The 108,109-nt window shown below is 38.0% G+C and overlaps 1 protein-coding gene across 5 annotated transcripts; it reads right to left on the reverse strand.

Annotated features, from left to right (window-relative positions):
- Nucleotides 1–17,847: 17,847 nt before the first annotated feature.
- LOC106069387 (fibroblast growth factor 18-like) lies at nucleotides 17,848–78,819 on the reverse strand. Of its 5 annotated transcripts, none has more exons than XM_013229041.2 (6): nucleotides 78,564–78,819; nucleotides 67,539–68,125; nucleotides 36,623–36,677; nucleotides 29,305–29,473; nucleotides 26,254–26,363; nucleotides 17,848–24,399 (listed from the first exon to the last, which is right to left on the reverse strand). In XM_013229041.2, exons 2-6 carry the CDS (start codon nucleotides 67,577–67,579, stop codon nucleotides 24,202–24,204), a joined length of 573 nt encoding a protein of 190 aa, XP_013084495.1. In that variant the 5' UTR covers nucleotides 67,580–68,125; nucleotides 78,564–78,819; the 3' UTR covers nucleotides 17,848–24,201. The 5 variants fall into 5 exon arrangements, with proteins under 5 accessions (XP_013084495.1, XP_013084497.1, XP_055878892.1 ...); XM_013229043.2 differs by lacking the exon at nucleotides 78,564–78,819 and adding an exon at nucleotides 76,065–76,403; XM_056022917.1 differs by lacking the exon at nucleotides 78,564–78,819 and adding an exon at nucleotides 76,021–76,403.
- Nucleotides 78,820–108,109: the final 29,290 nt, after the last annotated feature.

The raw sequence follows: 108,109 nt of genomic DNA on the forward strand, positions 1-108,109 counted from the left end.
GTTAATCAGAGACTGTCTTTGGGATTTACTCAGTATCGTTAAAGTCTTACGCCATCTATAGCTACATATCATGCGAGCTCTTACCATAACATTTGGGGTTAAGAGTTAGGATTAGGCCCAGCACATGACTCTAAGGAAGCGTCTGTGTCAGTATTTTAAAAATAAATGATCTACACCCAACTTTTTATTTCCATCAGGGGCAAGTCATAATTGGTGACTCACCATCGATATAGGTACGAAGTTAAAAGAATTTCCTTTTGTGCTACAAAGCAAGAGCATTAGAATGTACTCTCCAAATAGAGTGAAACCACATTCTCTCCTTGTAACGTTTCGTGCATGTAAAATTGTGTTTGTGAAGTAGAATCCAGACATCGCCCTTTTACGCTCGGTAGACTTTGTGTCTTTCATTTAGACATTATTAGATTAAGACATCACACAGAAGGCTTAACGCTTCCAAGTCTCTCAATAAAATCACTGGCCGATTAAGGATGACGCAGCGGGGAAATACAGAAATCTAAAAGAGGAAAAGGTGGGGGGGGGGGCGGAACGCAGGAATGTTTTCCAGTACTACTGATTATAAAGTTGGATTCACGGGTCACGGGCGCAGACAAAGATATGTTTTTTTGAACTAAACAAATTCACTGACTTTATTTTTAAACAAAAAACGAGCTCTTGATTTTAAAAAAAAAGGTTTGGGGGGGAGGGGAGTAACAAGACGGTAGATGGGGGGGGGGGGGGAGAGAGGGGAGGGAGTGTTATGGATAGAAAAAACGCTTAGGCTCAATGAAAAAATAACGCAGAAAAAAAATTTACTTACAAAAAAAAATGAAAACATTGAATTAAGAATGAAGTGAGCTATCCAGTGAAGGAAGGAGGGGCAAAGTCAAGGTCACAGAGTTGCCTCATAGCATTACTCATACTGGCCTTAACTCTTTCTCTCCGTTACTATTTAACACGTTCTGAGGGAATCAACGTTGGCATCGTCAGTTAGGAGAGAAAGAGTTAATTTGTTTTCTTTACAACCCTAACCTTTAAAAACAAAAAAAATTGCCCTTCAAAATAGTCCTTGCATTTCATTCTTAACTGCTAAGCCGCTGTCATTTCATTGTCTTACAAAGATAAAGGCCAGAGGTGAAAAGTTAATTAGATTGAATTTATGGGATGGAGCTCAAGAACGGACACTCTAGATGTAATTGTTTTTCTTTTTGCTTTTTTTAAAAGGCCTAAACTAATATATTCCGGAAGTTCGGAGCAATGCGAAGAATTCCAACATGTCTGACAGGAGCAAATCACTCGTGACAAAATGTCCAGTATTTGCCCCTGTGGTTGAAGATGGTATATGTGAGGTACAATGAAGAGGGGGGGGGGGAGTTATACGGGGGAGAATATGGTTGACGTCGGGGAGGGGGGTGGTAAAGGGTGTCATTATGATTGACAATTCAAGTGTTGAATGTTTGAGATTTTTTTTTTCTTCTCTAAAGCAAAGTGGGACTGTGTTATCTGAACGGGTCGAAAGTACACAGACACACACACACACACAAAACGGCATACTTTTGGCTATACTGGGTTATCACTTTTGGATGTGGCTATGGGGTAGGGGGCGGGTCAATTGTACTTATGTACTACACCTTCATACACACACGGGCACAGTCGCCTTTTTTTTTCTTTTTAATTTTTTTTTGCGGCCTCCGAAAGGGGAAAAGCTGCTTTTGGTTTTGTGTTGCATGTCCGACTGCCCGTCCGTCCCGTTTTGATCGGAAAAAACTAGACAAAAATATGGAAAATCCGTATTTTAGATCGTGCAAAGTTCTGCTGCAACGGATACCTTTTTGTTTTTGTAAAGCGAACTGTTAAATTTTTAAACACTTTCAATTTGAAATAAATATCAAGACGTATTGACCAACCAATTGCATTGTAACTGGTGCACAAAAATTTGACCTGTAGCCAATGCAATTTAATTTTAAAAAATCGAAACGTTATCATCCCAGAAACTTAAAATCTGGTGAAAGAATTAATATATGCCAAAATGAACATCAAATTCATTGTTAAGCTCAAATATCACCGAATTAAAAGTTGCAATTAAAAGGAAAATGTAAACCTTACAATAGGAAATAGCGTCAATCAACTTTTTAAAAAGTGTAAAAATGACTAGATAAAATATATTTTACAAAAATAACTTTAACTCTTTCTCTCCGTAATTATTTTTCCACGTTTTGGAAGGAATTCTTCATTTTCCTAATTACTATTTCACTACCCTGTTATGATTGGGCGTCAATAGCTTTGTTGTTTGTTATCAGAAAATGTTGTGTTTGGTATAGAATTAAAGGGTTCAAAGTCTAGTTTAAAAAAGTAAACATTAATTTAATTTAATGAGGTAAAATCAACGATGATAGCGTCGATCAGGAGAGAAAGAGTTAATCTTATCCTATATAATACAGACGTTACTTCAAAAAAGAAGATGATTACGTCCTACGCGTCATGCATTTATTCATGCATATTAACCAGCAAACACAACTCAGCTCGAGTAGGGATTCGAACTCTAGCCCTCCTTAATGGGCAGCCAAGTGGATTTCATCACTCAGCCACACGTCCCACTATCTTTGAATTTCTAACTTAGCAAACATCTTGATTAATGCAGGCAGTTATTTCCCTTTAGTTGATCAGTGGAGCCGAGGAGGCTGAGTGGTAAAGCGCGTGGCTTCCAAACCGGAGGTCCTGGGTTCGAATCCTGGTGAAGACTGGGATTTTTCATTTCGAGAACCTTGGACGCCTCTAACTCCACCCCGATCTAATGGGTAGGTAGTTGGGGAAAAGTCGTTGGTCGTTGTGCTGGCCACTCACACCCTCGTTAACCGAAGGCCACAGATATAGATGACCTTAACATCATCTGCCGTATAGACCACAAGGCCTGAAAGGGGATCTTTACTGTTTTTTTAATTGATTAGTGTAGGGATTTATTCCACTTTAACCAGACGTTCCACTTCCCCTACCCCCAATCCCAACAGTAGGTCGTAACGAAAAGACGCAGCTTCCGTTGGGATAAACTTTTAAAAGTCCCAGTTCTGCCAGGTTATTTTTAGACAAGGAAAACGAGGAGGGGGAGTAATTTGTTTACATATTTAAGCTTTGGGCAGGCTCGGGAGTAGATTCATAGATAAACGTCCCCTACTGTGACCAGCGAGAGCAAGTACGCGACGATTGGCATCGGTGACGTCAGCGACGAGCAAAGTCTTTATTTTATGTGTGACGTCAAAAGCGCAAATTTCACTCCGTTAGCTAAATAGTCCAATTTTTTTTTTTTTATTCTTGTCTCAAAAACTGAAAGAAGACAACTCTGTGTGAGTTATCCCTCCTTGCTAGCGTAGGTTCCATAAAGTATGCGTGTGTGTGTGTGTGTGCGTGTGTGTGTCGGTGTGGTTCTGTGGTTAGTACTACAAAAGCGTAGGCTTGTAATTCATTAGGGAAAAAAAAAAAGTACAACGTTATGTAACATACGACATGAGCTTCATTAAATAGAGTCAGAGCCCCAACTCGGCTGTCTTGGGGGATCAAAGTTTGGCTAATTGTCGCGGGTGTACTTCATTTGAGCAGTGCGTACTTTCAATACCTCCATCTAGAAAGTTCTACATTCCAGTCTTACTTAAGAATGTTCATTGAAAACTTGACATTCTTGAATGTTCATTGATGACATGACACTGGTGGGAGAACATGACTGTTAATCACGTGAGGCCCGTGTACTTAGTCACGTGAGAACTCAATTATTTGTATCTACCATTTCCCACCATTTATTTATATATAATTAGCCGGATTTGTCACGCGGCCTGCGGGGCTTAGTTTGGATATTACTGATCTACTGGATTGAATTTAGACCTATGTCAAACTCGGAGAATGTTCCCTTCACATTTTTGAAATTTCGCCAAGAAAATAAAAAAGTAGAGTATAACATGGGTTTACCCGTTCAGACGACATATTCATATCCAATATGAATTTATGTGAAAAAGGGTTTACCCGATTTGTTAAAAAGTTTCGCTATTTAATAAAGATACAATTAGGAACTTTTTGTCTTATTTTAGGGCCCTCCGGTTGTGGGAGGGACATTAAACATATACTACGGTCTCCGCCATGAACAAAGGAACTTTTATGCCAAGTTTTATCAAGATTGGTAAAACGGTTTTGATTTTTATTTGGGACATACATACAAAGTTACTTATTTTTATATATTAGATGCTGGATCTATTGTTATCAATGGCAACGATTCTATTCATGCAGTGATGTTGCTGCACAGTGGGAACAAGTTGCCCCATTCCACGTGTAGGAGTAAGTCCCTATGTTGCTGCATGGTGGGAACAAGTTGCCCCATTCCACGTGTAGGAGTAGGCCTCTATGTTGCTGCACGGTGGGAACAAGTTGCCCCATTCCACGTGTAGGAGTAGGTCCCTATGTTGCTGCATGGTGGGAACAAGTTGCCCCATTCCACGTGTAGGAGTAGGCCTCTATGTTGCTGCACGGTGGGAACAGGTTGCCCCATTCTACGTGTAGGAGTAGGTCCCTATGTTGCTGCACGGTGGGAACAAGTTGCCCCATTCCACGTGTAGGAGTAGGTCCCTATGTTGCTGCATGGTGGGAACAAATTGCCCCATTCCACGTGTAGGAGTAGGTCCCTATGTTGCTGCATGGTGGGAACAGGTTGCCCCATTCAACGTGTAGGAGTAGGCCCCTATGTTGCTGCATGGTGGGAATAAGTTGCCCCATTACAGGTGTAGGAGTAAGTCCCTATGTTGCTGCATGGTGTGAACAGGTTGCCCCATTCCACTTGTAGGAATGGACCCCTACGTTGCGTCATAAAATCACAAATTAAAGCTCCAAAAACTACTACAATGAACATCACTTTTTATCATTTCACATAGGTAAGAAACCATAAGAGAGTTTCATGAATGAAGGCTTAGCGTATCCGTTCTACAAACTACATTAGGAATACAAAGTAATACATTTCCAAAATCATACTAAATTTTTTGTCTAATTTTTCGCATTTCTCCTTCGGCTGTAGCAAACGGTGTTTTTCATTTCCAAACGTTTTAGTTTAGATTCCATTGTATCGCCCCTCACATTTCTCTTTATCGCGTTCTCTTTTTTTTCTATATTAAACTGTTTTATTGCTGTTTTAAATTGTAAACGGAAAATTGGAAATAAAAAAGTAACCGAAAAAATAGTGTGTTTTTTTTTTAAAGTAATTCCTCCTTTATAAAGCTGATGGTAATCAACTAAATTGATGTGAGCGAAGTCTATTTGGCTAGGCTTTCTTTATACACGATGGTCACGAAACTGGCAAATTTATATTTTAAAAAATGCCATTGAAGAAAAAAAAAGAGGAATAAACTCCGTAATTATTTTCCATGTTCCGATGGAATAATTCATTTGGCTCATTTCTATTTCACTATCCTGTTATGATTAGGTACCAGGTGGCCGAGCCTCACTCGGTTAAATAATGTCTCATGGAACGATATATACCCAAAGTCATTTTTTGAATATTTTTGTAATTACGAAACTGAACGATAGGGTAAGGACTAACAATCTGAAGAGTTGCTTTTGTGTTCTGTTAGCTCTCAATGTAATGTACAAGGCGATTAAATAGAAAGTCTCTGAAGTCCTCCTTCAGCCTAGAAAAACCACAGCTCACGTCGTGTCGATTTACATTGCATCTTTTGTCTAAACTATTGGGCTATTATTGGCTTGGAAGAAAGTCTTTGCAGTGTAACTTCTCAAATGGTTATGTTCAGACATTTAATATTGCTATTTGTACGTTTATTATGGCTTTAGTACGAAACATCAAATGACGCTAAATCTCTAGGTTAAAAGAATTAAAAACATTGCGTTAGTTTTCTAATGAAGCGTTTCCGTGGGGCATCTCTGTTACGCCAACCACCTTTCAGCTGACTAAAAAAGATTGCCTTTGGCATATGTTCGTCCCCCATTCCGAAATTTTAAAGAAAATCGTTAGAGCCGTTTTCGAAATAAAACATATATTGCTCGCTTAAGATTATAGGATTTTAAATACATTTTTGTTTTGTTATCTGATATTTGGTATAGAATTTCAGGAGAATGCACGCCCGTTTGAGATAAAACAAATGGATGTTTGTAAAACCAAAATAAACGTTTATTTTGGATTATGGAATTTAAAAATGAAAAAATACCGACTGTGGACAAGTCTCTTTAAAACTAGATCTAAACTAGATTTGGGCAGTATTTTATGATCCAAATTGAACCAAAAGTATTTTTTATTACAGTTATTCACATTTTTACAAAAATAAATATATAACATTTATAGTCGCTGAATGAACTCTTTATGTTGTCTGTTGCATTTATGTGTATTTTTCTGTTGTGTTGTCTTTATATGAGAAACGAGTCCTTGTAATCACAACAAATTTCTAAGGATCAATAAAGCAGTCTTAGTCTTAGTCTTAGTCTTAAAACATCTAAATTAATTGTTTTGACGTCACTATCATTACGGTTCCATATGGAAAAATAGAGCCTTTTTTAGCGCTAAAATGAAAAAAAAAAAAAATTTCCGAAGGGAAACTATTCGACTTAATTCTAAGCAATTAAAAACATTTTGGAAGGAGAGAAAAAAAAAAAAAAAAAACTGACTTTTTAAGCATAGACGATGATATCGTCGATCAGGCTGTAAGAATGGGGTACAATCTAAATGGCAAGAGCTTAGAGCGGTTTGAACGATGAAACAGCCAAGCTTAAAGTCTTTCCTGGCTGATTGTACATGTAGAAAACATTTTTGTACGTTTTACTTTTAAAAAGATCCTTTTTAGCGAAGCCTGTAATAACAGGTAATATTAACATTTATTATTGTATATTATTATGAACAAAAATTCCTGGTCGCAACTGGTTTTGTGTAGTCATGTGAAACTGCGCTCATGCTTAATGTTTGAAATCGAAGTCACCGTCATTAATAAATAACATTCGAACGACAATGTACATATTTTTGAAAAAAAAAATTCATTCTATTTATTCTCAACTGCGTATTAGAGTAACTGCTTGATGGCATTGGGTGAATTAGAGATCAGGGTTTGTCATTCTTTATATGATTCGAAAGGTTGGAAGTTACTGGTCTCAATCACACCTAGGACTATTTCCTGTTTTGGAATATCTTGATTTATCACTATACACGTTTTAACTCCACTTTTAACGCCTGACTACTATATCTGCACCATGGGCGTATACCTGGACACTACACTTTTGAATATTTAATGTAACCCCCCCCCCTCCCTCCCCCCCCCCCATTTTTAAGCTTTCACATTTTTATTTTTTTTAGTTTTGTTGTATAATGTCAAAGTTATTGCCTCTGAACATTTTATATGTAGTTAAGTTACTGAACTAAAACTAAATCCAGAAAAACATTTTAAAAATAACAACTTTTTAAAGAGACAATATCTCTATTATACAACTTAAAATGTAACCAAATAAAATTTAAAAAAATTTATTCGAAAAAATGTTCAAACCAGGTATCTTTACGCCGTCAGCTACTTGAACCAAGGATGTGTTACCTATTCGGCTGGCAGGGTTTGTCAAAGAAACGAATTATTTATTGGTACCTTCATCACACGTAAGAACACTTTATATCTAGTTGGGATCTTAATCTAGTTGTATATCTAGATTCTAGACGCAACCTATATTAGATTTACGTAAATGTATTTTATATAAGGAAAGATTTAATATTCCAACTGTCAGATCCCACAACTACTGTAATAAACAACTCAGTTATCGGTACACTACTCTACAGTTAACTACGCCATGTTTTCTTTTTCTTTAAATTGAATAATTCCAGTGATAGGCCCTTTAACTCTTTCTCTCCTAACTGACGATACGAGCGTTGATTCCACTAGAATGTGGTAAATAATTACGGAGAAAAATTGTTAAATCTAGACTTGGAAGACAATGCACAAAATTGTCTTGAATATTAATGTGTTAAACTCTTGAATAGATAATTCTATATATTTATGGATAACTCCTTATATTCGGAAATTCCCGAACGCTAGAGTCTTTTTCAAGAACGCGACAGTCCTTTCAAAACCGATATCAGGTTTAAGTCTAGCTGTCAAGCCAAATTTACATTTATTTTTTTTTTTTATTTGAAACATTATAACGGTCAAACTAGAGTTTTCCCCGTGTGTAGTAATTCTTTTCTCAGCGATATAAATAAATAAATAAATATATATATATATATATATATATATCGGCCGTTATAATTTCTATGAAAATCGTTAAAGCCGTTTTTGAGATTATCGTGCATGCTGGTTCCATGCAGGTTCCTGGTTCCGTGAAGTTCTGACTTGAATAGAGATATTGTAACAAGTTTAGCTATAGACAAGTATAGGAAAAGAGCAAAAGAATATCGAGATACATTACCTACATCATCGGCCTGTTAGATCTGCAAGGGAGGCTCGGTGGATACCAGCTCCCGTTGCTTCAGCGTGGCGCCTTCGTGGAAACGTCAGCCCTGGGAAGCGGAAAGGCTAAGAGCGAGAGCTAACAAAGCCTCCAGTGGGCTACCATCGTTATGGTCTAGTGAGTGCACTTGCACGTGGTGGGGATGTGAGAAATGCTCACTGACCAGTCCGCATCCATTGCACCGTTCCCCAGCGGGATGGTGATGGCCCTCCCACGGAACGCAATGGTACATAATAGGAATATGGGCTGTCCCCTCTTGGGCTCGGCCTCCGGCCTCGCATGGGTCGGGGAAAAACCCATTGCGTTGGCTTAAGGTACCGTGATCCATGAACAAACGGATGTGATTTAATGATCATCCAGTTGATGGGGGCCTCCAGACAGGGGGTCGGTGAAGAGCCCATTCCTCATCTTGAACTTTTTTGGACATCTCGACGAGGAAGGGGGGGGGGGCTATACATGACTTTGGAAACGTCATGAAGCCTAATAAACATGATCTTCCGTTACATTGAGCTTTTAATGAAAACAAACAAAAAAAAAAGCTGACGTTTTCATTTTTGCAATCACGTAAAGTAAGGTATATATATATTTTTTAAATTTATTTCATTTTATTTGTTAAAAAATAACAAACTAACTAAGATTTCTTTAGCTTTTAATTAACAGGGATAACCTACATTTAATTAATAAAATAATCTCTTCTATATGTTACAAGATCAAATGACTATTTATTTTCAAAATATGTTTGTTCTGAAACATAAAAACAAAATATAAATTTATAATTAAAAAAAAAAAAAATTTAAAACACATTTTTTTGTTAAAAAAACAAACAGACCTGTAAATTAAATTCTTTTTTTTTTTTTTTTTTTTTTTTTTTTTTTTTTTTTTTTTAAAATTTCCAGACTTAGTTATCATTTCTATAATTTTTACTTCTAGTGAATGTATATATTAGGATTTTTTTTCTCAGTTAAACACCCACACGCAGACAAAAAAAAAAATAAAGCTTTTTGTTAACTAAACACATTATGAAATGCTATCGACTTCACCCACAGTTCAATCGATCAAAGCAATAGCTTCATATTGCGACATAGCATTTTTTGTTTTGTCCTCTCAGCTAAAATAATGTAAAGTTTGACGTCAAAAAATTCTCAGTTTTAGTTATTATTTTTATCAATTAAACTAAATATCTAAATATGTCAGTATTTCGGGAAAAGCAAATCCTGTTAGAAAAAAAAAAATCATAAGTATGTCAGTCTGCTGATAACTGGATCAGGTCGTTGGGATTGTCATCGTGGTCCGGGGGAGGACGGCTTTTTTTTTTTTTTACTTTGTCCTTGACATTGGCTGGAAAATTAGAACATTTTGAAGTCTACAGAATTATAGAAGTGCTTAGTAAAGCATTTGTCATGTTAATTTCCAGCATTACGTATCATTGAAAAATAAATAGATATGTAAAGATGTTTTGCTAACTTTAAAATATACATCTTTAGCGCTAGCCCAAGATTTGTGTTTTAGACATTTGGAGTTTATATTTGCAAACACTGCCAATACAAGAGTTTGTCGAAGCACCTAAAACATAATGTAGAAGTAAAAAACGGCGGGGGGGGGGGGCGCCAGTGATGTTTGAGTGCTAAAGCACATGTCCTCTGAACCTTGAGTTTCTGGGATTTTGAATTTCTGGATTTTTCGATCGCAATGTCTGAAGTGGTTTACTTTATTTTATTTTTTTTAAAGGTATAGAAATAGACTTCTTAAACTTATTGAATTTCATTCTAGGACCATATTAGCTCTGGTGTTAATTAGTGACTCTGTCCAATTTACACTTTCCTTCTATTTCTCTGCACATCTCCCAGAGTTACGGTTCTCCTTAAATATAGTAAGCAATCCTATTGCCAAGACTTGCTGCTAAGGAATTGTTGAATTTCTATGGAGAGACATCTTATCAGACTAAGTGTAGTTTAAAGATAATAGGGCTAGTGGTTATTAGCGTTTTAGTATTCAACACGTAAATGGCACGCTATTTTAAGATTACTAGATCAACAAACCCTTCATTTCTTGGTTTCTTGGTTATTTTGTTTCTTGGTTTCTTGGTTATTTCATTTCTTGGTTTCTTTGTCGCTACAAACACACACACTGTGCAATTCTGTGCTACATTCAAACGTGTTCTAAGCATGTCTATAGTTCGTCCGTCGTGATACGATGATGACCATTTGTAATCGTCCATGGGGCTGAGGGCTTAGCACTGCATTTTTGTGCTTTCTTATTTGCCTTGTGAGATCTATCCCGAAGCTATTCCAGCTGGAGCTTGTCAGGGTTGTCTTCATTTCTTCTCTGACGCTTTTTTTTTTCGGCCAAGGCGTTTTTCATATCCTCGGCGATTTTTGCGCCAGTTTTCACAGTCTACGTATTTGACGTAAGAGGAGAGAGAGAGAAAGAGAGAAAGAGAGAGAGAGAGAAAGAGAGAGAGAAAGTGAGAGAGAGAGAGTGAGAAAGAAAGAAAGAGAGAGAGAGAGAGAGAGAGAGAGAAAGAAAGAGAGAGAGAGAGATAGTGGGGATAGAGATTGGGGGGTTGGTATGAAATGACAGTCGAGAATTTGGTGGTGGAGGAGAAATGAAGAAAGGTTATCTACAGACTAGGTTGGAGGGAGGGGGTCTGAATCTACAAGTGTAAAAAAAAAAAAAAGATGTACATTTTAGTCATGATAGACGTAATCTACACACTTTGCAAAATGTGGCCTAATTTCTATGATTTAATATCTACGAGTCTACAAAGTCTTCAATGTCAGTGGCGTCTTCTTTGTCAACTTATGAAAAACAAAACAAAAAACAAAAAAATTTGCTAGGGGAGGGGGTCGTTGGGGCGGGGGGGGGGGGGGGTACTTGGTTCGGGTAAGCGTCAAGCAGTGTTTATATTTTAGGAATAGTTATCCATAGGTAGAATTTCTTTCTTCTAGATGTACTAAAGTTACGTCCCTTGCCACCTCACTTTGTATAGCATCAAATTTTCTCCCTTTGTCTTCTCCTAATTCTGTCAACGGGCGTACAACAGACAGTGTTCAAGTGACGATGAATCTACTGTATTTTTTTGTGTTCTCCGCTTGTAAGTTTGCAAACTTAAAGTGCCCTACATACACCAGGATTTAGTGGGGAAAGAAGCATTTCCCCCATCATATCATTTCGTCATGGGTGGGTGGGGAGGTTAACAGTACTTTATGTTGGTGTGTGTAGAACTCTTTCTCTCTCTTTCTCTGTCTCTCTCTCTTTCCATTTCCCCTTTCTCTCTCTTTCTCTGTCTCTCACTCTTTCCATTTCCCCTTTCTCTCTCTTTCTCCCTATCTCTCGTTCTCTATCTCTTTCTCTACTTTTTCCTTCTTTCTCTTTCCCTCTCCCTTTCTCTCTCATTCCCCCTATCTCTCGTTCTCTCTCTTTCTATATATGTCTTTATTTCTTTCTGTCCTATTCTTTCTCCCAAATGTCACTCAATACTATCAGTATTTTCCAACACTCCTAAGTAGTGACTTGGTTTCCAACACTCCTAAGTAGTAACTTGGTTTCCAACACTCCTAAGTAGTAACTTGGTTTCCAACACTCCTAAGTAGTTACTTGGTTTCCAACACTCCTAAGTAGTAACTTGGTTTCCAACACTCCTAAGTAGTTACTTGGTTTCCAACACTCCTAAGTAGTTACTTGGTTTCCAACACTCCTAAGTAGTTACTTGGTTTCCAACACTCCTAAGTAGTGACTTGGTTTCCAACACTCCTAAGTAGTTACTTGGTTTCCAACACTCCTAAGTAGTTACTTGGTTTCCAACACTCCTAAGTAGTGACGTGGTTTCCAACACTCCTAAGTAGTTACTTGGTTTCCAACACTCCTAATTAGTGACTTGGTTTCCAACACTCCTAAGTAGTAACTTGGTTTCCAACACTCCTAAGTAGTAACTTGGTTTCCAACACTTCTAAGTAGTTACTTGGTTTCCAACACTCCTAAGTAGTTACTTGGTTTCCAACACTCCTAAGTAGTGACTTGGTTTCCAACACTCCTAAGTATTAACTTGGTTTCCAAGACTCCTAAGTAGTTACTTGGTTTCCAACACTCCTAAGTAGTTACTTGGTTTCCAACACTCCTAAGTAGTGACTTGGTTTCCAACACTCCTAAGTAGTTACTTGGTTTCCAACACTCCTAAGTAGTGACTTGGTTTTTAACACTCCTAAGTAGTTACTTGGTTTCCAACACTCCTAAGTAGTGACTTGGTTTCCAACACTCCTAAGTATTCACTTGGTTTCCAACACTCCTAAGTAGTTACTTGGTTTCCAACACTCCTAAGTAGTTACTTGTTTTCCAACACTCCTAAGTAGTAACTTGGTTTCCAACACTCCTAAGTAGTTACTTGGTTTCCAACACTCCTAAGTAGTTACTTAGTCCTGTCTTTCTATTCTGGTTAAAAAACTCTACCTGAAAACCCCCACCCTCCCTTAATGTTTTTACCAATCTTAAACAAGAAAATAAAATTTAAAAAATAGTGAACATTATAAGGTTCATAAAAATGTTATTTCTAATTTAATATTTTATTCGTCAATAATTGGGTGAAAACGACAACTAGGGGAATACAGATGGAGGGGGGGGGGGGGCTAAGGACGGGGAGGAATGAGGGATTTCAAATATTTTTTTTTTTTAAAGGAAGAAAACAGCAAAAAACCAAAAACCTGATTTCCTGTGTTTAGACATGGAGAAGATTTTTTACCACCGTGTTGTGGAGGGAGGGGGGGCACCCCTCTCCTCTCGGTGGCGGCTATCTCCCCTTGTATCACAGGTCTGTCCGGGGTGGGAAAAGGAGAAGGGAGGGGGGGGACAAACAAAAGGAACTAGTAGGGCAACACCTCGGCTGGCTAGTTCCATTGCGCCAGTATCTATTCAAGACGCCTTACAGCCAGGGACGTATTGACATAGATTCACTAGCTGATAGACACTTTGGAAATTCTGATTTCAATCCCCCTCCAATCCCACCCCCTTTTTCTCTTTCCCTTTTTTCTTCTCTCCCCCCCCCCCCCCCAGTTTAAGTGCAGTTATTTCTCTCAACATATCGCAGACAAGCTTTCAGTCCAGGCTCTACTCTCTTCCTTTTGCGTTTGTTTCAAAACGTGTGCTCAAGTTTAGGACAGAAATAGTTTGTAGAATATCAATGGCAGACAATTTTTTAAAAGTGGTCGCACTAAAGAAAACATTCAGTAATACTTTTTCAAAGACAATAACTCTTTTCCACAACTTGTAGAGCGATTATTTTTCTCTTAATAAGTGATGAATGTTAGATTTTAAAAATAATTCTTTATCCGCCCCCCCCCCCCCACCCCCGAGAAAGAATCCTGGTATAGCGAATTTTTCATCTACTACACTTTATAATAATCCAATAATAGGCCTTGAGACGACGTGTAACAGTTTCCTGAAAATTAATTTATTCAACTCTTGAATCAAGACGTCTCTTTCAAAATATCTTCTCGTTCTCTAGCCAAATTTTTTTTTATTTGAAAAATTATAACGGTCAAACCAGAGTTTTCCCAGTGAGTCCAAAGAGCTAGTAATTCTTTTCCCAACGATATAGATCTACATCAACTGTCAAATTTCTTGGAAAATCGTCAGAGTACGTTGTTGGTTCTACGAAGATAAGAGTTGAAAAAAAAGGTGGCTGTAAAAATAATGTTTACATTAATATTCACTATCATTGTGATGAAATCGCTTAAGATTGCACGATATTTTCTTAAGTATAAGATTCAATTCCATTTGCATCTTTATTTGAGAACCACTTTGTAGATTATGACTAACAATTTTCCATAATAATAATATGCAGTACAGGAGTTTGACATAGAGTAGAATGGTGTGACTGGCTGAGCTAGTTTCAAGTAAGCTACCTATGACTACTCTAAGCTCTACTTATTTACATTCAGATGGAGGGAAGGAGGCTTTAAGACACCGAGGTCACGTGGGTCGGAGTCACGTGGTTCAGAGCTATAATCTTGAATACTTGAAATTGCTGGGAAGTGCATTAATTCTAGTCTAGTACGACGTGAACCAGGTTTGTCATACTTTCTTTCTTGTGTTATGACAACAAGTATACAGTATCAGAGGAAACGACTTAGTTCTCAAATCGCTTTATGGGAGATTCTCATACATAGCAAACTTTTTGGTGTATCCGGAATTTTTTTTAGCTGAATAATAAGTCTTGGTATTTTCAGAAGTTCTATCTGATGGTCCAATGTCCAAAGCTCTTTCTGATGATTCAATATCCAAAGTTCTATCTGATGGTCCAATGTCCAAAGCTCTTTCTGATGATTCAATATCCAAAGTTCTATCTGATGGTCCAATGTCCAAAGCTCTTTCTGATGATTCAATATCCAAAGTTCTATCTGATGGTCCAATGTCCAAAGCTCTTTCTGATGATTCAATATCCAAAGTTCTATCTGATGGTCCAATGTCCAAAGCTCTTTCTGATGATTCAATATCCAAAGTTCTATCTGATGGTCCAATGTCCAAAGCTCTTTCTGATGATTCAATATCCAAAGTTCTATCTGATGGTCCAATGTCCAAAGCTCTTTCTGATGATTCAATATCCAAAGTTCTATCTGATGGTCCAATGTCCAAAGTTCTATCTGATGGTCCAATGTACAAATTCTATCTGATGATTCAATGCCCAAAACTCTATCTGATGATCCAATGTCCAAAGTTCTATCTGATGGTCCAATGTTCAAAGTTATATCTGATGGTCCAGTGTCCAAAACTCTATCTTATGGTTCAATGTCCAAAGTTTCATCTGATCTTCCAATGTTCAAAGTTCTATCTGATGGTCCAATGTCCAAATTTCTATCTGATGATTCAATGCCCAAAACTCTATCTAATGGTTCAATGTCCAAAGTTCTATCTGATGGTCCAATGTTCAAAACTCTATCTTATGGTTCAATGTCCAAAGTTCTATCTGATGGTCCAATGTCCAAAGCTCTATCTGATGGTCCAATGTCCAAACTATGCTATTTTTTAGGTGAAAAAAGCAGAAATCTTATTTACGTCATCCTCATCTCATCTCTAGCTCTTGCTGGTGTATAAGCCAATACACAGATTCGTCCACGATTCTCGGTTTTAGGCAAGTCTCTCTAGCTGTCACCACCTCTGGCCTATCTTCTTGACATTTGCTTCCAAATACTGAGCGCCTAAAGGCAACACAGAAAACCTTATCCCAGATACCCCTTACCCCATTGGTTCACAAATGATACTGGACCATAGCGCTCTGAGCATGCTATTAACATGAAAATTGCCTTATATAAAAGCTATTCATACAAAAATAAATCTCGTTGCCATGTTATTCTCAGCCGTCTCCTCTTCCTCTTTACTTGGGTGTTCTAGCTGAGGCCTTGACTTGTGATCTTTGATCCAGGCTTGCGATGGGAAGGGAGCTGTTTATCCATCGTCAATGTCTCAGAAAGATATCTTCTTCAATGGTCTGCTTTACTTTTTGCCGCAGTTCATCATTAGCGATCTTGTCTGGTCAGTGGATCATAAGAATCTTCCTTTGGTAGATGTTGATGAATACCTGGATCTTTTTTTTCAAGGTGGGTGACGGTGGTTCTCAAGGTCTTTGCTCAGTAAAATAGTTTTGGCTTTACAATGGTGTTCAAGAATTAGATTTTGATGTTGGTGTCTAGTTGTTTAAATCCCTCGGTGTTCTTCAGCTGATAGATAATTATATCTAATACATTTAGTTACATTACTAATATTTACACACCATTGTTTTTTAAGATAAAAGTAATCTTTCGCGGTAGAAGATTATCACAGTCTCATTTCCTATGAATTCAGAGATGTCTGTAAACCATAGACATAAATAAATATAGACTGGCCGATTAAAGAGTTTTATGAAACGAAAATTTGAGACTTGCAATTTTGTGTACTTTATTATACAGCATTTATGAGCAGTATAAAAGTTAAGTACTCATATCTATTTCAGCCATAACCTATATAAGTATTACAATATTTTCACAAGTGTTTTTTTTTTTAAATCTCTAAGAATGAAGATCATGCAATTTTTCATAATTCGGAAATCCGACAACAATAGATGTACCTGTTTTCAAGTTACATGAAGTTACTTCCTTCGGCCAGTCTGTATATATTGATTTCTATGTCTGTAAAGTTTAATCTTCTCTTTTGAAAACCAGTTACTTTCAAGACATGTGTAAGTTGGGTCTAATGCAGTTATGCCTGCTTTACAGTACACATTGTAAATGTGATTCGATGTAAATAAGGAAGTGACAGCGAGTGTGACTGACAAAACGTTCTTTAGTCCATGTATCCCAATATTTCTAATCAACTCATAATTTCATGGAATTTGGAACCTTCTGGGTGTATGCAAAAAACTTGGAAACGAATCTCGAAAACGGCTGTAACGATTTTCCTAGAAATCGACAGTTGTTGTAAATTGTTGGGAAAAGAATGACTAGCTCGTTGGTCACACTGGGAAAAACTCTAATTTGATCGTTATAATTGTTCAAAACATAAAAAGAAATAAATTTAAATATGGCTAGAGAACAAGAAAATATATAACTTGAACAAATATATGTCTTCGGGTATTTCCGCCTGTAGGTATTATAGTCTTCAAGAGTTTCATAAATTAAGGTTTAAGGAACATCTGGTGCATCTTCTTGTACAACTTGGTCTAAAGACCTATTATTGGAATATGATAAAGTCTACTAGATCTATCTATACATTCCCTAAACCTGGATTCTTTCTCGGGGGTTGGGATCGGGGGTGGGGAGAGGTAATAAATGTTCCTTTTTTAAAAAATCTATTATTCATTAGTGATTAAGAGAAAAATAATCTCTCTTTAAGTTGTATAAAGGAAGTTTTGTCTTTTTTTTTTTAAAGTAATTTTTTGTTGTTTTTCTTTTTTTAAACATATTTTCTACATTTCCTTTATTCAACTCGTACCTTCGTGGAAAAACCTGGACAAATCTCGAAAACCAGATAATGCGGGCATTCCCGCATGAGTTTAATATATTAATTAATATATGTGTGTTTGTGTGTGTATGTGCGCCGCATTCCGAGTTGCAGAAAAAAGAATTCCCTACATTGACCTAATTATATCAAACTAACCAGAACTGAGTAATGAACCAATAAAGTAAAGTTTCCCTTTAAGACCTTGTGATCTATAGATGATGTAAATGTCCTCTGATTCTATGGCCTACGGTTGACGAGGGTGTCATGTGACCGCCTTTTCTTTTCCCCAACTCATGTAAGGTACCCATTAGAGCTGGGTGGGCTCCCGAAATCACAGCCCTCACCAGGATTCGAACCCAAGATCCCCTGGTTTAAAAGCCAAGCGCTTTACACAAAGGAATAAACCAAGAAACACAGGCGTTCTCTATAATACACAATTTATTTAATATGACCTAATTATTTCTGCTACAAAAACAAAATGCACAACAAGAAAGAGACACACACACACACACAATAATTATAAAGATCACACACTTCAACAAATAGTATATTTATAATATATTTATGTATATAATAAATTTCTAAAGAGTCAAATTGCAGCAGTAAACACTATACAATTTATTGACAGACAAACAACACAAATACAAAAAAAACAACAACCTCAAATACATAATTATGTACAATCTTACCATTCAGGGGACAAAGAAAGCAAGCAGAACATCAAGAACCACCCAACCCCCCTTTGACTTAACAATTAACAAGCACATCATCATCAGTGACGGATTTAACTTGCTGACCACTAGGTCTAATAAATGTGACAATACCTGCCACAATCTCTTTCTCCAGAGCCAGAGACGTCCCTGACTGTTGTTTTTAACTCTATTCCGTCAGTTCTGTTGTGTTGTACTAAACAAGGATTGGTTGAATCTATTCATGACTTAGTCTAAATGTTTTGCTACTGTAGCATTGATGTTTTTCATTCCCATGTCTTCATAAAAGATTTTTAAAAAGGCTTAAAAACAACTTTTGGTTATGTTCAGGTGTGTTGAAGTTGAACTCGGATTGTCTCTGGATAAGGATTATATGTACACAACTATCCTTCTTTGTTGGAATGAATGGTATTGTCGAAATGGAAAAGGGAAAGGGGGGGGGGGTATAATAAAATATTTTATGAAGCGAAAATTTATGAACAATTTTAAATGAATAAATCCTAACGTTTATGCATGCTTGAATTGTTCATTAGAATTATTTACTTATGTTGTTGTGAATGTCTTATGTAGAAGTTTTGATTGCAATTAGCCTTAAGAAGAATTTGTGTAAAAGTCATTAATACTACTTAAGGTGATAGTGTCTGGGTTTTTTTTACTTCCAAAAGTTTGATTCAGTTATCATAAATATTCTGCACTGTTGGTACGCCCCATTCCCTTCAAACTCCCTTCCTTCATCTTTCTCTCGGTCACTCTCTCTCTCTCTCTCTCTCAAGCACACACACACACACACAGGGGCAACCTTAGGGTGGAGTGGTGACCTCACGTCAGGAAACTGCCCTACTTGAGACACTAAAACTTTTTTTTTTTTAAATATAACTTGACATTACTCTGTAAATGATTAGCGCTGTATAAGACAGGACAGTGATCTGTGCCGACTTTGAAAGCATCAGAGTTTAAATGCCAGGAAAAGTTTTCAACACAGATAAGGAGATAATCGTACTTCAAGTCTCAATTGCCAACTCTGAGAAAATAACCCTGTAATAAATTACATTTCTTTGGTTTGAGAAAAAAAAAACGGGGGGGGGGGGACACGTGGGCCAACTGTGTGTATTATGTACACCAAACTTACAGATAGATATAAACAGTCTGTTACAAACATACGGGTCTATTGACACTGGAACACATGTCTCTTCAACACACCACACATGTAAGTGACACACTTCTTGAACACACTGCCAGTGTCCCTGAACTAGCGTACTAAAGAAGAAACACGGCAATGGGCGCTTTGAAACAGATCGATTTTTTTTTCAAGAGAAATTTGACGAAGAGGAGAAAAAACCCAAAACAACAACACAAGCACGTGAGACGTGGGTCTCGTGACTTCAACAGTCCGCCAACAAATGCTGAGACGACAAAACAGAAATTGTCTTCAACGGTGACATACAGGTTTAAGTGGCTTTCAAATCCCGGACTAGTCAATTTAAGAAAGATCTAGATCTAGCTGAACAACTAAATGTGCAGGAATTCGGAAGCTCAAAATTAGCTTATTACATAGCAACAGAACTAGCTAATAAATTCAGTTAATAATTGTTAATTTGCTTACAATTTAGCTCAGTATATATCTTTTAAATTCGAAATGAGAAATAGAGGATCCAGAATCAGGCAATCTAGGTTTATTAACTATTTCGAGAATAGATGGAAATTTTACATTTGTTAACCTTTGCTAAACATTTGGAAATATTTTATTTTGTTCATATCTAACTGGAAAGGAATCTCAATTTTCTCCATTTTTGTTTTAGAAGGAAATGTATCTCATTGGTAGTAAATCTTTGGCAAAATATTTTCAGCTGATGAAATTTGCAATGGCGTTAGGTATGCTGGATTTTTTTAAACATCTGTCACAAAACTGTATACAATACAATGGTAAGGTTCATAGAGGCTACACTTTGAGAACATCACAGTACACAATATACGGCTACTGCAAGCGACTCTACACTGACCAGGTAGTGGCACAGACTATTGACTACATCAACAGAGTTTATCTATATTTATAATGAATGGGGGGGGGGGAAGGCATTCCTTAACAAGATCGTACAGTCATATTTCTCCCTCATTGCTAAGATCACTGTGTCTTATGACAAGCCACGGATTTATGACAAACGATACCGCTTACCGGGTCTCCTTATACTGATAGGCCTAGAAGGAGACGAAACGGGGGGGGGGGGGGGATAAAATATGACCCGGGGGGACCTTACAGAACCAATGCTGTTACACATGTTGGAGCCCTGGGGGGGTGAGTGTGTGGGAGAGGGGGGGTTAAAGAGTCCCATTTTAGTAGTACCAAGGTGGAGCTGTTTACATATGTACGTTTGAAATGAGAAAACACTTAGCGGAACAGCTTGAAGTAAAGCCAACAAAATATAAATATATATGTATATATACAATAAGACCGAATACATCTTCATGAAAAGATAATACAATGATACAAGAATACGTACAAATGTCTGGTTTGAAACATTATTTATACAAAGCAACATTTTGGTAAATTGAAAAAAAAAATGCCATTTTAACAACGTTCGTCTTTTAGTTATTTACATCATATCTGTGTGTGTGTGTGTGTGTGTATGCGCTGCTATGTCCGTGAGTTAAATATATTATAATATATGTATAAGTATATAAATAGCTTTGTACATGTTTCATAACACTGTTTCTAAAAACCAAAACAAAAATATTTGACGAAAGATTAAATACTAAATACCAGACCATATACAGCATATGTACACTTCCATATACAGAGGTGTCAAAGACGTTTCTAGTATTTAGAAACATAAGTTCATAATCAACAACCAAATATTCTGTCAGAGTTTGTGTGGACTGTGAGAGGCAGGGTGGGGGGAGGAGTCGCCTTTAATGGCGTCAGGAGTCAAAGGTCAAACAATACAATAATATACAACAATAACAAAATGGTGAGTGTGATATGTAGCGATTAAAAACCAATCGATTAAAGTTAGAGCCTTTGTTTTTAATTTTAGGGTCAGCATAGCAGTATCTGGACAAAATTATTGTTCTTTTGCTATGGAAAGTTGGTATTTCTACAACATGTAAGGCCCGGATGTCACGTCCAGGTGCAATGTGCTGATTTGTAGCATCCTTAAGTTTTGCAACTTGTGTGTGAGTGTGACATTAAGTAGTTAATGGTGTCAATGTGATTGTGGTGCTCAAATTATAATGATGGACACTGGCCGAATGAATAGTGAATATCAATATTTATGATGATTCTCATGTTGTCTAATGTAAATGATAAAATATTGACTACAATGTCTAAGGCGTGCACTATTTACTAAAACTATAGACCCAAGTGAGAACTAAACAGAATGACATCACGGAGTTTTGGGAAGCAGGGATTCACATTTATATATATATATATATATATAGTGTAATGTACATTTATGGGTATGAAGAACGAGCGAGAATGAAGCTGGAAATGCTACATGGGAAATTAAAAAGATATGGCCATTGGTCAAGAATGCAATCAGATTCACGCAACTGAAGTAGGCTAAATGAAACCAACTGAAGTAGGCTAAATGAAAGCAGATTTTTTTTTTTTCTGAGTGGTCTGATGACGAAATAGTCTTTCATTTCAGACATAACTTTGAATTTAGAAAAAGTGGGGGAGGGATTTCATTTCAGATGGAGGGAAGGGGGGCTTTGTCGTAATCCTGGACACGTGTTGTGCTCCTGAAATCCCATAATCCTTTAGGATACACACAAACTTGTTTTCGCTGTCTGGAGAGGTTGTATTCCTTTTCTTTTCACAAAATGACAGACATGTAATTATTAGGCAGTCTTCTTGTTTATTTTTAACTTTAACTCTTTTTTTTTGTTCACTTTCAATATTTTGTAAACTCAAGTCGCATTCCTGCCTTTGTTCCTGACATAGCCAATTAGTTATTCCTGAATAATGAGCTTGTCAAAACCAAACAATACATGCAGTTGGATGCAGTATTGCTCAGCAGTATCTGTGAACATGTGCCCCCCACAAGCCCCTACAGATAGGACAGGTTGGTTGCTTTGAATGGAAAGAGAACAGGTCCAAACGTGGAAAACTATTCGGCCTCACTGAACATCTTTTGTTGCCAACTTTTCAATACGAAAGAGGAAGGAAGTAAAACAAAAAATACGGACACAAAAGGAACAGAATGCGAAAAGCACTGAGGCAGACACTTGAGACAATGATCGAAATCAGCATATAAGGCAGAACTAATAGTAATTATATATATATATATTAGAAACTCTACTACTATTTTTTGTAAAGCGTTACGTCTGAGACTAGATGTTTAAGAGTGGTCACCGCAGGTCAGCAGAGACACTGCCTGTAGAGTTACCGAAAGTCCGAATGTCCGACTTCAATACATAAAACAAACAAAACAAAAAAGCCACATCGAAACTTTCCAAAACTTTTTTTTTTCTATTTGAACCTTTCTGTGGCATCAGCACTGCTCTAGGAAGAGTTTGTGTGGACATTCAAATGCTATAGAATTGTCTTCTCTACAAATAGGACTTTTAGAAAGGCACATAGAGGGGGCGGGTAGAGCAGGATGATTTTAGTCTGAATGTGTCTAATAAATAGGCGTCGAAACGTAATGGGTTCAGCTTTGGGACTTGGTCACACATTGTATTTCAGGCGAGCCTTGAGCTGAAACTGAGTTACCTTTGTGTTCTGTACTATATATGTTTAAATATAGGTTATCATTCAAATGTTTCTTCCAATGGAACTACTGTCACGTGTCTAATACAAGAAGCAGGACAATAACAATAACAATTTACAATGTTTATGACCAATGATGTTGAATGTAATGTTATAAGATCGTATTTTCCAGGCTTGGTTACAAGCGACTTAAACAATGGGTCTGCATCCCCTGCCAAGCACAGGCTAAGGACTTTTCAGTACTTGTACTCTGACCAACCACGTGGCACAGGCCTGTGTCCAATAGAAGAGATTCCTCTTATCTTACACACAAGACAACATTGTAATCGTCTCTAACATATGTATTTATTATGACTATATTCTTTATCAGACATGTCCTCAGGTTCAAAATGTATATCTCTCTATTCTGCTACTCTTAAAGTGTCTTAATTTCTCCTCACGTAACTGTCCAACAGTTCGTTTTTCGTTCATATATAAGTACTCTTGGACCCATTTAGACATTTTGTTACAAATCACTCGTTATACATCATCAACCTCACATTACATACCATCACACACACATTACATACAATCACACACACACACCTTACTTACCATCAATCACACGTTACATACCATCAATCACGCATTACATATCATCATTAAAATATTACAGCTAATCTATGCACACGTTACCAATGCAAATGTTACATGTCTTCAGTGCACACGATACCAGTCAGTTCACTCACACCCATCTTTCAAGCGCACATAAATTAGCGACACCCTGGAACATTCGCTTTCTCTCTAGGTCATTGTTGTCAGAAACACTCTAAGCACAAGTAGAAACAAGAATACAAAATACGCGCGTCAAGAGCTACATTCTATAAACTGAATCTGTCGCAAATTTTCAACAACATTTCATGGACTGCACGACCATGTTGCTCTCCCCTTTAACTGAACTCTCCATTTGACCATCAAGAAAATACACATGTCTTGCTTTTTGCTTGTGTGTAAAGAAACTCCTGAAGTTATGGTAGCAATGTTCGTCCTTTGAAAAGACCGTTCTCAGTGGCTGTCCTGTCCAGTGACCTTTCTAGTGGCTTTCCTTATAATGTATCACAGAAGACCAATGTTGTCCTGAAGGACAATCTACAGCTTGACTAAAAACACTTATGTGCTTGGCCACACAGACATTAAGCGTCATGACAAAGTAGCGACCAGTGCTAGCGTCATAGCCTTGACAATACGAGTGTCGGAGGTAGATAGGAATGAATCCGCCATGTCAACAACAACACTGGCATAGTCTTCACTTATATATATATATAATGATAAAAGCACAAACAACGACACAGTTCAGCGCCCCAGGGGAGCATGCCGTCATGAGCACCGCGTGCACCGCACCTTCTTAAACATGTAACAGTTTTGTATTTTGGGTTTGAGGTGGAAAAGCCCTTTTAGCTTCCGCCCCTTTTTGTTGAAGCCCACCTTCCACCTGTCATTCACCGCTGAGACCAGTTCGATGTATCCGCCAGCGATGTCTTTTTCTTTGAATAAACACTGAATATGTTTACCCACCTGAAAGGTAAGAAACAGAAGGTAAAGTGAATCATGAACGAAATAAAATAAACATATATAGTGAACAAAAGATACAGTTGTACTTCAAACGGTAAGTTCGAATTTGAGATTGGACATTCTCGTGCTAAAGATTTTTCACGGTAAAATGTTCTAAGTTTATAAATTTGATTCTACGCTGCTAAAATCATAAAGTTATTATATGGTTTTAAAATGTACAGTTTATCAATTCTTACGTGTAATGTAACCCGGATACACTAAATGTTTGCTATTTATGGATTATCCTCCAAATTGTGAAAATCTCCAATATTAGAATTTTCAGTGGATTCAAATTGAATATTTAATTTCAATCTTATAAGATAAAATGCAACAAGTAGCTTATACTACAAGACTCAATGGATCTACTATTTTCGTTTAGAGAGAGTAAATTAATTCATTCACTTTGTGCAGTCACTATGGTAGCTACACTTTTTTGCTTGTTAGGAAATACAAAATAGCATTCTCCATTTAACACCAGCGTCAGAGCGTTAAGAGCGTGACATTCAAATAAGAGAAAAACAAATTGCATCTAAGTGAGAGAGTATATAGTTTACAATACCGGTAACAATAAACAATTAGTTCTGCCTTGATCTCATTGGATAAAAGGCCAATACTACAATCCCAGAAGGCCTCAATTACATGAACCTCTATTACGCACACTTAAAGGAATTAGGATGTACCGGAATTAGTAGCAAGATATCGTCAACGACAACGCGCCTACTTTTTATTTTTAAATATTCCCGCCATGAGCATTATTGACTTTATTTGTAAGGCCTAAAAACCTTTTTTTTTTATTTTACTTTTAATTTAATACTTAATAATCCAAATAAAGGAAAGTGCATAGATATTTTTTAAATTTAATTTTATTTTATTTTGGTACAACTTTTTTTGTAGACTGTAACCGAACTATACAGACTAGGCCTATATAGATTTTGTCTACATCAGAGGTTCCGCTTTAAAAACTGTTTCATTGTGTTTGGCGCCCCACTACCCAGAATGCACCACATCCCCAACCATTTCCTTGACAATGTGCTTACCCAGCGGACCGAGACCTGAGACCAGGTATTAATTGACTGTTTACTGAAGTCCCGTATGCTAGCAGAAGCGACACGCAGAGGTCAGCAGTGGTCATTTAACTTTTTTTAAAAAAAGGGTCTTTCTATTAACACTTGTCAATAGAACAACGCTTTCGACTGGACCCCGCATAGAGCGGAATTGCAGAGAGCCGGCTCTGTCCCGGCGTGGGTAGGTCTGTGCGTGTGTGTGTGTGCGCCCGAGGAAGGAGTGGGGTGAGCCACTAGGGAATACAGAATGATGACAGATGTACTTCTGTACAATCACTGTGAATACGTTGCTATGCTTTAACACAAAAATAAAACTAGTGTACAGGTCTATGTTGTTTGAGTTTATACAACATCTTTAGTCTGGGTTTTATTGTCTTGTACCACTACCAAGTCATAAAAGACTGTGTGTGCTAATTATATCTGATACTTTTTAGAAAATTTATTTTAAACAAAAAACTGGGTACCTTAAAATGAGGGAGAATAAGTTGTATCAAATAAAAGTCTGACCACTTCATTGTTCTACCTAACGTTCTGTTCGGTATTTAGAGTAACCCAAATGTAACTTGAATTTCAAGACGTAGTTATATAGAGACAAAATAGAGCAATAATTAAATACTATGAACAACCAGTTCTAAAGTAAACAGTCAAAAAGTTGTTTATTTAAAAGCAAACAAACACTCCAAACAGGAGGAAATTGACGGTCAAAAAGTTAGAAGAACTGGTCAGAAAAAAATGAACAACCATGGTTTCTTACCCTGTCGATCAGCTTTCCATTTTTACTAAAGCAAAGATATCTTTTAGTAGCATGGCCTTTTATTCTGACTAACCCGCCACCACTCGGGTCGGAATGAAACTCCAGTATTGCTGTGGACAGAAAGAATACATCATGAAATTCCAGAATCGCTATGAATAGAAAACATAAACTTGCAAACGTTTGAGAACTGTTAGGAGAGCCGTGTGTGTGTGTGTGGGATATAAACCTGCATGGTGACGCTCAACCGCAGGCATTATGTTCACATTTTTTTGGGGGGAGAGAGGATTTTTACTCATTTTAACCTCTCAAACCACTCTCACTCATATGGAGTATGATAATGAAGATATAGATGATGATGATTATCGTTGGATAGGTAACGATATAATTTGGTAACACAGTGAGTGCATTATTTCCATCCCCTGATTAACTACAAAAGTCCTTACGATTATAGGCCTAACACTACATGCATACGTACACAAATACACACGAATAAATCGTTCTCAGTTTGCGCTTCTATAACAAGTAGAGCGGTGTCTTGTGCTTAGCATGCAGTCTGCAAATGAGCAGGTCTTCTTGCAGCCATTTTCAAAGCAGTGGCGCAGCTAGGGTGGGGGGAGGAGGGGGGAGAATTTGAAAATCCCCCCTGGCCCCCACTTGAGAGGCGCCCCAAAATAAGTGTTTTTTTTTACATAAAATATTAAATATTAGGCAAAATGCAGGGGCCCCCAAAGAGGTCAAGACCCCCGGGCCCCCAGAGGATGGAAAATTCCTAGCTACGCCCCTGTTTCAAAGGACAATTACAACAATTATTGAAGTATAAACTGCGATATATATCATTAGAATAAAAGTCTAACTATCAAATATTGAAAATAAGACAAGCTAGAACTTCAGTTACATTGATATCTCGTCACTTTCAGCAGCACCCATTCCGCCATTCGATACAAATCGCGTTGGCAACGAGTCGGGCACAAAAGTAACAGGCAGAAATGTTAACAATAGTTTAACTACCGTTCCCAACGGTGGCACCGTCACGTGATTAAGGTCCGGCATTCTCAGTGGATGCAACTGATGAGTGATGTCCCTTCAAACAAACAAACTGGCTACTGTTTCGGATCGCATGACCAATTAACGGGCTCATTAATCTGCGTGGTCTTGTAATGTCCTTGTTTTTACGTCACCACTAGTCAAACGACCAGATGACATACTGCACAATGTGACAAGCTGCGTCTTTTTTAACATTCCACAACAGATTCTGCGATTATCAGAACAGGGTGTCTCAGTGGGGTCCAATCTTTCTGACTGGGGGGCATATACGTTTCCGAGACACTAGTCATGGACCGCATCACTACAGACAATCGTCGAGCCCAAGAACTGAACACCTGATGCTTCATTATGTGGGCAAGTGTTTCGACGGGTCGGACAGCACCGCGTCACGGGCCTGAAATGGACCGCGGGTAGTAGGTTAGGAACCCCTGAACTCTCCCTCTATCTAAGTACCACTGACTGACTGACTCAATGATTAAGAGATTTCTTCCACTGTCTCGTACTGATTTGTATGAAATTTCGTACACAGGTTCCATTGACTTCCTAGGCGGTAGCTAAGATTTTAATTATTTGAAATATTTCCAATATGTTGAGTTTGGCTTTTGAAGAAAGAAATCCTTAACAAAAGTTAATTTTGTTTAAATCCCACAGAACAGGAATTAAAGATTTTTTTTTTGTTTCTGTTCTTAGTGTGAGAGGAGAGGAGATGAAGCTACCATCTCAAACATCCAACACTATTTGTATATGATGTCGTCGAGTTGATGTATGCATTAGTTCTGTCTCTAGAAATACTATATGTATTAGTTCTGTGTTTAGAAATACTATATGCATTAGTTCTGTGTTTAGAAATACTAGATCTATATGTATTAGTTCTGTGTTTAGAAATACTATATGCATTAGTTCTGTGTTTAGAAATACTAGATCTATATAATTTAGTTCTTAAGGTTGTGCTGACACTGATTCATCAATCAGGAGGCCTACAAAATATTGTTGCCCATTTAATATAAAAACGTGTCCATTTTTTCGATAAACATGTACACCATAGTAGACAATTATCTAAGCAGCACTTTACCACAGTTTCCAAAGAGACTAGCCAACTCCAATGATTTTGCTTAAAACTCTAATTTTGTTCAAGGAAATTCACCCACACATTCACAAGACAGTAATTCTTTATGTCAATTATGACTAACGGGTTTAAAAATAGTAACACCCTACTATTACTTTAAAAACTGTTTGAAGCTTTTTTGTTTTTTCGAAACAAAGCAGGATCTTACTTTAAAAAACAGCTTTCAGTGACAAAAAGTTAAAAGCAAACAAATACAAACTGATGAAACAATTCAACACGTCGACTGCATAAACCTTTTTGTACACGCACAAACGTACAAAAACACTGACACACAGACACAATAACATCGACACACAAACACAAGAACACCGACACACAGACACAAGAACACCAACACACTGATACAAGAACACCGACACACAGACACAAGAACACAGACACACAGACACAAGAACACATTCACACAGATACAAGAACACCGACACACAGACACAAGAACACAGACACACAGATACAAGAACACCGACACACAGACACAAGAACACCAACACACTGATACAAGAACACCGACACACAGACACAAGAACACAGACACACATACGCAAGAACACTTACACAAGAACGCCGACACGCAGACACAAGAACACCAGCACACAGACACAAGAAAAACCGACACATACACAAGTACACCAACACAGAGACACAAGAACGCCGACACACATACACAAGAACACAGACACCGGAACACCAACATACATACACACGAACAACAACACACAGAAATAAAAACACCGACACACAAACGTACAAGAACCCCGACACACAGACACAAGAACACCAGACAGACATACACAAAAACACCAGCTGACAGACACAAGAACACGGCGACGCTGACAAAAGAGACCAGCAGAATGAAGACAAAGAAATGTAAGATAACTCACTATAGGCCGTTTCCTGAGTTTCAGCAGCTTTGATCTTCCGCACGAAGCCCATGGATACAAAATGATGATTGCACTTTGACTTTAAATTGTGCATCCTGACCAGCGTGGTACCCCCTGTCACAGTAGCATAGAGTGGATTGCTTGTGCCGTTTCCTAAGAAAGGGTGTTCCTGTGGTGACAGAGGTGAGCAAACCTTTAGCCTTAAGTCGTGACTCAAAAGTTCAAAGTCATTTATTAAACTGGTTAATAATAAACAAGTTAAATACAAAAAAATGTTGTTGTTTTTCTAAACCTCGCTTATATTATATAGCATCCATGAGTGGAGGTTAATGTGTTTTGCCACAGAGCTATTCAAGTACTTATAAAAATTGAAGGTTATAGTAGTCCATTGTTAGTTATAGTAGTCCATTGTTAGTTATAGTAGTCCATTGTTAGTTATAGTAGTCCATTGTTTGTTATAGCAGTGTTTGACATTTTTATACAAAGACCTAATTATCTACTTTAGCCTACTTATTTTCCACATTTTTCAATATAAAACACAATTAATAAATTTTCGATTCATAGATTAACCAATTGGCTATTTTCTTTGTATTGATTTATGTTTGTCATTATTGTGCAAAGTTTCAACTTGGTCCGAGAATGGGAAGTGGGAGAAATAACGTGTACACAATGTTTGACCGAACAGACAAACGAAGAGAGTTAAATATAAGCTTAGTAAAAATACATTTATCAACTGACGTAAAGGTTCTCTTTCTTCTGTTACCATGTATAGTCGACACTGGTTTCAAATGGAACATTTGTTGTTGTTTTTTTTTTCTAAATGAATGGTTATAGAAATAAAGGAGAAATTGGAATCCAAACAAGTCTTTTATGATAAATAAATAAATGCATTGAATCTCTTGAACTAATACAGACGCCTAAATGTATACTTTTACCCACAAAAACTATTATACAAAAAAGATAGATAGATTTGATAGATAGATAGATAGATAGATAGATTTGATAGATAGATAGATAGATAGATAGATAGATAGATAGATAGATAGATAGATAGATAGATAGATAGATAGAGATATAGATAGATAGATAGATAGATAGATAGATAGATAGATAGATAGATAGATAGATAGATAGATAGATAGATAGATAGATAGATAGATAGATAGATGTCCTCACAAAGACTTGTAAGCTACTCTACTGAGATAGTAAATCTTTGTTTTTACCCCCGACTCCCCCGTTCCGGGCGGGACCTCCACGACCCCAAAGGATACGTTTGCGGAACGTGTGCTTCATGAATGGGCCCCCTCTTTGATGGTCAGACTATGACCAAACGGGACAAAGGTGAAAAGGACAATGGTTAGGTCAACAAAGGGGGAGACGAACAAAAAGAAAAAGTCTCTTGTATTTTGCCATCGTCCTCCAATAATATATTCATAGACAAAAAGGGTAATGTATGCGCAGACAAAGAGCTAATGTATTCATAGACAGCGCGTAATGAAGACTCCCCCAGCGAAAGATGATAAGAAAAGATAACTTAAAATTACTTTGACATCCTGTCGTTGCTTTATTTTTTTTTAAAGATCATAGTGTGGATAGAGTTAATGACATAGAGGGACAGAGCAAGTGTCATACAGTGATATAGAAACAGTCTGAATGGATTATTGAATCCTAAAAACGGGTAGAGTAATCTATTATTGCTAATGAATGTATTAAAAAGAAGGAAATTCATGTTTCACAGCAGATTCCTGACAATACACTTGTTGTTTTTCTTCTCCCTATTATTACGATAATACGTTTATGTTTCTTTTGCATTTTAAAATATGCAATAAAATCCTTGTTGTTGTTGCTACTATTTTCCCCATTTCAATCCTACTGAAGGACATGGCATATTGATACGAGTTATTAAATGGGTTATACCTTTCAGTATTTGGGAACAACACCCAGTGCAAATGTAGTTGTTAACCAAATGGCATTGCAATAAAGTGCTGGTTAGTCAGTTACAGCCAACACTAAGAATTTTAAGCTCGTCAAAAATAATTAAAATGGTGTCAGCGGTAACAAGAGTTGATTTTTTAGGTATATATATATATATATATATATATATATATATATATATATATATATATATATATATATATATATATATATATATATATATATATATATATATATATATATACATATATATATATATATATATATATATATATATATATATATATATATATATATATATATATATTCAGTGCTTTTTTTTTGTACACAAATAGGTGCCGGTACTCAGAGATGCATTGACTAACTTTTTAACTACTAATAAATAAATAATAAAAATTTGTTAAAATGCAAGTAAAGTATAATATTTTCCCCACATTGAAAAAGGTGCCGGTACGTCGTACCGGTGCGTACCGTCACAAAAAAGCACTCTCTCTATATATATTTTCATATTTTTTTTTTAACATTTGAAAGCTACTTAAGGACCTGACAGTTCATTCTTCTCAAACCAAAGCTTATAATTGAACCATTGAAAGGACTATAAAAAGATGAAGCTGATATAATTGCTAGACATCGCTATATCAACGCCCATCCGAGACAACTATTCAAGCACATCGTTCAACAGATGTCCATAGAGATCGGGGGGTAATGGGTTGGTAGGGCACTGTAGGGCACTGTAGAGCACTGGGGTCTGTTGTGCATTTTCGATTTCCTACGGGGAAACCCTTTCTTCAATAGAAAAAAAAATGGGTGGGGTGCACTCTCCTAGAGGGGCACCTTAGGCCAGTTCACACTCACTGGTCATCTGGAGGGGTCAGTGTTTAAACACCCAGGAGATTAGTTCCGCCAGATCCCACCAAAACATTGACCACGGCTCATTGAAAGAGCCCAGCGGGCTATCGGCTGGTCCACTATTGTCCTGGCTGGTTCTGAAGGGGGCGCTTTTTTTTTCTCTCTTATTTGAAGATGGACCAAAATGACCACCGAAAGCAAAGGCGATTGATCCTATGGGATACAAACCAAGAGCCTCTAAAAATTGTCACCCAGATAGAAATTCTATACCCTTTCTTTCTTTTTTTTTTTTTTAAGAGGGTGGGGGTGTTGGTAGTATGGTTTCCAGCTGTTGGCTATGAGATCGAATCTCAGCCTACTGAATGGGAAATGTAGGTTAAGATTCCAACAAGGTTTGCAATTTATCAGCCTTTAGATGCAGGTAGTCTTGCATATATTTTCTATACAGTCGATCACCCCTATAGCAGTGTAATGACACAAGATGCGTAGAAGTTGAGGTGAATCGGGTTTTTCCAAAGTGATGTGACGAGTAAGAAAAGAGCAGGATTACGAACTAGAAGAGTAACGGACAATACGCCTTAGAGGACGACGCTAGGCTAGCGACGACAGAGGACTGTGCCCTTTTTATTGTTTATTAAATTGTTGAAGTTATCAGCCTGCGTTATCAAGTATATTCTTGATTCATTCTGTTGTTGTGTCATATGGACTCGCATGCACCATTAACATATATACTCATCAACAAAATAGACCATCAACAGCAGTTTATCTTTATTTTTGAGTCTTTGAGGTATTCTTTCTGCTTGCAACAGATAAGTCTCGTTAATACTGGACATTTGGAACTGTCATTAGTCCACCACATATGTATTAATGTGTATTTACTACACTAGCTTTTGCCTTTACGATGTTGGTTTGTACGTTTCATTTAGACGCTTTCTCTAATAAACTCTCCTACTGACTTTGAGACAAACCAATCTACTAGATCTACGGAAACATCGATCACAAATACCAGTATTAAAGTTTACCGATCTGTAGATTGGTATCAATGCATTCAAGTGGACCAAAAAACAAGCAACCACAATTCATCTTTCCCCTCTCGTTGCTTTCAATTTAAATATCGCTCTAGGAAATGAGGAGATTCGAACGACTTGGAAGAACCTCAGCGCCATCGAATATTAGAAAACAATCCCTGATTAGAATAAATGAATTTCGTGGGCCCGATGTGTTTTAATACCGTTGAAGTTTAAATACGTTCGTTGTTTTAAGTGTAGGGATTTTTTTTTTTACAAGATTTGGGGGGAAAAAAAGTGAAAATAAAGGAGCAGGGGGGGGGCGAAGGTAAGATAGCGATCGCATTGTGACAAGCCCCTGCCTTAACAGACTATCAAACATACTGGGGAAGAATTATTTTTTTTAAAGTCTGGCCAAATCTCCTAGTGCCCTGCTCTTCCTCTTCACTCCCCCTCCCCCCAGTATTCGTACTCCACTAAATCCCCCCAGACACACACACACACACACTCACAAATACCTCCCCCTCACTAATTCCCAGTTATGTCGCGACCTTGCTTAACAATTTATCTAGAAAACAAAATGGTGGGAAAACAATGCGACGTTGTGTGAAGGTGTGTTAGAGGGGGTGGGTGGGCAGGGGGAGACGGCTAGACACGGTGCTACAGTACAGGTTCCCCCATCTTGTTAATTAGTTGATTATTTCATTAACTGGTTAAGAGGCATAGAGGAAAAAAAAGAGGGGGGGGGTGGGAACGGAACTATAACAACAGACGAGATAACAGACCTGGTTTTAAATGCTTACATAAAATGATGTTACAGTTTCAACCGTACTATACTCTCAACGCTTTGCAAGTTTCGTACAATTTAAACTATGCCTATTATCTCTAAACTTTAATGTATGTTACAGTTGAAACCTATATTAATTTTTTTTAAATGATGGTTCAATTCCCCGAACTTCAAATTATGGTATAATCTTATCTCTAAACATCGATCAGTATTTCAGAAATCTATATTTCATTATGAGATGTTTGTATAACTACCATTCAAAGTAAACAATGGAAGGGTGGCTGGATGGTAGTGCAATGGAAGGGTGGCTGGATGGTAGTGCAATGGAAGGGTGGCTGGATGGTAGTGCAATGGAAGGGTGGCTGGATGGTAGTGCAATGGAAGGGTGGCTGGATGGTAGTGCAATGGAAGGGTGGCTGGATGGTAGTGCAATGGAAGGGTGGCTGGATGGTAGTGCAATGGAAGGGTGGCTGGATGGTAGTGCAATGGAAGGGTGGCTGGATGGTAGTGCAATGGAAGGGTGGCTGGATGGTAGTGCAATGGAAGGGTGGCTGGATGGTAGTGCAATGGAAGGGTGGCTGGATGGTAGTGCAATGGAAGGGTGGCTGGATGGTAGTGCAATGGAAGGGTGGCTGGATGGTAGTGCAATGGAAGGGTGGCTGGATGGTAGTGCAATGGAAGGGTGGCTGGATGGTAGTGCAATGGAAGGGTGGCTGGATGGTAGTGCAATGGAAGGGTGGCTGGATGGTAGTGCAATGGAAGGGTGGCTGGATGGTAGTGCGATGGAAGGGTGGCTGGATGGTAGTGCGAAAGTATTCTGAAAGCAAGGGAAAGCCAAAGATCACTTCAGATTTGTTCAAACATATTCTCAGATTTGTTCACATATTCTCAGATTTGTTCAAACATATTCTCAGATTTGTTCAAACATATTCTAAGATTTGTTCAAACATATTCTAAGATGTGAGAATGAAGCAAATACTTGTGTAAGTGTTTGTGATTAAGACGCAAATGTGTATGTGTGTGTGTGCAAGTGAATTAGCTTGTATGTATGTGTGACGCAAGTGTATTAGCGTGTATGTTTGTGTGAGGCAGGTGTATTAGCTTGTATGTGCGTGTGAGACAAGTCTTATTAGCTTGTGTGAGGCAAATTTTACAAATCTACAAATCTCCTTTACTACAGTGGTACCCAATCTACGATCCGCGGGCCTTATCCTGCCCGTGACGCGATGCTATTAGGCCACTGGCACGTCTGCTCACGCTGTTAAGCAGCAGAGACTCTATTCCATTATACACGACATTTTCAGCGGTTATGAGGTCCGTGACATGCGTGTTGGACATTCCTATGGTCGACCGATATGACGTTGGGTATTTCTGCTCTGGTCAAGTCAGCATTAAAACATTACGACTACTCGGGATTGTATTAGGCCTTAATGTCTTTGACTCTAGGACATGTAAGCCATGGTACCGTTCCAAATAGCGAACAGTAGTCCGCCCTCTCCTCCAATGAGATATTCATGTTACCCCCCCCCCTTCTCCGTGCACATGTATTTCTCCGCAGCCCTTGAGCGTACGCCATGTATCAATCATTGGCATACACGAAAAGTTTCATTCAATAGTCTAGTACAGTTCCCAATGTCAGTAACGTGGTCACCCCCCCCCCTCCACCAAACCTCACCCGTCCGGCAACGACACCCCGATCAACCACTCCTCCCAACTAAGCTCAATAGAGGCGATGTTACCCCCCCCCCCCTTTTTCGGGATCACGGCGTCCTTATTTTTCTTGCTAATCCACGCTGGAAGAATTTTTTTTTTTCAAGACCAGAGGCGGTGATAAAGGCTGTGAAGTATTTATTGTCATCTTAAGACCAGGAAAACGACGTAGCTTGGAAGAGGCTAGGAGACGTAGTGTGTGTGTGTGTAAGTGTGATGTGTGTGAGTGTTGACAAAGTGTAAAGGCGGCCATGAAAGGTGGGAGAGTCGGGCTTCTAAACTAGTCTTGCTCACAGAAGGAGATGAAATAAAACCAGGTCTCAAATCCTTGTCCTTGTAAGGCTGAGTCTGGGAAGTAGGCTTCACTTTACTATACGCATTTTGTATGTGTGTACAGACTTCAAAAACACAGAGGTTGTGTAGGTGGGTGGCCTGAAAGGGGGGGGGGGGACTTCTGACATGATTTTCTTGGTATTGTTGATAACACCAAAATTTCACTAAATAACAAGACTTTTAAACTTAAACACGCACATAAAATGTTGCTTAGCATTGTCTAGATTGAGTGAATGTAAAGAACTGGATAGTAGTGACATACCATATCCCCCCCCTCCCTGTCAAGCCTTTGGGGAAGTGTTGGAGGTTGTTGGGACATTGAAGATGGCTACCCTGTGGTATGTCATGACAATACACGACCTCTAGCGTCTCTCTCCATTTATTTTATTGGTTGTTACTTCCACTACAAATGTGAGGGGGCAGGAAGTGGAGGAGTTAGATCTACTAGGAATTAATTATTCAAATGTATGCATCGAACTTGGGTAACAACAGGCGAGTGGACATCCGAAACAAGTGACTTTTACAACGACCTGGGAGCCGTCACGTTGGTTGGGGTAGGGGAGGCGAGGGTGCAACACCATGAACTACAAATTTGTTTTTAATCCAAATCTTTTTTAACTTTGCTTCCCCCCCCCCTTTAAGGAAGAACTTGTAGGCATGACAACTAAAAAAAATATGTTTCTATAGTGGAACTCACGTTGGGAGCAGCAAGATCGAGGAAAAACTGTATCAGCAGCAGCAGCAACAACAGTCTGTGAAAAGAAAAAAAAATTGTATTGCTATCCAACACAAGCCTGGCATCACATTCATTTCAATATAGAAATCAGGGAAGGATGTATCTTTCAACACAAGGAATGTCGTCACTTAATCAAGTTAGCAGTGGTATACTATAAATATAAAGTATGTGTAATTACGTCTTCTAAAGACATTTTTTAGCCAATGTCTTAAGTTTCAGCCATTGTTGACTTTACAGTCCATTTGTAAGACTTAGCTACACTTACAAATAGAAACGTAAAGCTTGATATGCAAATTTTGAAAACTCGTTATATTACATTTGAGCACATAAAGTTAAAAATATTAAAAATTGCATAGTGGATGCATATCCGAAGGCATTCTTTTATTTTGCTAATAAGTTGCTATTAATTTAGCATGTGTGTTTTAATATTAATGCAATATGATAAAAGTTTTATTTCTGAATCTCTATAATTAAAAAAAAAAAACACCTAAAAACTTTGCTTTATATTTTGTACTAATAAAAAAATATCCAGACGTTTTTTAACTCGGCTAACAAGACACAACTTTTGTACAAAATTAAATATACAAAAATAAGGTATATAAAGTTATACAAAGTTGGTGTTATTAATGCAAGCATGAGTTCTACCGCGACACACTCATTAGACAGCGTATCCTCTAATCAAAATTAATATTCACTTCAGAACTAGACGTCGTGTGAGAGGGTCACTTTCCCAAGAGGTCCGTGAAATCCTGTCTGGACGACAGTTTAATTGTCGTCTGCTTGCAATGCCCTCAGAGATGTACAAAACCATAAACATATATCTCTTTTTTGTAAAGAGTCGTGACCAAATGAAGCTTCAAAAAATATGTTTATTCCGAAATACTCTCTTGACCAAGTGGCGCCACGGTCTCTTCAAGCCAATGAGAAATCTCCGCGCCAAAATGTCGCCAGCCACACTGCGAATGACTTTATTATACTATCTAATAAACCGAAACGTTAAGTATATTCGCGATTATCATAACTCCTATACTGGGCCCGCCTCCTTCCCCTCCCCCCTCCCCCTTTTTTTTTTACAAAGTCACAATAGAGGTTGAAGTTTGTTTATACACAGCCTATATAAAGAATATCTAAAAAGCTCTTCAGAGCAACGACTCCAATTAATCTTATATCTCTAACAGATTTCCGCAACCCACGCCGCCATGATAACGGATAGTCTGCGTTCTGAGAATAACTTACAAAAATGACTCTGGAACAGGGCAGCTCAAGGGTTAATTAATCCGAGGAAACTAACGAGGCGCAAGGACTATGTGTTTGACTTATCTGAGAGAGAGAGACGGAGAGACAGAAAGAGAGATGGGAGAGACAGAATGAGAGAAGGTTATACTCTTTAAAAGCCGACACACTAATACAGAGTAGCCTCTATTTGTGCTACTAATCAATGACCTCCCGATGTTTCTATGGATTAGAATCCATCCAATGTTTATCAAAGTGATCTTTAATTATTTTTTTTTTACTAAGATTGACAACGGAGAGTGAACCTTCACCTTTGTCTTAAACATTTGGAAAGAACTGAACAAAATGAATGGCAAACTTCAGTATAGTCCCTTGTTGGCACAGGAAGCTAAGTTCATCGAAAAGTTACACACTTTCAGACACACCCGGTTCACCAACAAGCAATTGAGTTATATATTTGTAGTCTTCTGGTTAAGATGAACTTGATGATAACATAACTAAACGAGTGTATAACATATAAAGCATCAATCAGTGCATTCTTCACAAGACCATAGACTACATTTACTGCGCCACTCACCGGCACACAGACTTAGATTACCGCGCCACTAACCGACTCAAAGACTAACGTTACTGTGGCACTAACCGTCTCAAAAGATAAGCTCACTGCGCCACCAATCGGCCTCACAGTCTAAGACACTGCGCCACTAACCGACTCAAAGACTAACGTTACTGTGGCACTAACCGTCTCAAAAGATAAGCTCACTGCGCCACCAATCGGCCTCACAGTCTAAGACACTGCGCCACTAACCGACTCAAAGACGAACATTACTGCGCCACTAACCGACTCAAAGACGAACATTACTGCGCTACTAACCGACTTAGATTACTACGCCCCTCACCGACTCTCAAACTTGGATTACTGCGGTACTAATCGCATGGCCGTCCAGGTCTATGGAGACATGTGTTTGTGTCTGTGGTCTATGCGTGTGGGGGTATGCGTGTGTGTCTGCGCGCAGTGCGTTGATATATTTTTGTTTGTATGTACTATTCTCTACTTTGTATTCTTGAACTAAACAGCTTATGGTCCAACAATGAACACTAGTTGATCAAAGGGACACTAATCTCTCACTAGAGTTCACAGCATTTCTTCCTTTGTTTCCTGTTCCCTCCCCTGCCTCTATTCTTTCCTTTCCCTTGCACAAACACATCTACAATTCTCTCAACACAATTTTTTTTTTCTCCTCTTCGCCAAAGCGGCACCACAAGACTAATCCATCAAACACAATTCCTAGGAGCTCCTAACAAGACGTGTCCCCAAGAGTCGGGGAGCAATGGAATACTTCAAATTTCTGTACACACAGCTCTTCTCTTATAATACGGCATTGTGTTTACAAAGCCCCCCTTCTCCCTACCTACCTCCCCCCCCCTCCTTCTATTGCAGACGAGGCTCTGGAAGCGAAGGGAATACAGGTGGGCGCTCAAGGAAAGGGACATGTGGGTCGCGACCTACAAGATAGTCTTAAACTGGCTTGGGAAGGGTCACTGCTCTGCGAGCTGTATAGTTATACCATCTTGGAAAATGAGAATAGCCGAGCGAAGAGAATGCATCATGTGAGGACATTAGTGATAAACTTGAAGGGCCACTTAAGGCAATGACATGAGGCCTCTCTGCGTTCCTGAGAATACTTGCTCTAGTAGAGGGAATGTGAAGAACTGTGTATCTAGATTCTTATATGAAACTATTGGAACTGGAAGCAATGAGATATCAAGATTGTGTGCTTTGGTGCTGAGTGTAAGTGAAAGGTTAGGGTTTAAATGTTTTGGACTGTTTATCATAATCCTTACTATGACCACATAGATATATATAAACATATATAAATATATATAAATTAATATTTCAAAATACTGAAGTAAGACAAATTTATTATATGTTTTCAAACATATAAGTGCGTATCAGCAGAACTATTAATTTGTACTATTAGTGTTCCAAAAGAGTCATCTATGTAGGTAAAGAAAATATTTAAGAAAGTACTTTAAGTCAAACACAAGTCTACTAATTGAGTGAGGTGTGTTTGCATGTGAGGGCTTTTCAAATGGTAGCCTAACTTATAATATCAAGCATTTTGTCGCACCCCCCCCCCCAACACCACCACCCAATTCCAATAAAATAATTATCAATGTTATTATTTCTAGGGTAGTTCAACCAAAACCAAGCACATTGATAGACGTTCTGGACTAAAGTTGTTGTTAAAGAATTATCAAACTTGCCACACTGCAACAAAGAATACAAACCATACAGTTTTTTTTTCTTGAGTCTTCTTTTCTTCTTCCCTCTCCATATCTCTCTCTCTCTCTCTCTTTCTTTCTCTCTCTCTCTCTTTCTCTCTCTCTCCAATATGTCTCCATTCCAAGGCATATCTCGGCTCGCTCTCCTGTAGCCCTTATAAATATATATATGTCATATTTATGGAGTTGTCTCTCGCCGTGTAACTAAAGCTGCGACGACAACGGCCAACCAACGATGTACTGGATCAGTGGTTCTCTAGTTCTTGCAAGACTCCAAACATGTGACCTGATATAACAACCATGCACTAAGCCAGTGGTAAGTACTAGACACTTTCTAAGGTGCTTGACACTGATACCTTTCTGTTCTCATAAATTAAAGTAAATCAAGAGATATGTAAATGTATATGTCCGCTGTAAGAGAGAACTAAGCCAGTACACAGTCTCCTAAGTCAAGTATCTGGTATAAATAAAGAAATGGTTTATGGGTGGGTTTTTTTCAATAGCCCAGCGTTTTAAGCCCCACTAGAACGTGGTGCCTGTTTGGTTAACATATAAACTAATTATCGTAACATCTTCACACATCAGATGTGGAATTTTTTTTTGTCATCGAAGGCAATTGGAGTAGAAGCTTGATAATCGGCAGTAAAACTTGAGTCCCAGAGATATCCAGCCAAAGACTATTCAGTCAAAGATGTGTCAGCCAAGGACCATCTAGAAAAGGATCACTTTTCCTAAGACTATCTAAATAAAGTCCATTTAGTCAAATATCGTCCGGTCAGCATTTTAAAGGCTATTTGATCGTCTGAAGACGATATCCACCATTCTATGCTTACATATACTTTAAATCTTTTCATACGAACATCACAGAAAGACCTTGTCCTTTTTAAACTGGCAATGACATTTGCGTTAGCAAGCCTACTCTATATAAAAATAATTGTAATGTTCATATCTGTATACACCAACTTAATGAAGTAAAACAGGTTTTAGTTTTAAGAATAGATTATCCAATGTAATGTTCCAGCGACTTGAAAGGTTTATAACCACATATATAGTCAACTTGGTGATTTCCACCTGGTTGTGTGGTAGGCGCTTCGGACTGTCGTCACCATAGTCTCGAGTTCAAACCCTGCTCGCCGTCATCTCGTGTCGTCCTGCAGGAGAATTAATGTAGGGCATTCAAATCTTCTGAAGCAACATTCCAAACGTTTAAAACAAACAAAAGAACAACTTGTCAAAACAAGGTTACTTCAAAATCTTAGCGTGAGAAATAATATGAAGAGAATATTAAAGGGAAACAACTCGGAGGTTATCGTATTCAAATACGTTCTTATAAGTCATACGCTTTACTTATTTTTCTTCCTAGATCTACTTTGAGCTTTTAATACTGACGATGCCCCAATATGAAATCAACACTTCTGCTGGGTCTCAATGATAAAAAAAGGGAGGTGACCACTGTAGTTAACTGAATACCTGCCTAGTAAGAATGCTGCTAAAAAAATGGACCTAAGTAACAGATGAAAAAAACCTCCGTGTTCTGCTCTCGAGTTCACTTGAATGCCGCCATGTTGTATTTCAGTGCACCAGGCAGAACAACAAATATGTCAACATGTAGTCGGAGCACACATTGGGGGGCACTTTTTGACATGAAATAGTAAGGCCAACGTGTTTTGTCGCTAAGTCTCTCTATTTTTAAGGCTTTTGATATCTCTACAAACAAAGATATATTCTAGGTTACGATGGGTGTTCAACCGAGGGGTTATGGATAGGCAACCGAGGGGTTTTGGATAGGCAACCGAGGGGCTATGGGTAGGCCACTGAGCGGCTTTCCAAACGAAAAATCGAATCTTGGAAAAGACTTTTTATATCTGAAATAAGAAATTCATCTAGATATAAAAGATCACCTTAAATTTGGCAAAGAAAGTGTGTGTGTGTGGGGGGGGGGAGAAATCTTATTATGTAATAATCTTGCGGCGCCAACATGTGAACAGACCCTTTAAAGTGTACGCGTATGAATTCTGTCAGCATTCTCGGGACCAAGAGGCTAAACAGGAATTTATTGAATTACTAAATTCACTATACATTTTTTTTTAAATTTATGCCCTAACCTTAGCAAGAAAAAAAATTGGAAAGATAGAAAAAAGTGGTAATGTGCAGTCGTTGTATAGTATAGCAATGGTATGGGCGGCGGCAAGAGCAATGTGGATTTATGGCATTTAGTTTTATCTTCAATATGACATAATGTTTGGTTTATATGAGACACCATATTTGCTTTTATTTACTTTCATGTTTTTAGATTTATACCTGCGGGTAATAAATAAAAAAAGAATGTCGAAAGACATGCATGTTGATAGGACTAGTTGAAGCCTGAAGGTAGACCTGTGACTCCCTAACGTCTACTGATGTCTATAACACGTGGCGAAAGCTCGTCAGAAAGTCTAGTTCACGAAAAGGGGATCTCGAATTTTGATGGAGGCCACCTGACATTCTAGCCACATGACATACTCAGCCAAATGACATCCCCAACCACCTGACATCCTCAACCTAATAACATCCTCAACCTAATAACACCCTAAACCACCTGACATACTCAACCACATGACATCCTCAATGAACGTTGGTCACTGACTGAGACAAAAGAACTGTGCCTCTTTCATAAATTGAAAGCTCAACAGAAAGCATGTCTGGTCTAAGTAGCTTGCACCTAGACATGAATGCCTACTTAAAGGAAACATTCGAATATTTATGGCCAGTAATGGCTGCAGACCAAGAAGCCTATTCTCAAAACTGCATTTAAATGTCTGCTTAATGATTTGTCGGTAGTGGTACTGACAATGACCACATTTTATTTGGAACTCAAAGGTTTAAAGGACTTTCAGTATGAAGATCCCAGGGGACTCGACATTAAAGACCATGCTATTGCTTGTTGTTTCTTGGTAATCATTGAAATCTGAATGAACTAACCAGTTTTGTAATTACGACAATCAAAAGGTAGAATGAAGACATTGTTTACTGAAGTTTCACATCGCCTGCACCGTTTATTTGAGGTCACCGAAAAGAAATGCATTTGACATGTGGTCATCCTCTTCATTAAGAGATAGTCGCCCTACCCAGTTTTCCCAGAGTGGACATTCACTGGACATACATTACTCTTTATCTAATCTTGTCCCTTCATTTCTCTATTTCCTTTAAGTGGGTCACCGCTTGGAGCCCATAAAGGAGTGCTGGAACCATTAGGTGAATTTTTATAACTATTTTTAGATATTTTCCGTGTAATACCTTGGTTTCAGAGTCTAAGAGTGTTATGAGACCCGCGGGTTTGATGCTGGTAGAATGTACCAAAACACTCTCACAACACTCTCATCGTTGGCGTATTATATTTTAACTTATTGAACTTGAAATAACTGGAATACACTTCTTTATTTTTATATAACAAAAACTAAATATATTTTTAAAAATCAACATAAGGTGAAATGAAATAAACTGATATTTAAACATATTTAACTCACTATAAAAACAAGTCTTTCCACTTTGGTATCCTGGAGTTGTCCGGCGCACTTAACATAACCTAAAACACCGGGTTTTCTGGCATCATTCTACAAAACTAACATTAAATGTACGCTCTCTCTCTCTATATATATATCTTTATAACTAACAATATACACTCCATTCCCATATCACATCGGAAACACACACACACACCATAACAAATAAGTCAAAACATCGTGAAATTATGCAAGGGGGTATACTATTTAAGTCCTTGTTAGGCAAAGAAAATCCGACAGATGGACAGAAGCTGAATAGATACATAGATACAAAGCTACATCGCCACAAATAAAATACAATGTTAGATTTAGCAATGACTAAAATAGACTCAACTGAACGCTCGGTATTTTTCCTTTTCTTTGACTGAGTTGACATTGTCCCTTCAATCCTAAACAACTAGGGCAGACAAATCTTGACACTCGCCCATTCAGCGGAACCAGACATTGGCAACAAGCGAACCGTGAAGAGCCCCTAGAAAGGGCCAATAGCTTTATTATCATGGCGAGACGGGACCCGATCTCAATAAGGTGGTATGCGCGAGTGGAAATTCTTTAATAGCTGCCAAGTACGCGGGTCTTCCTAGCACCCACAGCTTCATGTGAATCGAATTAGGTCTGATAGGATATGTCTGCCACTGTCAAAATAGCAGGGGGAAGAAAAAGGTTGTTTTAATTTTGTTGACTGCAGATTTTAATTGGGAAATAAAACTTCCCTCTAGAGCGTAACCCGAAAATGGACCATAATGGGGGCCCGTGGAAGCCTTTGATTGGAGAGATTCAGCCGGCACGTCTCTTGCACGAAATCAGTCATCTGCTTTGATAGTGTGTGTACATTCTCTTGGACAATGTTGATGTGCAAGAGATTATAGCGTGCTATCGTGAAGGCTGTGTTCCTACTTTATATAGGGGTTAGACTTCTTGTAAGCTAATTAATAATGTTTCTCCTTTTGATGTGCGAAAACCGAAAAGGGGGAGGGGGTGGAGAGAGAAAAAAAATTTTAAGCTGACATGTAGAAAATTGAGCTGCTATTTAAGACCTTCGATTTGCTGGTTGACTTAATCAGAGCTGAATAAAACCGCGACAGTTCAACAAAAGTTGATTAAGGACTTCAGAAGCTCAAATCTCGTTGAAAAGCCCTGGACAGAAACCCTGCGGTTGTGTGTGGTGCATATGTTTCCCTACACACCAAGAGTAAGAAGCTTCCCAGCTCTGTCAAAGGGAATCTTAGCAAGTCTGGGACAATCAAAAAGAATATGAGACTCGTTTTCCTCTTCCTCCCCGCTGAGGATGCACCATGAGTCAAAGTTTGGTTCAAATCTTGCAGAATTAGAACCAACAAGAAAATGGCTACTAATTGGCTGGGCTACGGCAGACCTGGGTAGCATACAGCACTGCAAGGCCTCGTGTTCTCCGCGGGGCAACCGATGGTGGGAGCTTGTGAAAGAGTTAGCAGTGGTGTCTCAAAGACACCGCTCCAAGTGGACGCTACGATGTGAACTTAAAGTTGAATCTAATCAAGGTACATGCTAGTTTGTCGCTACTATCGGCATCAGAACGAGGAGTTCATTGTATCAACTAGAGCCTCAGAACGAGAGGCAACTCAGATTGATGGGAGAGAGAAGTGTCATCCTGTCTGCACTTTTAAAGAGTCACTTTTGCGAGAGAGAGTGTTAGCATTTGTAATTGACCTCCTGGTAAGTTTCTCTTTGATCTTGCCCGGACACTTGCATGTGACGAGCTCGCTCCTTGTGACGTTCAAAAAAAAAAAAAAGAGAAAAAAAAAGTGCTACATGTTACCTGTACAATAATTGTATACATTGGCCACACGTGACAAAAGTACACAGTCTCTCAGTGCTGGTTCTGATCTAATTTCGAAGGTGGTCAACCTGCGACACGCTCAACAAAGTGACACTTATAATTTCGTATATTATTATTTTTTTTTATTTTTTTTTTTTGTGGAACTGGATGTTTAGATGTTGTAATGAAGTGGTTTATATTATTAATCCTAGTGTTACATTTACACGCACATGCAAAGACCTTCAAATAGTCATCGACATATCTACGTAGCTATTTCTATACATTAATAAATGTTTTAGGCAATTAATTAAATTGAACACACAGTGTTAGGTTCTAACATGCAAAGCCACGCCAAAACAAGTCTAAAAGATACGCAGGTCAACAAAGTGTCTTCAAAGATTAGTCCTTATAATACACAAGTCTGTCGTGATGTTAAATTCAAATATAGTCCAACATATAAAAGAGTCTGTCGTCTAGTGAAACTCAAATATAGTCCAACATATAAAAGAGTCTGTCGTCTAGTGAAACTCAAATATAGTCCAACATATAAATGAGTCTGTCGTCTAGTGAAACTCAAATATAGCCCAACATCTAAAAGAGTCTGTCGTCTAGTGAAACTCAAATATAGTCCAACATATAAAAGAGTCTGTCGTCTAGTGAAACTCAAATATAGTCCAACATATAAATGAGTCTGTCGTCTAGTGAAACTCAAATATAGCCCAACATATAAAAGAGTCTGTCATCTAGTGAAACTCAAATATAGCCCAACATATAAAAGAGTCTGTCGTCTAGTGAAACTCAAATATAGTCCAACATCTAAAAGAGTCTGTCGTCTAGTGAAACTCAAATATAGTCCAACATCTAAAAGAGTCTGTCGTCTAGTGAAACTCAAATATAGTCCAACATATAAATGAGCCTCTCTTTGTGTGGTATAAAGGTGAATCATGTCCTAGACGTGATGACTCAGCAAGGAAGGGTGTACTACAAGTTGCCCAGCTGAAGTTGTTGCACTCAAACTTGGTTTATTAGTCACTTTAAAAGGTATCAAAACTTGAAGCCAACAAGGCCGTAGATTGATGACGACACGAGACTAGAAAAGAACCTAACACGCTTTTCACAAAACAGAAGCATCCGTTTTTATCTGCTATAAGGTGTTCTCACAACCCACACATGGCCTGCTTCGTTTTGTGTGGGAAATACAAGAGTAAGTAACAAAACAAGGTCCACACATTGTCCTGAAGCGTTAGAGTTAAAAGTTTGGTAATAAGAAGCTGTACTCCCAAACAGTCAAACAAAAAAAAATAATGGTCATACATTTCTATATATATAAGGATTGTCTTCGGGTGTAGAAGTGTAGTGTTTCACGTGGCTACGTAGTCCTAGCTATGACCTACATATTTTGCCAATAACAATGTATTAAAGTTTGAATTTTTTTTCTTATCTCCTTTATCTATCTATGTATCTATCTGTCCGACTATCTATCTATGTATCTATCTATGTATCTATCTATCTATCTATCTATCTATCTATGTATCTATCTATCTATCTATCTATCTATCTATCTATCTATCTATCTATCTATCTATCTATCTATCTATCTATCTATTTATCTATTAAGAGGAAGATCTTTACTGGACAACAAAAGCCCTGAACACGGTGACAATGTCAGGTATTTCATTCAAAGCAGTTAGTGCGTAGAGTGCGTAACTTGAGACATTATGGTGGGTACTTACTTTTTACATTTTATATTGGCACTTTATCTGTGGGGCATTTACTGCACTGCACGTCTTTGTGGGAGTGCGCTGTACACTGACGACACCCGCTCCGTTCCCTTTGAACTTGTTCCTCTCTTCGCTTTCCCTTCCCTTTAATATCTTTCAAACAGTTGACTAAGTTTGAAACATCGCTTCTAGCCATGATTCTAAAGTTTTGAGTTGAGAAGAGCCCTTGGAGTTTTAAGCAATAAAATCTCATCTTATGCTTGAACTAGGTACTAAATTATCGCTTAGTTGTATCTGTGTTGGTGTGCCTGTATGTATTTCTTGCTAATTAAATTGATATCTCGATATATGAACTTTGGAAAAGTTTATATTTAACGTGTTCGTAAGTGCTTTTACGGGAGGGGCAGGATTTAAGGGGGAACATTGTTTGAGAGCCTCTCTAGTCTATAAGTAATCTCGGTTTTAGACCCTTTAAAGTCACCAAGTTTGGTTAGTGTTTGAGATCCTCTGTAGTAAACAAGTCAAGTCACTGTGTGTTAGTCTCCGTTTGATGCTATCTGCCCCCCCCCCCTTTTCCCTTTTTGTTTTCGCTTCTGTCTGCCCCTCGCAGTCTACCAAATGAACAGCAGAAGTCACGCCCTTGTGCCGTCGCCAGGCTAGTGTTGTCCCCCCTCGACAGACCAGGAGCGATGGTACCCAGGTAAAAGCTCCCCCTGTACTTTGGTGATCCTAACCGTGACCAATTCCTTGGGGGGGGGGGGGGGTAACAAGAATAAGCCCTTGGATTACTTTGCTCTCTTACTATCTGCACGGTAGCAGTATCGATGGCTTCACTACAAAGCAGAATCGTTTGATATTCATAAGTAAATGATAAGAAGACGGCACAGTGGCCGGATATTTATTTCCGGTGGTGAATATTCTTTCGCCCCCCCCCCCCCCATTTTTGTCCCCTCCACATCCAAGACTATTTCATTCACAATGGAAATGAAAGGTTAAAGAATTCTTCAGCGTGAGACTGTCACGCTTGGATACACAATACAGGCATGAAAAGTACACATTAAAGCGTTTTATCTACTACACAAGGAAAGCATTGAGTCCTCCAATCATTAGTAGCCTATAAAGTGTATAGCCGTCCAAGCTCCTATTACTTGTAAAGGTGTGTAATTTGAATTTGAATCATGGAAGCGTTTTCAATATTCCCGATTACTAAAATCAAAATTCATATAGAGATTTTTCGCATGGCTCTTTACATGGAATAGGGTATACATTCTAGTATGTTGACGTGGGATTACAGAACGGCCCGCTTCTATCGACCTCCCAAATACAAACACAATTTCTGGCATGAGAATTCTAGTTTCGTTTTTCTCACCACCCTGGCATCACCCCTAAAAAATCTAAAAACAATATCTTGTCTTTTACTTCGGCTTCTTCATACACTATTGAAGTATGTCATAAGCTCAATGGTCGGGTTCCGCTATACGTTATCACTCTGGCGTCGTGACGCCATCTCACCCAAGAAATCTTTTTTCTTTTTTTTACCTCCACCCTCAACACGCAAAATATACCTAGATTTCATTTTAATTGATACATTTTTACGCAAAAATAAAATAAAAAAATACGTATATTCGATCCATGATTGTATTATATAATGTCTACAAAAGCAAGATTCGTGGCAAGCAGTGCTGTTGAAAGTTCCACACACACAAAACCAAAGAGTTTCAATAGAATTTTAAAATGGGAGGAAGTAGAATCTTGTACTTTGTACTTTTTGCTTAGTCGGCTAGAAAAAAAATTGGGTCGGAATTCGAATTAAAAAAAAAAAAAAAAAAAGCGTTTTCGATAAACAGCTGCTGTTTATATCGTGAAAATGGCTTTGTTGTTCTAGGCGCAAGGCAAATAATAACAGGTTTTAAGTTTTCGTATTTTTTCGTCAACCGCAAGTGGGAGAATTAGTGATAGAAGAGTGTGTGGCCTGGAGTGTATGAATCTGTTATAGAAGTAGACATGAACATGATTGAGTGTTTGTAACGCCATTTTGTCACGCTGCTTTAAGTTCATCGTGAATAGGAATTTAAAAACATGTCAGTAATGCAAACCTGCACGTGTTTAGAAACAAATAGTGCTAGACCCCAAGGAGCGGTCTATCTGCTTACAGAGGCCATAGTTAGCCACAAAATAATGTTTCCCCATTGCTAGCATACGTACGAACGTACAGATCTAGAATGTGAAGCTCCTATTAGAATTACTGTGTGCAAACTCCCAATCTATTGTCGTTACTATTTGGAGACTCCCTTGCTATTTAGAGTCACTATTAGAAAATTCCCAATCATAATTATGTAAAGATTTGTTAGTACTACTATAGCTTTAACTCTTTCTCTCCGTAATTATTTACCACATTCTGGTGGAATCAACGCTGGTTTCGTCAGCTAGGAGAGAAAGAGTTAACTAATGTTTGTTCCTATGAATGTAAAAAACACGGGATGTTCAGTTTTCACCAAGCGTTGTTTATTGTGTTTGACAATCTTGAGTTTTAAGAACTCGGCTGTCTACCCCATCCTCCTCCTCCTATAGACCTTTTCCTCCCGATGGCTATGTCAAGTTTCTAAAAACAACAAAACATTTTAAAAAATACTTTTTTGAAAAAAAAAAGCTTATATTAAGTGTAATTGTATCGATTAGTCTGGATCAGACATGTGACATGCCGCGGATCTAGACATTATAAATTTGTGAGATTACACATATTTTTGCCCATTGTTTTTGTTTAGCTTATAGCTTTCTCACTACGCTATGATCCTTGCACTTGCCTGGACCAGTTGAGAAAGGGGGAGGGAAGAAGGGGTATCTTGTTTTTAAAATCAATACAAAAAATGTTCCCTCAGGATTCAAGGGAACAGATTCCACTTATGTCACCACATCTGTCAAGTATGATTTCTTTCCCTTGTTCAAGATACCAAACAAAATAATTAATAACCAATAGTTAATTAACTAAATGGTTAATTTTTTTTTCGTGTGAGTTGGCATGTAAAAGAAAAATAAATGTGCAAAATTTCAGCTTAATCCGAGATTGGGTGTTGTAGAAATAGCGTGTATACACTTTTTACCAGAGTGAGTTGATATAAGCTTTTTATTAAAAAAAAAACAACAACTTCAAATGACCAAAAAGAGCGTCCAACTACAACTATCCTGATTGTCTTGACCTTTGCTAAGAGTGAAACATCCTCTGGCCTTACATCTACACTCCCCTCATCCATTTCAGCAGAAACAAGGCGGCTATCAACAGGTTTTAACCCACGCCAGACTGCATGTTCTCTTACCTGAATACAGCCGCCATTCTTATTCCCACCACTACACATCCCCTCCTAGTGATACCTCCCTTCGCATAAAACTAAAAAACAGATTACTTCAAGAATTGATGTTCTAAAGAACATGAGACTAAGATTGATAATTACATCTTAGGATTGTTACGGCCTATGGCTTTTCTGGTGGTACTGTAGTATATGGGATATATGTATATATAAATCAGCAATTTGTGTATGATTCCCTGCGTCACATTTATTTAAAACGTTCGTCCCCTTTTAAGCTACTTTATTTTTTTTTTTTTTCTGGAATTCCTAATAGGCAACATGTTATAGCCTAGACCCCTCTCTTACTTGGAGGCCCCTCAAAAAAGGTTACAGGGGCATTTTCTTTCATTTTAAAGGAAACATTGCCTGATGTTGATTACAAGAGGGCCAAGGATCCCCCATATCTCAAAAAAGCGTAGGGCATTATCAAATCTAAATCCAGTCCTGTTTATATACTTTTAAAACTAAACTCCTAAGGCATAAGGAATGGAGCACAAGACCGTGACTCGGGAGATTCCTGTAATATAACAATCTATTTCAATTGAATATTTCTGTTAGAAGACTTTCTTTTAGCAAGAGCCTTCTAATGCGTTCTGCTTTTCTGAACTCTTTGGGCTGCATTATAAAAGGGAGTTCATTCATTTGATGTCAATTTCAAAGCCTGCAGTGACCGAAACGAACTGATTCTAAATCTGTTTAATAGTGACTTCAGTTGACAATGGCGTGGGGATAGAATCATAGCCATGAAGTCATTGTCTCATTGTTTTTAAGTGATACTATAGCAAGGAAGACATTTAGGCGGGAACATGAGCACAGGGGAATGAATCATGGCCAGGATTATTTTCAGAACTGAACGCACTGAAGAGCCAATTTGGGAACTACTGAACTAGTTGACAAGGCCTGGCTTTACGTATCTTGTCGATGCTTGACTGATCTCTCCTGCTATCCCCCCTTTCCTGACTCTAGAGCGCCAACATTCTTGAGAGATTTAAGTTTGTATGTAGACATAAATATGTCTTTCCTCTATTTTTTTTATATTCTTTTAGTGTCTTGTCTTTTTATTCCAAGTTTCACAAGCGGAAAGGTAAAAAAAAGTTGTCGTACTTTGTTGTGCTGCCAACGTTGTGGATTTAAAGACATGAAATAAAAGACGTTGTTTTTTCCCTTCCATTGATTCTAGCTTCGGTCACGTGCTTCAACTTTGAAAATAAGTTTTGTTGTAAGTGTGTAGGGAAGTCTACATGTTCTCGTGTACAATTAAATGTAAAACATAAATATTATGCTACCTTTTTTTGTTTTTTTTAATTTAGTCCGCCTCTAGAATTTAACTTCATTTCTGAATTTCTATTTCAACATTGACGAAACATGTCACTTAAAGTAGATGTGTAGATATTACTAGATATTAGGACCAATGCAACATTTTGCGATGTTACAGGTTATTTCCAGGCATGTTAACAATAGATCCAAGGTTACATTAGACATTTTATACCCAGAGCTCAATTTGGTGTTGTTTTTTTTCGCTTATTTTATATAGTGAAAAGTACATTCCTTATCGGGCCAATTTGTTTACATTTACTATTGTTATAAATGCACAGGGACGCAATGCTGATGCGTTTAGATTGGGAAAGATGGATCAAGAAAAAGAAATAGTACCTGGGTAAAAGCAGCAATTGTCCCTCATCCAATACACCAGATCTAGTTTGGTTATTACATTAACTGTTGTTAGTCCCTAATAAAATGTGTGTCTCAAAAGATCTGCACTTTGAAGAGGAAAGCCGACACATAATTATCCCTCATTTTTTTTCATTGAGATCTCCTCAGAGAGTGTATAACGAGTGTCTCAGAGACGACCAATCATAAGGCCACCGAAGTCCTAAATGTAACCATAGCACACATTTATATCAGGAGTTTGTTGAGAACGCACGCTCGAGGGGAGACCACTAAAGTGCTCAAACACCATTTTCACACACCCCCCCCCCCCCCATCCTTTTTATACCCGCCGACCCCGTATATTTTATAGACTCCCTTTCACCTTCAAAGAGGTGGGGAGAGTTTTTTAGCAGCAGGTAAACGTGCACTAATTTTTTTTAAGGGTGGGGGGATCTGGACCTTGAATGTTTGTCTTTATGGCCTCCCCCTCTCCTGGAGAATGTTATGTGCTTTAAGGTCCGAGAATTAATGCGCTTCACATTCCAGTGTCGTGTATCCACACGTTCGTTGCTCATGAAACGTGGGACACAGAGAGAGAGAGAGAGAGAGAGAGAGAGAGAGAGAGAGAGAGGAAGCAGGAGGTGGGGGAGGGCGAAGGTGCGTGCTGATTAAAATATGTTTACTGCTATGGCGATCTTAATAAGAAAACAAAACAAAACGGTGCAATAAAATATTTAGCGTCAACTAAGTTGGTCAATATCCTACGGGATGTAGATGGCTCTATCTTTTACTTGGTTGAGTCTAATTTATATTGGATCTAATTTTTACTGGGTTAAATTTAGATTGCATCTCATTAATATTGAATCTTATTAATTTTTTGACCTATTAAATATTAATTTTATAGTATTAATATTGACTCTATTTTATGTTGATTCTAGTTTAGATCAATATGTGAAATGTTATTATAACTTTGATGGGAAAACAATTTTCTTTCAAAACTTCAAAGGTCAAAGGACAAATATGCTTTGATATATATATATATATATAGATGGATCTACAAGTTATGTGACAATTATGCCTAGCTATATACAGAGAGATCTACAAATCATGTGAATAAAGAATGCCGCTTATTTAAACAAAGTTTTGATTGTTGTATATTCAGTTCCAGGTCCCCACTAAACACTGACAGGAATGTGTTGTGTTCAACTTGATAAATGATATTGTCGTTAGAAGCGCTGACGAATTGCAACACAAGGAGAGAATTGTCAAAATGACACGCGACTTTTAGTTGGTTTGTGTGACACGGTTCGAAGAGAGCATTTTTATAAAAGAAGTATCTTTAAAACTGAGAGAAACAAGAGAGAGAGAGAGAGAGAAAGAGAGAGAAAGAGAGAGATAGAGAGATGTATAATTAACTTTATTACTTTGAGTAAAAATGATTAAAAAAAATACACTGAATCCCTCTCTCCCCCATGACTCCGGTCTGCAGCCTATTTCCCCCACCTGATAACAAAGATTCACATAACTTGGCTAATAATATAAAGTAGCTTTTAAAAAATGAATACCAAAGCCAATCGATCGGGCCCTTCAACAACTCTGTATGCATAGTTCTTCTTACTTGTGTAGAGACATTTTCCGAGTAGTTTGCAGTAAGGTAGAAAGCCTTTCTGGCGCCCCCATGGCGGATTCTATCCCTCTCACTTTCTCTGTATCTGTCTATCCCCTTCACCTGTTTATCTACCTTTCTGTCTTGTCTTTTAGTCCTTTTCTACAGCTCTCAATGAAGGTAAAGTATCAATGAATGTAAATATTTAAAACACCGTGCTGGAGTGTCTCACTACTCCTCCTCCCCCCACCACATGGCGACGGCCCCTTAATTTATGCCATTTTTTTAAACTAGTCACAGCCCGATGATATGTAATTATTGTATTAACTAGTATTGAGAATTATACGTTTCAGTTACCTTATGTTTCTTTATAGTATTATTGAATACAGTTTTTTTTTATATTTCTACATTGTATATAGATTGTATAATTCTTAACCCATGTCGTCTGATCGTCAAGTCGAGTACCGCCAAAATGTCTGGCCCTTTGTCATTCAATTAGAAACAGTTTTTTTATTTTTTAATATATATATATATATATATAAACAACAGATGAAAAAAAAAACATTTGAATATTCCAGCCTGTTCAAGATACTTTCAAGGCCCATAAAACATAATCAGACACCCAGGACTTTTCCATATATACACAATAAGCAAAAAAAAAAAGGGGGGGGGAAGATATTTGAAATTCAAAATCTTTCAATGAAAACGCTTATCCAGACAACTTTTTTTTTTTAAAGCTTATTTGTCGTGATCTACATCTTACAGAAGAATAGGATTCAGTTTGGCGCCATAAATTTCGCTCGTCAAACTTATTCACTAAGTCTAGTTCTGTAAGCATTTTGTTCATTCAATAGTATACACATGTGTAGAAATATGTGTGCGTATGTGTGTAAGTAAGAGAGAGAGAGAGAGAGAAGAGGAGATTGTTGATGTGATTTATCTGACAAATTTCCCTTCTTTCTCTTCGGCCAATTATCTTATCTTGTCTACAAGGAGACTTGACAGTATTTTCCCCTTGGACTCTGGTAAACCGCTCCACATAGAAGTCCAAATATTGGCTGAACAATGCAGATCTAGCCAAGTGCGCTATTAACTGGCCTCCCAGTTGGCAAGTTTCGAAATGTTTGAAACAAATATGGCGTCCTGAGCACAAGAGGTAGGGCTCAATACAAACTGTCAAGGGAAATAAGCACTTGCTAGGTTTTTGACTGCTGCAAGACGACAAACGGACTGGGGGATCGCAAACAGTGAGTTCTTAAAACGGTTGATTAAAGAAAGGCCTTTCCCCCCTCTTGACAAATATAGGATTTAGAAAGTTGTGTATTTAGCCCAACGGTTCTCGAACTTTTTTTTAGATTTTTGGACCCCCTAGTGTACAACTTATCTCCAGATGTCCATTCTCGTTGTTCCTAACGATTACGCAAGCGCAAAACGACATTTGCTTCCAAGAACTCAAATTTCTTTCGAGTAGAGGCGGTCCCACGTCTTTCGGGCAGTCTGGGGTGGCCTCCATTGTAGGAACATTTCATTATTACTGTATAAGAGCAATTGCAATTTGAACATAATCAAGTAAACAGTGCTTTGCATAATTTATAACAAGTGTTAGCAACAATAAGACATACAAGTGCAGAGTTGAGTCTGACAGCGAAGTGCTATGGTATATGTAGCCTTAAGTTACGAATCCTGTCGGCCCCACATTCGACACTAGCCCAGAGTCCCGCGTACTAAAAATGCAGCCTTTGTTTCAACTACACCTTACCGGTCTGCTGAGTACACCCAGAAGTAACGGTATTTCAGTGTGAGAATCACTGTTTTAGTCAAACCAGTGATTTTGACACCGTGAGAACGTTTTTGTTTTTTTTAAACCAAAAAAATCTCTATTGAATGTGTAACGACTGTTTGACGTGACCCTATCTTGGCACCACCTTAGAGTGATCCATATTAAATACCGAAACAAAACAAAATATCTTGACTACATTGTTCCTGGTAACCTATGTCAATTGTCACAAAGTGCTGTGTGCTGGAAGCAATTAAGGGCTCACACCTTTACTGCGCCGGCACTTGAATAGCATGCCAGCGATCACAAAACCATTAATCCACTGGACATAACAATGTCCATGTCGACAACCAATAATTTGTTGTTTTCTTTTCTTTAAAGTTCTTAAAAAAAAACACGAAAAAACAAGGTTAACAAAATCAAGGAATATATAGGCCAGGGTTTAACAAAAAATAAAATAAAAATATAAAAAAAAAAATCTTACGACCAAGTGGCGAAACCAGTGAAAGACAGGTCAAGTATAGACAGGTCAAGTTGTAATCATTCAGCATTTATCAACTGCTCCTGATTGTAGGGGAGCTAGATTAATTGAAAGCCAATTTCATGTCAGCATTGCTCGAGGGTGGGAGACCAACGCGAAGAGTCAACGGCAGTCCAACGCGACGGCGATGTGGGGGGAAAGAACGGCGCAGCCTTGTCAACTTGTTGGATGCTGACCTTCGCAGGGGGTAACTGGCTCTTCACTTGAGTGAGTTGGGAAAGTCTAGCAGACGACAGGGAGGGCCGCTGATACAGTGAGCACAGATAAGAGGCGGACGCACTGCATGTTGATAAAACGTGTGTGTGTGTGGAGGGGGGGGGGCATGTGACTGCCTGCAGGGGGGAAGAACTTTGAGACGTTTGTTGACACTTTCAAGTATGTGTTGAACTCAAGTTCAGACAGACTCCAAACTTTGATAATTTATTTAAATTGGTTTGGCTTAGTTTCTGTTGATTTTTTTTTAAAGTTTATTTCCGTTTTATATATGTTTTTATTTCCATTGATAATTTCAGAAAACTAGTTAATGGCTTTCCTTGTGTTTAAAAAAAAAGGAATACATTTGTTCACGTTGTTTATCTCAAGGTGCACATGACCCGTGTGCCTTTCCAATCAGCTTAGTAAGATCACAGAAGTACGGACAAACTCTCTTGACTATTCTACTGCCTACAGCATATTTTCATCTATGCCTGATAACTACTGCAAAGTTTTAAGTCATTGATTAACATGCATGACTAGATTGATCAAGGGATACGCGTAGGACGTAATCCTTTTGAGAGTTACGTCTGTATTTTATAAGATAAGATATGTATAATGTATATCGCTAGTTATTTGGTATTTCCGTTTTTTTTTTAATAGGCTAACTTTATATTTCACAACGCTTATGATGTTTTATTAACAATTTTCAGCGCTGCGAGATCAGATTTGTAAGTTGTTTCACATATTTTTGTTTATTTGGGTAACAGCGATGATCTTTTGATATAGCCCCCCCCCCCCCACACACACACCTTTTTTTGGCATTGTTTAGAATCAAACATTTATTACTAAAATTCCCGATTGTCTTTGAGTTTATGGTAACTTATGTCTGCCCAGAATTTCTTTATAGCATCGATGCGATCATTAAAACTTTATACCCACGGGACCACTTCCCCTCCCCCCACAAGCCTGCATTTACTTCGAAGCGCCAGAGCCATTATAATAACAACCGCCCCCTCTTTTTTTTTTTCTAAAGTAAAATCCTTCAGAGGGAAAGTATTTTCATATTACATACTGCGACCCAACGGAGACCGTCTGTAGACTCCCCTTGTTTTGTCAGCTGGGGGATCGCGCCCTTTGTCTCTCTGACATATAAGATTGACAGGTTAGGGACAAGACTGGCCATCTGACCACACCCTAAATAAAGAATGGGATTGCAAGGATTTAGATAATCCTTGTGTGACACGAAAGAAAAGAAACCTAAATACACAGATATCATTCACAATTCAAAGGACTGGTTGAAGGAACAAAATAACGGCATAGTGATAGCGGCAAGACATTGAGACAGCAAAGGTTCTGGATCAGGGAGTCTCGAGTTGAAAACTACGAAGCACGTGTTGCTGTTAAGTATGTTTTATATATCAGCCCAAACAATGTCACCACTATAGAATTTACTCATTAATAGTATTTGTTTGTATCCTCTTTATAAATAAGTGGAAATCTTCGACTTTCACAAATTACAGACAAAAATCGTGATCACAAGATAAGAAAAATAAAGGAGATCTAAATGAAATAGAAGGGCATCTAAATGAAACAGAAGGGCATCTGAATGAAATAGAAGGACATCTAAATGAAATAGAAGGACATCTAAATGAAATAGAAGGGCATCTAAATAGAAGGGCATCTAGATGAAATAGAAGGGCATCTAAATAGAAGGGCATCTAGATGAAATAGAAGGGCATCTAAATAGAAGGGCATCTAAAGTAAGAAGAAGAAGAAGATGAAGGAGGTATAAAGTTAGAAGTAAATGTGTTTTTTTAAAAAAAGAACACCCGAAATGCCCCCCCCCCCTTTTCCCAAAGTATATACATTGCATCATCTCACATAGGACTTTTTTTTTTTTGTTTGTTTTTTTATAACATAAGAAGTATTTGTTTAGTTGGTATATCCTGTTCACAATGATGAAAACGTTAAGCAGAAACAAAAATTAAATTAAATTAAAATTAAAAAAAAGAGTGTATCAAGGCGATAATATTTTATGTTTTCATATTAACACTAAAAACATACTACTGCTCACCTTCTTAATATTAGGAGTCAAAGTCAAACCTTTTAAAATTAACAAGTTGTAAAGTTACCCTTTATGACCTTGCAAACTATAAAGGATGTAAATCTGTTACTAGGCCGGAGGGTGTCCAGCCCAACGACCAACCGTCTTAACTTTCCCCGAAGAATGCCAGGTACCCTAGGTGGGCCCAGGGCGTCCTTCAAATCATAAAATTCAAAATACCAGTATTTGATATTCGAACCCTAGACCCCTCGGTTCCGAAGCCATGCGCTTTACCGCTTAACGGAAGTCTGTGTTAGTTGCGAGCAAAATGTAGCCGTCTGAAGTAGAGCGCTCTTGCTGAATCTTTAGACTTTTGACTCATTTACTCAGCTTTTAAATTGACCTAGTCTAGTCCTAGACATGTATCTTTACTATAGGAACAGAAGAGATACGTTACAGGAATCGAACTAACAAACTGATCAATATCTCCCTCATCAATTAATTAGTCAATGTTTTGTCTTAGATGTTTCGTACTTTCCATCAGAATTGAACATTCTTCCTCAAATCTCCAGGATGGCAGTGGTGGCAGGCAGGGTTTGAATCCAGGACCATCAAGACGACAGGTTGGAGCGCATACTAAACGATCATATATTATATTATTATTATTATTATTATTATTATTCAGCGACAAGCATTTGAGAACCAAAGCAAAGGATCCACCCATACCCCAGTGAGACTGAAACAGTTTCAGAAGAGTGATTAGCATAAATGCCAGCAGATTAGTGAATTGATTCCACACACACACACACACTACACACACACACTACACACACACACTACACACACACACTTTCTAGCCCCCACGTTTCACCTATGTTCCCTCTGCACATGGAAACCTGGGAACATAAAATATCGAGCAGACGACGAAATGTGTCTGAAAGTTCGGAAATCTCGAATTCATGTCCTTTACACACACCCCCTTCCAACCCCCGTATAACGAGACAACACTTTACGTTTGAGAATTGGAAAGGACAAAAAAAAAGACGTTCTTATTTTGTACACACTTTATGTTGAAGCGCCCCCTAGCGACGTTCAAGACAAATAGATCTACTTCTGTTCCTTTTTTTTTTTTGTTGTTTCGCCCTCCCCCCCCCCCTTTTTTTTCACTCCTGATGCAACCAAGTGCCATTAGAGAGGCTGATCATTTGACAGAAGCACTAAGGATGGGTGGAGGGGTGTGGAGGACGATCCGATCGGGTGTGGGCAGGTAAGCCGGGAGTGGGGGGGTGGGGGTATTTAGGCATTTGAATGTCTGACACGAGGAAGTCCCCCATGTTCTTTCTCTTTAGTGTTCATTGTAAAGCAAACATTTCAAGAGGTTCAGACTGTCCCAGGCGAGGTTTCAAATATGAAACACTCTTTCCAATGTCTAAATAAACCGAACTTTATGAAGTATATTCGAAACTAACATTTCAATGAAGTATATTCGAAACTAAATGAAATGAAATTGCAGACGTTCATTAAGAAATGAAGCCCTAACGTTCCAAAGGACGACAGCAGCGGGCAGGTTTCGAATTCGGGACCATTGTGTCAACAGTCCGAAGTGCAGACCACTTGACGAGACAGACATTCTGGTATAGGCCTATTCGAAGCAAAATTGAATATGTTTGAAACTAGATGCTAAATTTGAAACTATAGATAAATATGTTTCTACTCCCATAAGTTAAAATATTTTCTTTTTGTTTCCCGAGCCAACGGTTTTCAGGGGATAAGGCAGCCAGCACAACGACCGTACTCTCCACCCCCTTAAGATGTAGATTTGTTTATCCATATCTTCTTCTGTATTCTAACCAGACAAGGAACGCTATCGCGAGACCTACCACAGTATTTCAGTGTTTTATCAGTCAAGTCTACAAGTCTCTTTCACCAGTCACTAGTTATCCAGCATTGCCCCCCCCCCCACCACCACCACCCCTCCTAAGTTGCCATGTGCCAAAAGATGTTAAATCTAAGAGAATTTAAAGTACCTAAAGTCAAGAGACACCTTGTCGAGTGTGGCGACCCCCCCTTTGTGGATTGAACTACTCTTCACAGGAGAGCCGTAAGGAAGTTACGGCCGCAGGCGACACGATAACAAGCCACGATTACGTGAAACACACACACACACACATACACACACACACATATACACGTACTTGAGTTTTTTTGTTTTTATTGTAACAGACATTAACCATTGTTCAAAAGTATAAGGAAAGATTGAACAGTGCAATGCTTCATTAAAAAAAAAAAGATCAAATTTGTAGATGTACTAGATTTATCTACATGAGATGTATTATGTTTTAAATGTAAACCTTTAGCTGATAGTCGAATTAAGTCCAAGTTTTTATAGGAATGGATACAAAGAGGGCACTGTTTAGCTGGCCAGTATACACCTGTAATAGAAGTTACGTGTAATGTACGAGAAAACCAGAAAGTGCTTTTGGCCAGAAGGCACATATGAGGGCAAATATATAATGTATGGGTTGGAGTTCTATGACATAGTATGGGGCTGTTTCTGTTGTGTGGAGCTCTACACTTGACGTAGTATGGGCTGTTTCTGTTGTGTGGAGCTCTACACTTGACGTAGTATGGGCTGTTTCTGTTGTGTGGAACTCTCCACTTGACGTAGTATGGGCTGTTTCTGTTGTGTGGAGCTCGGCACTTGACTTAGTATGGGGCTGTTTCTGTTGTGTGGAGCTCTACACTTGACGTAGTATGGGCTGTTTCTGTTGTGTGGAGCTCTACGCTTGACGTTGCATGTGCTGTCTAAATGTGATACTTACAAGCCTTCTCGACCTGGCATGTAAATTTTGCGGTTTTTCTGTGACACAGTTTTTTTATGCCATAAAATGTACTAATAGAATGCTTGGTATGTGTCGTCAGATCCAGATAAAGGATGTAACCCAACTCTTATATGCTTCGCAAAGTCACCACTACCCCTACCCTCTCTCTCTTTCTCTCTTTCTCTCCTTTCTCATCCCTCCCCACTCTCTCTTAGTCTTACAGTTATAAATTGTCTATTTCCGTTCTCTCTTTCTCCTAATTTATCCTCCCACCCCTCCTTTCTATTCGCCTAGCCCCCCGACTCCCTCCCTCTCCTATTCAAAGCTGTATAACACCGTAACCGATAGCGCTTAGATCCACTGCGGACTAAGTCTAATATGACAGATTAGCTGCAGTATTAGTAACACAATTAGATCGCTGCAAATATAAAGAAAAAGGAGGCTCTGGTTAGTGGTGGGGAGGGGGTAGAATCTGTCAACCTGGAGAGGTGTGTAAATGTACATATTTACAATTGATAAAGGCCAAGAGGAGGGGTAAAGGTAGTTAACTGTGCCATCTTTACGCATCGGTACTCGGGGTTATGGCTCCTGGGAGGGGGAGGCTACAGAAGAAAGATGTCCTGATGCATGTCTCATATCACCTCTCTTAGTTTCATACATGTCATGATTCAGTCAACATCGGGCCGGACACAAAAAAAGGAGTAAGCTATTTACCATGCAAGCAATTACATATTTTAAGGGAGATACATCAGCGTATTTGCTTTTTCTCCGATGCTTCTTGTATTATTTCTTTGGCGCATACCTTGAACGTGAGATGGGATTCGGTGAATCTTGAATGCTATCTGCAGAGTTAGGGAGAAGGATCCTAGCCACGGAATAATGATTATATAGAAGATATCACCTACAAAGTTCGCAAATTAGGAAATTCGAAACAGGATCACAATGAAAATTGGGAGCCTCGATGATCTGCTAACCACTGTCAAAAAAACAACAACGCAAACTTAAATTGAATGGCCATATCACGTGGGCATCAGGGCTTGCAAAGATCTTCCTTATCGTTCTCTCTTTTCTAGTTTTAAAAGTAGTCTTGAGCTGGAGCGCATCTGGGCACCTTTAAGACACACACACATTGCATTGATTATCTTCCTTAACAGTCCCCATAGTGAACATTGATTTATAAGAGCATGTTTCTAGCTACATGTATAGACATCATTAGATCTAGAACTAGCACATCTATTTTCAAATCCATCTCTCATTTTGTTTCACGTGTAAATGTACAATTTTAAATCAATAGGACGCCTGGTTGTAGCCTTTGATTTCTATGAGACTTCTGAATCTGAAACAATATTATTTAAACCGTTTTATTGTTGTTGTTTTTTTTATAAGTTTCGAACGTTTCAGAAATGACTATCATTAGGTGCTTGTCCAAGTCTCGTGCAGGACGGCATGGAATGGAAACAGACAGATTTTGAATTCGGAGCCAAATTATATAGTCTATAGACTCTACCTAGTTGTCCTAGACAGTTCCAATGAACAATACAATGACCTAAAATAGTCAAAGCCCACTACTAAAGTAGCGTGTTTTATATAAATACGAAGTCTCAAGATCTGAACATAATATAAATATTTTGTGAAGGAAGTTTTAAAAAAATCACCATGGCCTCCACCCCCACCTCCATTATTCCACAAACTATGTTAAAATATATCCGCCTCTGGTGCATACATTATACAATGGCACGATTCGGTGTAAGTTAAATAAAGATAGCAACAAGTCAAACTGGAGCACACGACGCATAGTGTCACCTACTGGCTGCAGTTGTATACCATTCACTCTCTCTTACTGGACAGTATTAAGTTAGTAACGGGGCCAGGCCCTATCTATCTCTTCTTTAAGCTGGGGCCAGGCCCTATCTATCTCTTCTTTAAGCTGGGGCCAGGCCCTATCTATCTCTTCTTTAAGCTACTATACTAGCACATACAAAAAAAAAAGCAATTAACATTGAAGGGATAAGTAGATCTTATATCCTAACCCACATTTAATTGGGTCATGTTTGATTCTCTGAAGTGGCTTCTGCAATTTTAGCTGCAACAAGGTGAAATGAGTGATAACTGATCCCAAAGTACAAACTTGCGTTTGTCTTATTGCTCGAGGTCAGTTCTGCGTGTAGAAAGCCTCTTACACTAACGTCAATTTCCGACAAGCAAAACCAAGAAAATGTTTCTGATATTGATATAACCTTTGAAAGGTCAGAACTAGGCCTGGGGGCGGTAAATAGTTATACGGTCCTTAACGATTGCAACAGCTGTTACTGAACATCCTTGCCCCCCCCCCTCTTTCTCCCATCTTTATTATTTTTTTTTATTTTGACCTGACGATGATGGGGCAAAGCATCCAAGCATCAACGCCAGTTTCCCCACTTATAAACATTAATTATTTCCGAACGAGTGCTGTCATTCATATCCCGTGGTCAGTGAAGCACGTGCTATCCAAGGCAAGAAACAGGTGCTATACAAGGCATTGGAAATCGTGTGATAGTTACGGTACCACAATTAGACGCCTTATTAAAATTACGCGTTCTTATTGCATTCGCTGTGTTTGCGCGTTGTACAAAAATGTAAGAAAGGAATTTACGCCATTAATGTATGAAATAAACGTGCTCTTCAAGCGTATGCATAAAACGCCAAATCAAGAATTTATGGCCAAACAAAAAAGAGACCTTTTAAAAAACAGTTCACAACTTCCTTAAAAGTCTCAGCTGTACCCTTCATATTTTCTCTTTGTCTCGTGCTGTGCCAATCAGCTTTCTATGAATGGTAACACACAGCACTAAATGTCAACACTGGCCTCGTGCACTGCTTAGGTTTGGCGTCCTGATTTTTTTTTTGTACCGGTAATGACGAGAGATAAGCTCTGACCCCTGACCCCTGTATTGTTATTTTGCTAGTTCAAGGCAATAGACCGGAATAGTCTGAGACTAGTTTCTACACTAGCTACCAAGATCTAGTTCAAAGCTATCTGCTCCAGGCAGGGAATAATGGAACAGACCGTCTGTATGTATTACATGTAGATCTAAAAGTTTTTTTTTGTTTTTAATCTTGATGTTACTTTCTCCAACTGTCAACAGGTGAAAGTTGCGTCCCCTGTTTTATGAGCATTTCAAAACAAACACTAAAAAGTTATTGGATTACATCGTCAATTGAGCAGTTCCTCAAAATCCATGCATGTACATTGTGTATTAGTGTAGTAGTTCGTTTTATTATGTTTGATTCTTGCTTTGCACATCACATCTACTATTTATTAGTCTAGGTTAATTGCAGTAAGGAATAGTGACACTTCTATTACAGGTACAAATAAACGTTCTTACTGAGCATCCTTAACTTGCCTGGCCTTCATCTTAGCTTCAGCCGTCCACAAGTACCACCCTCCTCCCTAGACTGCTCACTCAACTCACCCTCAAATCTCATAATTGACATTTCACTAATTTTGTAACGGAAACTAGGGGTGGGACTGTTTAGATTAGAAGTTCCTATGACAAAGTCTTATGAGGCAATATATATATATATATATATATATATAACCTGACCAAAATGTGTGTGTGTGTGTGTGATTCTATCAAGGATAAACCAACACCCACCTATAATATTACATTAACATAATGGCAAGCAATTTTGAGAAAACTTTATGAAGCTATTCAGACTCCAATCTGGAACTGATGACGCAACACCCCCCCCCCCCTCCATAAGTTTTAGAATTCTGAAAGATGCAACCAACATTCGTTCTACTAAAATGTTTGTGTGACCAACACACGGAGTAGACGCCTCTACGTTCCACAAGGCCTTTTTATATTAGCTCGCTCGACCCGAACCAGGAGGACTCAAACCCTATGCCTGGTAATCATGGCACGCCCTCTCCCTGAACCACAACGTAACCTCTGGCGATGTTGAACAAGTAATGTCAAGGCTTGCGGTCTGCTGTAGGAGTCACGCCATTAATAAAATACTTGAAAGGGAGGGGGAGCCTACATGTTTGTTTGTTTTTGTTTGTTCATGTCCTAATACAGAAGACATACCTGCACAATACAGAAGACACACTTTGCACACAAAGGCAACAAAGTTGAACAATGCAGACACACATAACATGTCGCGACACACGGCAATGATGGCCATGACCTATTTTAAATATTGTAATTATGTCATGACTGTCCCTTGGTACCATCGCTAATACAACGCCGACACAGTGACATTCAAAAGATTTAGGAATGCATGCAATTTCATAATCTAGCATCACAGGTTCCCAAATTGTACGCATATTTTCACAAATATAAATGTTTTTTTGTCGCCTAAAACATCATGATTTATATTAGCCTTGTCTTGGAGTCCGAAGATTAATGAGGTGTGTAGTATTTCAGGTGCTACGCAGCACTAGCAGCGACCTACATATTTTGCCACATCCAGAGCAGACATATCTACTGATCTTGATTTAGAACCTGTTGAAACAACAGTTTTGTCCAACAGGATAAAGTCCTTTATGCTGGGACCAAGCTTTTCGTCAAATAACTTAAGTATGAAACAAAATGGAGGCTTAACAAATCATAGACTAAATAAAACACACAACAAGTATGCATGGTTTTCATTACGTCAGTCACCTGACGTTAGACATATAGTATATACCTGTCACTCTACACCCCCCCCCCACGTGATAGTGTTACCCCAGACGTGAAACTCGAAGTTTTTAAAGCTTAGCCGCGCAGTTCTTTTGGTACTTCAACAAAAACAAGAAGGTGTGAACCCAAGAGACAGTTCCAGCAATGAGAGCTCTTAACGAGTGAGCCACCCTCTGCACCCCACCCCTGCTCCTCGCAACTCTAGTAGCTACCCAGGCAGTGCTGAGACCGTTTGGTTCAGACGATCTGGAACAGGCACCAATAGGACAACCTATCGTTACCGTTGCGTTGCTAAGAACTAATAGCGTATGGTACAGGTGGTGTGTGCCTGTCCTTGTCAGGGAGTCGCTAGAGGATTAGATTATGAAGGACGAATTAAAAAGCTTAATTAACGACAGCGATTCTCTTCTTTCTATGAACATAGTCGATTTAATCAATGGGATTATTGGCTTTGAACACTTCATCAGCCTTATCAGTTTGAAACGGAATGGCTCCTTATGTCGATATGGATTCTTCGGCCCCTCCAGGTCCATAAAGCGATAACGGCCCACCCAAGACAAATAACTGGCTCATTATTTCAGATTATTGCTTTTTTTTTTTTTACAAAGCTTATATCAACTCATTTTGTCTGTCTGTCTGGTAAAAAGTTTGAACACGTTTTGTCTCCTATTTCCCATTCTCGGATCAAGTTGAAACTTTGCACAATTATTCATTGTAACAGACAAGACATGAATCAATTTAAAAATTCAAATAATTAATTAAGGTTTGGTGATTAATTATTTTGTTTGATATCGAAATAAGGGGAATAAATATTGCTTAATGTGAGATGTGGATGTATATATGGATTCAATCCCTTCACTACGTTTTGAAATGTTTTTTCTTTCACTTCCCATTCTCCGATCAAGTTGAAATTTTGCATAATTATTCATACCCGATGACAATACACGAATTAATCCAAAAATGAACCAATTAGTTAATAAATTAGTACTAATTAATTAATTTTGTTTTATATATCAAGGGAGCTAAACCCTGCCATTTTCAGAAAAATTGCAGCAATTAGCTGTTCTTTACTTAGATATGCTTTGTTGTTTTAAAGGACATTTTTTTTCTATTGCTTTTTTTTTTTTTACTAGCGTTGATATAGTTTTCTTTGTCATGTAAAATGATGATATGAAGCAGGCTGGTGTTGTGCTGTTGACTGTCTCATATAGTGCTATGGCGTTGTCTAGGAAGTGTCGTTACATCCGGTCTTAAGAGATATGTTTTCAGGTTTGTTTCGTCTTTAACGCATCGAAAAAGTTTTTGCTTTTTTTTTTTTTACAATTCCACGGTCCATGTCCGTAGCTCGAGGTGAAATAAATATGGTGGCACGAAGGGAAGATCTTCTCGTAAATTATCTTTTAAAAAAATATATAATGAACACCAGAGCCGGCAACATGATGCCATTTTTGACATGAGGGTGCTATAAAACTAGAACCTATTTTCTGAAACAAATGTTCATGAATGTGGAAACATAACAAATTAAAGCAGCAATCATCGCGTCAGGAAGCCCCCTACGGTTCAAAGTAACTTACTGGATAAAGACACTGTTTACACAAATATGCATGCAGAGATTTAAAAAGTTAAATGAAATTTAAAAAAAATAAATTCTTACCTGGGTGGGCTAGCTTGGTAGTAAACAGACGTTCTCCTCATAATGGGTTGGAACACTCGCCCTTAGAGGCATTGCTTGGTCCCATGCTAGATAACCACTCTACAGTTGAGCTGATCTCTATGTGGTACCATCCATACCCCCAAAAAAACGAATATTTTTATAAATATAAATCGAAGGCCAAGTGGACAGCCTTGCAGGGGCGGCGGCCAAGTGGACAGATCTGCAGAGGCGAATATAACACACACTCAACAACGGCAGTAGTTTTTTTCCACTGATTCTACCGCCAAAGAAGATTGCAGTCAGTTGGTCAGCAAGATCCGACACCACCAGGGATCAACAAGGAAAGAAAAAACACAGCAGACGAGAAACTTGAATATTTTTTTTAGCCTGTTAAAAACTTTCTCCGGAAAACATTCCGTTTCTATTTCAACCGAAGCACACACTGATGTAATGGCACATCTCCACGTGGAGAGCGTAGAGTGAATAGTGCAGCCTGGGAGTGAGGCTTCACGGCGACGGTCCTGCTTTAGTCCTGTGAATAACCTTTGGCAGTTGTGTCCTGTGTGATACGTTGTCCCAAGATGGACCTAAGATAGTAAGTAGGGACACTAGAGCAAGAGCTTATCAGAAATTAAATTAAAAAAAAAAAGAACAGACAGAGAGAGAGAGAGAGAGAGGGAGAGACAATCAAATAGTGAGAGAGAGAGAGAGGCAATCAAAGAGCGAGAAAGAGGGAGAGAGAGAGAAAGACAATCAAAGAGCGAGAAAGAGAGAGAGAGAAAGACAAACAACGAGATAGAGAGAGAGAGAGAGAGAGAGAGAGAGAGAGAGAGAGAGAATCAAAGAGAGAGAGAGAGAGAGGCAATCAAAGAGCGAGAAAGAGGGAGAGAGAGAGAAAGACAATCAAAGAGCGAGAAAGAGAGAGAGAGAAAGACAAACAACGAGATAGAGAGAGAGAGAGAGAGAGAGAGAGAATCAAAGAGAGAGAGAGAGAGACTCAGGCAGAGGGTAAGAAAGCGAAATGATCAAAAGAAAAATAGCTGACGTCATAAAACTGAATTAAATAAAAAGAGGAATACAGAGATATCAGTCAGATAGATAGATAGATAGATAGATAGATAGATAGAGAGAGAGAGAGAGAGAGAGAGAGAGAGAGAGAAAGAAAGAGAGAGAGAGAGAGATGCATGTAGATATACAATGAGTTGAGGGTTGAGATGCCGAGACCCCTATGTGAACCGCCAAGTTGACGTTCTTTGTTTGACAGCCAGTCACCCCTTTCAGAGTCGAGTTGACGGTACGCGAAAATCTGGGCTGAAAGCAACGATAAGGCACACACAGGCATGCGACGATAGGGCAATAGTTAGCATAGCCGACCTGGACTGCGAGGAATTTGCATTGCAGAAGTGGTATTTAGCGGGGAGGGTATATCCAGGGGACGAAATCCTGATCACATAGCGAAAACTTCTCTAAAAATACATTCCAATTTTATTACATGACGACAAATAAAGAAGTTTTTTATTTCTAAAAATGTAATGACATATAAATAAACAATAGCTTTAAAAAAATTGACCTTTAGAAATTGCAAAAACTCATTTAGACATGGCAAAGTAAAATGTATGTTACCGAGAGACCCAACAAGGGGGACAACAAAGATGTAAAAACTTGTCCCCCACTGCTGTCATACACCCAGTTCATTGGAGACCAAGAACAACTTCTGATCCTGAGACAACTACATTCTCAACTTGTTCCTTCAGTGTTCGAACCAAATACCAACTACCCCATCCCTGATAATATCAAACATATCGTCCCTTATAATACCAACCACCTCATCCCTGATAATATCAAACATATCGTCCCTTATAATACCAACCACCTCATCCCTGATAATATCAACCACCTCATCCCTGATAATATCAAACATATCGTCCCTTATAATACCAACCACCTCATCCCTGATAATATCAACCACCTCATCCCTGATAATATCAACCACTCATCCCTTATAAAAAAACAACTTCATCAACCCTAATAATATCAACTACCTCAAAACGGAAGCGTGGTCGAGAGGCTGAGCACGCTTGAACTTGGCTTGGCTGGGGGCTGGAGGTTCCACAGCATGGGAAAACCTTCTCCTAGATACCCCCTCCCCCCACTGGTCCACAAATGAGATTGGACCATAGCGCTCTGAGCATGCTATAAGCATGAAAGTAGCGCTATATAAAAGATATTATTATTATTATTGTACCAAAATCCCATAGCTGATAATACAAATCAACTCATCATACCTAATACTACCAACCACATCATCCCTGATACTATCAACCACCTCATCATTTATAAATTCTAATGGGTAACATTTAACATTGTTGTTGTTTTTTTAAAGCTACGCCTAAACATTGTTCATAAAGGTTCCCCAATAGACTTCTACACACCATCCTACTTGTATCTTATCTTTTATAGGATATCCCACATTTGTACTTAACTGTCGCAGACAGGTGCTGGGCATGTGGACGAGCTGGGAAGGGGCCAAGGAAGGTGTGTCGCACGGGTCAACATCAAAGGGGACCTTTACTGACAGTTGACTAGCTTTAGATCACAAAACACATGCACACACCCCCCCCCTCATCTTTTCGTCTCTTATCCGCGTCCCCAGGCCCACACTTGTAAATTGTCCACTGTAAGACAGGTGCTCCGGTCATGTCCACTCACGCTCTTCTTTTAAGCCGTATTCGATTACACACACACACACATAAAATGTGGTCCATGGACAAAAAGACGTGGCGTTGCGTGCGATTCCGATTACAACGATTCCATGGTTACTATTAAGGAATCGATTTTTTATTGAGATGATTTCCTAACCCTAACCCTAACACCTAATAAAACAAAGAGGTTAAGTTAAAACTAAAGAAGCGAAACTAAAATATTAAATAATACGAGGTAACGTTGTACAATATATGATTACAAGACTAAGCAATTCTACACAATCTCTACATATTCAATGGGAAATTAGAAAAAGAACTAAATAGCTCTTGACACGGGTTATAATAAAACTCTGATCGATATAAGATCATATCCTTGAACTATCCATTCTCTCCAGATGTGAAAGCTTCTTTAAAAAAATTCCCACGAAAATTTGAAATTTCGATAACGGTTTTATATATTCTGCGATTACTTTAGTCAGTCTGTGTCAGTCAGTCAGTCGACGTTGTTCAATTCTAGTTTTGTCTAAAACTGTTGCTGATCTCAAAGCAAGCGTTCAAAACCCTCACGTATGATTCCTCAAAGCATCTGTGACGTGTGTGCTAACAACCAAATGAAAGAAAAACGAATTCTATTCCTGGAGTATTGAAGATTTAGTGATCACATAGATCTACTTCAGAAATAACCTGATGGCAGAAAGAAGACATAATGAAGTCTCTACATGGTGTATTGAAGATATAGTGACTACGTGGTGTAAGGAAAATGTAATGTAGTGACTACATGGTGTAAGGAAAATGTAATGTAGTGACTACATAATGTAATGAAGATATAATATATTTAGTGCATGGTGCATCGAAGATAAAGTGTAGTGACTACCATGACCTACAGGAGACTAAGTGAAGACAGTGTATAAGTATAGATATGCACAATATCCTTGAATAAAAACTGTACGAAGATGATAAAAATACTTTTTTTTAAAGACCCCATACTCTACGATTATTACATTCTTAAACAATGGTTCATACCCCTCTTCCTTTCTCATTCATTCCCAGAGTTCCTAGCACTTTTTCTTCGACTCATTCCTATCGTAAACAACGTCAATACTATCTCCTCCCTGTTCAAATCTTTCCACTTCCCCTCACGACTCAGAGACTCATTATACCCAATCACAATAGAAACTCAATGAGTTTATGCCCTAGCATATTGCACTACTTTGTGTTGCGGTAGCTAACCCCCAACAGTATAGACCTAGACATATTGCACTGCTTTGTGTTGTGGTAGCTAACCCCCAACAGTATAGACCTAGACAACGCCAAACAGTTACAACGTAAGGGTTTCAAAATTATTTAAACTTAACCACAAAATACAAATTAGGATGTGGTCTACAGTGAAAGTCTATGTACACATAAGATTGTTCTAGGATTAAAGTGCCACGAAACTTCTCTCTCTCTCTCTCTGTCTTGCTTTCTTATCATCATTGACTGTTGACTTAGTCTGTATAAGAAACTTCGTTAGCCACTTGAAGACAAAAACAACACAATCATTGTTACCCTGAGCCATGTTGCCGACCTGTTCATATCCTGGCCTTTGTTATTGTACGTTTAGGCTACATCTATTGTGGCATGTTGTTTACCTCAAGACTATTGTTCAAAAGTATTTCAGGATACAAACTCAGATGCCAGTGACAATTGCTCTATCTATATAAGTTGGTTGCTGAAATATTCTGTCATTGAGTCCTCTACTACCTTCCTCTAAGTCAAAAAGCTTGTATTAGAAGTCACCACAAGTGTTCCACTGGCAAGCTATCATGTGATTCTCGAATTAAAGCAGCGGCTTCACCTAATTGAGATTTTAATTCCTATTGGACACGATAGACTCACTGTTTCAGGTTGAAAATTCTACAGCCACACTGTATACATCATGTTTTCAGTGTATGACTTGATTCGATATTACTTTGACCATATAAATAGACAAATAGATCTACAGATCAATGGCATCCTTGGATCAATTCATAGAAATAGGATGAATGCCTAGGTATCAACTACTCAGAGATAAATAGGCCTACACAACTATCAAGGATGAAAGTGTCCATGAGTATCGACTTATCCAAAGTATCTCTTTAGGTTCTCTCATAGATCTAATTCGTTTTGGACCCAACAAATTCTAATGACAAACAGTCCCCAATGTGACAACACCGTAGCCAATCAAAATGCACGAATTCAAGATGTCCTTAGTTAACAGTTTACAATTCATATGGAGAGCCCTGCCCTCTAAGGGACGTAACTCTTCCAGTTGGGCCACGTTTTCCCCTCAAGAGTTACTGCATGCGGGCTTTTTCAGTGCAAAGACCAAATGTTTGGAACTCACTCCACATTGATCTCAGACGAGCAACCTACATTCAAGAACAAAGACCTATCTGTTCAAAACATTTTAGATTAGTTAGTCATTTTAGTTCTCGTGTATGTGAGCCTTAAGCAGATATATCTATTGAATCAACACAGCAAGAAATGGTGTCCATCTTATGCCTTATATGTTATAGCGCACTGAGCCTACATTTTGTTTATCAACAGCGCTGTAGACATAAAATTATTATTATTATTAGTCTGGGCCCTGTGAACATCATTTCTTGCTGTGCGGACTCAATGTCTACTTAAAGTTCACATACTTGTCAACAAAATATCTATCTAATTGGAAAGAGCAAGGGGAGACCACCGCATCTCAAACATTTCTAGTTGTTTTTTTTTTTTTTTTCAAACATCGACTCATCCCGCGTAAACAGAGCAACATTCTTCCTCAATGTCTCCCATTTCAGAACTCTTCTGCTTTGTCTCAACCTCACAGAATCACCCAGCAACTCGAGAAACATACCTTTCAGACGTGAGCTATTCCTTGCAGATAGGTGCACTCACTTTGTACCAAAGACAGGCCGGTAACTGATACATTGTCTCCAGGACGTAATCCACAAACACACACAGAGATACATCTACAGGCACACACACACACACTTTCTCTGCTGATAATGATGATTCGGAGTATAAGATAACGTTGACTTAAAAGAGAAGAACAACTAAACACGCGGTTTTGACATTTCTTGCATCATAATGACTTAACAAAATCAAAATCTCTTTCGCTTAATTAATATCGGAGATTTTCATTAAAAAAAAAAGCGACAGCAAGCTTTTTTTTTTTTTTTGTATCCCGTGTGAAGAATATGAAATTGCTGATAAACTAGGAATTTTAAAAACACTATAATAATTGTGTACACTTTTTTTAGCACCGTAGAATGAGATACAAAGAAAAAATATGTGAAAAACATTGATATGAAAATCTCCAATAATCAGATTTTGATTGAGATATAAACCTTGACCAAAAAAAAAACTATTTAAAGTGATATTTGTACTTTAAAAAAAGAAAAAAAAACACATAAAAAAATTAGAAGTAATCATTACCGAAACAAAATATAAATTTCTCTGAGACTATGTTGCTTTAAGAAGACAAGAAACGAACTATTGATTCTATCTTGTAATAGTAAGTAGAAAACAATTTGTACGGCCACTAAACACTAACTAGCTCCCTATTAAATCACTAGATCCAAATAGTCAGTATTTATACCATGGCTTCCTACGCGTGGTGTCGAAAGCGCCCACCCCCGACCCCCTTGGTTTCACTCTGCTCTCAAAGATTTTACTATCGCTTCCTAATTTCTGAATGAGAGGAAGGGGAGTGGCCGGTGGTGGGCAGAAAAAGATGGAGTGTCACACTGGACTTTGGCCTACTCATTTTCGCCAATTTTATTTTTTTTCTGCTTCTGTTTAGTGTTTCTGTTGGTGCTCACGCGATGTGAAGCAGGTAGCAATCGCTGATACTAACGCGTAACAACACGAGGGAGGAGATGGATCGCCTTTCTCTACCCCCCCCCCCCCACCTCCCTACAGCTTTTTTTTTTTCTAATGGCATCACCACATATTGTTGAGGCGACGGTGGAGAAACAAATCTCTGGTCTGTCAGCGTGGAGTCTCTTCTCTCCCCCCCCCCCCCTCTCTCTCTCTCTCTCTCTCAACTCTCTAACAAGGGGCGAGTTCCATGAAAGCGTCAAGCGCCCTCTTGGCACCGCTTGATGACCGTAAGCGGTGGTCGTCTCTTAAAACACACTAAGTCTCGGTGGCACTTAATACCAGCGATTGGCCCGTCGTTCAGCGGACGTCGGGCCAGGATAGAGATATGGGACCGCCAAATTCTCTCCCCTCGAGACTGGTGAGTAAAACTTCTTGAGCGAGCCAAGCCGTCTGCTTGGGGATGACGTCGGTACCATTTCATGCGTTCACCTTGTGGTCCCCAAACTAGGAACTGAATTACTTCGTAGACTTACGGTGGAGATTGAAATATTTAATCATTTAGTTTTATAATAATTATTTCTCATTTTTACTTTAATTTATCGTTGCATCAGGAACTTGCATTTCAAAGAAGAGACTGTTTAGTTGATCCTAAGCATTCGCCGATTTGTACAAAGAGTTTAACTTTAAAATTCACTATTACTTGTAAACAAATAGAGATGGAGCCGAGGTAATAGGTAACTGAGGAACAGCGAAGTCGCTAAGAGGGTGCGAGGGTTATAGACAGCATAAGCTGATACCCGATGATATAGCTAATCGCACCGGGCGACCCTAACCCTATCGACGCCTCTGGTTTAGAGGATAGACTCTAGGTTAAGTTGACATTTTCTTTTAATACTAGAAATCTACCTGATGATAATCTATGGTAATATATTTTTTTAAGTCGCATCAAAGACTACACGATATCAAGTATTCAACATCCCACATTAATAAACTTGACTAGGAAGTCTAATTACAAAATGGATCTAGATCTATGTATCGCCAGGTTTTGAGGGAGTTGTTTTTTAATTTATTACCGTATTATACATAATTATTGAAAAAAAAACGGCAAAAAAAAATTTAAAAAATTCGGTTTTTGAGACAGTTTCCTAATGATTTTTTTATTTAAAAGTTATAAGCAACTGTAACAGACCACAAGACTTTGACCTAAATCTAACTATTCTAAACTGTGAAAAGTTTTATTGTTTTTCAAAAGTATTTGCGATTCTAAACTCTGATTGCTAATAATTAAACGCAAATTAAAAGTTATATTTAGAGTTATTACACAATTTTTAACTTTATTCTCCAGATCTAGATGTAGATATACAGTCTGTTTGTCCACGTACAAAAGTTTCTTAAAAAAGGAAGAAAGAAGAATTAGATCTAGTAGATCTATAAAAAGTCATAAAGAATCCCCCCAAGTGTTTTAAAAGCATTCCAATGTAAATTGCCCCTATGCCAGACAGTGCAATAAAAATAAAATATAGGTCTACTTCCCTATTGTTTTTAAAATACTTAACTTCGCATTAGATCTTATTGATACTTTTACAACTCTCTCGGGAACAAAATACAAAAAAAAAAAAAGCGATTTAAAATTTTAATCTAGTAAAGAGAATAGAGATCTAGAGGGGAAGTCGACAAGAGATAGTGAGGATACCGAAATGGTTATTATGTAACAATTTGGTAAGAATCACACAATTGATATAAACCAACTAGATATATATCTCTAGAAACAATTACCGATCTCCAGGCCAGCATTAGAGAAGCACCACAATCCACTTAGCACACCTAACTGACCACTATCACAGCCTACCATCACGTCCAGATTCAATCAGGTGCCCCGCCAACAATCAGAAACGTAACAGAATAAATGAAACTCTAGATCTAAGTCTAAGTTTGGAAATACACACTTTTTTCTTCATCACAAATTATGGGAAAATTAAATAAACTTTACAAGAAATTCTTTTTCAACTATTTTTCCACCGTCTTAAAAATGGTTATCCACTTTGTGAATCAGTCGAAGCAAACTAAACACTGACTTCGTAGATACATTCATGAATTTTTGTCGTTATCCATTGATAAAATCCACGTGCAGTTGAACCGAACATTCTGTCAAGAAATTAAGACTGCTGATATATCCTCCACACTCTGTAGGCCTAAACCAGTTTGGAAACACTACCACCGCTGCACCAGCACGCTAGATGTAGTCGCTTGAACTGTGGCGAGTTCTCCTCTCTCTAAGCACGCTACTACCACAATGCACCCCCCCTTACCAAAAAAAAAATAAATCAGCGGTTGGAGGCCACCAGAGGTAGGACACTTTTACCTATACTAGCTGGGACAGTAGTGCCTGGGTGACTCTAGCCCTGGAGGATATAGATCTAGGCCATGCTATATTTCCTCTTCTGCTAGTTATGCAGAAATGAACACAACACAAAAAAAAAAAAAAAAAGGCAAGCGTAATTTAAAATTCAAATTGTATTAAATTTAAAACGAAAGACGGCACGAATTAAAACAAAAAAAAACTGGGAAGGGACATGTTCAAACGTGAGGGCGGGGGGAGTGTGCCCCAGGGAAAAGGGCCATACTTGATTGGTCAATTCTTTTTAAAAGACTAACGCAAGTCACAGACTTGCGCTTATTGCTTCGTTCAGTGAAGTAGTAGTAAGGGACACTATCCAAGTGATGATTATTTAACTCTCATATTACACATTTGTCTCCCCTGTTAACACTACCATATATATTACGTCTAATAGTTTAAATGAATTTAATGACTTTCAGCTGTTGTTATTGTTATTGCTGTTTACGTGTGCAATCAACAATAATTGTGTCATTGTAAACATGGATGATAATAAAAGTCACTAAAGATGACATGGCCTGGGGCGCTATCTCAAGAATGTTTTAAGGACATCGGCTGACTGGTCGTGTGGTATGCGCTACAGACCGTCGTCTCAATGGCTCCGGGTTCAAACCCTGCCCGCTGCCACCCCATGTCGTTCTGCAGGAGGTTTGGGCTAGAGCCTTATATCCTTAATCCAGAAGGAACGTCCAAAGCTTCAAGTCAAGTGTATTAAGTCAAGTGTATTAAGTCAAGTGTATTAAGTCAAGTGTATTAAGTCAAGTGTATTAAGTCAAATTGTATTTATCATTGAATGATTGAAATAGCCATTAAGAAGAAATGATTTTTCTAGGACATGGAAGACTATTAGAAACTAGACATGCTAGACAGACTACATTAGAAACTAGATATGCTAGACAGACTACATTAGAAACTAGAAATGCTAGGCAGACTACATTAGAAAATAGATATGCTAGACAGACTACATTAGAAACTAGACATGCTAGACAGACTACATTAGAAACTAGACATGCTAGACAGACTACATTAGAAACTAGACATGCTAGACAGACTACATTAGAAACTAGACATGCTAGACAGACTACATTAGAAACTAGACATGCTAGACAGACTACATTAGAAACTAGACATGCTAGACAGACTACATTAGAAACTAGACATGCTAGACAGACTACATTAGAAACTAGATATGGAAGACAGAATAGAACTGAGCTAGACACGAAAGACAAACTTTAAAAGAAACTAGACACGAAAGACACGAAAGACAGACTGTGAACGAAATGTGTAGATCTAGACAGTTGTATACCATCCTATGAGGATTATAATGTCATGGATTTTTAAATATCTAGTAACTCCGCTATATTGTTATCTTATCTTATATATTACAGACATTACTTAAAGAAGATAATTGTGTCCTATTCGTATCCTGTGTGTTAATCCAGTCGTGCATGTTAATTCGAGACTTTAACTCTTTTCCTGGCTGACTCAGGCAACCCGTGTCTATTTTTAATACTTATAATGCAGACTCTTTCCTGACAGAAGAGCTATATCCTTGAGAAGTTTAGTGCGCATTGATTCTAAACTATGCGAAGCGGAAGTGTGAGTGCCAAATATTCAGAGACTTCTCTGCCAAAATCAGAATACGAAGCATTCTAAAGCTTAACGGCGGATGGAGTTGAACAAGTGCAGTGTACACCGTTCATAGCAAGACAAAGGAGCAGAAAGAAAGTTGAAAGTAAGGAGAGTGAGAGAGAGCTAGAAAGAATAAGGAGAAATAAAGGAGAATGTAACCTTACAGAGAAAATAAGTAGCCTAATAACTAGAAACCTTAACTACAACCCTTCCCTTCCTCCCTAAAAAAAGGAAGAATTGATTAGAAAGAGAGGTACATATAGAGAACAAAAGAAAAAAAAAACTAAAGGTGGAAAGTGAGACAATCGAGAGAGAGAGAGAGAGAGAAAGAGTTGAGTGTGAGAGAAAATTACGAAAGAGAGACCACACAATGACGTCTTATCGAACCAGTTCAATCTACAATAGACAAACCTATTTATGATTCTAAAAATACATTTTGATAATTAATGAATGCGGACAAACCTGGACTACGACATATCTCCAAAGAACTAATTTGCTCCGAACTTGTTGGCTAATTCACAACCTTGACCTTCCTTGCGCAATAACGACGCCGATTAGCTCCTTGCTAGAACCAAACAATACAAAGAAAAAATGCGAAACGTTTGATGGAAGTAGAAAAAACACGAAAATAAGTTTAAAACAACGCTGAAAAAAAATAATTGTTGCCAAACACAGTTGCCAGTGTGTCCACTCGCTTAGTGAACAGTGAGATTGATTGACTTTATCACAAGAATGTATGCCGCTAACACTTCCTACTAATTAACAAATTTTTTCTGTGTGTGTGCATAGGCCAGCGCGCAAACGGCGTTTTTTTTTTTTTTTTTGTCAGCGATATGGGTTTTGATATTCTGACCAGGCAAAACATCACCCACGCATAGACGTTCGGAAAGCGAGAGAGATAGAGATAGAGAGATTGACAAAGTGACGGGGGGGGGGGGAGAGGAGCGTGAGAGAGAGAGAAGGGGGGGGGGTAATATCATTGCATAGTTTTCATTAAGTCATTAATATCCTGTATGAAAGTCTATCAGTGTTAGAGTTGGCTACTTGTGTAACACTATTTCAGCCCATATATCCCTCATCACCAAGCCTTAATAGGTCTCAGCAAACTGCTACTGTAATGGTACAACTGCACTCCCCGCTCTACGATGTACAGCAGACAATGTCTGTTACTTTCCCAGGGATTGGTAGATAATACGAGCCTCTAATCCTACTCAATTTTTACTTTCTAACGGGTTGCTGGAGGAGGGTCTAATGTATAAATTATATTTTATGACTTCAGTGAATATTTTTTTAAGTGGGGGACCGGGGCGGGGGAGGAAACGTAATAATGAAAGGAGTGTTCAGTTTAAAGAATTTTTTAAAATTGAAATAAACTTCTGAGTTTTTCTTTGTTTCTGTAAAATTGTTGATAACTTTATACGTAACTAAATAGTTCCACATCCACACGATAACAAAAATCTAATAGTCATCTTCATGGCTGACTGTATCTCAGATACCCTTTGGTACCAAACTAATCTCTAGGGGCCAAAGAGCTCCTTGCTATCTCGATTCTTAGCCCATCTTTTGAAATGCATCAAAAGTATCAATGGAATAAAACGTCTCGTGTGTGTCTCTTTCCCAAGTAAAATAAAGTCCACACACTTGATTTCTGATATTTATCCTTTGAGTCAAACATTTTGGTGTAAAATAAAAAATAAATAAAAAAAAAGGGGGATGGGGAAAGTATAAAAGACTACGTCATCTTACGAGACTGGAGAGGCTGGAGAGGATAGTGTAGGCATTCCTCCTTGTTCATTACATAGCATTACGTAAGACTAAGCATTAGAGTGTATTGACATAGGGTAAAGGGTTTAATAACACATTTAATTAAAAGTGTTCAGTGAGAAAGATAGAGAGTGAGAGAGAGAAAGTGAGAGAGAGAGAGAGTGAGAGAGAAAGAGAGAGTGAGAGAGAGAGTGAAAGAGTGAGAGATTCAGAGCATGAGAGAGGGTGAGAGAGAGAAAGAGAGAGAAATTGTGGAGAATGAGTTTCGAGTGAGAATGAAAATATAAAAGAAAATTGGGTTAGGAGACAGCTGGTGGAGAGAAGGAGGGAGAGATTTAGAGAGAATGAAAAAGAGAGAACATTTTGTAAGAGAGAATGAAATAAAGAGAGAGAGAGAAAGTGAAAATGATATACATTAATGTTTGATGAGAGAATAAGAAAAAAAAAGAAAGATGAGTGGAAGGAAGGAGAAAGAGAGAGTGAGAGAGAAAGAGAGAGAGAGAGAGAGAAAGAGGGAGAGAGAGAAAAAAAGAGAGAAGAAGAGAGTGAATGATAGAGGGAGAGAGAGGAAGAGAGAAAGAGAGAGGAAAAGAGAGAGAAAGCGGGAGAGAGAGAGAGTGTGAGAGAGAAACAGGAAGGGAGAAAGAGAGAGAGAGAAAGAGAGAGAAAGAGAGAGAGAGAGAGAGAGAGGGAGAGAGAACAAGTTTCAGTTGTTCAGAAGGTACCAACAAAAACAGAATTCTAATTTCAAGACTGGCAAGTGCTCTCTAAGCATTTCCCAGATCACATCAACTCACTGTCAATCTCGCTATGTCAATGAGTTGCTAATTGACCAAGTAGCTAACAACAAGACATTGGACACCGCAGCCAGGCCAAACCATCTCCTTTCCACCACCCCACACCACCCTGATTTCCCTGATCCCCGTCTTACAACACATTCATTGTTGGCACTGACTCCCACATCGGCAAAGACGAGAGTGTCACAACCTTTCCCCGTCCGTCAGTGCTGCTGCAACCCAGGTGGGTTTTTTTTTTTTTTTTTCACAAATACTGTGTGGAAAAAAACAACAACAGCTATGGAAGTATTCGAGCGATCTATGCTTTAAAAGTATTCTTCGATTTTGCTTAACAGGCCATTGTGAGATCCAACATGAGCGCTAAACTTGTGAGATAGTCATTATTCTCTAGCTTTTTTTTTCTCGTAATACTCTCAAACCAGTGAAATAGTGAAGAGTTTCACTATAAGCTTAACAATGCCAAGGACGTTAAATTAAACTCCGATGTTGCCAACTCAATGAAATAGATTTGAGCTCTAACCCCAACACTATCTCAATGACTAAAAGCATGACGCATAGGACGTAATCATCATCTTTTTTGAAGTAACGTCTGTATTATATAAGATAAGATGAAGTCTAATCCTTCCTCCATGTTAAAATCACTTTGTGCTACCAGCAGAAGAGCATAGAACAGTTGATGCTGCTGTGCTCAAAGGTGCACACAACTGATCCAAGTCCTTTTAAAACCTTAGCAACACACTGCCTTTAGTATGTACAGCGGATACACCAAAAAGCTACAAATTTAAACTTTTTTTACGCCATGAATGAGAATCTCCAACATCTTGAAACTAGAGTTTTCTCCTCCTGTTCTTTTTACATCTATAAGTAGAGAGCACTCTAAACGTGCTACAGGTAGAGAGCACTCTAAACGTGCTACAGGTAGAGAGCACTCTAAACGTGCTACAGGTAGAGAGCACTCTAAACGTGCTACAGGTAGAGAGCACTCTAAACGTGCTACAGGTAGAGAGCACTCTAAACGTGCTACAGGTAGAGAGCACTCTAAACGTGCTACAAGTAGAGAGCACTATGTGTTTCATTGCTACTAGTACGAATGTAGATGACACGTATTTAGTAATAAGACGAAGTCAAGATCAGCGTACTGTTTCAACAAGTCAAACCTGAACTATTACTTATATTAACTATTACTTATATTAACTATTACTTATATTAACTATTACTTATATTAACTACTAGACATATGTTACCCGCGACCCGTGGGTCTTTATTTGCGCATTACTTTCGATATAGTCACTGAGAGTGTTTTGTAAGCAATTAAACGAAATAATAATGTAATAAGTAAAGCGAATGTGTCAATGTAAAAATAGTGTGAATAATGCTATCAAATCAAAATAGCTAATAGGCTTAAATCAATTTTTTTTTAATTAAAACATTTGCTTTTGAATAATCTAGTGGATTGGATTTAGATGTATGTTAAACGTAGCTAACGATCCTTTCACGTTATTTCAGTTTCGCTAAGAAAATAAAATTAGTTTTGCGAAAATGGTTTACCCAAAGTCGATACATTCTTATCTATTAAAAACGAAAAGAGCGATAGCTTTGTTAAATAAATGGGATTATAAAGTGAACAATTAAACGAAATAATTTTTAGTACGCGATTCATGAATGAATATAGATCTAGGCCTATCTCAACTCGGCTTCGCAGCTTTCGTAAACGAATGTAACTTTAGAAAACCAATTTTGAATGTTTATTTGATCAAAATATGAAATGAATGGACTTTAATTAATATATTTATGTGTTAAAGTATAAAACTATCTGTGCGAAGAGAAGTCTTATCATCTTAGAGTTGGATTAGAGTTTTAGATCTAGGGATGGGATTATAAAGTAAACAATTAAACGAATTAATTTTTAGTACGCGATTCATTACGGTATTGTCTAAAGAAAGAATGTTCGTCAGGAAATCTGTAATCACAGATATAAGGAACTAATTAATGTAAAAAATGCTTTTGAAACACAAAATTGAAGATTAATTTTATTATATAATGAAATCAATGTATCTTCTTTTGTATTTTCATGTGTCAAAGTAAAAAACTATCTGCGCAAAGTGTATTTCTTAAAATTAGATCTAGGTCTAAATCCTTTCTATCTTTTCTCATGTCAACATTGTAGACATGGCCTAGATCCATAAAATACTATAGCTGTAATAGAGTCGGACAACTTTATTTTTTTTGAGGGTATTAAGTTTGTTTTAGGGCTACAATACATACACTACGGTCTAAGTTGGTACCCAAGGAACATTCCTGTCTAGTTTTATCAAGATTGGTCAAGCGGTTTTGATGTCTATAAGTAACATACATACATACATACATACATACATACATACATACATACATACATACATACATACATACATACAAACCCCTCACATTCTACTTTATAATATAGATTACTTATATTAACTATTACTTATATTAACTATTACTTATATTATATATGGCTCCTTTTGTCTCGAAAGGCAATGGATGCGCCCAAATGAGTCACTGGTTTTGGCAGAATCTGGTGTGGCTAATCAAGCCAATTCTAGAACGGCAGACTTTGCCACAATTCGTACATGTGTATGCCTCTGATTTAGGGCTAGCAGACAGGGCAGCTTTCTTTTTTATCCCTCTTGATTAAAGCCGCTTCAATTCTTTTGTTCTCAGCAAGGGTTGTCCCAGCACGCACAGTCTGTCTCCATGCACTCCGGTCTTTGGCTATGTTTTCCCACATACTTTCGCTGATGCCTGAGGCTCTCATGTCTCGCTTGCAGACATCTCTATATGTTAGTCTTGGGCGGCCCTTGGGTCTGACTCCTTCCACAAGCTCAGCATATAAGATATCTTTCGGGATTCTACCATCTGGCATGCGGGTGACATGTCCGAGCCAGCGTAATCTTTTTTGTGTCAGGAGAGCATACATGCTGTTCATATTGGCCAATCTTAAAACTTCCTGATTGGAGACATGGTCCCTCCAAGAGATGCACATTATGCGTCTCAGGCAGCGCAAGTGGAAACTATTCTTATAGTTATATACTTATATTAACTATTACTTATATTAACTATTATTTATATTAACTATTACTCAACATTTTTTTTACTTTTTTAAAACCATTTTCCATTTTTCCTGTTGTAGACTCATAAGAAAGCTGGTGGTACATTTTAGGCCAAGATCTGTCTCACATTCCTGGGTTTTGGAAGAAAGCCCTTTCATGGGCCTTTCATTAGGAGGGGTCTAGGAGGACATTTTTTTTTACACTTTACTGACACTTATTCCGGGAGCTGTTGAATATTCAGTTCTAGGTATAAAAACAAGATCATCGTATGTCAATATATTTCTGTTTTAGTATTCTAACAAAGCTTATATTACGTCTGTCTGTCTGTCTGTCTGGGTGGATTCTTTTACACGTTTTTTCCCCCACTTCCCCATTTTCTGATAAAGTTGAAATTTTGTCACAATTATTTATTGTCGAATAGTATATCCAGTGGTGCCGGTACTCATTGATTGATTGCCTAACTTTTAACTACTAATAAATTAATAATGTACGTTAAAATACAAGAAAAGTAATAACTTTTTTCCCACATTCAAAAAGGTGCCGGTCACAAAAAGCTCTGTGTATATATATATGAATGAGGCTTGTCTTTGAGTCCGAAGATTAGCAAGGAGTACAGTATTTCACGTCACTACGCAGCCCCAGCTGCGACATACATATTTTGCCATACCCAACGCAGCAACAACCTTTGTCCGCCGGTGGTCGACTTTGATTCTCTTTCTTTTTCGCCGTCTACGTCTGTCATCGCAGAAAATTCTCTTTTGGTCTCAAATTTGTATCCCGCGGCCTTTGTAAGTGACATCAAGCTGTTTAGTTCTAACTCCGCCTGCAGCCAGGTGCTTTCTTCTATGTCAGTTGTGTTTTTTTTAAAAGTATTATGTTTTTAATAGTGTTTAAATTCATATTTTTACTGAGAGACAAAATCTTAAGATAACTGACTTTAGTTATTAAGGTATACTACAGTCTCTAGCTTATTTGAGAAAAACAAAAGACCAATTTTTATATTAGGCCTTTTTTACCCTTAGATTCACTTCTTTTGTTTTTCACACCAGTGTGGTCAATTATTTGGAATAAAGCGGAAGTAGTGGACTCAGTTCATTCTGTAGTACCACATAAACGTATTCTAAGTATATATCTTCGAGGCACGACGCTTACGCCTTGCACCGCCTCTGAGCAGTGGCGTAGCTAGGGTGGAGGGAGGGGTACAAAGTTGAATCCCCCCCCCCCCCCCCCCCCCCCAGGGATTGGGTTCTAAATCTAATCCGGAGGAAACAATGGTCCGCTGTGGAGAGGTCAGTTAAGTCATCTTTCTAAACTCTTATTTACATCAATATTGTCTTCTCCCTAAGAGAAGTCATCTATACTAGGTGCGGGGCTAAGTGGTAAAGCGATTGGCTTCCGAACCGGGGTCTCGGGTTCGAATCCTAGTAAAGGCCGGGATTTTTGGGCGCCTCTGAGTCCACCCAGCTCTAATGGGTACCTGACAGTAGTTGGGGAAAAGTCGTTGGTCGTTGTGCTGGCCACATGAAGCCCTCGTAAACCGTAGGCCAGAGAAACAGATGACCTTTACATCATCTGCCCTATAGAACACAATGTCTGAAAGATTTACCAAAGATTTACAAAGATATCATGTGGCCAGTACAAAGATCTGGCAAATGTACAGATTACAGTTGTCAGTTTTAGCCAACTCATCAGAGTAACGCCAACTCGGGCTACTGTCCAAGACAACATATTTTTAAATGGCCGCTCTCATGGATTTTGTTTTTCAACTTGCCAATAGTCTTTACTTTTCCCAATGTTCAATATTTCATTGTTCAGTGGGATTCGAAACTAACCGAATTCAAGATCCCTGAGCTCGTAAAGTAAATGATATGTTTAAGCCGAGTGCATGGGTTTGTATTTTTCATCTTGTCAAAGGTGTCATCAAAAACTTTGTGTTTGCTTGAATACAGATCCCCCTCCCCCTCCTCATGTGTGAAATGGCTTATTTAAAATATTTTTTTTTAAAACACACAATGAACGTACAGATGAATTATCACGCTTTCTACCAACTCAACCATTGGGCCATGGTGGTATAACATATAACACATTGAGATTCAATATATTTACATACATTATATCAACACAATCTGTCTGTCTAGTAAAAAGTTTGTACACGTTATTTCTCCCTCACCTAATCTCGGATCAAGCTGAAATTTTGAAATTATTTCTTGTACCTGAAAAAACAAAAATTCAATTAAAAAAAAATCAATTAGCTAATTAACTGCTGGTAATTAATTATTTTGTTTAGTATTCTACTTGACAGATGTGATGGTATAAGTTTAATTAGTCCCCTTTGTAGAGAATTAAGACGTCGCTTAAAAGTTGCAAACTAACAAAAGATAACAATAAAACATTATATTTTCTTAAGCACTTCGCTAGTAGAGTAGTTCCGATATAACACTGAGAAGGTCTTTTTCTCACAACCTTGAATTCAAGTTGTATAAGTTTATATACATATACATACATACAGCAAAGATTACGATTACTGAGAAAACTGTTCTCGTTTACTGTTAGTGAAAAGGCCTTGGCTATGTTTTATCACGCTGACATCTGCAATATTTTAAGTTTTAATATCACTCAACATTAAAAATAAAAATAAACTTCAAAGAATCCTAAATGCTGCTGGTAAAGTAATTGGCAAAAAAAACAACAAAAAAAAAAAACATTTGGGCATCTTTTTGAGACAACCATCCATAAAAAGCTAAAAAAAAGTTTTAGAAATACAAAATCACCCTTTGAGTCAGGATTTTGTGATTTTACCATCACAAAAGAGATACAAGACACCGATAGCAAAGACAAACACAAAGTCTCTTTTGTTCCCCTGGCAATCAAATCATTAAATAGAAACAATCTTTTCACATGTAAATTATGAGTGAGTTTGGTGTGAATGTACATTTTGTTTTTTATAGTTACAATGTTTTGTTTGGTGTAACGCACAAATTGTAAGAAAAATTTCCTTACGGACAATAAAGATTATATTAACAAAAAAATAGGTGATTAGGTGCCGGTACTTAGTGATTAGGTGCCGGTACTCAGTGATGGATTGCCTACCATTTAACGACTAATAAATGATTAAATGAACAATAATCGTTAAAATACAAGAAAAGTAATAATTTTTTCCCCACATTGAAAAAGGTTCTGGTACGCCGTACCGGTGCGTACCATCACAAAATAGGCCCTGTATATAAATATATATAAATAGATATGATCATATGTATATGTATAAAGTGATCACAGTCACTTGTAGACAGATGCCCCCTTCTTTCTTCCCCTCTCCTTTCTGAACTGGTCCAGACAGCTGCTTAATAGCGCATTGAGCGAGCTAGGAGCATGAAATCATGCTAAATAAAAACAATATAGGTAACCATAGGGTTAGTCTCGATCTAATACAAATTTAATTACACATAATATAAGCTTTATTTAGTAAAAAGTATTTTTATGATGTTTTTTTTTTTTTGTTTATTTCTAACATGACCCGCAGACACTTTTGATCTTGGCTCAGCCTCAGCCCTCGGATTAAAATAGTCTGTATTTATCTGCTGAGGAATTATGACAATGTTTCACCGACATGACTTAAATCACATACGAATACCTTATCCAGAGACCATCAGATTGGTACTGTTGTATTTTTTGACATACCTCTTATCTAGGTCATCGTGTCGAACTGGACCAATGTGATACAACTGAACGATACCACTTTTGTTTTGTATGATTACTCTCTCATGGCTTACGATGCAGCGGTTCTCAAACGACGCCCACTTCAGAGCACTGTCTTAGAAATTTCAACTTATGAGACCCAAAGAGCACTTAGAACAAACAGAGTTATTGTTAACTATCTAGTAAAATAAATAAAAGTTCCCCTTTCAGACCTTTTGATCTCTGTGGCAGATGACGTAAACGTTATCCGTTTATGTGGCCCACGGTTAACGAGGGTGTCGTGTGGCTAGCACAATGACCAACTGCCGTTACGTTGCCTTAACTAATGTCAGGTACCTTTTAGATCTGGATTGACTCAAAGGCGCCCTAAAGATCCCGAAATAAAAATCACAGCCTTCACCAGGATTTGAACCCTGAACCCCTAGTACGGAGACCTAGCTCCTTACCACTCAGCCGCCGCGACTCGTGTTAGCTATCTATTTTGTTATTTATTTCGTTAATATATTTATAAAAGGTCCTCTGTAAACATAAAACTCTCATTTCTGACCTTAAGGTGACGAAATGTTTATTTTGTCTAATGCTGATAGTGTGGTCCAAACACAGACTCTAAATCTTTAGTTTCCTCTTGAGGCTTCCTAAAAATTCCGAAGTTAAAAATCTTTCCTGGAATTATTATTCTTCCTTTTAATATGTTTCTATTGTCTGTAACATTAAAAATATTTTATAAAACAATTTTCTAAATATCGCAACGCACGCTTTGATCATACTATCTCGTGAAAAATAAAACGCGGCTAGGAGTTCTTCATCATTTTTGTATCTAGATCTCTCTGTGGCATTTTACGTCTCGAGAGACGATCTTTTCCCTTTGTCTGTCCAATCTAGATCTCCATAGCAATGAATTGCTGCTATACGTGCCATGCCTAGCGAAGCTTGAAGTAGTCCCTCTATCTATCTGGTCCATACCAGACTATTTATAGTGCGGTCTTGCTATCGCATGTCCACTATGGAACGCAGAAATCTTTGGTGCTTTAGGAGTATCGAAGACGCAATATGCGAAAACGACTGGAACAATAGATGTTGTAATTCTAACTATAACTTACTTAAGAACAGCTTTTTTTTTCAACAAGCCTTTTTTTTATTATTCGAAAGAAATGATTATCTGTGATTCATTGACTTCATTCTGAAGCCGAAACGCAAACCCAAATGTTTTTCTTCTAGGCTAATCTTTTTTTTTTCCTCAAAAGTGACCACTTTCCCATTGCCCTCATAAGAAACTGTGTGAGAACCTTTGCTATGATGTGTAGATATAAATATAGTCTATCTTTGTGGCTATGAACTAGCCCTGAGAACAAATAACTTCACCCAGATCAAATGTTGGCGTTACGTCCTGCCTTGGATAGACAACTCGCACACAAAGCATTCAACGAGTTATTCGCTTGAAAGCAGGCGAGGAAAGGGGTGGACATTAAATTCGTTGGAAGCCAGTTCCTGAGGATTCAAGCCGCTTTGTGTGCCTCTCACTGAGGGACTTCACTGTGTGCCCATTTTGTAGAGCTCAAGATTGAAAATAAAATCCTACTCCGTCTTGATAACGTACAGCTCATTATTCTCCGTCAAGAGTGAAGAGAGAGGAGAAGAGATAGAAGAGAGAAAGAGAGAAAATAGAGAGGAGAAAGAAAGCGAAGAGAGAGAGTAAGGAGAAAGAGGAGACGAGAGAGAGATAGGAGAGAGAGAGGAGAGAGAGAGAAGGAGAAGAGAGAGAAGAGAGAGAGAGAGAGAGAAGAGATACAGAGAGAAGAGAGAAAAAACATTTGTGAGAGGGAGAGAACGGCGGAGAAGAGTAGAGTGTGAGTGGAAATGGTGGAGAAAGAGGTCAGTACGAAAGAGAGAGTGTCTGTGTGTGAGAGAGTGAGAGAGAGAGAGGGAGAAAAAGATTGAGAGAGAAAGCGTTATAGAGAAAGAGAGAGAAGGAAAAAGCTGAGTCGAGAGAAATTGTAAAAATAGTAGAAAGAAGGAAAGAGAATGTGGGAAACGGTGGAGAGAGAGAGAGAGAGGTAATAATGAAAGAGATAGAGAAAGCAGAGGAGAGAGAGAGAGAGAGAGAGGTAAAAATGAAAGAGATAGAGAAAGCAGAGGAGAGAGAGATATAAGAGAGGGAGAAATCGGTGTAAAGAGAGTCTAAAAGAACCAAATTGATTTCTGGGAGACCCGGTTTAGTTGCAAAACAAATATTGTGAAACTCTTTGTGGAGTTTGATGTGAACAATGAAACATCTGTGTTATAGGCTGCCCGAATTTCACCTACTGTTATGTTAAATCTCTCTCTCTCTCTCTCTCTCTCTCTCTCTCTCTCCTAATCATGAACAACTTTGTTTTTATTATTTTGAACCCTTTAAAAGATAGTTTCTTCAAATTAAGTATGGAATGAACCATTGACGTTCTCTCTCTCTCCCTCCCTCTCTCTCTCTCTCTCTCTCTCTCTCTAAATGGGGAAAAAAATGCAAGCACACACTCACAGAAAGAAAAACAAACACTGACTATTTAAACCCTCTATAAAGTGTCTTCCAAGCCTCGGGGGGTATGATTGTTTAAAAGTAGGACCAAATTCCGATCATTTTAGTCCCAACCCCCCACAGGTGACTCTTGATAATAGCAGACGCGATAATTTGTTGTTCCGTTGTTTCCCAATCCATGCTGACCGACCTGCAGAGACCTTCGGAACAGTTCACGCATTCGTGACTGCCTAATCTCTGTCATATTTTTTAAACATTTCTGGTGACAGTCCATTTATCGAACTTTGGTGCGAGTGTTCGATTCTAGAGCATATTATAAGCGTCTCAACGTGACTTAAATGAATTTTTTAAAAATCCAAAGCAACTAAACACACAATGACGGCAGAGGTGGTTGAGTGCTAGGCTGAAAAAACTGAAAGTTTGCACTTTTGATTGTCGACCATAAAATGGTTTTAAACCCGGCCTTGACCCGACCAAAATATGGAGGCGGAAAAGTGGTAAACGAAATATGCATTTTTAGAAGACAAAATTCTGTGGGGACCAAATAGGAAGAGGCTGTAGACATCGATGGTAACTGAGGTCTGTGTAGTGAGATTGCCTCCCATTGCGATGAAAGGCGCAGGAGGATGAAAACGTCGGTCCAGGTCTTAACTGTAATGGATCGATATCTGTTAGTAAATGTATAGGTTGAGCATCATTGTGCTGGTCATACCATACCTTCGTACGCAGACCCAATCAAGAACGGTAAAACATTACTTCACACTCTCACGTTTTTAAAAACGCTTAATCGAAGCGGGGCGGGGAGGCGTGGTGGCTGACTGACAAAGCGCTTGGCTTCTGAACCTAGGGATCTAGGGTTCGATTCCTGATGGAAACTGTGATTTTGAATTTAGGGATTTATGGACAGTCTGACCATCGTTAAGCCTGAGCCACAATAAACAGATGACCTTGACATCATCTGCCGTGGATCGCAAGGTCTGGCACACATTATCAAGTAAAAGATGCTAGACGATTATCTTAATCAATATGCAATTATTTTTTTTTTACAAAGCTTATATCAACTAACTCCGTCAGTCTGTCTGTCTGTCTGGTACAATATTTGTTCACGTTATTTTTCCCACACCCATTCTCGGATCAAGTTGAAACTTTACACAATTATTTGTTGTATCAAGCAAAACACGAATCAATATTTAAAAAATTAATCAATTAATTAATTAATTATTGGAAATTAATTTCTTTGTTTGGTATCAAACAAGAAAAATAAATGCTACTTATTGAGAGATGTGGCTGTATAAGTGGAGTTATTCCCCTTATTACGTTTAGTCTACGTTTTTTCTCCCACTTCCTATTCTAGAATCAAACTGAAATGTCGCATAAGTATTTATAGTCGATGACAATACATGAATCTATAAAAAAAATAGTTGATCAATTAGTTGATCAATTAGTGGTAATTTTTTATAGAAAAGGGGAGCTTATTCATGAAGTATTGATATATAACAGAAATGTTCCGATACCGGTAAAAATTATTTTGCTTATATCACATCCAAATATAAGTTCTATACGCAAAGTCTCACTTTCACAACAAAAGAATAAATATTTATTAATAAAGAAAAAAATGTATCGATCTTAACTTTCATAAGTGTCAATAAAGCTCGAAATTATCTTCAAATAAATTATACAAAATACAAACCTTTATTTACAAATATTCACAGGTCCTAACCAGTGCCGTATTTACACTTGATAAGGCCCTAGGCCCTAAGTTATTTAAGAAATGACGCACTTTGTAAGTCCAGATATTATTTATTATATTATATTTATTTATTACTCTCTTCAAAATAATCACTCAACTTTAATGCGTCACAAACTTACATCAGACAAATACATTCAGTCACTCACATACACACCATGGGCGTAGCCAGGATTTTTTTTCGAGGGGGGTTTTGGGGGGGAATTCCCCCCCCCCCCCGCGGAAAACAATTATATATATGTGTGTGTGTACATAACTAATCTTTATTACATTCTGACCCTTTCGGAAGACGTTTATTGTTTATCGTAGACTCCCCGCCCTTGCCAGCAATGGGGTCTGGGGGAGCTCGCAGCGCTCCAACAGCGCGGGGTGAAGCCCCGCCGCCGAGCACTATTTCTGGTATTGAAAGCCAACAAAAGGCATATTCTGAGGTATCTACAGTGCATTATCTTGCTATTAAAAAGTTTTATTTCAAAAACCTAATGTGCTATTCTTACTGACTTAGACCCTCTCGCGCCGTTCGGCGCATTTTCCAGAAAGCTGTTTCCGCAACTCTTATTTTGCGTAATTCATTTTGTCGGAGAACATGTCCCGCAAAACCTCATGCGAGGCTCTGTCACAACCTTACTAAGGATTCGACTCACAGTTCGGCATATGATTTCTTTGATTTAGACCCGTTCTCTATAACTGACTCCTAAAATCTGTCTTAGCCATCTTTGTTGAGCCACATTTAATGTTTTTCAATTTTGGCAGAAGACTATTCACACTTTAGGCCTATTAATGGAGCCCAAGCCACTGGTAGAAATTTGTAACCTTTCTTGACTACGCTCTTGGAATTACATGCCTGTATTTTGCTTTAGATTTTATATCAAAAAGGAAAGTTGTTTCGTCAAATCATCTGTTGAGGGGTTTTAAACTAAAAAATCTCTGGAGTTTTTTTTTTGTTTTTTTTTAATTCAAAACCCCATTTAGCTACGATCATAGAATTTGGTGACTTTAGTTTGCTTTAAAATAATATTGAAGAGAGAGGTTTTCAACTCTAAACGCTCTGTGGGGGAATTTTAAACTCAAAACCATCTGGAGGGGTTTTAAACTTTAAAGAAAAAGCCATCCACTCAAAACCCCTTTGGCTACACTCATAGATTTTATAGTGTGTAATTTGCTTTTTTTTTTATATTGAAGAGGTACTTTTTAGCTTCAAACCCCAACTGGAGGGGGGGGGGGGTTTAAACTCAAAACCCCTTTGGCTACGCTCATAGAATTTTGAATGTGTAATTTGCTTTTTTTATATTGAAGAGGGGGTTTATCGTAAATTTTGGAGGGGGTTTTAAAATCAAAATCTTCCTTAACTGTGCTGTTGGAATTTGGGGATTGTTGTTTGCATTTTTTTTTGTTTTGTTTTATAGAAGAGGGGGATTTAACTGCAAAAACCTCTGGTAGGGGGTTTTAAACTCAAAACCCCCCTGGTAGAGGGATTTGTAATTTTTAATTTCAAAACCCCCTGGTAGGGGGTTTTAAACTCAAAACCCCCTGGTAGAGGGTTTTTAACTCAAAACCCCCTCGGCTGTGTTGTGGTAAGTGATGATTTAGTATTAAAATCTCACCTAAAATAAACAAAATGAAAGCAAAAATCAGTCACTTAATTCCGTTCCCCCCCCCTCCCCTGCGGGGAGGGGGGATTTCATTTCGGGGGGGGGGGGGGTTGAACCACAACCCCTGGCTACGCCCATGATACACACACACACCTTTTCGAACCTTGGGGTACTTTACATCCACTGATGTCTACACCACCGACTGCCTTTACATTCCCATGCTGTCTCCAAAAAAAAAATTCCTGTGAGATTTTACCCAAGAGACTACACAGCCGCCCCCCTCACCCCAAATAAGCCAACAAACACACCATTTCATTGTAAAGTGTCGAAGTTTGTGTTTAAATTCTTGTCTTACATCAGTCACTTCCTGCAAATGACATCTCTATTAATACATACCAACTAAATATAGCACCGAGCTGCCAATTGCGTGACTCTTGACTGTTGGCGCCAAGAGCACTAATTGCAAGGCTACTCGCGTCTGCTATTAAAAAGATTAAGATCACTAAACACTAAGAAACATTTGCAGATTTTCTAAAAGAAAGAAAGTCATTTTGAGAATTGTGGATATTGTTTTTTTGGACAGATTTTTCTAGCCGAAACATGGCTGCCTGATATCTTTAGATTTCCTGTTTATTTGTGACGATCTGTTGCCTTTATTTCTATCTCGCTCAGAGTTGTCTCACTTGCCCTATCAGAACTCGTCCACCTTCAAGAGTGCACATAATTCCTATAAATTGTGGGAGGTGCCAATTTAGAAATACTCCATTTATTTCCTGTCTAAATATGGTGGATAGATTTTCACGAAAAAATAAACAAGGACAAGGACGCAAAATTGAGAGTTGAACTCAACTTTTAAACAAATCAAAATGTGTGGCAGTTGACTTTAGGATTAAATCTCCTTTATTAAGGCTAGGTAGTGGTCCAGTTGTCATAGAGAGTCAGAGTGGAATGCTTCCTTCATCATGATAGAACGTGTACCATGAGCTACTCACATAGGCGCTTTGAAACTTTGATTCTACACTGCTAAAAAGTACTTAAAATGTATCATTCTTTTAAATACATAGCTTATCAACACTTCTTATCAACACTTCTTATCAACACTTTTTATCAACACTTCTTATCAACACTTCTTATCAACACTTCTTAACAATACTTCTTATCAACACTTGTTATCAACACTTCTTATCAACGCTTCTTATCAACACTTCTTATCAACACTTCTTATCAACACTTCTTATCAACGCTTCTTATCAACACTTGTTATCAACACTTCTTATCAACACTTCTTATCAACACTTGTTATCAACACTTCTTATCAACACTTCTTATCAACGCTTCTTATCAACACTTCTTATCAACACTTCTTATCAACACTTCTTATCAACACTTCTTATCAACACTTGTTATCAACACTTCTTATCAACACTTCTTATCAACGCTTCTTATCAACACTTCTTATCAACACTTCTTATCAACGCTTCTTATCAACACTTCTTATCAACACTTCTTATCAACACTTCTTATCAACACTTGTTATCAACACTTGTTATCAACACTTCTTATCAACGCTTCTTATCAACACTTCTTATCAACGCTTCTTATCAACACTTCTTATCAACACTTCTTATCAACGCTTCCTTTATATTTGTTTACACCAGATACACCAGAGAGCTATTTCCAAATCACAAATAGCGCACAATCGTGATCACTTTTTTAGCTGCCCCCGAAAGGGGAAAAGACGCTACTAGTTTTGTGCGAAATGTCTGTCCGTCTGTCCGTCCGTCCCGTTTAGATCTCGTAAACTAGAAAAGATATTGAAAATCCGACATCACAATATTTTAGACCATTCAAAGTTCTGATGCAATGGCTACTTTTTTATTTCTGAAAGCGAAAAAATCTAATTTTTAAAATCACTTATGCAAGCAGTTTTTTTTTAAAGAGAAAAAGCTAATTAGTATGCATTATAAGTTAGACCTAAGTTAAAACGAATAGTAATCTTATAAGCGTATTTTCGTGAACAAACTTATATTACTCACACATTTTCAATTTATTCTTTTTAAAAGCATTCGAATAAGAGATTGATCCATTTCAAAACAATTACATCTATTATAAGACTTCAGTTAGGCCAGGAGAAGCGCGATAGCTGAGCGGTAAAGCGCTTGGCTTCCTCGGGGGCCCCGGGTTCGAATTCTGGTGAAGACTGGTATTTTCAACTTCGGAATCTTTAGGCGCCTCAGTTATGTAAGCAGTTTTTTAAAGAGAAAAAGCTAATTAGTATGCATTATAAGTTAGAACGAATAGTAATCTTGTAAACTTCATTTTCCTGAACTTTTTTTTTATAACGGAATTTTTTTTTTGAGACGAATAAGTGATTAAGCCTTTTCAAAACAATTAGATCAATTATAAGACATCAGTTAGGCCAGGGGAGGCGCGGTGGCTGAGCGGTAAAGCGCTTGGCTTCCGAACCGGGGGTCCCAGGTTCGAATCCTGGTGAAGACTGGGATTTTCAACTTTGGAATCTTTGGGCGCCTCTGAGTCCACTCAGCTCTAATGGGTACCTGACATTAGTAAAGGCGATTGGTCGTTGTGCTGGCTACATGGCACCCTCGTTAACCGTAGGCCACAAAAACATATGAACTTTACATCATCTGCCCTATAGACCACAAGGTCTGAAAGGGGAACTAGTTAGGCCAGGTTCACATCTAACTTTACATTCACTTTCACCTATCCTTTGATCTGCGGGACCGTTGGGGCACTACACAAGATCTGTTAATCTTCTTTCTCCATTCTTATCTCTCATTTGTCTTTGGTATAATTTCATTCGGATGTTCTTTCTGAAAATATTGAAGCCTGCCTGGGTGGACCACTTCGGGGGCCGATTTTGAGTTTGTGTTTCCACACAAACTGTCTTTTGTAACCTTGTTATTTACTAGTTTCTTGAAATGTCTAACAACATCCAAAGATCCTCAATTCTAAATAAATAAATGTTTTCAAAATTCTTGTGTGAAAAGAAAAAAAATATTTTTCAATTATTGCATTTTTAAAAGATCTGATTTTGCTACATATATTTCCAACTGTTGGCTCTGAAATAAGTCCTTAAAGATTTTTTTTAAACTGTAGAATAAGTAGACGATTCCCCAACAAGAGAACGGCCAGCTCTTGTATTTCCATTTACAAGTTTTCTAATAACTTTACATCCGAAAATATTTCCTTGACCAATTATGAAAGGTGTTTTTCTCGCTCAACTTGTGTGTGTGTGATTTCTTTCCTGTACTTCTGTACACTAGTAGTTCCCTCATTAATATCGAAATAAACTTTGGCCATTCATGCTGTTGGCCCAATGAGCGATTTTGGTGCTAACTAAGTGGCATGTCAAAAACAAATGTTTTGATGTCAACTATAGAGGTACGCCAAATGTCACGTACACAGGAAGAAAAGCGAAATGTTTCATTAGAAAAGGAACTCAATAATTAATTGACTAAATACAGAAACTACGCGATATTTTTTGTATGATTTTTATTTGTATTTCATTTATTGTACACATAGTTTTAAGGGCTTACATTGTGTAAACTTTGATAGCATATCTGGCTATTCTGGGAGAATAGATGTCGTGTTCTTAGCCTACAATGACTTCCGTTGTTCTGTAGTCCTTCAAGACGGCTTTGATGAGACTGACAAATAATAAACATAAATAGGCTATAAACCACTACGCCGTGACGTCACTAAATGTCGCGTTTAAAGTCCGTCAACTAAGGTACCTCTCTATACTAACTAAATACTAACTAAGAGTCTAACAGATTCCTCGTCGGGGTCGCCACTGTGATAGGCCTTGATCTTGTAGTAGTGTGAGAGACCCTTATGCCAAATCCTGTATACTATTATTATTACTATTATTATTACTATTATTACTATACTATACTATTATTATTATTATTAATATTATTATTATGTTAAAACGAACTAATATTTATTCTCTGGGACTGCCAAGGTCAAGTTTCGTTAGAGGGATATAAAATTCAATGTTGTTCTAAATGTTCCTTAAACAGTGTCCACTGAGACATTTTCTGGCGCTGTGGCAGGTAAGCAGCAGTACCGCCCATTGACATGTAACGAGACTCTTAAGGGATTTAATGTATCTGTGAGGTCCATTGACAATATCCCCTCAATTGATATAACAACAGGGTATATAGTTCTTTAAGACAACTTCCATAAAAGCTTTATCTCCAAATCTAGGATTCCATATTTTCTTTGTTTTTCCATTTCGGTTTTCCTTATATTATGAGACAGTAGTACGGCGAGGTCAATGATGGTAGCGGTTTTTTTTTTTTCTTGTTTTTTTTTTTTTGTTTAATAAACAGCAGATCAGGGCGATTAAAATCCACCGTTTTGTCAGTCAACATAGGCCTGTCCCAGTATAATAAGTGATCGGTGCACTCGAGAACTTTTTGTTGTGAGTATTTGTAATAAGGAGGAGTATCCTTGTTAATCAAATGATGTGTTAAAGCCATGTGTTGGCGTATTATTATTATTATTATTATTATTACCATCATCATCATCACATATTAAGCTTCATTTTTGAACGCCGTAATGTGTTTAAACAAAATAGAAATACAAATGTCTAAAAAAAAAGGGGGAATTTAAAAACAACACTTTTAGATCGAATGCAAGTCATGACACATTCTGTGACCTTGTCATTATTCAAGCATCCATGTGTGGGTCCTGTCACTCACAGACGCACACACACAATCTCTCAGCATCTTTTGATGGTTAGCTACTGTCAACATGCGATTTGACAACTGAGATTTGACAACTGAGATTACGGTATCCAACCCCCCCCCCTTTTTTTTTTCTTAATAGGACGCTGAAGAAGCGCCACAAGTAGGGGGCCCCCATACAAACAAGTGACATCGAAGTCCAAGATATTGACGCCGAGATAACATCACTGACTCAGACCCTTAGGCAAAGAACGACTTACATTGGACTAGTGGTGTCACCTTTCCCATCAGCCCAATGGAAACGGAAGTGACGTCACACCCGTGACTTTGCACACGCGCACACTCGTGTTGCATGACAAAGAGCCTAGGGAAAAAAATTGTTTCTATAGATCTTGACTATTTCACTTGTTTTACAGGTTTTCCTAAAAAGATATCCATGTAGCCTATGTTGTACCGTTCAGAAAATCAGGCATCAAAACTGTGTGGAGTGTGTGTGCGTGTTTCTAATGTAACCATAAGTTAAGGTGAGCGGATGGTTTGGTTGTGTAGTGTGAAGAGATTCTGATGTAACCACGAGCTGGTCTGTCGAAGTTCAGCTTAGTAAATAGGGCTGCGAAAGTTGCAGAGAAAAGAACAAACGAACATACGTGTGACATTAAGGGCGAGTCATTTTAATGAGTTCGATCTTGTTTTAAGTGTCATTTTAGTGAGTTAGATCTTGTTGGAAGTGTCATTTTAGTGAGTTAGATCTTGTTGGAAGTGTCATTTTAGTGAGTTAGATCTTGTTTGAAGTGTCATTTTAGTGAGTTAGATCTTGTTTGAAGTGTCATTTTAGTGAGTTAGATCTTGTTTGAAGTGTCATTTTAGTGAGTTAGATCTTGTTTGAAGTGTCATTTTAGTGAGTTAGATCTTGTTGGAAGTGTCATTTTAGTGAGTTAGATCTTGTTGGAAGTGTCATTTTAGTGAGTTAGATCTTGTTGGAAGTGTCATTTTAGTGAGTTAGATCTTGTTGGAAGTGTCATTTTAGTGAGTTAGATCTTGTTGGAAGTGTCATTTTAGTGAGTTAGATCTTGTTGGAAGTGTCATTTTAGTGAGTTAGATCTTGTTGGAAGTGTCATTTTAGTGAGTTAGATTTTGTTGGAAGTGTCATTTTAGTGAGTTAGATCTTGTTGGAAGTGTCATTTTAGTGAGTTAGATCTTGTTGGAAGTGTCATTTGTAATTTGTGCTTCTATATACATCTATATTGAATTTGAAAGCTGTGTTTATATATATATATATATATATATATATATATATATATATATATATATATATATATATATATATATATATATATATATATATATAATTTATATTCTATTTGTTTCAAAAGAAGTCTGTTTAAGTTTATTTCAAGTTTAAGCTTATTTCCAGTTTTAGTTTATTTCAAGTTTTAGTTTATTTCAAGTTTTAGTTTATTTCAAGTTTTAGTTTATTTCAAGTTCAAGTTTATTTCAAGTTTTAGTTTATTTCAAGTTTAAGTTTATTTCAAGTTTTAGTTTATTTCAAGTTCAAGTTTATTTCAAGTTTTGGTTTATTTCAAGTTTAAGTTTATCTAATAATGACCTAGACATGATAAATATTTTTACAACGCGTATTATTAATTATTATGTTGTCAGGTAAAAGAAATAATTGTGCAAAATTTCAGCTTGATCCGAGATTACTTACTTACTTAGGTCCTCCCGCGCCGTTCGGCGCATTGGGCGGCAATCAAGTTTGCCGTTTCTATAACAATTGTGGTTTTACAGGGTGGGGTTGCTAGCCCCACGTCAAACCTTCCTCCTTTCTCATCCGGGCCTGGGACTTGCAGATGGCGGAGATTGGGTGTGGGAAAAATAACGTGTGCACATTTGTGACCATACAGACAGATAGAGTGAGTTGATATAAGCTTTGTAAAAAAAATAGTATAATACGCCTACATCGATTGTAGGATGGCTGCCTGGCCGTGCGTTTGCGCGCTGGACTGTCTTTCGGATTTATCGACGATCTAGGGTTCAAACCCTGCCCGCTCCCATCCCCTGTCGTCCTGCGGGAGGTTTGGACTAGGAAGTAAACTATCTTCAACTCTGAAGGAACATCCGAAACATGTAAAATATTTTACATTTTACAAACATCGATTAGGTTTTGACTAGCTATCTAGTTCTATAAGTCCACGACTGATGATCAACATTGCGGGAATAACCGAAGACCTATTAGCCGTTAACAATCAATATTTTCTAGTTCTATAGCCAATTTTAAATTTCTTTGTATACTTTCAAAACTTATAACAGACCTACTAGAGTGTTCCCAATGTGGCTAATGAGCTTCAAATTCTTTTCCTAACGATATATATTAACTGTCAAATTTTTAGGAAAATCGGAACCGTGTCCAGGTTCCACCCAGATGGTTTTTCTACGAGGGCACGAGTTGAATAGAGGCATTGTAAAAAAGACTAAAGGCATTTCAGTAGTGACGAGAGTTTGACGGAGGACAACTTTTTGTTTTCCAGGAAACACAACTCTTTTATTTTGTGCTTGAAATGAGATGTAATTATTGCCATTCTTCCTGCATTAAGGCACAGGTAGAGGTTTAAACCTATTTTTGTTTTATACGAAAGTTTTTTAAATTTTTTTTTATTTCCTTGTTCCTCTATACTCTATGACGTAGCGGCTACAGCGGTTCTCAAAATGGGTGGGATAATGTGCCTCCAATGCGTTGAATTAATTTTTCAAAAGATAAAAAATCCGTTGTATATGTATTGCAGTTTGTAAGTAAATATTATAATTTTAATAAATTAAACATGGCATTACAACGAATGGCTTAAAAAAAATAATAAAGAGACTTTGTTTCATCTTCTTAGTATGATCTTTTAGAATGTATATCGTTTACACTAGAAGCAGCTGTATTTTTGTTTTAAAGAAAATATTTAAATATATCTCCTCTAACGTGATTCTATCCAACTTTCTCGTGTCAAAACGGTTGAAATTCTGCCGAGGACATCATTCTGTTGACGACTTTTGGCTTGACTGAATGTACCAACACGTCTTCTTACCATGACAATGATTTCAGGAAGATTAATCCTTATTGGTGACGTACGTGAAGACTGAAGACTATTATTTCCTAGTCCAAACCTTGCATAGAACGGCAGGGAAAGAATGGATTTGAACTCTGGAGCATCGTGACAACAGACCGAAGCGCATACAACACCACCAGGCAATCATTCAGTAGACTGAGCTCAGAGCTAAGATGTAGAAACAATGGCCCAGTTGACTGAGGTCAGAGCTACGATTGAGAAACAATCACCCAGTAATTGAGCTCAGAGCTACGATGTAGAAACAATCACCCAGTAACTGAGCTCAGAGCTACGATTGAGAAACAATGGCCCAGTTGACTGAGCTCAGAGCTACGATGTAGAAACAATCATCCAGTAACTGAGCTCAGAGCTGCGATGTAGAAACAATCACCCAGTAACTGAGCTCAGAGCTACGATGTAGAAACAATCATCCAGTAACTGAGCTCAGAGCTGCGATGTAGAAACAATCACTCAGTAACTGAGCTCAGAGCTACGATGTAGAAACAATCACCCAGTAACTGAGCTCAGAGCTACGATGTAGAAGCAATCATCCAGTCACTGAGCTATGAGCTAAATTTAAAAGCTGTTTCTAAAAATCATCTACCACAAGTATCTATTTAAAAAATGTCATCAAGTTATTTAAGTTCTGTCAACTTTAGGATGATTTATATAAACCGCTTGGATACTTATCAAGAGGGGGGGGGGGGGCTTCGAGTTCTAATCCCAAATTGATCTGAGTTGTGTTTGCAGCACAGAGAGCCCCCCTCCCCGCAGGTCCATAAAAGAGTGCACTTAACGTGTTCTAGGACGAAAGATGCGTTATTTCAAAAAAAAAAGGTCTTATTTAGTATATTGGAAAATACAATAGGCACAGAATGTCACAACATTTAACATAGCGTGATCATATGTTCTAACGTTAATTGGCAGCTATCATTTGTTGAAAGGTTTTTAGCGGACATCATTGTTAAAACAAAGTATGTTGCGGTATGAAGTCTAAGACCAGGCTAGACTGATTGGAGTGCAGTATGTTTGGATAGTAAGACAGTACAGGAAATTTCCCTTGAAGTTAAAATTAGATTGACATGTCATTTCGTGATCTTTCAAGTCTCAAGAGACGAAATGCTTGGCCTCCAAACCTTTATTTTGTTGTTGTTGTTTTTTTTAAATCCAGATGTTAGGTGTAATGGTTTTGTTTTACAGAGCTTCTATCAATTTACTCTGTCTGTCTGTCTGGTAAAAAATGTGTGCACGTTATTTCTCCAACACCCATTCTCGGAGGAAGCTGAAATTTTGCACATTTATATCTTTTGCCTGACAACACACGAATCAATAAAACAAATAATCAAATAGTTTTTTTTTACTATTTGTAAATAGCTATTTTGTTTGGTATCTCAAATAAGGGAAAGAAATTGTACTTGACTGTAGTGGTGTTTTAAGCTGAATTAGTCCCCTTTATAGGTCACCGCTTTAAAGTAATTTTGAAACAAACAATAGATAACTATACAATCTATTCTTTTCATAGAGCCTCACTAGCAAGGTGGTTAGTATGACGGCTTGAGGTGGCTTGAGCAATGAGTTCGAATTCAATTCTTTCAACTTTTTTAAAACTGCATTTAAAAAGCGATCACTTGTGTCTTTCTATAAACATTGTGCGTGTCTGTTAACAAAACTCTCTTGTTCCGATAGAACAATATTTCTTAAACTTTTACAGGGGAGCGCTATGGCTTCTTACAGTGGGTCCAGACGTCTTTCAATGAAAATATTTTTATTTTTCGAAACTTAGGTTATAATATCGTTTTTGATTGGTCAAACTATTGAACGGCTTCTACCCACTTTGTTACGAAGTAGCGTCCTGGGAGGAGGGTGAGGCACCACACAGTTTGAGAAACGTTGGAATTAAGTTTTAGAGACATTTCTACATCAGGCTAGCAGGTTCATTTATAGCTTTGTTGTTGTTGTTGTTGTTGTGGTGCAGACACAAAATCTCGGAAATATGAAAAAAAAATTAAACTAATAAAATGAGCGTTGGCCAGTCTAGATATTTCTTAATCTATGCTTCTTAGTAAAATAGTAGCGTACAGATCTAGTGCTTCAAACATTCTTTCATCCAATAATCTTTTTTTGTTGCAAAGTCTTCATGGGTGGAAAACAATGTGTGGAAACTCGAAAGCGGCTCAAAAGAATTTCCTAGAAATATCACAGTTTATATACCTTCGGGAAAAAAAAAACGCTAGTTAATTGGCCAAACGGTGAAAAAACTGGTTGTATAGTTATAATTTTTCAAAATATAATCATCCTAAAATTAAATTTGGCTATTTTGAACACGCTTGCAGCGGGTATTCCCGCACTCGCCTCCAATGTTTCTTTGTTTTCAGAAAAGAATGGACTAAATAGCCATTTTGCACACCCTCTTATGTAGAACTGAGCTGGACTGTTAGACAAGAACATTGTTGTGCAAACTCACTAGAAAGACTCCATGCAGTACTGAAACATTACAAGCAATAAATAGAATGAGAAAGTAGAGACAATCAACAGCGTCACAAAATTGAGTTGAAAAAAAAGACTTTGTGTAAATTGTTTTCCCTTTATTAGATGGGGGTGGGGGGAACACTAAACACAAAATGTTATAATTACTCAGTTATTCGGCATTTTCAATGATGGCACTATTTCTAATGTTCTAGAATTCAACTTTTGCGGAAGATTATGTTTTAAGTGGGTAGATCTGGATCTAGAATCAATGCCCAATTAGGGTCGCATTGAAATCCGCCTTCTCTTGAGTTCCTCTCCCCCTTTATATTAATTTTTACTAAAAAAAAAGCTGTAGGCTTGAATGTGAACATCTGGGTGAAGACTAAATACGCCACTACATCCGTTAGAAAGATTCCTTCCAGAATGTCCTACTCTCCGCTACTTAGTATCTTGACGTGCCGACCCTCTTAACAGACATTGCAAAGTATTTGAAGTATTTCACTTTTGTTTATCGCGTTATCGCCTGACAATCAAAACAGTAGGTGCATAGAACATTGTAGTGTTTTCACTGGCTACTGTGGGATGTAGACCACAGTATGATGACCTAGCTGACTGAAATGTATGCATTCTCTCTCTCTCTCTCTCTCTCTCTCTCTTCCCCACATTGATGCTAATTCCCAAACCTTGTCACTTACCCAAATCAACATTAATAATATTTGACCGAAGCTATGAACTTCTATCAAGAATACAAATGGCCACAGATTTCTCAGAATCTTTGAAAGCGGAAGACTAAAAGGAAATTGGAGGGGGGGGGGAGGGGGGAAGTTGTCATAAATTACAAGGAGAAAAAGGGGAGAGGGGTAAGGGGTAAGTATAGAATAGCTATCGGAATGTATGCTCGTGACAACAGAGTGTGATCTATGATCGACTAACCGGAACTTGAGGAGGAGACAACTAAGGAGGATATGTGTACAGAAAAAGAAAGAAGAGAGGGAGAGAGAGAGAGAGGGAATAGGGCGCCACACTTTCTTCCTGGTAGCTCTGATAATCGAAGGAGATTCAGTCCTACTCGTCATAATGAATGTCTACTAGATCTTTGAATGGCCTGGCCCATCTTTCAAGTGTAAGGCAGAAGTCCCACAATGATTCGTGTGTCTCAGTAGGTTGACTAGACTATTCTTTTAACTTGCTTATTTCATAGACCACCGCGATGTATTATTTATGGCTCACTCAGTGGGGAATCCACAATTAGGGATGACTGACTCTCCCGTCTCTCTCTATCTCTTTCTCCCTCCCCCCTAATCTTTCTCTCTCTCTCTCTCTCTCTCTCTCTCTCTCTCTCTCTGTCTAGCCTTTCTTATAACTGTCATTATATCTGTATATAAATATATTTTTATCTATGTTGCTGACATCTATTACAGTAAAATAAAACATACATACATTTAGGCTTAAGATTTTTAACAAGCTAGAGAACAACAAAATGACGTAGGACCTAGACCCTCGTGTTTTGTAGACCTAGACCTAGACCTAGACCTAGCCCTAGACCTAGACCTGGACCTAGACTCAAAAATTTCAACCCAAGAGACATCAAGTTTTTTTTTTCTCTGTTTGACTGTTGTTTTGAGGATATGCACACTTCAGAAAGAGCTGGAAACTGAGAAGGGTTGATTTATGGTCATCGCCTGGATAGATGCTTAACTTTGAAGACCAAGAGTGTGTAGAGTCGAGAAGTTGTATTTAAAGTGGTCGTCCCATGAAGATTTACCATCAAGTTTTGATGGTCAGAAACTTACGATATCAACCTTCATTGGCTGTGACTAGTGATTTGTAATGTGACTTTTGTCTGCACATCTGTTTATCGTTTGTTTTATATAAGGACATCTTGTCACGAAGAAAAAACAGCCCTGACGATATATTCACATTCTTTTTTTTTATTAATCTTTCCACCCGAAGACAGTGCAGTCTACATTTTGCTAGTTTTTTTGACATTATGGTACAGTACACTTTTATGAGAGTTGAGTATAAGTTCCAAGCCTTTAGAAAAGAATACGCCCATGGTGAATGACCAGCTCAAGCATAAGCAAAGGCGGCAGGAAAGGTGTACGTTTTATTTGTTTGGAGAGTATACAGCAACTCAACGTCTTATAAATGGTTTGTATAGATAGCATCACAACCTGAAAGGAGCTCCAAATAGACCAGGACTGGAGTGGCGAATAGTTTGCAAGACTGGCTATGACTTGGAAAGAGGCTAGGCTGTTCGGGCGTGTGCTATACCACTGCTACTTTCACTATCGCCACATCACGAATGATCTCTTGACGTTGTTAGGAAGAACTTATAACAATATTATCCGTATTGTGGGGGACATTTCTTCTCATATATAGGTGACCTGGTGACCACTGCCAAAAAAACAAACAAACCGCAAGCTTGATTTGTTAGGCCATAACACGAGGTCCTTAGGGCTCGTGAAGACTTTCCTTCAGGAACAGTACCAGAGAAAAGAAAAAGGGACAGATAGAGAAAGCAGAGAAGGGACGGACCTGTCATTGAACGAGACTCTAATCAAGACAAAAGACAAAGATGAATGTTGAAAGACGGTCAACAGATCATATGTGGTGCCCCACTGTCTAAAAAACGTTAATTGTAGGTACTATCACACCATCCTGATTGTTGGTTTTAAACGTATAATGTATAGGATATGATTGAGTTGTGTTTATGGTTGTCAATATAATGCATACGATTCATATTGTTTCATGATGAAAAGATATTGTTTTCCTGCTCAGTTCGACAGATTCCTGCTCTTTGTAAATGAGTTCCTGTTTTAAGTCTATCATTATATAACTCTTGCTTTCTGTTTCATATCCCCTGCCCCTTACCTCTTAGGGCCCTGTGTGTATAATTTATAGAAACCTCTACCTCTGCTGGATGACCTGAAGATAAGGAATTATTTCCCGCCATTGATTTACAGCTCCCATAAAACAACTCCACTGTTCATTTTTTTCCTTATGTCCCAGCATAATAATCAAGTGTGAAACATTGAGACTGAAGAAATACATGGTGCCACATGCGCAGATCTTTAATTTAATTTCTTCGATTTCTTTCTTTCTTTTCTTTTCACACCTGCCCCCCAAAAAAGGTTCAGTCCATGGAACACATTTTAACGCATTTTGACACACGTTAACACATAAGCCGAAAATGGCGTGTGCACATCTATAATCTATACGAAGGGAAACAATCCATTTAATAATGATCTATTTAGGTATCATTTCTAAAGGACTATTGTCTTTCTTTTAATGGGGGGTGTTTTTTTTTATTCGACGATGTACTGGCCTATATTTGTTTCATTGAATTCATAGTCAGAGAAAAAATTGGCGAGAAAACAACGCAAAGTAAGTCACATGACAATAACGATGTCTTCCGACTCTAAATCTCTATTTCATTAGCAGCCAACCATTTTTGTTTTATGCATAATGTAAAATAGGCCTACAATTTCGAGTTTATAATAGATTTGGGGAGATTGTGTAAGTCTGAAAGATTTGAACAATCTAAGCTAATCTCAATTTCTTCAAAAACATGTCCTGGATCAGTTGACCCAAGGTGCTGAAGTAAAAATCTAAACCTATTTTCATCGGTCATTTACTTTAAGTCGACAAACATTTCGCTTGTTTTTACTTTAAGGAGACAAACATTTCGCTTGTTTTTACTTTAAGGCGACAAACATTTCGCTTGTTTTTACTTTAAGGAGACAAACATTTCGCTTGTTCTGTTTTTGGAAAGTATGTTAAAAGACATCTAAATCAGCGCCGGCTTTAGGCCGATTTGACCGATTGCTCCAATTGGGCCTAGCGCCTTGCTAGGGCCCCTAAATTTACATTAAGCATATCACTATCAGTCACGGCTCTGGTCACAGGCTTTTAAAGATGTAGGACTTGAAGGGTTAACATAATTAGTTTAAGCCTATCGTACGATTGACGGAAATCTAATTAACCCACTGGCGCCTTTTGCGTTTGAGTTGCTTTCTTAGAAGAGGGGCCTCGCAAGCAAACCATTAAATTGGGCCTGCAATTTGTAAATACTGATTCACACGAATTCGCAAAGATCTAATTCGCACAACTTCCTTTCGGGAATTTCTAATTCACAAAGATCTAATTTGCTAAGATCTCATTAGCAAAGCATTTCAGTGACAACAGTTAGGAAGATCGACTACACTCTCTCTATGTCTTGGACTCTATCCCATGATGCTACTATTGGTAGTCTCGACCCTCTAGCCAGAACTGTCATTAGGAACTCATGTACTAGCTGCCAGTATCTTACAGAGAGATCTAGGTCTATATTTCTAAAACTAACACCTTATTCCTGAATAGCAACTGACTGTTTGTTTTTAAGCGGCCCCCGAAAGGGGACAAGACGCTATTAGTTTTGTGTGGAATGTCTGTCCGTCTGTCCCGTTTAGATCTCGTAAACTAGAAAAGATAGTGAGAATCTGACACCATAATATTTTAGACCATTGAAAGTTCTGATGCAACGGCTACTTTTT

Source organism: Biomphalaria glabrata, chromosome 1 (genome assembly GCF_947242115.1).
Source record: "Biomphalaria glabrata chromosome 1, xgBioGlab47.1, whole genome shotgun sequence".
In the NCBI taxonomy this organism is placed as follows: Eukaryota; Metazoa; Mollusca; class Gastropoda; family Planorbidae; genus Biomphalaria; species Biomphalaria glabrata.

Coding starts and splice junctions, on each gene's coding strand:
- LOC106069387 (XM_013229041.2), bottom strand. CDS start 67,579: ATGAGGAGAACGTCTGTTTACTACCAAGCTAGCCCACCCAG. Junction 36,678..67,538: donor TACCAAGCTAGCCCACCCAG/GTAAGAATTTAT, acceptor TTCTTTTCACAG/ACTGTTGTTGCTGCTGCTGC. Junction 29,474..36,622: donor TCGATCTTGCTGCTCCCAAC/GTGAGTTCCACT, acceptor CTGTCACCACAG/GAACACCCTTTCTTAGGAAA.